Below are 112,127 nucleotides of genomic sequence, written 5' to 3'. Positions count from 1 at the left end.
CTCCTGAAGCCAAGGGGAGCCCCTTGAACACTGTGCCCATGAGGTCTTCGGCTTGGGGAACAGTCAACGGCTCACTGAAAACCCTCACCTGTGTCTATGGGAAGGCAGATTCACTGGAAAAGTCTGATCATGGCAGGAAGGGGTTGGCACACTGGGCTCAAGTGTGCAGGGGCTGCAATTCCCCAGCCAACAGAAGTCTGTGCCAGAGCCAAGGAAGGAGCGTTAGGTTCACTAGCAGACATCTGAAACAGCCACTGAGCACACACGCAAAAGAGTACCCTACGTGCTTCCTCCCTATCTTTCTTAGCCTTTCAAAGGAAGCAGGATAAGGCACATCCATGTGGAAAGAGACTAATTCTTTCATAAAGCAAATACTAACAGAGCATCATTTACATGCCAGGTTCTGCAAAATGCCAGGGAAGGCACCACCGCTTTCTTGGAGTTCATATTTTTGGAGTGGGGAATGGGTGGGGCGGGCGGGAAAAATGGATAAACAACTGAATAAATGAAGATTTTGAACAATGAGAAAAGATTATTAGTCAAGAATGAGGATATGCCCTATTTTGCCATGTATAATGTGCTCCTATGTATAATGCACACCTACATTTTTGGCCCACATTTTCAGGAAAAAACTTTCATTTTCAAATATTTATTTGTTTACATTTAGGTACTTGATTTGTATTACAAAGGAATTTTAGCATTTATTTTTAACATCATGGTACAAGAAATTTTACGTAACAAATAATTACAAAACACAAGAACAGATACAAGGTACAAGAAATTTATGTACCGGTAACAAATTTACGGTATTTACACATCATAGAGGGCCAAGGACTCTGTCTTTGCAAGTTCATCGAAAGTTCAACAAAACCGATTATCGTATTCCAGGACATTATTTTACATACAAATATCGTTATTGATTTCTAGAGTTACACTTTTAACTCATAAGCATAAATAAAAGAATTAAAAACATTTATATAGTGACGGCCAGTTGGTTCAGTGGTTAAAGTCCAGTGCACATAACACCAAGGTGGCCAGTTCAATTCCCACATGGGCCAGTGAGCTGCGCCCACCACAACTAGATTGTGTTTTTCCCTCACAAATTTGGGCATAAAGTGCACATTATACACAACGAAATATGATAGTAGCTGTGACATAACAGGCTGCAGCCTTTAATTCCTCACTTTAGCTGGGGGCAGAGGGTCACTTTACATTAATGATCCCTAATCCTTACATCAAGCCAAATACATTAGATTATTCTACAGCTAAGGAAATAGAGAAACCAGGTAATTTGCTCACACACTGCTTTTCTCGTCTTCTCTGGAGGAGGGTGGGATCTTCAGACTTCTGTCTACATACAGCACGTGCACTCAGCAGCCACATAGCCCACTGGGCTTCTCTTGAGTCCTGTTGAGTCCAGGGCCAGACTTGTCAGCTGCCTTCTCTCAAAAACTTTCTCCTTCCAGCTCAGTTGTGCCCAAAGTTGCTTGAATGTGGAATAAGGGCTTCCTCCCTTTTTAGTTCTAGATGGCAGGCTTCCAAATAGAAATGCCCCTGAAGGAGGTAGACTCACTGTTAAGTTCACGTGTAGCCGGTTTTCCTCGTATTGTGGTTTGGTGGAGGAAGGAGGCCACGAAGTCTGAAAGGGACTGAGGAGCTGTCACTTATTTCACAATGGTGATTGGGTTGGATCTAAGTCAGTCTTGGAGCCTTCATTTCCTGGTCTGTTAAGTGGGCTTCATGATGCCTGCCACGTGAGCAATTACAAAGAGTGAATGGGCTGATTGAAAGCAGTTCAGGGGATACTTCTCATTTCCACAGCCCGCCAGAGCTCTCAAGTCACTGCGATGGTTCACCCCAAACGGCCAGAGAGGATGGCAGGAGAGGAGGTGGTGTGGGTGCACCACCAAGTCAGTCCTCAGGGTGGTGAGAGAGCCCAAGCCAATATTCCTGAGCTGATTCTGGGGCTGCCTCGCCTCTGTATCTTAATTGAAATGTTTCCCACTACCACTACCTCTATTTGGAAGGGGCTGCAGGAAGCCCAGGAATTCACCTCCTACCACCTCCATGAAGTACTTGGTAAATATTGATTGACTCAATGAAACAGTCCCGGAACAAAACACGTGAATTCCCCGCAAGCCTCCCCAGGCTTGGGTGACCCTGCCAGCCTCTGTGTGCTCTGTCGCCGGTGTCCAGCACCTGGTTCACTCAGTCAACACTGAGGACCCCACCCAGCTGGCATTGCCAGCATTAGGAGGTGTGTAAGCATGGAGAGCTGGGAAGAAGCAGCCTGCAGACAAACGAGAGTGGAAGGAGGAGGCTGCACCATGGACCCTGAAGGGGAAAAGGGATTCAGCTCCAGCATCTCCCACTTGCCATCTGCATTTGCTGATGTGAAGTCACTTCTGGTCGACCAATCCCTAGTTCTAAGGTCATCCCAGCCCCACTGTGTAACACAGTCCTGCATCTTCTTCCTTCCTGACTTCTCTTTTGCTCCTTTCAGGAGAGCAAAGGGGATCTGTAGGGAAGTTGGTTGGGCCAGAGGTTAGGAGCCGGAGAGGCAGATAGACTGTTGGATATTTACTTTTTCCCAGAACTGTCCTCTGCACACGATCTCAACCTAGACTTGGAGTACAGAAGCCAAACCACAGGGCCCACACCCCCTGTTGGTGGGCAGGTCTCTACTGTCCTCCATACACCGAGGTCAGGGAAGAGCAAGATGGAGAAGGCAGCAGTGAAGTGGCTTGGCTAGGGGTTCATCGTGGGAGGGAAGTGCCTTCAAGACAGCAACGGTGTTCTCTGTTGCAGCTGCTGCCATATTGAAGCTGTACAGCAGAGCTCCCATAGCCTCCGCCCCTCAGCCCTGGCTTTCCTCTTCTCTTAGAGCCCTGGCTGAGGTTCTTCCTCACACATTGAGGTCCTTCTTTCCCTGGGCACTTGAAAGTGGCACAAGATGTGTGGGTGGTGGTCCTGCCAAGATATCACTCAGTGGATCTTACCATCAGTCGGAGCTTCTTGGGAACCTGGGGTGGGAAGAAGCCTCTGTCCTCTGGTCTTGGACCCACAAGGCCTATGAGAGGCAGATGTTGTAAAGGGTTCAATACCAGGATTCCAGGGTTCTATCTAATCTCAGGCCCACCACTAACTCACTGTGTGATTTGCCAGAGTCACTTCCTCAGTTGGAGCTTTGGTTTCCTCCCTTAATGGCAGGATTGGGCTAGATGATCTTAAGGTCTCTTTCAGCACTGATATTTTACAGGTTTCCCATCATCCTGAGGCCCTAAGAGTGAGGACCCCTTTAGGGGAGACCCTCAGGATTGAGGTGTTAGGGGCCTTCTTGGGTTTCAGTTCTGTCCACTGTGTCTCTGAAGGGGTGGCCTGAGTGGGGGAGGGAAGCTGCCTGTGGAGGCACTGTGTCCTAGGCATCACCTCGTTCCTTAACTCCCAGGTGTGGTCCTACAGGGGTCTTCACAGCCCAGAGCTGGGCCTGGGGAGGTCTGGACCTATCACTAACTTCCCTGCTGGTGGCCTTTCTGTGCTCCACATAGGACTGGAGGCACCACCCAGCTGGGCTTGGGGTAGGGAAGCAGTCCATCAATAACGAGGAGGGAGTTGTGGGAAGAAGGTGGGCCTGGGCCAGAGGTGGGCCTGTTCTGGATTCAGCATCACTGAGGCACGGGGTGGGTGCAGTTCCCTTGGGACCAGCTCCAGGCTTCAGGTGGGCGGTGCTGAAACCCTGTGGGTCCTGCCCTGAACTCACAGGCTCTATCTGCACTGGGCTCCCAGCTATGGGATGCTTGGGCCTCCTGGGTTCCGGAGGCCTCTCCCATAAGCCTGCCTCAGCTCCTCCTCCCTGACAGGAATCCAAGTGGCTCCTCAGGTCAACTGTGACTATACTTTCCCTTATCACACAAGTTTGTACTTTGTTAAGAAAATAGAGGTTGATAAGTAAAAAGAAAATCAGCCTAATCTGTTCTCCAAGGATACTAAGTTGGAGTACTTCCTTCTAGCTTCCCCCCTGCATTTCTATGCATATAAAATGCACATGCTATAATCAGAAATGGAAATTACCTACTCATTTTCCATTTTCACTCAAAACAGATAAGAACTTTCTTTAAACAACTATATTCCCATTAATAAAATTAACAGTAATCTTTCATGTCATCTAACACCCCATCAATCCAAGTCCAATTTTTTCCTAATTATCCAAAAAATAAAAATGTGAGGAATCATTTTTCTTAGTCTGTTGAGATCTTGCTTCTAGTTGTATCCCTTGGATCAAATAAATTTTCATAATAATTTTAAAAATGTGACTTTTTTAACATTTGGTTTGCTTTATCCAAACACATTGCCCATAGTTATGTCTCTTCAGTAATTTCCCATCTATTACCGTGTTTCCCCAGAAAATAAGCCCTAGCATGATTTTTCAGGATGACATCCCCTGAACATAAGCCCTAATGTGTCTTTTAGAGCAAAAATTAACATAAGACCAGGTCTTATTTTTGGGGAAACACAGTATAGTTCCTTCTTCATTTTTGTTTAAATACCATTATTATGTTGAAGAAATCGGGCCGTTTGTTCTCCACACACTATTTTGCATTTATTTTCATTTAATAATTGTTTTAATTTAATAAAGTCTTAAATTCCTATGTCAATAATTATACACATTACTATTTTTAACCACCATATCCCATTCTGTGGATGTACTATCATTTATAAAGCAAATCACTATATTTTGGGTATTTGGATAGTGCTTTAAGGCTTGGTCTTCTGACAAAGTTGTGATGACTTCCTTTACATACATTTTTGTCCTCCTGACTTATTTCCTGAAGTTATGTTTTAGAATGAAAATATTTGGATTGAAGGGTGTACACATTTTAAAAGTGATTTAGTTAGACAAGAAAAAAAAAAAAAGAATCTGAGATTGGGGGTGTCCCAAACCTCACCATGTACAATGTAGGAGGACTCTGGGGCTCCTTTCAGGGGCTGCTGAGGATGGAGCCATGAAGCCACTGCCTTCTGGCCTCAGGCAAACCTTGGGAAAGCTGGAAGCTTGGACCTCACTATCTATAAATTTGGACAGGTTACTACTTCTTCAGGCCTCAGTTTCCTTATTAGTAAACTCAGTGGTCCCTTCTAACTCTGGGACTACCATGTTTCCCTAAAAATAAGACCTAGCTGAACCATCAGCTCTCATGCATCTTTTGGAGCTAAAATTAATATAAGACCCAGTCTTATTTTATTATAAGACCAGGTATATAATATAATATAATTTATATAGTCTTTATAATATAAAGTAATATAATACTGAGTTTTATATTAATTTTTGCTCTGAAAGACACATTAGAGCTGATTATCTGGCTAGGTCTTATTTTCGGGGAAACACGATACTGCCAGGACTTGACAACAAACAGCCCCTGTTAAGGGGTAGCATAGGATTCATAGGGAACTGGCTGGGTTTCTGTGGAGCAGTGAAACTGATCATTGAACTTGTACTGGAAGACTCTCCCCACCCTGTCAAACCTCAATGCCAGGGGACTCTGGGTACCATTCACCAGACTTGAATAAGTTACCAAGAGGAAATGACAGTGGTGTGTAAAATGTTCCACTTTGGCCCTGGCCTCTCTTAAGTAGATACAAATCCATGTGGCATAGAATGAATTGGAGTAGTTATTAAGATGCAAATTTTGGATTCTCAGATCCCAAGAGTATGGCAATTTGTAGGTCTCTTAAGGAATTTTGTCTTCTGAGTCATTCAAATACAATTGTCACGCTGTTATTTTAATCTCTTGTCACATATATATTTAATGCTGTGGTTAGATAGCCTAACAATATAGATTTTCAGTGTGCATATTAGTGCTGTGTGTTTCGGGAACACTGAAGTAAATTATCTCCTTTATCACCCATTATATGGGATGGGATGAAACTGCCAGCATTGATAGTGTCAAGGATTTATGATCCTAAGGAACTTCTGGAAAAACTGTTATCAGTAAGCAGAATGGAGGACAACATATCACCCGAAAAAGAGATTGGATGAGGAAAAAGCTGAGAGGAGAAGGAAATAGTAATCCAGGGCAAAGTCAAGAAAGTAACTCAGCGGGAACTTTAGAGTCTGGGACTCCTGGTTCTGGGGAGCAGCTGGGCTTTCAGCATAGGGAAAGACAGGCCTTGCCTGAGCTCTCCGTGGTACCACATATGAAAGTCCCACATCTTACTGCACATCCAACAAAACTAGAACCTGAGGAACACCCATTGCCTTGTTCACTGGTCCTCTAAATCCATGCTGACTTCTCCCAGAATAGGGCTCCAGAGGGAGTTAAGTTTCCAAGGAAAAGCAGACATTGCTGGGGTGGTTGGCTGGGGAAGAGTTTCTGTCATCCAATATGTCTTGTCATGGGCCAGACTAGAAGAAAAGCTCTCTGGCATTTGGAAGAAGTGGTAAAGGAAGAGGTTAGTGGGGTGATTGGATGTCTTGGGCTCCCTACAGCAAGAAAGAGGTAGGTACACAGTAGGCTACTCTATTTCCTCATAACCACGAGCAACTCATTGAAGTTCTTCAAGCCTCAGGTTCCTCATCCTTAAATAGGAAAAACAATACCTACCTCAGGGTTGTCACAGGGACAGAAGGAAGCTATTTTGAAGTCCTTGGCATGGTGAATGGCACCATGATTGTGCTTAATGAGTGTTTTGCCCCTGCCCCTGCCTCACCAAACCTTATCTCTTCACCTGGTAAATGAGCAGGGTGGGTGATCCCCAAGACTTTCCCAGCTCTGAGCCTGGAGTCTGCTGAGGTGCCTGGAAGTATGTGAGAAGTTCCCAGGGTGGCAGAAAAGGCCTCAGCTCTGAGCCATTGCCCTCCTGACAATCAGCCTGAGCTAACCCCAGAGTGGATGGGCATCCTCAGTGTGACTTACAGTGTAGAAGGGGAGGTCAAGTCCCAAACACCAGGAGGGACATGTCCAGACCACAGCAAGAGGAGGCTCACATAGGCCTAAAGCCCCCTGCCCTAGAGACATATGTTAGAGACAGCTGGGGGTCCAAATAAGATGGGGCAACCTGGCTAGGTCTCACTGAGGGACAATGAGTGGGACCAGCTTCCCCTTCCAGACCTCTTTGGCTTTAAAGTGGCATTGGGGGAACCCTGTGGCAGGGTAAGAACAACACTGGATCAGAAGCAGAGTCCTGGGTTCTGGGCCCAGCCCCCTACTAATTTTAGGAGAGCCATTTAATTTGTATGTGTTCTTGGATATCTGTGGTGGGGTCAGTAAAACCTCTCTTAGTATCGCTGTCATCTATACAATAGAATACTAAGCTGCTGTGAAAAAGAATGAGAGAATAATCATAACAGCTAACCCCAAGTCCTTACTATGGGCCAGACACTTTTCTGAGAATACTAGATATCTTAACCCATTTCACCCTCAAAATAACCCTACGATATTAATATCATTCCCCCCATTTTAAAGCTGAGAAAATTGAGGTACAGAGATTAAATAATTTTCCCCAGATCCCCCCCACATACATACATATGTTTGTATACATGTGAGGAAAAATGTCTAGAAAGGTAGACACCAAGCTGTCAACTCTGGAGAAGAAGACTTGGGGTTTTGTGTTGTTTGAGGAGGACTTTCATTTTTTTTATGGTATAAACTTCTCTATTGATTGAAATCTTTTTTTTTACCATGATCATATATCAGTTTTGTTATTTAAGAAAATGACTAAGGATTTCACAACTCACTGTGACTTTCAGACTAAATACAGAGGAGCATAAGTGGTGGCACAGGCTCCCAAGGCAGAGGACAGTCTCCATTTCCAGAAAGCCTTTGGCTGCATCCAGTTTCCAGGAACAGGAACAGTTCCCAGTTTCCAGGAGGGAGCCATGCACTCTCAAATAATTACAACCCTACCCCTGATCCCTGGCAGACCCCTGGGAAACCTAGGCAGAACGGTCCGTTACATCATGGGCCCAAGGGTCACTCACTGGGCCTGAAGAACTGTGGAGTGGAACTGCTGATTCTGAGAAGTCAGCTGTTTGCATGCTTCAACCATAACACTGCATTCTTGTGTTCTCTTTTGGTCTTTTCAATTTATCATCTCTTTTATGTGATGACAAGCTGAGTAACTGCCCACAGTCCTTGGCACCTCCCTTTAGTGCTTGCATGCCTGCATTTTTGGTCTTAGCCACGTTTGTGGACTCCATGGCACTGAGGTTTGTTCTTGAATCAAGTGAATGACCCTTTCGTTTTCAAAGGAATTCAGTTGGTATTTGTTTATGGCAGTGATTATAATGTCTGTGCTTTCTTCATCAGGCTTGTCTTATTACTTCCTTCTTTTACTCCCAGCCCCACCCTTGTCTTGTGATTTCTATGGAAGACTTGGTGTTTTCTGGGTCCTTTTAAACAAGGTCAGAAGAGAACATTACCACATCTTTCTAGTTTTTTAAACTGGTGTTTACCATAAGAAGCTTTAACAGAATAATGTTATCATTCCTGCTAATTTCTGTAAACAATTAAGTCATATTTTAATCTTGTTTTAGAGACATGTGGATTTAAGTGTTTCCTCCCCAGCCTCATCAGCTTTTGGTAGTATACTGCTGTCTAAAACACTGTCAAACATTTACTCTCTCAGTAGTTCGCAAAGTATTGTAGGTGATATAACAGTTAATTAGACCTCTGCTATTAGATCACTTCTCTGTGTTCCTGTCCCCACTGTTTCTAATGATTACTTCTACAGCTGACAACTTCTGTTAATGAATTCTTTCAAGGCTTCCGTTTCTTGAAATATGCTCCCAAAGGGGAAACTCAACTGGGATCTTTACCTTATGTTGCTAATTCCTTTTCCTTCAGGTTTTTGGGCCTTTCCTTCAGGCTCTTCTCTTTTCCCAGGCTTGAGAAGTGAGGTTCAAAAATTTTTTATTCTAGCTTCTTAAAAAAATATTTTGCCCATCCCCCTTAACCACTGTGGGGACAGAGCCCCAAAAAGCAGTTTCCAGGCTCTCGGCCTCACATAGAAAGGTGCTGGCTCAGGTAGTAAATGGCCGTCGACTGTGATCAAATGGCCATCAGCTGTGGCTAGTTGGCCATCAGCTGTAACCAGTGAGCCATTGGGCACTAATATAACTGCCATGGCTAGGCTAGCAAAAAAGGGGGAGCTAGCGAGAGTATGGTGGCTGAGCCTGCAAGCGGCGCAGTGAGGGCTGAGAATTGTGTGGCTCCTGTTTCCTGTGTCTCCAACCCAGCCACCAGCGAGAATATAGTGGTATGACGCCCCTATCTATGGCTCCGTGGGTGTTCCTTTTTGGCCTCACCATGTCCTGCGTTCTTATGTGGGGAGCGGGACCAGAGACCTCGCCTGACACCCCGCACGACAACCACTCACCTCATATTGCATCCACATTTATATGGTCCTATTTGATCTCCTCTCTGAATTTACAGAGTTGACAAGCAGACGCGTAGGGAAATGTCATGAAGGGTTGTGCTGCTCTGAGCTTCACAACATTATCTCATTTCACCCTCACATTTGGCAGGAAATTGAGGCTCAGGGCAGCAACAGAACCTAAATGCAGATAACTGACCCATGGGGATTTGAGCTCCAAAGACTAGTGTTCCCTAATCACAGTGATACTGTCTTTTCTTATAATATTCTTGGTCACCGTGTTGCCCTTGTACCTTGTTATTTTCTTAGTTGCTAAGCTCATTGCAGGGAGGATGGGAGGATTGCATTATGATCAACTATGTTTAATTGAGCTAATTTGGCTGGGCTTAGGCTTTCTATGCTTGTATTCTTGACATTGCTCGTTACTTGCTCTCCTCTACAACGGACATTTTACTCAGCTGATAAACAAATGATCTTACCTCAAACCCATTTTCCTAGAAGCCTCCACTGTTAATTTGGAGTATATCTTTGCAAATACATGCACACTATATATATTTACACACATAGATTTAATTTTACAGAAATGGGATCACATCCTAGTTATACATATATTTCCATGGCAGTATATGTAGATCATATTTATCTTTTCAATGCTAATATTATTCCATTGTACAGATGTACCATATGTCATTATGTATCCTTTATCATTCTCCTATTAGTGGGCGTTTAGGTTTCTTACAATATGTTGCTATTCTAAACAGAATTTATTTCCTTGTATACATGTCTTTCCATATAGATACATAAAATATTTCTGTAGGATTCTTGGAAGTAGGATTTCCATGCTGAAGGATAATAACACAATTTTCAAGCATCACCCATACACTTCCTCAAAAATGTATTCCTCTTTTCTTTCAGAATAAATGTTATCTAATCAATTGGATATTTGTAACTCTTCAGCATTTCTCCCATTGTTTCTTCTTTCTTTGGGCCTTTTTAACTACCTTTTCCCTTTTGGTGGTGAAACATTGATTTTTTTTTTTTTAACTAAGCATTTTTTCTATTCCAGGAAACATTCATAGAAGTAGAAAGACAGACACCGAGTTCACATTTAACTGAGGGTTGTGACTGAGAAAAAAGATAATAAACATGACCCTTCTGGGTTGAGACGTTATATAAAGTAAAATAAACAAGATAATGTGTTAGAGGATGTTCCAGTTTTTGATTTTTGCACAAAAAACCACTCCACATGCAATGGGTTAAAACAGAAACTGAATTTTAAAAAATTTTCTTTTGACAAAATCAGCCATAATAAAAATTTTGATTTGACAATAGCCATCACTGTAATACATCAACTTTGAATTTTTATGTGTTGGCTGTCAGTCCTTGCATATGTGTAATTGTAATTTTTTTCATAATACTTAGTGTGTTTGTCTCATATATAGCACATATTTATTATATGGAATTTTTAAATATAGAAAGGTATAAAGAAAAAAAATAACAATGCTCCTCCCCCATCTCCACCTCAAGATAACCACTGTTTATATTTTGGAATTTAATGAATAACAGTATAAATAAACTAGAATCATACTGTAATATTATAATATTTGTATTCGACTTTTCTCTTTTGGTATAAGTTTTGTCCCATGCCTTTACATGAACTTTGAAAACATAATTTTATAATGGTTTCATCATATCACAAAAAAAATAAAATAAAAAACCTGTAGTTACTGATAGTTGGAATTCTCTCTAAAACTAGCCACATCTGGACCATACCCTGTATAAGGAAAAATACCAATCAACAAGCCCTGCTCATGCACACAGTTTTAATCAACATTTTAGTCCCTTACTTATTTAAAAAAAATTTTTTTATATTGTAGTAAGGACACTTAACATGAGATCTACCCTCCTAACAGATTTTTAAGTGTACAATACAGTATTGTTATCTATAGGCACAACGTTGCACAGCAGATCTCTAGAGTGAATTCATCTTGCATAACTGAAATCTTATGCCCATTGATTAGCAACTCCCCCATTCTCCCTTACCCCGGCCCCTGGCAACCACTATTCTGTTCTTTGCTTCTATAAGTTTGACTATTTTATTGAAAGGTACTTCATTGTCGTGAGGCCTGGCAGGGCAGTTGCTACACTTTAGTCTCTTCCTGAAAGCCAAGGGGACATTAACCCCTCCGTAGGGCCCTACGTCCCTGTGTGGTACTAGTGACGCGAGTGGGGAACAAAGTCCTGACACACAGGTTCAGATAGAGTGAGTAACACAGCTTTATTTGAGAACCAATGTCCCTCCAGAGGCCAATGCTCTGATAATCACAGAAGGTTATACAGAATAGAATAGAATTTAATAACGAAACAAGTCCCAGAGTCAATCAAGGTGGAGAAGGTCCCTGGGCTGGAAGAGGTGACTGGACCCACGACAGGTCTGAGGAGAGCTGGTCTTGCAAGGAAGAACTTCAGAGACTGCCGGAGTATTGCAGCTTGTGCCTCGCAGATGAATGACTCTGTCGGATTACCCAGATGAGCGTCCCGGAGGATCATTCCAGGGTGTCTCGCTCAGAGCCTCGCAGAGGGTCTTAGCCAGAGCGCCCAGTGGGACCACTCATGGCACTGCTCTGGAGTTCTGCCTTTATCCTCTTTTCCTTGGACTTGTTTACTTCTTAGGTGATAACCAGAAGCTGTTTTGGTGAATGTCTTTATCACTCAATTTTGTTATGCTCAGTTTCACACAAAAACATGTTTTTTACTTCACTCTTATCAGTCTCACACATGTGCAGCCATAGTCCTGTCCCTGCTTATAAACAACTTGTTTTGCCAACCTCAATCCAACATATATAATACATTTTATATGCTCTATACATTCATGGAAGTGAAATTATACAATATTTGTCCTTTTGTGACTGGCTTATTTCAGTTAGCATAATGTCCTCAAGGTTCATCCATGCTAACCTCTGACTTCCTGTGCATGTGTGTACATGTGCGTGTGTGTGTGTGTGTGTGTGTGTGTGTGTGTAGAAAGGAGTGTGAATCTGGCTGAAATATTCTGGGAACTAAGGGGACTAGTGTTCTCAAAATAGACAACGTTGACTCCCAACTTGATTACCTTATTTTCATCCAAAGTCCTTCTGATTTATTTCTTCTAGAGTATAAACGTGCACATTTTTATCAGGTTTAGGGAGAATCACCTGGGCTATAAGGAAAATCGAAGGAATTTCTGATTTATTGTGTGGATAGGAGGAGGTAGAAATATTTTTTTTTAATTTTTTTTAAAATTGGGGAACAGTGTGTTTTTCCAGGACCCATCAGCTCCAAGTCGTTGTCCTTCAATCTAGTCGTGGAGGGCACAGCTCACTGGCCCATGTGGGAATCGAACTGGCAACCCTGTTGTTCAGAGCTCGTGCTCTAACCAAGCCATCCAACCACCCCCTTTTTTTTTCCCCCCTTCTTCCGCCTCCCCCCCCACCACTCCGATTCAAGCCATTGTTTCTCAGTCTAGTTGTGTAGGCCACAGCTCCCTGGTCCATGCTGGTATTATGAGCCTTGCACCTCCCACCCGGGCAGTCAGTCGCCAGCAGGCCGCTCACAGGCTGCCGGCCACTCACACTGGCCACTGGCCACTCATGGTAGCCTACAGCAGCACACAGCAGCCCAGGGCAGCCCAGGGCCACTCACACTGGCTTCTGGCCATTCCTGGCAGCACACGATAGCACCCCGAGCTCCGGCTACTCACAGCAGCCCAGCTCCAGGGAGAACTGTTGTTCATAATCTTAGCTGTAGAGGGCGCAGCTCACTGGCCCACGTGGGAATCGAACCGGTGACTTCGGCATTAGGAGCACAGTGCTCCAACTTCCTGAGCCACCAGGCTGGCACCTCCTTTAGCTTTTTTTTTTTTTTAAACTTTTTTTTTTTAATTTATTGGGGTGACAATTGTTAGTAAAATTACATAGATTTCAGGTGTACAATTCTGTATTACATCATCTATAAATCCCATTGTGTGTTCACCACCCAGAGTCAGTTCTCCTTCCATCACCATATATTTGATCCCCCTTACCCTCATCTCCCACCTTTTCTTATCTTGGAAGCTCTTTTTATTTTATTTATTTATTTTATTTTATTTTATTTTATTTTATTTTATTTTATTTTATTTTATTTTATTTTATTTTATTTTTTTAAAGATTTTATTGGGGAAGGGGAACAGGACTTTTACTGGGGAACATTGTGTACTTCCAGGACTTTTTTCCAAGTCAAGTTGTTGTCTTTTCAATCTTAGTTGTGGAGGGTGCTATTCAGCTTCAAGTTGTTGCCCTTTCAGTCTTAGTTGTGGCGGGCACAGCTCAGCTCCAGGTCCAGTTGCCACTGCTAGTTGCAGGGGGCGCAGCCCACCATCCCTTGCGGGAGTCCAACTGGCAACCTTGTGTTTGAGAGCCCACGCTCCCACCAACTGAGCCATCCCGGAGCTCAGCGGCAGTGCAGCTCAAGGTGCCGTGTTCAATCTTAGTTGCAGGGGATTCCTTGCAGGAATCGAGGAATTGAACTGGCAACCTTGTGGTTGAGAGCCCACTGGCCCATGTGGGAATTGAACCGGCAGCCTTCGGAGTTAGGAGCATGGAGCTCTAACCACCTGAGCCACTGGGCCAGCTTCTTTTTATTTTTTTATTAAACTTTATTGGGGTGACAATTGTTAGTGAAGTTACATAGATTTTAGGTGTTCAATTATGTAATATGTTATCTATATCTCACATTGTGTGTTCACCACCCAGAGCCAGTTCTCTTTCCATCACCATATATTAGACCCCGTTTACCCTTTTCTAGAGCCCCCCTGCCCCTTACACTCTGGCAACCCCTAAACTATTGTCTATGAGTTTTTGTTCCTTCATTTGTTTCTTTTATTCTTTTGTTTTCAGTTTTATATACCCCATATCAGTAAAATCATATGGTTCTCTACTTTTTCTGTCTGACTTATTTTGCTTAGCATTATAATCTCAAGATCTATCCATGTTGTCACAAATAGTACTATTTCATCTTTTCTTACCACCGAATAGTATTCTGTTGTGTATATATACCACAACTTCTTTATCCATTCGTCTATCGAAGAACATTTTGGTTGTTTCCATGTCTTGGCCACCAGAAATAAAGCTGCAATGAACATTGGAGCACACATGTCTTTATGGATAAATGTTTTCAGATTTTTTGGGTGGATACCCAGGAGAGGGATTGCTGGGTCACATGGTAATTCTATTTGTAATTTTTTGAGGAATCTCCACACTGCCTTCCATAGCAGCTGCACCAATCTGCATTCCCACCAACAGTGTATGAGGGTTCCTTTTTCTCCACAGCCTCTCCAACACTTATTACTGTTTGTCTTGTTGATGATAGCCATTCTGACTGGGATGAGGTGATATCTCATTGTGGTTTTTATTTGCATTTCTCTGATCATTAGTGATGTTGAGGACTTTTTCAAATGTCTATTGGCCATTTGTATGTTCTCTTTGGAGAAACGTCTTTTCAGGTCCTCTGCCCATTTTTCAATTGGGTTGTTTGGGTTTTTTTGTTGTTGTTGAGTTGTATGAGTTCCTTGTATATTTGGGATATTAGCCCTTTATTGCAGGAGCTGTTTGCAAAAATCTTCTCCCGTTCAGTTTGTTGCCTCTTTATTTTGTAGATGGTTTCTTTTGCTGTGCAGAAGCTTTTTAGTTTGATATAGTCCCATTCATTTATTTTAGCTTTTACTTCCCTTGCCTTTGGAATCAAATTCATAAAATGCTCTTTGAACCCAAGGTCCACAAGTTTAGTACCTATGTTTTCTTCTATCAGTTTATTGTTTCAGGTCTTATGCTTAGGTCTTTGATCCATTTTGAATTAATTTTTGCACATGGTGACAGATAGCAGTCCAGTTTCATTTTTTTACACTTGGCTTTTCAATTCTCCCAGCACCATTTATTGAAGAGGCTGTCTTTCCTCCATTGTATGTTTTTAGCTTCTTTGTCAAAAATTATCTGTCCATATTTATGTGGTTTATTTCTGGGTTCTCAATTCTATTCCATTGGTCTGTGTGTCTGTTTTTCTGCCAATACCATGCTGTTTTGATTATTGTTGCCCTGTAGTACAAGCTAAGTCAGGGAGTGTGATATCTCCAGCGTTGTTCTTTTTTCTTAGGACCTAAATACATCATTGACAGCTATGGATAGATCATCCAAATAGAAAATAAATAAAGAAATAGGAGCCCTAAATGACACATTAGATGAAATGCACATAATTAACATTTATAGAGCACGTCATCCTAGAACATCAGACTATACAGTTTTTTCTAGTGTACATGGAACATTCTCAAGGATAGACCATATATTGGGACATAAAACTAGCCTCAGCAAATTTAAGAAGATTGAAATCATACCAAGCATATTCTCTGATCACAAGGCTTTGAAATTGGATACCAACTGCAAAAAGATAGCAGGAAAAACCACATATGTGTGGAGATTAAACAACATACTTTTAAAGAATGACCGGGTCAAAGAAGAAATAAGAGGAGAGATCAAAAGATACATAGAAACAAATGAGAATGAAAATACACCTTACCAAAATTTTTGGGATGCAGCGAAAGCAGTTTTAAGAGGGAAATTTATATCATTACAGGCCTATCTCAAGAAACAAGAAAAATCCCAGATAAATAACCTCACGTTACACCTTAAAGAACTAGAAAAAGAAGAACAAAAGGAAGCTCTTTATCTTTCCTTCCATTCTAAATGATAGCTTTGCTGGGTAGGGTAATCTTTGTTGTAGGTTCTTGCTTTTCATCACTTTAAATTTTCATGCCAATCCCTTCTGACCTGCAAAGTTTCTGTTGAGAAATCAGCTGACAGTCTTATGAGAGCTCCCTTGTAGGTAACTAACTGCTTTTGTCTTGCTGCTTTTAAGATTCTTTCTTTGTCTTTAAACTTGGGCATTTTAATTATGATGTGTCTTGATGTTGGCCTCTTTGGGTTCATCTTGTTTTGGACTCTCTGTGCTTCCTGGGCTTGTGTACCTATTTCTTTCACTGGATTAGGAAAATTTTCTGTCATTATTTCTTCAAATAGTTTTTCAATTTTTTGCTCTCTCTCTTCTCCTTATGGTACCCCTGTGATGCAAATGTTGGTATGTTTAATGTTGTCCCATAGGCCCTTTAAACTATCCTCATCTTTTGGGATTCTTTTTTCTTTTTGCTGTTCTGCTACCTTATCTTCTGGGTGTTTTCTGCTACCTTACCTTCTAAGTTGCTGATTTGATCCTCTGCTTCATCTAATCTACTGTAGATTCCCTCTAATGTATTCTTCGTTTCAGTTATTGTATTCTTTATTTCTCTACTGGTTCTTTTTCATGTTTTCTATCTCTATTTTTATGTTTCCTATCTCTTTGTTGAAATTCTCCCTGAGATCATTGAGCATCTTTATAACCAGTGTTTTGAATTCTACATCTGGTAGATTGCTTGTCTCCACTTTGTTTAGTTCTTTTTCTGGCACTTTGTTCTGTCCTTTTATTTGGAACATGTTTCTTTGTCTCCCCATTTTGGCTGCCTCTCTGTGTTTGTTTCTGTGTGTTAGCTGGGGTTGCTATGGCTCAGGGTCTTAGTATAGTTGCCTTATGTAGAAGGTGCCCTGTGGGGCTCAGTGGCACAATCTCTCTGGTCACCAGAGCCAGGTGCCCCTCGTGTGGGTTATGTGTGCCCTTCTGTTGTAGTTGAACCTTGGTTCCTGTTTGCACATCAATAGGAGGGATTTATCCTTGGGCTGATTGGTTGTGAGGAGTGGCTGTGACTACAGTGGAGGAGCTGTTGTGAAGGGGATGATCCTATGGAACAGGATTCACTTTATTAGGGCTCTGGTGCCTGCCCAGTCTTCTTGGGTGTGTCATTCTTGAAGGCAGCCAGGTGATGCTCTGGCTAGGCTCTGTCCAAAGCTATCCACTGGGTGTGCCAACCTCAGGGCCAACTGGGAGGGGCCTCACTGTAGGCCAAGTTCAGCAGCAGCCTGTGCCCTACCTAAGATCACCTGACCTGAGCCACAAAGCAATCCACAGATGGCTGCCACCATGCTGGGTTTGGAGGTGCTTGGAGTGGCCAAGCTGCAAACCGAGGCCTGCTATTGCTAGTGATGGGCTTAGGGTTACTCACCCATAGGTACAGGACGTGCTGAAGCCAGATGCTGCTTGTTTGGATTTTGTGAACCTTTGAGAGATTTTAGGACAGTCTGCAGCATGAGCCAAGATAAGCCATTTGTATGGAAAAGCCTCTGGAAGCAGCTTGGGCGGGCCTGGAAGGTGGGTGGAGCAGAGTCTCAGGGAATTGCAGCAAACAACAGTGTCAAACAGGTCGATGGAGACTCACATATGGTGGCCACCTGTGTCTGCACACTGGGAGGGGGTAGAGCTCAACAAAAAAACAGTGGCTTCCACAGCTCCTCCGTCTGGAAGAAAGCCACCCCTCCAACCCTTACCTGGAAGCCAGACAACTCAGTTCCTCCCTGTATGTCCCTGGTGCCTTTTGAGCTGCTGCCCCAGTGCTGAATCTCAGAGTGAGTGAGTCCGTCAGTGAATAAGTCCATGCACAAGCCCTTTAAGAGGAGCACCTGGGATTGCGCCACCCTAGTCTCACTCAACCACAATCTCTGTTGGTTTTCAGAACCAGCAGTTATGGGGACTTCTCTCCCTGATGCTGGAATCCTGAGCTGGGGAGGTTGGTGTGGGGCTGGAATCCCTCACTCCTCTGGGGAGGACTTCTCCCTCCCAATTTTTAATGGTCACTCTTGGGTGTGAGACCATCCCATTTTGCTTCTCTGTCCCTCCTACCATGTTGAAGTGACTTCTTCATGTCCTTAGTTGTAGGGCTTTGGTTCAGCTAGACTTCAGGTGCTTCTCAGTGATGGTTGTTCTGTAGTTTAGTTGTAGTTGTGATGTTGTTGTGAGAGCAGCTAAACACAGTGTTTACTTACTCTGCCACCTTGACTAGAAATCTACCAATGTAATTATAATTTTAAAATATCTCTAATTTTTATGATTAAAAAAGTAACACATACTTGTTATTAAAAACTGTGTAAGAGAGAAAATGGAAGTCACTGTTAGTTTTATTCCATCCCCAGGGATAATCACTGTTAATAATTTATGAATAAATATTTTCATAGTTACCATCAAAACACAGCTGCAAATTATTTTCACTTAATAATAAATCTTAACCATTTTTTTTTTAAAATATGGAACGCTTCAAGAATTTGCATGTCATCCTTGCGCAGGGGCCATGCTAATCTTTTCGGTATCGTTCCAATTTTAGTATATGTGCTGCCGAAGCGAGCACTTAATCATTTTATATGCTTACAAAATCTTTGCAATTATTGTTTTTCCAAAAAGACTTTTGTTTGGACTGTTTTTTGTCCAGATATCTGATTATTTTCCTGGGATAGGTTCCTATAAGAGAAATTAGTGAAAAAGGGGGGGGGTTAAATATTTTAAAACTTTTGAGATATTTTACCCAATTTCCTAAGACGAGATTGCTCATCTAATAATTTTCACTATAAATGATTACATAATATTCTACTTGGTTGTGTAGTTTACTTAACTAATCTCTTACTGTTGGACAGCCAGATGACCATGGATGACTCATAGAGTTGCTGAAAGAATTAAATGGCAGAACATATTAGGGTCTGCCTAATATGGGTCTGACTCGCAGAGGAATTCCATTACTTTGTGTGCCTACTCTCCCCTGCAAACATTCCAGATAATGGCATCCCTGTGCCTCTGGAAACTCAGCTCTAAACGCTTCCCCTCCCCATCTGGGGGCCACTCCAGTTCATCCCCCAAAGCCTGTGACTTTCAAAGGTGTCAACTTCTCCTGAACCCAGACCAGGTGTGACTCTTATATCCTCTAATGTGCTAAGGTGACAACCCTTCATCGAAGTCATTGACATACTGGGTGTTGGCAGATTCAAAGGTAACAGGAATTCAGAGATGTTCTTTTCTTCTGAGAGAGTTTAGGGCTGAGTTTCTGGGAGACAGGGATGCCATTTTTAGGAAGGTCTGGCTGTGGAAGAGGAACATAGCTAAAGTCTAGACTAGTAGAATATAGACTCCAGATAGCTTCCACTCTGGTGAACCAGAGCACTTCCCTGTGCTACCTTGCTGGGCCCCAATGTCCATGAAGACAGGAACTCTTTTGTTTGGGACCTCACGCTATGTATCTTCATCTGGCTGTTGATTTATATCCTTTAACATCCTTTGTAATAAATCAGTAATCTAGTAGTAAACACATTTTTCTGAGCTCTGTGAGCCACTCTGGCAAATTAATCAAACCCCAGGAGTGGGGTCATGAGAACCTCTAATTTGTAGCCAGGTGGATCAGAAGTACAGGTAACAACCTGGGCTTGTGACTGGTGCCTGAAGTGGAGGGCCATCTTGTGGGACTGAGCCCTTAACCTGTGGAATCTGATTCTATCACTGGGTAGATAGGGTCAGAATTAAGTTGAAGTTTTGGACATCCTACTTGTGTCCAAGAATTGCTTGTTGGTGTGGGGAAGCCTCCACACACATTGGATTGGGTCGAGGAACCCTTTTCAGCTTCTTTTTCTGTAAAATGGGAAGAAAGGGTAGCACCTACCGCACTGGTTGTTCTAAACACTGAGTTAATACATCTAAAGACTTACAATAGCACTGAACACACAGCAAGTTCTGTGTGCATTAGTCATTATAATCTTATAGTCAGTCACCTTCTCAGGGGCCTTCCCTTAACCATTTTGTCTAAAGTGCCCCACTTAGTCACTCACTATCATGTTATATATTCTGTTTTATTTTCTTCAAATTCTTTATCATGATCTGGAATTACTATCTTTGTCTTTTTTACTAGTTTCTTGTCTGCTTGCTCCCACTAACATGCCAGTTTCATAGGAGCTGGACTTGTACCTGGGACACAATCGATGCTCAGTACATATTTGTTGCATTGAATTAAATTATAGCGTTGGATTTTCCCAAATTCTATGAAGAAGATACTCATGTTATCCCCATTTTGTGGAGGAGCAAAGAGGGACCAAGAGTTTCCTTTGTCTGTTCAAGGTCACAGTTGGGACTCAAACCCAATCTGACTCAAGAGCCCTTACTCTTAACTAATATGTTAGATTCATTCCTCATACTCAAAAGTCCTTAGCAAAGTGGATGGGAAGATTGCTGCAGTTTGGCAACTTTCTCCCTTCTCAATCAGGGCAGAAGCTGGGTCTGGAAAGTTGGAAAAAGAGCCAAAGAGTTAACCTTTGTTTCTCTCCTACAGAGCTCAGCCTCAGTACCTCCTTGTTCACTCCTTTCCCACCCACCCCAAAGCCCTTCCATCCAATCTCATCTTCATCCTCATCTTCTCCCAATCCCATCACCATCAAATTCCATCTGATTCCTTCTCCATCCCTGTTCTATTCTCATCCCCATCCCTATCACTATGAGGCAGGGTTGGGTTGGATTTGTTGAGACCAACATCTATGAACTGAGGTCATAAAAATTTCCATGAATTTTCTCTGAATCATCCTTCCCCAGTCTTCTTTCTCCGAGATAGATTTTTGTGACCTCCCTTATTTACATATTTTCCGAGTCTAACTAACTTCTCTCCTACACCCACTTGTGCACTCAGTGACACCATTTTCTCAACCCAAGGACACATCGGCTGATGGCTGCCTGATCTTGCCTTCCAGTCCACTTCCCATGGAGAGTTAGTCATAAAGTCCCAGGAAGGGTGAGCCAGTTGAGGTTCCTGGTGAATACCCAGGCTGAAGATACGTCTACCCCCTCTGCAAGTCCTTGACTTTTATCCCAGCAACTAGTGGCTTTCTGGGAATCTGGGCAAGGTTAAACAGAGCAGCCAGATTGCATGAATACTCATACATGAGTTCATCTAGAGCTTGGCTGGAGTGTAGAGTCAGGCCTGAGGCCAGGAAGGCCGAGTGCCACCTGAGGCTACTCAGGATCATGATGGCACGTCCCTCTGTCCAGCTGGACATGCATTTGGCATTGTCTGGCATCTGGGCAAGAGTGATTGTGGAGTCTTCAGGAGACCCTCACTCAGGCCCTAGCATGGAAGAGAGGGCAGGGCTGAATAGTGTTTTGTATAATCAGATCAGCCATGTTAACAACATACTCTAGCCTAGCAAGAAGAGATGAATTGGGATGGAACAGATAAATATCTTGAGTGGTCTTTAGAAAGGAATGAGGAAGGCACTAATGGGCCAGATTGGGGAATAAAGTTAAGGTCGAGACTTAAGGAGCTAGTGTTTAGGATTAATGACTGGTTGTGCACTTGGCAAGGGACAAGAGAGCTGGAAGCCTGTTGGCATGATATTAATAAATAGGTATATTAATAATCATCACACATTTCCAATTGTGTAATAGATTCTTATACTGTAGTATAAGCCCTGACAACTGTTTTTCTTTCTTTCTTTCTTTTTAAATGCAAGTGCTTGACTTAAGTTTTGACTGGCATCCACTTCAAAGACAGCTATCTCAAATAAACACATGCCAGCCCCACAATTAGATAAAGAGCCAGCTCATGAGCACCACCCCACCCCACCCCCACCCCCATTTGTTTTAGAGATCTTGGTTGATTCAATAACTGACATTTTAGGCTACCTGTTTTTTCTCTTCCTGTGCTTTAAATTCCCACTTTTATGTCTTAATTTCATCAATTGTGAGCCTGTGAAACCTTGGGCTTCCACCCTCAACCTTAATAAAAACAACCTAGGCCTTCTCTCTTTCTCTACCTGTGATCTCAATATGTGGCTACAGGTGTGCCATGTAATTTCCAAGACCTCTAAGTAATAAACCTGTCTCTTTCAACATTTCCTAATGGTTATTGCTAAGGGTGTCTTGCAATCAAAGTAAGAACCAGAAGGGCCAGTTCAACCACAACGTTGGTTATCAATAGGCTGAGATCAACACACAACACATACATTTTCTCATCTGTATAATTTCTTGGGCCAGTATTACTATCTGACTTCCTTATACCCATGCTGACATTTTAATACATAAAGAAATTGGCTAAGGGAAAGTAAGGGATTTTCGTCTGTATCTACTTAGGGGTAAAGTTGACACAAGGATTCAGGTTTCTTGGCTCCGGATCCAGCGCCCTTCTAGTTCTGTCAAAGAGACTCCTTCAATATAGAGAGTTGGGAGCCAAAGGCATTTGGCCTATCGGAAGAGGTAGAGTAGGGCCAATGAGAAGAGGATCCTGGAGCAGTGATGTGGAGATGGCCTGAAACCCCCTGTCATGGAACCCATTGGCTGGAGAACTCCATGACCCAGCAATTCCACTCCTAGATATAGATCCAAGAGGAATGAGCGCATTATTTCCACCAAAATACAGGTATAAGAATGTGCATAGCAGCTTTATTACTAAGTGTAAAAAATTAAAAACAACCCAAATACCTATCAACAGAAGAATGGATGAACTGTGGTACATCTGTACAATGGAACACAACTCAGCAATAAAAATGAACAAACTACTGGTAAACCCAACAACATGGATGAACCACATAGACATTGTGCTGTGCGAAAGAAGCCAGTCTCAAAAGAGTCCATTCAGTATGAGTAAAACTAATCTGGAGTGAGAGAAATCACAGCCGAGATTGTTTCTAGGGGCTGAGGGAGACTGACTAAAAGGGGTGCGTACAAGGGAAGTTTCTGGGGTGATGGAAATGTAGTGATAACTCATATACATGGTAACTTTAAGATTTATACACTGCTGTGTACAAATTATACCTAAATCTAAAAAACGTTAAAGCTCAGCTTTTTAGGAAAAAGCCCATTGAAGAAGGAAAAAGAAGGGTCTTAAAAAGCCAAGTATGGAGGTGACATCCCAGGTTGGCTCCTGGGTAAGGCGACCAACTGTTCTGATTTGTCTGGGACTGAGGAGTTTCCTAGGACAAAAGACTTTCAGTGCTAAAAGTGGAAGAGTCCTGGGAAAATCAGGGTTGCTGGTCACCCAAATGCTGTGCAAATGGGGAACTGAGAGGGAGTTTGGGATGTGTGGAAGACAGACTGGACTCCTTTGGTCCCAAAGTCCCAGGACTGTTCCAGCGGGCTCAGAGAGGGCCCACAAAGAGGTCAGGACAGCTGGCATTACTGGCTGACACCAGGAACATCAGGGCTGAGGAGGCATCTTTGTTCCCAGGTTCTTCCTCAGGATTCCTGACCCTCTAGGACCAGAAAGAGGTAGCGTGGAGCTGGAGGGAAAAGGCCTCATAGACTGAACTGAGGCAGTTGGGCTGTCCAGGTTCTTAGCATCACAGCTGAGCCGGGCTTTGAGGAGATTTTCACTCAGCTCTCTCTTCACATCAGGTATCCCTACCCCATCCTCCCTCAAGTGCCAAGGCCAAGAAAATAGCAAAGCAATACATCAATTTTGCGATACTAAAAGAGAAACGGGGACCAGTCAGAGGCAAGTGCTATTGTATGTCTTCACTTCTACAATTGTCACAAGGCAGGAGCTGTCCCTTTCCCACTTCGTCTGTCACAACCTGCAGTGACTTGAGCTGGAGGGGTCTCCTCTACCTTCTTAGAGCATGAAACATATGGGGCAATGAGGAAGAGGCTCGTCCAGCTCTCCAGCTGAGGTGGATTCTGACAGAGAAACTGATGTCAGGGCTGGTTCAAAGAGGGGAAGCAGGAGCCAGGGAGAACTCAGAAGTTCTCGTAGTGATGCACAAAGTGGGCCTGGTCCTGTCTGTTGATGAGTTGACAGGCCTTCTCTACATTCTTGGTCATTCCTGGAGGGCCGCAGCTGAATACCCCAAACTTCCGTACCTGTCAAGTGTGTCAGAGGAGAGTGATTGCAGAGAGAAGGAGAGGCCTACAGGCTTGAAAGTCTCACTTCCCAGGAAGAAGCTGCTTCTCAAGCCTGGCTGGAATGACCAGGGCATCAACCCCAGGCCCCGAGAAGGAGGCTTGAGCTGGGGATGGCGGGTGGAATTGAAGCCTCCCTCTAATGCTTGACACTATCATGGGGCCATGGGGGTGGGGGTGGGGTCCAGACAGAGAGACAGGGTGCCTGAGGGCCAGAATATCCTGGAAGGAAAAGGCCAGAGTCTCAGGTTGGGTAGGGGTGGGACTAACCTGTGGGTGAACCTCCCGTAGGGAGTTGAAGAAGAGCTCAAAGGGGGGTCGGCCAAAGTGGGTGATGGAGCGCAGGCCCGTGAACAAACTCTGGTTCAACACCTTCTGGAAGTGCCTCTCACAGATGTACTGTAGGAAGGAGTGGAGGAGGAAGGGCAGAACCAAGCAGAGCTAGGGTCAGCTCCTAGCCCAGACTGTGGCCACCCACCCTGCCTGTCTGGCCCTGACATACCAGCATGGTGGTCCTGAGGTCGAACTTCTCAGCCAGCTGGGTAATGTAGATGTGCACAGACACCAGGTCCTGTTGGTCATTCTCCTCCACCTCCCGGATGATGTCAGCCAGCCACTCAAACTGCCTCTGGGTCCGTGTCACCCAGATGAAGTAGATCTGGGGACACGTGGCTGGAGCTTAGGACCCAGCTCAGCTCAGACACCTTCACCTGAGAGGCTGGGAAACCCTAGACTCCCCACAGACACCAAACCTCTAGCAGGAGCCACAAACCTGATTCAAGGCTTCTAACCAAGAGATTCTAGCAGAGGCCCTTCTGACTACCCCTCCTACCCTCCCTCAAATGTTTCGCATCCGGAAAACTTGGTAAGAATGGCCCCAGCAGACCCAGTGCCTAGGAACCAGGGCTTTTTCTCATGCTACTCTGCCATGATGCGAGGACACAATTAGGTTCTCTGTCCCCAGTCCTTCAAAGAATGGGAGACACTCACCTTTTTACACAGCATTTGGCTGCCTAAAGATGACTTGAAGACCAGGTCTTTGAGGATGGAGGCAAAGGGGGTGACCCCAATGCCCCCTCCCACCAGCACTGACACCTCAAACTTATGCCACTCCTGGTGGCCCTCTCCAAACGGTCCATCGAGGTACAGCTGTAGGGAGGCAAGTGGGTTTGAGTCAAGCTCCGCTACCACCATAGTTCTGAAGCCAGAAATGGGAGGCAAGGAAAGGCAGGGAGATTTATGGAGTGAGGGCAAGAGGGGCACTCTGGCATTCTCTGAAACAACCAGTCTCCGGATTGTGGGGGGACACAGTGGGGAGTCTGGTGCTGCAGGGCCAAAGCCTGCTAAGGGGATGTGGGACAATGTGACACGTCGGGCCTGGGTCTGGGTACCTTCGGGTATCTGGCACAGCCGTCCGTTGGAGGTGAGTAGATCTCCCTGAGGCGAGTGGTCCAGGGCCCAGCCGCCCGGATGTGCAGGCTGAGCACGTCCTCATGGGGCGCAGAAGTCAGTGTGAAGGGGTGGTACTCGTTGGTCCCCAGAGCCAGGCAGGCAATCCGCACCCACTGCCCAGACTTGTACTCAAAGCCCTGGGGCCGCTGGAACTGCAGGTGGGTCACGCCTGGGGGTCATGGGCAGAGAATGGCAGGAATCAGAAGGCTTGTTCCTAGTACCTGAGGACTGGCTGGTACCCTGTCCTCTCCACATGCCTGAGGCACCGGGAGCAGTCACATGGTCTGAGCAAGTGGGACTCCTGGGTTGGGAGTTGGAGGGCCCCCTCCTCTGTTTCCTGGGTAACCTGAGTGGTGGGCTTCTCTGCTCCCCTCTTCCAGCCCCTCTCCTCCTCTCAGCTCCCTCTTCCCACAAATGCTCAAACCCAATACACTGTCTTGGATACCAACCTACTGGGTCAGGGACCCTTGGGTTCCCCAGGGACCATCTATCTCAGTGTTTACCAAACCTCCACCATTTGAGGGTTACCGCTATAAGGGGCCATATCAGCACACCTCTTGCTCTATCATTTATCTAATGTTTTTCTTTAAGGTGATTTACTTTTTCAATTGGATTGACCTACACAACAAGCTTAGATCACTAAGGGAGGTGGAAAACCAGTGGAATGTGCTCTTATCCCATTTTAGCCAGATACTGTTTATAGCCTGAGCTCAGCTGAGCCTCAGGCCTGTTCTCTTTTTGTTGAAAAAGGAGATTTGAAAGTAAAGTTGAAATGAGGTTAATTTTCTTAATATGTGAGTCCTGAAGGTTAGACAGTCCCTCGACACCTAAGGTCATCTTTAGCAACCCTCTACAGGGATGCAAAGGCCCACTTTGGCCAACACTGACTCTCAACAACAGACTCTCGCAATAGGGGTCATTTGCCTATCTCTGAAGGGGTATTCTGTGAGAAGGGTTGGGAAAGGGATATATGGTTCCCTGCTCTCCACCCAGGCCACACACATGGAGTCTTTCTTGTCCTTAAACCCCTCTATCTGCACTTTCAGCCACCTCTTCTCGGAGTCACTTCTTCCTGTCTTCAAGTCCTCCTGGGGACTAAGCACAGCGCTTTCTGGGGCTGCATTTGCATCAGGAAAGCTACAGGGGTGCGAAGCTATCAGAAGCCAAGATGAAGATCAAGTGGCCTGAGCAGCTGTCTCCCCATGTCCCTGATCAACTTCCAGTGCTTCCACCCAGAGTCAGGCTAGGCCTGATACCTGAAGGGAGCAGCTCCGCCTTCAACACACTGATCTCTACCTTCTTCCGGCTCAGGCTCACCAGCTTGTCCCCCACATAGATTAGTGCTGGGACCAGGAAGAAGATGTGGAAACGGGGCAGCTGGATCAGGGCATAGCTGCCATGGATGATGAGCTGGAGAGACGACCAGTTAGTATAGTTTAGGGCCAGCCAGGCCCCCTTCCTGCTTGTCCCTTGCCCAGACACTTCCTGCCTTGGCCTTGGGTCTGGGCTGGGTAGATGGGGCTGGTATCGGCTTGAGGCACTGGGGTCTCAGATCTCAGGGTCTCAGTCTGAGACCTTGGGTCCAATTCAGCCTGCTCCCCCCACCCATCCTGAGCGCTCATCCCTGTCCCATGGCCTGGCCCTGCCCAGAGAAGTCCCTCACCAGGACGTAGAGCAGGACGTAGAGGTGGTGGGTCAGCCAGAAGCCCCGGAAGCTGCGGCGCCGGAAGTAGTGGGAGGCGAAGACGTACATGATGGCCAGGACCAGGAGCAGAAGCACCCCTGTCATACCTGGGGGTAAGGAAGACGAGGTCAGGGAATAGGCGCAGGACCTCCACCTGGGCTGAGAATACAACAGCATTCCCCACATTCGAACATCCCTCATCCCTCCCTGTCCTCCAGAACAACTTGCTGAACAGGCTGCAGCTGGGGCTTGTCCTGGAGGCTAGACAGAGAACCTAGATCCACCATAGACAAGTGCGTATTTATGGAAAGACGAAGATAAAAGCAGACAGAACCCCCAGACCCCACACACAGCCCTACTCCCTACCTGGGACTGTCTGGAAGAACCACCAGTAGAACTTCTGAGGAAGCTGGGACCTGTAGGGCAAAGGTACATAGAGCCTCTGACTGGAGCAGGAGGGGCTCCACCACTGTCACAATGTGATTCTGTTCCTGCCAGCCCTGACTCCTGACTGCTGAGGTTACTGGAACTCCACCCAGATAGCCAGGGATCCTTCCAAGAAACATGGCACCCAGTCTCCTGCACGTCCACCCTCTGCTCTTTCAGCTCTTCTTCCTCCTGTTTACCCTGAACTCTCCTACTGCAGCTGATCTTTGCTTCCTTTACTATTACACTTTTAAGCCTTCCCAAGTGTCCCTTGAGTGCTTGGTTCATGTTCTATAAGCTCCGTGAAGGCAGGGGTGTGTGTTTTGCTCATGGCCCTATCCCTATGCTAAAACAATGCCAGGCAAATAGTAAATACTCAGTCTCTGCTGAGTGATTACCTGTATCTTGGCATCCCTACTCTCTGGCTTCTGGATGGACACTAAATGTTTGTGCAGTGAATGGCTGAGATGGCAACTGTGTATCAGCTACATATGGGAAAAAGTCTCCAACTTCATCTCCCAAACTCCTTTTCTGGCCAGTAATGGCCACTTCCTTCCAGAGAGCAAGAAAGTCATTTCTCAGCTTCCCCAAGAGGGCTGGCTTCTCACCCTCACTCAGTGAGAGTGGAGTGTCTAGGGCCATCTGTTTGCTTTCTATTATACTCTTAGGCCTGCCCAGGTATGCCTAGGGGACCCTCCCCAGAACTGACCCATCATTCACAAAGACGTTGGGGAAGATGCAGGCCAGCAGGCTGAGGGGGCTGACGGAGAAGATGTAGACGTTGACCGCATGGCCAGCACTGTGCAGAACTGAAAGAGACAGACCATGAGAGAGGCTACCTGTGGCCAACTCTATGTCCAACCCTGAGGCGGAGGAAGCACAGAGGGGAGAGATGGAGGTATAACTAGCTCCAGTCGCTTCACTATTTCCCTCACAGCTAGACCCAGGGGGCTGCAGCAGTGGGGAGGAGGCCTGGGAGCCACGTACTGGCCAGGACAACAGCAGCCATGGCGATCCAGCGATGAAAGTCCACGGCAGCGTCGAAGGGCACATAGCGGTTCAGGAAGGTCTCTCGTAGGAAAGTGATGAGGTTACGGCACATGGTGAGCAGGATGTAGGAGAACATGAAGGAGATGCTGGCTGCTGTGCCCCGCGATAGGATGATGCCCACAAAGGTGGTCTCTGCGATGCCCGAGGGTGGGGAGGCAAAGGCATAGTCTGGGGACAGAGTGGGACGCTGAAGAGCAGGGTAAGCAACCAGAGGGCTCTCCACATCTCCCTTCCCTCTACCCGCAACCTGGAACTCATACAGTAGGCACGCTCTGCAAACAGGCCGGCACAGATGGCTGAGAAGACTGCAACGCACATGATGTGCCGCAGGTAGTTCTCCACGAAGCGCTTGTACTCCTGCAGCTTCTGGGCCAGGAGACCCCGCTGCATCTTTTTCCGCAGCGCCTCTGTATACAACCGGGGAGAGGGCACCACCACCCTGCAGCAGGGGGAGGCAGGGTGACCCTAAGGTCAAGGCAGCCTGGCCTCCCCTAAACGCCACCCCATGAAGGAGACCTGGTAACCTGGCAGGGGTCACGATGGGCCACAACCGAGGAAGAAAAAAACATTTGGGGGTAGACTCCCACTGCACCAAACCTTTCCCTCTCATCTGTATTTGTCCCATCCACCCCCTTTTCTGACTCCTCACTACTACGTTTCCTCTTCCTCCTGTCTGTCCTGTCCTTCCCTCCTCCTGCTGCTCACACTAGCCTCACTGCTGTCTGCAAAGTAGACAGGAGCCAGGAGACCCCTCACTGCCATCTTGGTGTTGCATCTAAGTGCCAGGCCCCTTGCCTGAAGGGTGTTCATCATTAGACTCTACAGCCCGCCAGTCAGGTCAGGGACAAATGAATGAGACTTGGGATGGTCCCTTGTGTGTCACAGGGTGTGGGCAAGGCTCAGAGACCCTGAGACCTCTCCCTATGTCTCTTCAGACTCAGGGGTCTAGGAAATACTCACTTTTTGCCAAACCTCTTCTTCAGTCCAGGGCCTCCCAGCTCTGGGGTGTCTGAGGCAGGGAGCCCCACTCCCTGGAAGCGGGAGCTGAGAAAAGAAAAATGGGCCTAGTTCTCCCCTTGTTTTTGCAGCCAGGAGAAGAAGCACCAGGTCAGAATTTGGGGGTGAGGTAGGGGTGGATCCTGGGGCCCGTCCCTACCCACAGAACCTGACCATAAAACTGGTCAGAGAGGAAAAAGCAGGAGGCAAGGCATAATGAATGAATATGATCTGGTCATCTGTTTTGTAGGATGGTTCTGTCCTGGAATGGCAGGGAGAGAGCCAGGCTCCTAAGCAGCGTGGGGTATGGGAGGAAGCTGGACTCCCAGACCCCATGCTGCTAGGACTGACCAAGCACCAAGAGCTACTTCCAGAGGGAAGTGTCTGACCCCAGGAGTGGATTCAGCCAGCCCTACTTCCTTCACTTCTCTGCAGGGGACCGGGCCAAAGGGTCCTCCCAATGCCCCATTCCTGCTCACCGTTCCCCAGGAGTCTGAGTGATGAATGAAACTCGACAGCTGATGTTTGGTTTAAAGATGTCTTTAACACCTGGAGAAAAGAATGAGGCTTCGCCATGAGGGCGGTAGGGTGGGGCAGGATGGGTGGGGTGTGGTGGGGTGGGACACTGTCCCTCCACCACCCTCCCCACCGCTGTCCCTCCAGGAAGGCTGCCACGGCACTTGCCAATGACTTGGTCATGTCCTCATCTCTTGCTCCAGCTTTGTTCCCTCAGTTCCCACACTGAGGACCCACTGTACACAGAGCAGCCACTGCTGGACAATGGGGCAATTCTGTGCAGTTAGAAAAAGGGACGCCCCTCCAGGTTGATGCCAGGGCCTGAAGATCCTTCGTGTAAAGAAAATAGTGCCTTTTCCTCTGACCAGACACAGCCCAGACTAATGCACAGGGCTTGGTGAGCAGCATGTAGACTGGATTTCAGTCCACTCTTAAACCCCTCAGTGGGCATCTTTGTGCTTTGCACAAATTGCACAGCTGTATGTGATGCCCTGATTTCACGTGCCTGGCTCTGTGCCACGCACCAAGGACTAAGAGAGGACTAAGATCTGAGCCCTGTGCACCAGGAACTCTCATTTTGAGGACACACCCTTCCTTGACTCTGACCATTCTTTACATACTCACACACCTCCACCTGTACCTCGGACGCAGAGCTGCGTGCGGCGGAGCTCGCTGTCATGGTCCCGCAGCATGAAGTGGAAGTCCTCCCACGTCAGCTCTTGCTTGTCCTGGAAGCCTGACTCCCGGAACATGGACTCCACCACCTCGGCCAGCTGGGCCTTGGACAGGCAGTTGTTGGAGATCTCGATGAAGGACCTGGGGGAGCACCAGAGACAGAGCAGCCTGTCACTCAGTAAGGTCAGGCTCGGGCAGGCGCAGGGTGGGGCAAGCCCTGGATGATCTAATGTGGTTACCAGTGACCCAGGAAATAGCACTGAGAAGGTGTTCATCCAGCTTGCACCTGATACTCAGCTGGGTGGGGGCAGAACAAAACTGAAAGTGACCTTGACCAATTAGAGATAGTCGCCTTCAAACAGGGGGGCATCTGCAGCTGGGATAAATGTCTACTGAGCGTAGGGACACGCCCAGACGTGCCATGGCCTTCTCACATGGTTAGCTCTCTGCCCCCTCGCTGGTGTTGATGCCTTCCACACCATTGCTGGGCTCCCCCTGTCACAGTCCAGTGAGAGCACAGACAGTTGGGGGAGAGGATACAGCTGCAAAGGCTGCTACTTCCTTGTGCCAACACCCCAGGGCATGGGCAGGAGTGTCTCCACACCTAATCTAACAGCACCCAGAGTGGCAGTTGCAGTGGCCATACTCTTTTCTTAGGCTATGCTTTGGGGCAAAACAAACAAAGCATTTTGGTTTGCATGAGTCCAGAAGAAAGACTTTGTCTCACACGGTACAGCAAGCACTGCCATCACATTAAAAAGACACATCATCTCACTGAGACTGAACAAGAACCATGTGAATACAGGATGAGAAGGCGGGAGCTCACCCCTCGGGGGCAGGGACCCTCTCCTAGATTCCCTAGGCCCTGCCCAGGCCAGGGCCTGAAATGGCCTGCACAGCAACGTACAGCCTGCAATCAGGTTCACCCTAGCCATTCTAGAAGCCATGTCCAGTTGTGGCATCTGGACAGTAAGAAGGAAGTGGTAGTTAAGGGTAATGCAGAAATCAACAGATAGGCTTAAAGGAGTAGGAAGGTTAAAAGGACCTGAGCTGTCGTATGCATTCTATGTATTCATTTGCTCATTTATTTCACCTTATTCACTTAACTATGTATTGAATGCCTGCTATGTGCCCATCACAGCTCGAAGGAGGTGGATTCAGCAGGGAACAAAGAGAGAGATGAGCTCTGTCCTTATGCAGCTGAAGGGGGCTGTGTTACTGGAGAACTGTCTTCAAGAATAAGAAGCTTATGAGCTCAAAACTGATTGTTATCGGCACATCACAAAAAACAGAGGAACTTTCCATGTTTCTCCACCTGCCTGTCATGGTGATTAATGGCCTGCATTCCTTGGAAGAGTGATCAAAGTCATCCATCCTCCATCCATCTATTATTTCACTGTGTAAAGAATTTAGAAAGAGCCAAATGCATCCAAAAGGGCACTTGTTAGCGGTCATATTGGTGTTGGTGGTTTTTGTGTTGTTTTGTCTTGTTTTGTTTTAACCAGGGAGGGAGAATTTTCTGGCTGGTGTTGAAAATGCAGATATAGATCCTCCTGGAGTCGGGACTGGCCAGGTGAACGTTTGAAGCTGACTGCTCTGAGAATCTAGGATGGCCACATCACCTCCTCCCCTCCCCTCCTCTGACCTGACTTGTTTTCCTGTTTAAAACGTCAGGAAGTCTCAGGACTGGAAGGGACCAGACCATACCGCATCATGGTGAAGAACTCATCTTTGGAGAGGAAGCCATTTTCATCAAGGTCATACATGGTGAACATCAGACGGGACTTGTCCTCTGGGGAGCCTGGGGAGAGAAAGAGGAATGCAGGTCGCCTCTCTGCTGAAAGACCCCTGGCTCCTGGGATGGCCCACCATCCCCCTACCTTTCATGAAGACCACCAGGATGTCCAGGAACTCCCGGAAGGACAAGTAGCCATTGCCGTCTTTGTCAGCCAGAGAGAACATGGACTCCACAAACATGTCCTGGGGCTTGAGGCCCAGGGACTCGGCAAATTCAGCCCTGCTCAGCTCACATGTCAGGGCCTCTCGCACTTTCTGTGAGGACTCCAGGGGCAGGGTCCCTGCATCCACCTGGTTAATGTCCAGCACCTGTACTTGGGCAGCAACAGAGGGTGGGAGAGAAGGAGGTGAGGCCTGTGCTGGAATCAGTTTAGTGATCCCTCACATCTTCCCAATGTCCAGCTCAGAAAGCGTGAGTGATGGCTTTCTCCTGGTCCTCAGATATACTCCTGACTTGGGCCTATAGAGGGGGTGATTCGAATCTCTGGCATTGAGCCCATTTACTCCCTACACCCAAGATCCAGGAACTTTATACAGTAGGAAAGGTGCTGGTTCTGTATCAGGCAGGGAATGGGCAGGGGCAAAGTTTGGAGATGCAAAGGTAGAGAGCCTATACTGGGAACAGAAGATGTACAAGACACGGGTGGACAGGCAGGAAGAGGCTAGGAATATGTTCTCTTGCCAATTCAGGCAGGACTGTCACATGCCTGATTTGGTCTCTGCCCATTGTGCAAAGATTTTAAAAGATGTAACTATCATTTGTTAAATGCCTATCATGTACACTTAAGTCCTCACTTAACATCACTATAGGTTGTGCAACTTTAAGCAAAACAAAGTATAATGAAACCAATTTTACCATAGGTTCATTGACAGAAACGTGAGCTAAGTTCCTAGGCATCGCATCAACATTATAACGAAACGACATTATTTGAGGATTGTTGTAACAAGCATTTGGGCTAAATATTGTACATAGAACAGTGTCTTTCAAACTTGAGAGTGTATCAGAATCCCCTGGCGGGCTTGTATGCCCCAACCCCAGAGTTCCTGATGTGTTAGGTCAGCTGTTGTGGAAATAGGAGTGCTAAGGATTTGCATTTCCAACAAATTCCCAAGTAAGGCTACTGCTGCTGGTCCAGGGGCCGTGCTTTGAGAACCAGTGATGTAGACTGTCTAACTGAATCCTCACAACAACGCAAGGAGATGGATCCTGTTTTCATCACTGCTTAATAGATGAGGAAACTGAAATACAGAGCGGAGATGATGTGACTTGCCTCAGGTCATGCAGCTAGTGAGTGGCAAAGCCAGGATTCAACCACGGCTGTCTGTTTCCAGCCCACAGAGCAGAAACTTCATTCACCCCATGTTGAATCCTGTCAGGCCCAGCTTCCCTCCAACCCCTGGGCCGGTCCCATCTGCAAAAGGCACAGCCATAGCACCTGGGCAAAGAGGTGCCTGAAGAAGACCTCCAGGATGCGGCCCCGTTGTTGCTTGGTCACAGCCTTCTTGAACAGCTCCTTCTCGCCCATCTCAGCCACATTGAGGCCCAGAGCCCACTGCACACAGAAGCCCTGCAGATACTTCACGAAGCTGCCTCGCTCCTCCTCGGAGTTAAACAGCAGCACCTGGTGGGGAGACGAAGGCTGAGCCAATGCTCGGAGCTCAAGATTCTGGTTCAGCCTCCCCTCAAAGGATCTTGGGTTGAGAGAAGGAGAGAAAAGCTGCCCCCATCTGTCCAGGCTGAGGCCAGGTGAGTAGCCCAAGGGGGTTAGAGGGTGATTGGGGACCTCCGAAAGGAGTGCCTCTCCCAGCATCAGCCTTCACAGGTGAGCACTGTGGCTGAGAAGAGGATGACCTGAAGGGATTTGCTGTGAAATGGGAGGCAGGATGGGCCGTACCAGGTCATACTCTTTAGGGATCTTGAGCAGCAGGGTGCGGCGTCCACGGTTGCTGGACAGAATGAGGTTGACCTGCTGTGGGGGCCGCAGCTGGACGGTGCGCAGCACAGAGAGACTCCTGTCCAGGACCTGCAGACGGCTGTCTGGGAGCAGCTGGACGGTGATGGGGTAGCTCCTCTCCCTAGGGCCTGCCCACTCCATCGCTGGGGAGGGCACGATTGGGCAGAGCAGTTCAGCAGAGGTCCCCAGGTCCCTGATTTTAGGTCAATTACACTCTACCAGTCTGAGCAGGCACCCTAAAGCCTGACTGTTTCCCCACATCTGTAACCTGGTTCTTTCTCCCCACCCTCACCCGCTCCTCCCACTCCCCGGCCCCATCTCACCTGGCACTCCATCTTTGGCTGCTTCCTTCTTCATGTTCTCTTTGTCTTTCTTTTGTAGCTTCTTGCGTTCTCGGCTCCGGAAATGGGCCACCACCCCAGAGATAAGCAGACTCACTGAAGGGGGTCAGAAGGAGCCAGTGGGGAGGGGAGCCCCTCACTTGCAGCTTCACTAAGACTTTGGCTGCTGTACCTCCCTTCTCAAGGCCCCCTGAACCTGGCCTCAACTGTACTAAAGAGCTAGCCCTGCAGCTAATGAGGGGCCGGGGCAGTCTGTGGGGAGGGAGGAGCCAGGAGAAGAGAGATGGGTTGGGGGCGAAGGGCTCACCTAGCGGAAGACAGCAGAGAGCCACAATGGTGATACCAAAACCAGGACCACTGCCCTCGAAATAGTCAAACACAGTCACGGGTACACAGGGTGGCAAGCCTTCGGTTGTGAGCTGCTGGGGCTGAGGGCAGGGGGCACCTGAGGGAGAGGGCACAGAAAGCCTGTGGATCCCACTCCTTGGCCAGGCATCCTTCCTTTCTCCTGTACGGAACCAGGTGCCCTCCTCCCTCCCAGGCTCACCTCTCTGGAACATGCTCCCCTCAGAAAGTCCCCTTCCATATCCCATCTCTCAGCACCCACTATAATTTGACCACAGGGTGCAGCCTGCAAACCAGTCCAGTCCCTACTGGGGGAGATGACCTAATGCAGGCCTCCCAACCAGACACAGAAGGGGCTCCCTGGCGCCTGGTTCCCTGGACAGCACCAAGTGATTCCCCCAACCTTGGTCCTTTCTCTGGCCACTTTTGCTTGTGTTTTCCCAGGCCACCCACCTTCATGCCAGATAAAGACATTGGGCTGCAGGGCACTGGGGTCCACATTGGTGACAGCCACCAGCACATCCCACATAGTGGTGTTTCTGATTTCTGCAATTTCTTCCTTGGAGAAAAGCCTAAGTTGGAGAAAGCCAGGAATCGTTAGGATGGGAAGGGGATGCAGGCCTCAAACTTGAGGACAAGGAAAGCGACCCAAAGGGGTTGAGAGGGGTGGGACCAGCTGGAAATCAAGGGCCCATGGGGGCTGTTACAGGCAGAGGGTCTGGGCCCAGGCCGAGGTGGAGTCTGGGGGGGGCCCAGGCCTCACCCATTCCTGGTGTTCTCAAACCAGTAACGGTCGCCATCCCGCAGCCGCACAAACTGGTCAAGGACTATGGTGCTGAAGAGGGGTCCGGGGTCTCCATGGCTCTCCAGGAGCCCCCCAGGGAGCAGCTCCAGCCGGGACAGGTCCTGGTTGTACAGGGCAGCTGTGGCCTCCAGCACCTGGGGGTGCGAAGTGTGTGTACACATGTATGTATATCTGTGTATCTGTGTGCTGGGGATGGCAGATACTGTTGCCCCACCCCTCAAACACAAGTCCCTATCAACTGTTTGACTTTCTGCTCAGGCCTGAGGAAGTCTCCTCTTCCTACCAGCCCCCTCAGTTGGTGGCAAATCTGGTGCGAGGATCAGTGTGTCCCTACCCACAGTGAAACCACTGTCAGATGCCTAAGGACCATATCTTATGACCATCGCTACCCAGACTGCTTGGACCCAATGATTACCAGCTTCAGGGTCACCCTTCCTCTTGGGGAGGAACGCTGCAGGAATAGAACAATGGCACCCAACCCAAGGACCCTCCTGCACAAATGGTACAATATAGTGGTGAGGACCATATTCTGGAATCAGGTAGCTGAATTTAAATTCTGCCTCTATGACTAACTTACCAACTATGTCATTGGTAAAATGGGGATAATGATAGTATCTATCCTATAACATTTTTGACGTAGGTTAAATGAGTTACATATGTGAAGAACTTGGAACAGTATGGACACAGGAAAGCTTTAGCTGCTATTATTATCATTACTATTCCTGACCTGGGGGTCCACGTTGGAGTTGAGATAACTCCAGTTCCTCGGGGCCTCTAACCCCAAGGCAAGCAGGGCTTGGATGTAGCTGGGCAGTCCCATATCTCGTCCACGCTGGATGCTGCTGGCCATATAGTCTGTGCGGGAGAACTTGCCAGGGCCAGGCCAGTAATCTAAGGAAGAGAGAGGACCAGGCTATAGGTTCAGTCACCCCAACCTTTCTTTGCCCAACAGCCTTGAATCGAGCTGTTGGCACTAACCCCCTGCCCCCCCAACACACACATACCCAGCAGTCATCTTCATGTGACCTATGTCCATATCGACCTTGCCTTGATGTGGTGTCAATGTCACCATATGTTATGAGGGGAGATTTTTCTGACAAGACTCTTCCCCTAAGACTGAAGACTATTCTAGTCACCAAGCAGAAAATTCCCTGGCCTTTACCTCCTTAACTTCAAGACAGAGCTGGATGAAAACCTTTAGAGATCTAAGTACCAAAGAGATTGTGGGGCCACCCATCCCCCACATACTCAGACATCGGTAATTTAGAATAAAAATAACACTAAGCTGTAAGTTGAGGGAAAACAAGTTCAAGTCTTATTTTCTTCTAATGGCTATTTGCAGTGTGTATCTGTGTTCCCAAATTGTAGGTATCCTGGGTCTGCCTGTGATCAACTCGGAAGAATTCCCAAGCTTCCCAGCCTCCTGGTCCCCATCCCCTCTGGCTCCAGAGCTTACCCCTCAGATCTTCAACCACTATCCTGTCCTCCAGCTCTGCAATCTGGGAGGCCATTCCCAGCAGCAGCTGATTCACTGCCTGGGCACTGCTCAGATTGGGGTTCTGGAAGTGAACAATACACTCAATCAAGGTGGGCTTTCAGGTCCCTCCCCAAAGCCCAGTCCCTCTCACCCTGGACAACAGCTCCTCAGGACAAAAGGCCCTTGGCCAGTCCTAGACTCTCTAGAGCTGTTGTCCCAGATACTTTTCTAATCACCTCACACCACCCTGGAGCGGCAACACCCAAGAACAGGAATTGCTGCTTTTCCCTGCCTGTGTGATGAGACTCACCTTGACCGACCTTCCCCTAACCCTGAACCCAAGCTGACCTCCCGAATCCAGTAGCTGTTGCAGATTCTGAGAGCTGAGGAGCTGTCAAAACCCTCATTTGAGATCTTCTGGAAATGACAGCTGGCATTTCTGAAATGGGGAATCAAGGATGTGGTAAGCAAATTCAGGGAAGAAGCTGAGATGAGGTTGAGTGAGGTGAGGGACTCAGAGCGGGTGGGACAGGACTGAGGGATGGCCCTGCGCTTCCTTGAACAGAGCAGGGATCTGACAATGTGTGTGGACTGAAGGTAGAGGTTGCTCTTTGTCCACAAAGGGTGGGAGTGAAGGAGGAAAGAGGGTGACCCAGCTGCTGCACAAATCGTGCTCTCAGCAACTGAAGTTCAGCCTTTAAGAGGAGTTGAGGAGACTTCCCTGTTAAGATTGAACCTCCTATCCCAGGGTCCTGTTTCAAGACTCCAAACTCCACTTCCCTTCCCTCATGACATGTGGAGGTGTATAAAAGGCTCCAGGACCCCAGGGCTGCTGATTTGCCACCTCTGCTTCTCCCACCGCCAGCCCCTCCCTCACCTCATGTAGACGCCAGGGGGCACCATGGTGGAGAAGAACTGTTCCGAGGCAACCAGGAACTCCGGGGAGATGCTGGGGTCCAGGAAAGGACGGTACTCTGCCCCATGGAAGTAATAAGAGAAATAAGCTCCTTACACCCACACCGTCCCATAACATGCAGCCATCTGTCTTCTTTCCCCCAATGGATCCTGATTACATCCCCCTTCAGCCCAGGTGTTCCCCCCAACACATCACCTGTATATTCCGGGGGTGTTTTCCACAGGAAGCTGGGTAGCCACTCATACAAAGCGATGTTCTGAGAATCAAGAGAGGGGAAAGGGAGGCGAGTGTTGGAGCGGCCAGGCCAGGAGAGATCTGAGCCCAAGGAAGGCTTAGGTGGGAGATGAGGACCAGGCAGGAGCAGTCATGGGAGAGGCAGCTCCAACAGGAAAGACGCGGAGGCCTGTCCCCCAAGGAACTGGGGATATGGGGGGGGGGCAGCTTGTCTAAGTGGGGCTTTGCCTCCTTATCATTTCAGGGTCTATTCCTAGGCATTAGCTGTCTGGGGAGGGGTGTCGTCCCGGAAAAGGGCGTTTCTGGGGGATGCTCAAGGGTGGAGGGCCTGGACCAGGACTTGGGAGGAGGGCCGTGCGAATGACCTGGTAGGTGGCGATGACCCTCTTGCGCGCGTGCTGGAACAGCTCCTCGTCCCCCCAGCGCGGGTGCTCGCGGGCCAGCCTCTGCGCCCACAGATTGTGGTAGCGGAACCAGAGCAGGCCCAGCGCCTGCAGGAAGGGCTCGCGGTTCCCTCGCTCCGCCCCGAAGGCTGCATCCGACGTGGGAATACAGGGGACGAAGTGAGCGGCGGTGGCACCCAGGGGAGCGGGAGCGGCACCTCGCGGACCCCCAGGCCTCCTTCCAACCAGCCCTGGCGGCTCCGGTCCCCTCCCCCCAGTTCCCGCTCGCCCCCAGCGTCCCTGCCCGAGCCGGCTGCCTCACCGTACAGCCCCCGGGGCCCGCGCTGTCCCGTGGCGGGATCTGGCGCGGTCCACATGAGCAGGGGGTCCTGGGCGTCCCGGGGGAAGGCGGGGTCGGGCCCCGACGCCAGCTGCCCCCCGGAGAAGCTCCGCAGCGCGTCGCTCCAGGAGTGTGAAGAGCCATAGATGGCGCTGCCGTCCAGCCAGCCGGTCACCTCGTTGGTCTGCGGTGGCACGGGACAGGTGAGCCGGCGTCGCGGGTAAGGGAGGACCAGGGCCAGGCGGGTGTTCACTGCCATGCTCGGAGCCCAGGGCCCCACCCGCCTCGGTCTAGCCTCTGCCCCGCCGTCTGCTTTGTCTCACCACGTCCCGGGGGTTGCTGGGGCTCCGTCCGGTCTTGGGGTCCCAGCGGCTCCTCTGGAATGGCAGCACCACGTCCCCGCTCTTGTCACGATCGAACACAGGGTCTCCCGAAGGGATTCGGATGTTGAGAAACTCAGCGGGGCAGCCGGGTCTCTCTACACTCACCAGGTCAGAGAGCACGTGGTAGCCTGTGGGAGAGGGGTACAAACTGGTGAGAATCGCCACTCCCCAAGGCCAGGGCCAACTTCAAAGTTTCTCAAGAGCCAAATGGCAGATATGTTCGAGAGCAATCTCTGCCTTCAGCTCTGAGGCTTTTTTTAAATCTGCAAAGTGGGGGAATAGTAGCCTCCTCATCGACTCATAAATTTGTTGGGAGAATCAGTATAATTAATATAAGGGCTACCCCAAGCCAGTCCCGGTCTCCTAACAGATCCTGCCATTCCATCCTTCTTGGGGATGGGGAGAAAGAGTATGATCACATCGGGAGGGGAGCAGAGACAGGGAACTCAGCTCTTCAGGGCATTAACGGAGGTCCAGTGGCACTCCTGGGCTTGGAGTTAGGGGTAAAAGAAATCATGGGAGCAAATGTTCCTGCATTACACCCCTAAATCCCTCCGAGATGAAGAAAAGCTCCAAGTGCTGCTTGTTGGGTGGAGGAGGTGGCTGAGAGTCTCAGGTAAGTCTCCTGTGGACCTGCAGCCGGGCCTCAGTGCATCACGCCAGTGTTTTCCCCCTTTGCCCTCACCAAAGAAGACCCCCAGCACCGTGCGGTTGCGGAGGGATGCCTGCCCGGCTCGGCCCCGCATAACGGCGTCGCTGAGTCGGCGCGCGTTGGGTAGTAGCGGCTCCCCCAGAGCCTGATACACGCCGTCCGCGTAATTGGCTGGTACAAGGCGTTGCAGTCGACAGCCTGCAGGAAGCAGGAGCAAGCGAGGCTGTGTCAGAGCACTCCGTCCCCAACAAGCCCACGAACCTTGCTCTACTCCTCCCTCAACCACCATCCCCACTGACGAGAACCCCCGCTCTCTCCAAGGTCTCTGGCCCCAGGAGTGCCTAGGAGTTCCCTGCGCAGGCAGCCGGGCATCTGGCGGCGGGTTCTCTCCGCTTCTCCGCGCCCGGTCCCTCGCTCCCCAGTCTCCACCCGGACCACCAGACGCACCCGCAGCGCCACGATCGTGGTGCTTCAGGTTGTTGAACCAGCCATCATAGCGCTGCACTTCCCAGGGCAGTGAGACTGCGTCCTGGCCGCCTGTGGGTCAGAGAGTGGTCTCCTCAGTGCTAGCCTCCCCGCGACACCTCTAGGACCCGAAGGCCTCGGCCCGTGCTTCTCTGGCTCGCACAGCGCCCCTAAACCCACCCAAGTGGCGATACGCGCGTCGTCGAGTCTGCGCGGGGAACTTTCCCAACCCGCTGAGCGGCGCAGCGATCTGACCGGTACTCCAAGATTCAGGGAGATGTTTGACTGCAATTTTCCCTTCCCTCATCCCCAGGGGTACTGAGTGACATCCTGAAACTAGTGACATCCCAGCCCGATACTCACCGGCTGGATCCAGGAGTCCGCTCAGTAGAGCTCCCAGGAGCACCAGTGCCTCTGCACGGAGCATGCTGACCCTGCAGCTTGGAGGATAGAGGGTGGAATGTGAGGGGCATGGAGCAGGCGTCCCCCATGCCTACAGCCGGCACACAGGAAGGAGGCGCCAGCTGTTTTCACTTCTGAGCGAAGCTTTTAGAAGCATTACCAAGGACCCGCACCAGCACGTCACTCTTTTGGGGACACCTGGTAGCCCACTAGGCACTAACGCTGGTCCTCACTCTCCACCTTTCGAAGAACTACCCCGGATTACAGGAGCCCACAGGGCACAAGTCTTCTGGGGCATGTCAGTCCAGGGCAGGAGATTACCTCTAGCCTCCCAGGGCTCGCCAAAAGCCTCGAATCCCCACCCCCACCCCCTCAGGGACTGTTTCTCCTAGAGGAAGCAGGAAAAGGAAAGCGGGTAGTGAGCTGGGGGCCAGGACCTGCAGCCCCTCATACCTCGCAATGAATGCCTGTGCATGGACACGAGGAATGGGAAGATCGGGCCCCGAGCCCCGGTCCAAACTCTGGTTTAGGGCCCCTGTCGGGGTCAGGTCTTCTTTCCTCTTGGAATCTTTGCATCTCTGCTCCACTTCCTACCTCCACCACCCCACCCGCCCCGAACTCCACAGATCTTCAGCTTCCCCGACTGCACTCTTACCCTCCTTTCTGGGTCCTCTGAGGCCAGCTACGCTAGTGTCCACTCTGGCCAGACCTGCGCCAAGTGTGAGCATCTGGACTCCGGGCTCGCCCTCCACCTGAGGAGGCTGGGCTCTTCTCATTTGCATAGAGACCGCCGCCCCTCATTTGCAAGATCTCTTCCCGCTCGGACCTGGCTGCCAAGTTCCGACTTTCTGGGCACTCTGCCGGTGCTGCTATAAAAGGGGTCCCGGGTCCCGCGCGTCTTCCAAACGCAGAGCGAATCTGCAGAACCGCGAAGATAACTGGCCACAGCAAGTGAGAAATAATTCTGACACCGCCCTGGCGAGTCAAGGGACTCAGACTTGACCGACATTGGGTTGCACCCTTGCACGCAACGGGCAGGATAAGAAGAAGTGGAACCCGGGCTCCGACATCAAGGACGCGCTCTCCCTGCACAAGCAGACTTAGCTCGCCGGGCTGCAGCATGACTCTCTGGGATGGCGTGCTGCCTTTTTACCCCCAGTCCCGGCATTCAGCTGGCTTCAGCTTCCCGCTGCTCGTCGTCATTCTGGTGTTTTTGAGCTTGGCCATCAGCTTCTTGCTCATCTTGCCCGGGATTCGTGGCCACTCGGTAAGGGGGTGCTAGAAGCTCGGGTCTGGATGGAGGGCGTCATGGACAGCTTGTTTCTGGAGGACCCAGGAGAGGTAAGACTGTGGAAAGGACCTCAGTCTGAAGGATGAAGCACTGAACCAGAATAGGTGGAGCAGACCCAGAAGTCTGGTGCAGCAAGCACCCCTTCCGAAAGACAGAGAGAGGTCCCATTCAAGATATCCTAGAGACTGACCCCAGCAGGATCATGTAGGAGGATGTTGAGAGTGGGTGCCCCATCCAGTGATCCTGGGGCCGATTCTAATCTTCACATCATGCCAGGGCCTCCTGCATCTCCCCAGAAAGCAGCTCCAGTCTCGTCCCCACTCCCATCCAGTCCTCTAGGTAATGTCTGTGTGTTGAGACTCATGTGTGTGGGTGCCACCATCCTAAGGACTCAAGACACTCCAGCAAGGGATTCAAAGTTGTAGTAGACTGGGTACTTTCCCTTAGACTCCCCTCCCTCCCAGAATCTAAGTTGTCTGTTTTCAAGTCTAGGAGGTCCTAGACTGGACTTGCGTTGGTTCCCTGGGAAACTGGCACACCTAGAAATATCTGGGAGGCTGTGTTCCCATCTCCTCTACTTGGTGACCAAGTCCTGGGTCCTCCCTCTCTTGGGAGAGGTAATGCTTGCCTGCCTAGCACTTCAGGACTCACTGAACCTCACCATAGCAGTAACCAGAAAAGGAGGTGGAACCAGGACCAGGAACCAGATAGCTGGGGGACCGGGGCAGGGTCGGGGGTGGGGGTGGGGGGATTGAAGGTAGTGGAAGAGCACCAGGCAGGCAGACAACCTGGTTGCAGGGTGAACTGGGAGTGGGGCCGGGGAGGTAGAAGCTCAAGGCCAATAAACAGAAATGCCAGAGGCTCAGAGGGACATGTACAAAATGCAAGCCTGACTTGAACCTCAAAACATCAGGAACATAACTGGGAAAAGGGTGTGGGGCAAAATAGGACAGTTGCAGGGGTACTAAAGATCCCGGTGACATGGGGTCAAAAGAGGTCTTGGGGGCTCTGGTTGAGCAGTATGGAGGCCTGACCTAGTACTTGTTCCCACAGCGCTGGTTCTGGTTGGTGAGAGTTCTTCTAAGTCTGTTCATAGGCGCAGAAATTGTGGGTGAGTGTGTGGTGCAGGGGATAGGGAGAGACCCAGGGGGAGGAAGAAGGTGGGCAGAGGGCACTGGGAAAATGAAGAAGGGGGTTGGTTTCCTGCTCCTCCCCATTCTCCGGCTCTTTCTAGTGCCCACTCTTCTGCCCTTACCACTTATACCACGTTCGAACCCTAGACCCCACCCTTCTCTCGGCAGTGTCCCACCTCCCATCACCACTCTCTCAATTCCATCTCCCCAATCCTCTCCCTAACCCTCCCCGGCCCCCATCGTGTATCTCTCCCCACAGCCGTGCACTTCAGCGCAGAATGGTCAGTAGGTAGGGTGAGCACCAACACATCCTACAAGGCCTTCAGCGCAGCGCGCATCCGAGCCGACATCGGTCTGCATGTGGGCCTGGAGGGAATCAATATCACACTCAAAGGTGAGGGGGCTGGGGCAAAGCAAACTGCTGGGGTGGGCAGACACCATGGTTGGGGGAGTGTGGCAGGGGCAGCTGCAGGACCTTTCAGATCCCACAGACTCAAACAACTTTTGGTCCTCACGGATTTATTGTTTTCCCCCAACCACTGCCAAACCCATTTCTCTTGCATCCCAACTTTCCTATCGGAATCAGCTTAGTTGCTGGGTTTCCGACTGTGCGCAGCCCCTTGACCCCGCCGGCCTCTGCAGGGACCCCAGTGCAGCAGCTGAACGAGACCATCAACTACAACGAGCAGTTTCGCTGGCGCCTGGGCGAGAACTATGCGGAGGAGTACGCGGAAGCGCTGGAGAAGGGGCTGCCTGATCCAGTTCTCTACTTGGCGGAGAAGTTTAGCAGGAGCAGCCCCTGCGGGCTCTACCGCCAATACCGGCTGGCGGGACACTATGCTTCGGCCACGCTGTGGTGAGAGATAGAAGGAAGGCACCGTGTGTGTGTGTGTGTGTGTGTGTGTGTGTGTGTGTGTGTGTGTGTGTGTGTGTGTAGCTCAGGAGGTCAAGACATCTGCACAGACCTTGGGAATCCGGAGAGACCCAGCAACGGTTGGAAGTCGGCTACACCCCTTGGGGTTTTCCCCCGGCTTCCGCTACCTCACCCAGCTTACCACCCAGCTTGTCGTTCTGGAGTAGGGCCATAGAGGAAGCGAGGCTGTGGGAGCCGGGGTGGGCTGGGAAAAGCTGGATCACAGCGTAGCTGACCTCCCGCAGGGTGGCGTTCTGCCTCTGGCTCCTCTCCAACGTACTGCTCTCCATGCCCGTCCCGCTCTATGGAGGCGTGTCGCTCCTGGCCACCGGCACGTTCGCGCTCCTGTCTGTCGTGGTCTTCGCCTCCATCGCCAGTGTGCCGCTCTGTCCTCTCCGCCTCGGCTCCTCTGCGCTCACCACTCACTACGGTGCCGCCTTTTGGATCACGCTGGCCACCGGTGAGGACCGAGCGGATGGGCCTGGGGCGGCTGGGGATGGGGATATGATTTATACCAGCGCACTTTCCAGTTTACAAAATGAGTTCACCTACAGTGTTTCCCGGAAAATAAGCCCTACCCCGAAAATAAGCCCCAGTTAAGATCTCAGCCAGACAGACGCATTTAGTACCTTATGATGAGGGTCTAAAAGATGACATGATTGTAATTGAATAAATGTAGATTGTTGTACATGAAAAAATAAGATCCCCTGAAAATAAGCCCTAATGGAGCAAAAATTAATATAAGACCGGGTCTTATTTTCAGGGAAACAGTATATTACTAATTTGCCCCTCTTCAATATTTCATAGAGACAGGCACTGTTACGCCCATTTTACAGATGAAGGGAAGGGGGTTCAGAAGGGTTCGGTGTCTTGCTCAGTTAGCACACGAACCCCTATATCATGTAATCCATGTTAGAGGTGTGTGTGTGTGTGTGTGTGTCGGGACAGGAAATGTGAGGGGTGGCCTTGAATAGATGGAAGGGATAGACCGGGTTCTGTCCCAGAGCCCTGACCGTCCCCTTTCCTGGTGTCTGCGCTGCTGCAGGGGTCCTGTGCCTCCTCTTGGGAGGGGCCGTGGTGAGTTTCCACTATGCTTGGCCCAGCGCTCTTCGTACCTTCTTGGACCTAAACGTCAAGGACTGCGGTAACCACTCAAGAGGGCGCTCGCCTCTCAATTTCCAAAACTCAATAATAATACACAAGCAATTCGGGGCCTCGGACTCAACGATCAGTACTAACCTATAAAAGAGACTCCTACTCCGCCTCGGTCACCAGTAGGCTGGGAGCAGTGCTCCGGGAGCCGCGCTGCGCTGCTGGAGTCCAGAGAAAGGTGGGCAGCCTCAGATATGCGCCATAAATAAATTTTTTCCTCTGTTTTTAAAAATTGTTCCCCCATTAATTTCCATGGCTTCACTAGGCTCTTGGGGCACACGCGCTGTCAGGAGATTTCGTTGGGCTGGAGGTAAAACAGAACATTCTCCTCTGCCTTGAACATTCTCTTTCTCTGCCTTGCCACGAACCGGAGTCTCTGTCTGAAGAATCCGGAGAAGCCCGGGAAACGCTCTGGGAGAGGGTAGCCCTCTAGTGAACCCAGAGGAGAACCGACAGGAGCCAGCATCTTCCTGTGTTGCCCCAGGTGGATGGTAAGAGGCAGTGACCAGGCAGATCACCCTTCCACTGACCCTGTGGGATTCCCCCTTCACTGGCCCAGCTAAGCTAGCTAACAAGGAATGGTGTTTTGGAGTTTACAGAATGGTGTCTCAGGCCCAAGGTAGATGTCAGCAAGGCTTAAAAAACGTAAATCCTGGGATTTTTTTTAGGTCCTTGGCAAGTCCTACAATTTTATTTGGCAAATTTGAGAACTGAAGCTCAAAGAGAATGTGGCACAATTGGTTAATATTATACCTGGGATGAGAAGTTTGGTTTCTTCTCCCTCCCAGTGCTGTTTTTCATTGTACCAAGGGGTCACACAGGCTGGGGAAGTAAATAAAGAATAAAGGTGACCCAGAAAAAAGGAAAACAAGAGGTGCAGAAGGCTGAGAGGGACCACAAGTGAATCACATGGTAACCACCTCCATTCTACACACACACACACACACACACACACACACACACACACAACATTATGTGGGTGAAGTTGGGTTTCAATAAATGACCCTCAAAAAGGCAAATCATCAAAGAAAGGCAGGTTGTTATGTGGAAACTGCTCAGCAGGGACCCAAGGAGCAGCCCGTGCTTGGTCTTACCATGTGACAGGGTTTATGGGCAGCCCCAAAATGTGTTCAGCACCTTAGAGCTTTTGTCTTGTTTTTTAACATCAATAGGTAGAGCCTGCTTTTTGTACTCCACCTACAGACTAGGGCTGGGAGGCTGATACAATCTATCCTGTGGGCAGGTCTGGTGGTTTTGTGGGGCTCCAATGAGGTCTGGAGCCAGATCAGAAGTCTGGGTGGCCACCAAGGAGAGGAACCTTATAGGGCATGGTCAGGCACACTGGGGTGCTCCTCTTCACAGCATGCCTTGGAGGAAGCCTCTGACAGAGGAATGTCCTGGGGTTCAGGACTCTCAGCTGTGGACTGGTAGCTGGGGCTCAGGAGTCCCCCTTCCTCAGGATTCCACTCCAGCCCAGGGTTCTCCCCCACACTGTGGTTGAAGAAAACCTTCAGCCTGTGGGGATGCATCCTGTGGGCCACCCCCATGGCCAGGCCCAGCAGCACACAAAGCAGTCCTGGGGATGAGGCAATAGGTATCTTGCTTAGTGATGGTGATACCCCCTCCCATAGACATTTTCTCCCACGGACATCAGAAATCTAAGGGAGGCTTGGCATCCCTACTTCAAGGCAAGTTGGACTCAGAGAGGTGACTGGCTTTGAGCCACACGGCTGGTGTGGCTCTGTTGTGAGTTTTGGACTCTTAGCCCAGTGGTCTTTCAATTGGAGAGAGAGAGAGAGAGCTGGGGGAAGGGCAGGACAAAGAGGAGGAGGCATGGGAAAGGACATGAGGGATAGACAGTGCGACAGGAGAGGACAATAAAACTACAGGACAATTTCGAACAATGGAGGCAGGGACAGAAAGGTTCTAGAAATGGGGGACTCGGAGAAGAGTGTTTGGGGAAAGTGGGCGGGGGGACATGAGATTAGAAGATTTGGGAAAGAGCTGAGTGAAGAGAGTTAGGGGACAAGGGACATGACAGAGAAAGGGAGAAGACACAGGGCAGTAGGCATACATGAGGAGGGAGGGGTTGGAACTGGAGAGAGAAAACCTGGAAACGAGGTTATACAAGGATGGGGCTTTAAAGAGGGGGAAGGCATCCTGGTCCCCAGACTCTCATCCCCACCAACATGATGGTCCCTGACCCTCCCTCCCTGGCCCCTGAGCTCTCCAGCCTGTCTCCAGGGTTGGGCCTCACCTGTGGTCAACGTGATCCAGAAGGCAGGTCCACGGTGAGTGGGCAGTGTAGCAGTGCCCAGGCGCAGGGGACAGGGTGGGGTGAGTGATGTGGCCATGGAGAAGAAGAGCAGTCCCAGCAGCTGGAAGATCCCCGTGGCCAGCAGCATGTGGCCACCATAGACCAACACGGGCATGGACAGCATCACATTGGCCAGCAGCCAGCAGAGGAATGCCACCCTGGAGAGCCAGGACCTGGTGAAGGCCAGCCCAGGCACCTCTACCTGGAGGGGCCCAGGTGGAGGCTCAGGGACCCAAGGACAACCCAAAGATGTGAGGAAGGGATTTCTGCCTGTGGGCTTCCCAAGCAAGTACTGTGGTGACTGGTGCCAGCCTGTCCCACCAGGGACCTCCACATGAGTGGAGGAGAAATGGCTAGAAACCCTGTTCTTGGACCTAGGCAAGCAGGGTCTCCATCCCACACTCACCACAGAATGGCCGAGGTGTAGTGTCCCGCCAGGCGGTACTGTCCATGCAGGCCACATGGGCTGTTCGGGGTGAACTTCTCAGCCAGGTAGAGCACAGGGTCCGGCAGTCCCTTCTCCAGCGCCCTTGCATACTCCTCAGCATAGTTCTCGCCTAGCTGCCAGGTGAATTCCTCATTGTAATTGATGGTTTCATGCAGCTGCTGCACTGGGGTCCCTAGGAAATGGGGCAGCTATGCTCAGCAGGGACCCAAGGGTCAGAGTGGCATATTGGCCTGGGTAGAGGCCCACCACACTGGGCAAAGGGACAGGAGCTGATCTCAATGGAGAGAAGGCAGCATCCAAGGCCTAGGAACTTCCCTCCTATCATTCCCCAATCTTGTAGCTCTTTAGACCACACCAAAGACACAGAACAGAGCCTTCCTGCTCCCTCACAGGTAAGAGCCCTCCCTCACCTGTGAGTGTGATGTTGACTCCTCTCAGTCCAATCTGCAGCCCAACGTCAGCACTGATCCACTGGGAACTGGAAGCTTTATAGGATGTGTTGGTGCTGACCAGGCCCACGGACCACTCAGAACTGAAATTCACAGCTGGGGTTGGGGAATTAGACATACAGGAACCCAGGAAGGTCTGGGCATTGCTGGGTTAGAGTCAGAGGGAGAGCTACAAGAGAACCATGTCTGTAGTACTCACAATTGTGTGTTCATTAACTAGCCTAGGGTCTGGCTCATGGGTGGTTTGCCAACAATGTGTGTGGGATGGATAAACGGGTAAGAATCCAAGATTTCCCAAGATTTGGTCTAGTCCTCTTACATCTTCCCTCCCTTCCTCCCCCCATTTAGGGAGAGCTACTCAAACAGCTGGGGGAGGAAACATTAACATAATAAACCATGCTGGGCAAACACAGCTTCAACATAGAAACTTTCCAACTCTCCTATTTGCCTAATTCTCAAAGCAAAGAAAGCAGCCCTCCCTTACTTCCTCCTTTCAGTCTCCAAAGACCCTCTTCCCACAGACATTCATTTTGACCTACTTTCCTCTGAATAAAAATGTTAGGAAGATTGGAGAGATGCATCCAGGATGGTATCCCAGAGCCCACACCCTTCAGGGCAAGGGTAAGACTGAGGGGATAAGGCCATGTCTGGAAGCCCACCCCGAAGCAGAGACCAAAGCAGAGACCCACGTGGGGAAAGAAGGAGAGGCCAGGCCAGCTGCTGAGGGAACCAGAAGGGATGGAGGCACTGCCCAAGTCAGCTGTGTTTTGCACTCACCCAGGATCACAGCCCCGATGAATAAGCTGGTCACCACCCGTAGCAGCCAGAACAGCCTCTGAGCCATAACAGGGTGGGGGTTTTAGGAAGGAGCACCCTCCTTCCAAATCCACCCTTCCTCTTTCCAGACTTGGGGAGGGTGCTCTTAAACAGGTCACTTGGTCAGTTGAGATCAGAGTGCCTGGCGCATAAATTGGTCCTCAATAATCATCTGTTGGATCAGTGAGCGGGGGAGCTCTCTGTTGGGGGAGGGGGCTTTCTCAGGACTGGAGCTTCTTTCTGAGACTGGTTATAGTCAGAGTCTGGCCCCCTCACCTTGAGGCCAAGTTCTGTCTTGGGGTGGGGTCTCCAGGTCTGAGTTTGTTTCTCACCATTTTGCCCCGAATGCCAGGCAAGATGATGATGAAGGTGACCAGTGCAGTCAGAAAGATGGTGATGATGACAGCCAAGGTGGTGTCCATTGGGAAGGTTGGCTTGGGGCCAGCATAGAAGGGGAATGTGTGTCCAAAAGCAGCCATTTTGGTGGGGTTGTGCGGTAGAGGCAGATGCTGTATAACAACAATAGATGTTTATTGAGTGCCCTCTGTGTGCCTGCGACTGTTCTTGGAGATACGGCCGAGAATGAAACAAACAAGGCCCCTCTTCTCTGGAGCTCAGCAGACTCCACTGTTACTGCCACTTCATGGCCCCTCAGCCGTCCATCTCCCCATGTTTTTGCTGTATGAGAATGAGGGTCTTGTCAATCAGTCTCTGTCATCCCATGCTCCCTTCCTAACTCCCAGGTTCTCTGAATCAGTGCCGCCACTACCCTGCAGGCTTCTCTGCTTCCTCTGGGACTGTCCTAAGAAATATAATACTCTTATCTTCCTCAGGCCTCCAGCACAAGCAGACAGATCACGGAACATAAAAAGAGCTATATTTACTATCAAGTGAAAGCATAAGGGTGACAGATGGTACAGATTGCAAAAAGACTGGCTTTCCTCCTCAGTCCCCTAAGGAACAAAGGCCAGACAGCTCTGCTAAGTATATAATCCAACTACAACATCAGAGGGCTGATTCCCAGACCTGGCACTGCCCACACTGGTCTGTCCAGCTTTCTCAAGCACTGGCTTCTGCTCTGGCAACTCAAGAACAATCGAGCTGAATTGAGTTCACCTCAGTAAGCACTGAAGGAGCACCTGCCTGCACCAGGAACAGTGCTGGGGCCAGATGTCCTTGTACCCCACACATCAACAGCAGCCTTCCTCCTTGACTCAAATTCCCAGGCCTTGTTTCAGCTCAAATCCTGGCTCTGCCTCTCCCTGAATTTCAGAGCCAGTTTGACTTTAGTTTGTCCTTTTGCAGATAGGATATTGGGGAAACGGTACCTGAACTTACTGTGTTTTGTTAAATCCAGACAGAATGGATTACAAGACATGCTATTATTTTATGTACCACGAAGAAAGAAAGAAAGAAAGGAAGAAAGAAAGAAAAAGAAAGAAAGAAAGAAAGAAAGAAAGAAAGAAAGAAAGAAAGAAAGAAAGAAAGAAAGAAAGAAAGAGAGAGGGAAAGAAAGAAAGAGAGAGAGGAAGGAAGGAAGGAAGGAAGGAAGGAAGGAAGGAAGGAAGGAAGGAAGGCAGGCAGACACTACCGATTAAACCATGACAGCCATTGTTGGTAAGATAGACCTCAATTTCAGAAATGCCAAAAGGTGAAAAAAAAAATGCATCTTACAATCAGTGAGCCCAGCTCTGCTCATTTCTCTGCATGTGACGTATTTTGCGGCCTTGGTTTGCCCAGGAGCCTCCATGATTCATAGTTTGACCAGGTAATACCTTGTTAACTGATATAGTGAAAGAATAAGCTTCGGAATTGAGCAACCGTGTTTGAATTCCGCCTCTGCCTCTTGCAATTTACTTGACCTTATAGAGACTTGGTTTTACTGAAAAATAGGGATGATAGTAATGTTTACGTCACAGTGTCATTGTGAATATGAAATGAGATTGTGTATGTAAAGTTCTAAGAATAGGACCTGAAACAGTAAAATCAATAAATGGAAACTACCAGATTGGAAAGAAGGGGGCATTTTATTACTCCATTTATTTATTTCTCCAATCCTTCTTGTAGGCTGAAATCAGTTCTGGCTCTGGTTCCAGTTCTTCATTAACTAATTTTTCAAAGATATGTGTACACTTATTTTATTTATTGTTTATTTAAGTATACTTGGTACACAATATTATATTAGTTATATTAGTTTCAGGTGTACAATACAGTGATTCAACATTTTTATACCTCACAATGTGATCACCCATTAATTCTGGTAATCATCTGTTCAGTAACTAACTAATTTTATAACATTGGGCAGGTAAATAACAGCTTCCTTTGTCCTTGGTTTCCTTATCTGCAATTGGATATGATGACCTTTGGGTCCTTTCTAGCTCTAAATTCAGTGATTCTCCTACAACACACCGTAGCTTCCAGCCTTCCCTTCTCTTTCTAGGCTGGCCATGTCCTTGTGTGCACTCTGGAGGTAGCATGATATCAGGCAAAGAGGCAGAGAGATAGACAGTTTTAACTTTTCATCCTGTCACATAACCTCTGAGTCTCAGTTTTAACATGAAGTTTTGCTTTTTTATTAACTTATTAATTCTCTCATCCCAGAGCAATGAGTATCTCTTTTCTCCTGGGCTCTGACTCCAATCTTACCTGCCTTCACCACCACCTTTCTCATCAGTTATGCCCCTTTTTCTTTCTAACTTTGAAGCTTCCCTTTCTCTGCTGGCTACTTCCCTCAAGGATAGATTTAAATTTCTCCAATCTTAAGAACACAAAGAAAAGAGACTCTCTCCCTTGACCTTTTGGGTCCCCTCCAGCTACTATCTTTTCCATTCTCTTCCTTTCACAGCCAGGCTTTTTGGAAGAATAGTTTATGTTGGTATTTCCATTGCCTTATCTCCTCAACTCATTGCAATCTGACTTCTCCCCTTCTCCACATCCTCCGTTAGGTCACTACGTCCTAAATCCACAGAACTTTTCACTTTTCATCCTTCTTGACCTCTCTGTAGTATTTGACACTGTGGACCACTCTTTCTTTCTTCAAATTTTTCCTCCTTAAACCTCCATGACACCACGTTCTCCTGAGTCTCCTGCCTTTGGCCATCTCTTTGGTGGCTCCTTTGCTAGTTCTTCCTCCCTCTTAAATGTTTCTGTTCTCCAGGATTCTGTCTTGGCTCTCTTCTTTTAGCACTCTTCATGATTCCTTGGGCAAACTCATCCATTACTATGGCTGATGCTTCTCAAATCTACGCCTCCAGGTAAATCTCCTACCTAGGTGCCAAACACAAAAGGATCATTATCCCGTGGACATTTTCACCTGCATGTTCCTTGGATGCCTCAAATTTAACAGGTCCCAAACTGAATTCACTGTCTCTATTCTGCTTTTGATTCTGTTTTGTCTCTTTAGTGGCATCACCACCTCATTAATCAAATAAGCCAGAGACCTGGAACAGCTTACCTCCTAAATATTTCTTGAATCCATCCATGCATTTCCTCCCCTACTGCCTCTGAGCTAATTCAGCCTCATCCTGTCTTGCTGGGTGACAAACAATTTTTCTAACAAGAAAATGTAATTATTTCAGTTTTTTCCTCTGGGTAAAATCTACTCTTTTCACCATCACATAGAAAGTCTTTTGTGATCTGGTCCCACCTACCCTTTCATCTCCACCTTTTGCCCAGTCTAATCTCTAGCCACCCTGAACTACTGGCCTCTCCCTGAATCTGACATGCTCTTTCAAGCCTTCATGCCTTTGTATATGCTGTTTCCTCTGTCTGGAATGCTCTTACCTTCTTGGCAAACTCCTTTTCACCCTTCAAGTCTCAGCTTGTGTTAACTCCTCTATGAAATTTCCTCTGGTGCCACCAGGTCAGTGCAGATATTTCTACCTCTAAAGTTCTGACTGCATTTTGAACATACCTCCATGATCCCAATAATTACAATATACTCCCATTGTTTGAACATCTCTCTCTCCTTTAGCTTCCAATCTCCTTAAGGACAGGGACTCTGTTTTTCCATCTTTGCATCACCTGCATTTAGAATATATTAATCAGTCTATGGATCAAATAAATGAATATATGAATAGGTTCCTCTCTGCAGGTGGCATCTTCTATTTCCACACACAAGAGGGAGCTATGCTCCCTCATTGCCCAACGCCATACTCTCATTCAATAATAACTGAGAATCACCAACACAGAGCTAAGGACTGGGCAGGAAAGGATTTGGCCAATGAGGTTAATTTTTAATGCTTTCACAAAATTTTCAGAAAGCCTCTTCAATAGTTGGAGTCTTCAAAGCATGAATGTTCATGTTTAATTGAATCTAAACATACATTTCAACTCTAGCTAAACATGAGTAACTAAGAATTTGTGGATTATTGTTGTATGACATGGGATAGTGATATTTATTTTAAAGCAGATGTTTATTGGTCTAAGAATTTTTTATTTATGACACCTACACTGAAACTATTAGAATTCTGATAAAAGGCTACATTTTTTTTTTTTTTTTTTTTTTTAGAAATGGCTATAAAATGTAGAATATCTTGGTTAGGAAGATAGGAAGATAAAGCAAATTTGCTAATAGTAAGAATACATGTGATATGCTGGAAGTTCAAAAACAAATATTTGCAATATAAGCAAATAAAAATTGTAATGTATTTTAGTCAGGGCCACATTATTCCTGCATTTATTTGAAAGAGAGGTTATAAAATATTTTACAAGAATGGCTCATCTTTATTAACATGGCACTTCAAAGAAACACTAACAAAAGGTTTTCTGTATCGTAAGTTCAGAAGAATAATGTTAACTTATTTCCAATTCTCCAAAATATTTATTAAAGATGGAAAAAGCAAAAAGACAGTTGGTGAATAAAATTGACCTTGATTCATTTCTTCTTGTTTACTTTAATAAATTAGGTGTTCCTTAATTTACATCGACTCATTTAAAGTTAACTTTTCATGAGCCTGATCTTAATTTGGTTTTAATTATTAAGCTAACAGCCCTCCTGCATGAAGAGGTGGGACTAAAATGTGAAAAGTCCCCACATCCAGCAACCCTGCTTTTCCTATGAAGCTTATAGTTTCTCTCAGGAACTTCTTCCTCCCTGGCTTGCCAAGGAGGGTCTGACAGTAGAATTTCTTCTATTCTGATAAAAATCTCATGGCAGTCTTCACTTGACCCACTTCTCTCCTAGCTCACAACACTATGATTGGTATATATAGTGTATATATGCAATGTATATTGATATAAATAAGCACAAGATACAGACATACACCTACAAGTTCATGTCAACAAAAATATAAGCACAAGAAGGAAATGGTTCTCAGTAACACAGACATCTAGACATAAAAACCTCCATCAGAGGCCCCTGCGACAAAATTGGGGTGCTTTCTCACTGGGGCGAGACCAATCCTCACACTTTGGAGTCCTCCCTTCTCACCTGGCCTGGAGAGGTGAGGGACATCTTTCTTTTCCCTTTCTGAAGTCCCTTAAAATACTAAAGCATTTCGCATACTCAGTTGTATTTCAGACAATCCTTACTTACCGTAGGATGAAGTGGGGTTCCTGCATATGTATGAGGGGTGGGCGAGAAATAGTTACAATCTTTAAGAAAACTCATCCTAGTACAAGCTCCAGTCTTTAGCATCCAAAGTTCTTATGTGCTTTCTTGGTGCTCTGTGACCTCTCATAGCTTGACCAGAACTTCTTCCTGAAGTTTCCTCCTGTCCACCTCCCCTGTCTTCTGGAACCCATAGAATAAGGACCACTAATTCTCTACATGCCTGGAGTTGCCGAGAGCTCTGATTGGTTATATACAGCTACTAGAATGTGATGGTTTGTTTCTGGTTGGGATTGATTCCATGAAAAGTTTACAGCTCTGGCTGGCTGAGGGGAACCTGTCAGGAACTCTTGTTCCAGCCTCTTCTCTTCGAAAAACGTTTGTGTGTGTGAAGGGGGTGGGGGTGAAGTGGGGGAACGTGTGCATGTGTGTTGTTGCAATAAAGGAGAAATTAAGTGTAGAAACAGAACAAGATCTGAAAAGCAGGTTGAGGCAGGAACCCACAGTACAGGCTGAGATATTAGGATCCCAGGGATGCTGAATCATGCAAGCCAAACTAATCAGATTCCAGTTAAGACAGGATAAACATTCGGTGTCTGTAAGCCTTGTGTCGTTTATAGGCGTATGAAGTTTTTCTTACCTCCTCTCAATTTCCTACTAAACTTTCTCTTTGAAGATCTGAATTTTATCTGGGTAGGCACAAGAAAGGGTCCGGGCGAGGGCGGCACTTCAATGCCCCCTCCCAAACCCAAGCGGACCGCACAGACCGCAGCAGCCGCATCCCCGCCACTCACATGGGGCCAGGGTTCCCTACCTTCTGCTCTTCCATACAATGTGTGCGTGGCAGCTTGCACCGCTGGCCTGCTCCTGTGGAACCTCACACGCAGCGTTCCTGGGGGTGGGACCCGGTCCGGATGTTGTCACCAAAACGCATGCCCTTTTCCTCGGTGGGGCTCCCTTCTATCCTCCACTCTTCTAATTCACTTAAGAACCAGGTTATGACCGGATAAACCGGGTCCGGCGTGCTTCCCCGCCTCCCATTCCAAATCACTCTCGACCTTCTCAGACCGCACCCCAGCCTCTGCGGCGCTGCCCCCAACCTCGGCCTGGCACAGAGGAGGGACCGGTGCCTATCCTTTCCGCAGCCATCCCTCCAACCCCTCCTTCTCCTACCCCCATGTCCAGCACCCCGGGCAGCTTCAGCACAAACCTAGCGATGCCGTCCGGGGTCCCGCGGGGCGCGGGCGCGGTGAGACCCTCGAGATCTCCCGAGGAATCCAGGGATGGGAGGTCGTTACCACAGACTTTCAAAAGCGTCTGAAGACAGATGCTTTGCTTGGACGCCTGGCCAGGTCTGCAGGTGTTGGCGATCCTCTTGGTCTTAGAGCCCAGATCCGACAGTGTGGAGAGGATTTGCGGAGTGCCTCCCGGTCGTTCTGCACCCTCTCGGTCTTCCGCCCTCTCCCAGCCCTAGCAAAACTGTAGAAGCAGACTTGACCTTTTCGCCGGCCACGTGGCTGTACTAGCCAAGCACTCGCCACGGACCGACATCTCCCCCACCTGAGCCCTGCGAGCACGTGCAATCTCACCTTGCGTGCGCCCAGGTCTCCTCCGGGCACCTCGGCGGGTCCCAGGCGAACGGGTTTCTATCCCGCCCCACTCCGCCCTGCCCCGCCTTAGAACTGGGGCGCGCCATCACCTTTTCATCCCCCAGTCCTGCCCGCCCCCGCGCAGAGCAGGAGCGGGAGCTGGAGGAGACCCGGTATCGCGGGCCCAGTTTCCAGCCAGGCGGAAGCCAAGCGGCAGTCCCGGCTCCGAGAACACCGCAGCGGCAGGTCAGATCCAGGAGGGCTTCTCCCAGCCTGCCCATGGGCCTGGGAGCCCGGGGGTGGGGGGGAGCGGGGGGACTCCAGCCGCATCGCTGCAGCAGTGTGCCCCAGCTTCGCCACATGTTTGAGGGAAGGGGAATTCCAGCCTGAACCCCCCACGCCCTGTGACTCTTCTTTGCCTGAGTCCTGTTACGGTCTATTTTCCACCCCAAGGTTTTGGGATACTGGATTCTTTGAAACTTGGGAATGTTGGGTGGCCTAGTTTGCTTGGGCCTAGGGGAATCTCTCTGGAGCGCCTCCTGGCACCAGGTTGCCAGGGAGGGAATTTGGTGCTTTTAGAGACCAGGCTTTCCACTTCAGTCCTCTCTTGCGACCAAGTTGTTATCCCTTGGTCCTTGACTCATCTTTCCACCCCAGGGTCACCACGCTAGGACTTCAGGCTGGGAGAGTAGTCATATGGGGCAAGCAAGGCCTGTGTTCTCTCCCTGGTTCCACCAGTGCCTGGGGCTTCACTGCCGTCATGAGGCTGTACCTTCCTTTCAAGGTTGTTGGGAAGTTACTGAACCAATGTTGCTATGTAAATCATTGTGGCTACCCACTCGCAAGGAGTGGTTATTAAGCATGTCGACCTTCCCTTTCAGGTTGTCCCTACAGCCTGGCCTGAAAGCTCACTGCATGCTTTCATGGGTTGAGTGGGACACTGGTGTCTGGGGACAAGGAACCAGAAGTCAGAGTGGTAGGAAGGAAGGTGCAGGACATCCTAGATCAGGGAAGGAGCACTCTGGCCACTTCAGCATGTCCAGCCTTATAGCTTCAACTATCCAGAGCCCTGCTCTTCACAAACTACCAAAGGCCAGCACCTGGACAGTCTGTGGGATGGCACGGGTAGAACGCTAACCTTTTGAGTTATGACAGGGCCTAGATGTTTTCATTTTTTTTAAAGGGAGATGGGGAGTGGGGATGAAGTCACCCTCTGGGTTCCATCCTCTGTGACTAGACAACCTGTCCAGGAGGCCTGAGGGTTTGTAAAGAGATGAGGCTTTCCCTGAGTTCCCACCTTCCTCCACCAGATAGTTCCCCAGCCCCAGCCCACCCCCAATCTCCACAGTGCCTTTAGGAGGTCTTCACTGGCCATAGGCGCTCCCCGTGCCACTGAGGAGTTCCAGCCTGATTCCCCTGCTGCCTCTGTTTCCCTGTTGTTCCTGGGTGAATTATTGGCCTGGGGAGAGAGAGCAAGAAGTCGGCATCAAACACAGGAACCCCTGTGAGTCCTCACAGAGGAGACACCTCAGCCCACCCTTTCTATATCACAACTACATAACATCTGTCACTTTTCATTCTCATATTCGATTCTGGCACCACACTAGGAGGTAAATAGTTCAGGCATGCTCACTCCCATAACTGGAAGAGGACACCAAGGTCCAGACCAGATAAGTGACCTGCCTAAGATCCACAGTGGGTGCGCAGCAGCACCGTATCCTGCCCTCAGCCCAGTGTCCTGGCCCCGAAGTAAGGCTCAGTGCAAGGAACACACACTGCAGGAAGCTGGGCCAAAATAATGTTTCCCAATGAATCTTAGGAGGGAAAGTCCAGGAAGGCAGGGATTTCTGTTTGCTATGTTCATTACTTAGTCTCAGTGCCTGTGTCCATACCCACAACATAGTGGGTGCCCATCAAGTATTTGTTGAGTGAATGAAAGGTTCTTGGGAGGTAGTGAGTCTTTTGCTCTTTGCTACCTACCCACTGTGGCGGTGGCCCAGCCCCATGCCTTGATTCATAGGGACCTGTAGAGGCCCTGGCCTGACTTTCCTGAATTGCTCGGGTTCATACTCTCTGTCCTCTGTCTTTTTCTAGATTTTAAGATTCTAACACCTGAGCCCTATTATCATTTTCATCATGGGCTTCCGCCTGGCTCTGGCATGGACACTCCTGATTGGGCCATGGGTGCTCACGGGTGAGTACAGACTGCAGGAGAAGCACGACTGGGAGCTGAGGAACCCAGCATCTTCTGGGCTCCCCCAAGGACAGAAGCTGTATCATATTCATCTCTATCCCTACCCCTTAGCTAACACAGTAGCCTGCACATGGTAGGTGCTCATTTCCAGCTTGTTGACTACATGGATGGCTAATGGAATGAAATATTTGCCCAAATACACAGAATTAGGGAGCCTTCAACTGTTGTGTCAGCACTTCTTATTTCATTCCTTAGAGTCTGAGGCCCTTTCTCTCTCCCCTATCTTGTCATCTTGTCTCTCTCTCCCTCTCCCTCCCTCTCTCTCTCTCTCTCTCTCTCTCTCTCTCTCTCTTTATAAATTAAGGACCACCGACCCCAAATAGAAAGATTGATGAGACACACAAAAAGTAAGGATCTTGGCATCAGACTGGACTAAAAGCTGACCTCTCCAAAGAGAAATCACCACTATTTTAAAACTATATGATTTAAAAACAAAACGATACAATCCACCAGAGTTTTATGTTTGTTACCTTCAGCTTTGGACAGTATCTTACCAGAATCTGAGGCCATTCTCTGGGTCTCTATAGCCTGGGTCTCTGATGAGGGAAATTGGCTTAAGGTGCCACAAGTTAGGTTAAAAAGAGCAAGTCCCTGATGGTCCGGGGTCGGGGATGCACGAACAGAGAACAAAGAAAGTCTGTGGAATGATCTGTCCTGGCTGGAGGCATAGGATAGTGAGATGGTCCCTGCAGCTTCTCCCTTGCTAGAGTTGCTCACATTCTCTTTCCTTCCTCTCCATTCCTTGGCCTTATGTTTTCCTTTCCTCCCTAGCTCCTGCTTCTTATTCCCAAGAGGCATTTCCCCCACGTCCTCCCCAAGGAGTCCCCCCTTTCTCTGCCACCAGTTCGTCTTATTTTAGAAGCCACATGTATGTGGCTGCCCTATGTTCCTGCCCCAAGTCCTGGATCCTTAGTTGGATTCTGTAGGGGTGGAAAATTTTTTCCTTCTTCTCATCTAGGTTTTTGGCTGGTCTAATAGTTAAGTGGCATAAGCTGGAATAACAGGAGAAAAACAAATTGAATTTCATACATATGAGAGCCGCATAAAAATAGGATGCCCAAGGGCAAGTTGGGCAGTTGAGGCTTCTATGCCATCCTGAGCTGAGGAATGGCATAGGGGCCTGGGGCTCCAGGGAGCAGAAGGGGTATTCACAGGGCAGCATGGAGAGCAGATGTTTGGTTAGATGTTTGCCCTGCCATGCAGATAGAACGTTATCTTCTGTACTAATTAGTCCTCTTTCTGGGTCAGGCCCCCTAACTAAATTCTTTTTGGTAGTTAAGGGAGAGGTAAGTTTTTCTTGAGTCTGCTGGGTCGTAAGTCCTTTCAGCCCAGAATAATCCACATGCCAAAGTGGCATATTTTTGGGGTCACTTCTCTGCTCTCCCTCAGTTCTTTGCTCAAACATCAGGGCCTGAGTCATTTTTCTTTTCTGACTTCCTGATGTGTGTGTGTGTGTGTGTGTGTGCGTGTGTGCGCGAGCGTGCGCTTGTGTCAGGCATCGGGCAGAAGCGTAGCTTTGAGATGCTGTCCTTGGTCTGAGAAGGGAGAGAGTCAGACTCTGGCTGATGAGAGTCCTTTCCTTTGCTCGGTTCTCTGACGTGAGCAGAGAGGGAGGCTCAGCCCTAGTTTGGGGAAAGGAATCTGGCTGGTAATCTGATCTACTGACTAGAAGGACCCCTGCTCTATCTCTGATTCTGGACCTTTCCCTGTGTTCCCCACTGCCTGAGCTCTTCCCTTAACAGCTGAGTGTTCCCTCCCAGGCCCTAGTTTTTTGAGAGTACAGTAGGGTCAAGAGGAGGAATGATAAGGTGGACATGATGCCCCCGAAGAGGAAGGGGTGAGGTTATCCATATGACTATCAGTCCTTGATCCCACCCAAGAACCAGGAAAAAGACCAGAGTAGCAAGGCCTCAAAGCCATAACCCTGTGGCCCACATCCTTGCTCTAGGCTCTGCTCAGCAGGAGAAGGCCAAGTCCCTCTCCACATTGCCCCTGCCCAGGGATGGCTCACAGAATGACATGTCCTTCCCTGGGTGGAAGAGTGGCTGGCTCTTTCTCTGTGTGATACCTTACAGCTTGGAATGGCTTCCGTCCTGCCATGTCCTCCAGGGAGCTGAGGTGAAAGGACAGTAGAAGTCTCCTGCATCCCCTTCCCCATTGCCACTGTTCTCCTTCTGCTTCCTCTTCCTCTCTGAGGTTATTTGTCAGCTCACTGCACCTGGCTACATTCCTTTAGTGCTCTCTGCCATGTCCACCCCCATCCCCACCCTGAGCTGCTTAAAGATTGGGTTTGAATTTGGACACCACTTTGTCCTGGTTATCTTCCTCTGCACCCTACTTCCCACATCTGTGCACTTTCTGCTGCCCAAAGAGCCAGGCTCATAGGACCCATATTCTACAGTTCTACCCATCCTCTCAGGCACTGACTTGCCCAGCTTGCCCTTCCCTCTGTCCTCACACAGGAGCTCAGAATTCCATTTCGTGGGAGGTGCAACGATTTGATGGCTGGTACAACAACCTCATGGAGCATAGATGGGGCAGCAAAGGTAGGTGAGAGCAAAGTGGGGACAGAGCCCTAGGGTCAGGGTGGTATCCACTGCTAGTAAGGAGCAAGGGCTGGCAGGCACTGCAAAGGCTCATCCATTTCTGAGGTTTTAGGATCTGTGGTATGGAAGGAAGCCTGAAAGAGAGGAAATCAGGGAGACCCCCTAAGGATTCATTCTTGTCCCTACCTCTCCCACCCCAGGCTCTCGGCTGCAGCGCCTGGTTCCAGCTACCTATGCAGACGGTGTGTACCAGCCCTTGGGAGAACCCCACCTGCCTAACCCCCGAGATCTTAGTAACACGGCCATGAGGGGCCCTGCAGGGCAGGCCTCCATGCAAAACCGCACAGTGCTGGGGGTCTTCTTTGGTAAGGACCTCAACCTGTAGGGGAGGGAGGCCAGTGGGCTCAGCTACACACCTCTGTCTGAAGGGGGACTCGGGGAGTGAGGGAGAGAAGTGATGGAGGGTGAGAAAGATGGAGGGGCAGGCAATGGGTGGGCTGGGGTGGGAGCAGAGGGAGAAAGTGTGGTTGGGGGAGGTATAAATCTGCCCCACTCTGCGCTGTTGTTGGGGGTGGGGAACAGACGCAGGAGCATGGAAATAATTTGGTAGTGACTCCTGGACCCTGTTCTCACTCTTTGCCCCTGAGGCTCCTAGGACAGGCTCAGGGCAGGGTTCTGACACTGGCGGGAGGGCTGGGGGTCGGGGGTGTCAGATGGGAGTGCTAGGGCAACCTTACCCTATTGACTGGCTTGCTAGCTCCTAGCCGGAATGCCAGGCTCCTGCTGGCCATCCAGGTGCCCATACTTGCTTCCCAGTGTCCACCCTCCCACTAAGGTTGGCGGCCTGCTGGGCAGGCTGCTCCTAGCAGCGTGTTGGAGCCCATGCTGCCAATCTGATTGCTGATTGCCTAGGCACACTCACTAGGCACCTCCCAGTTACCAAGGAGAAGGCCAAACTGGAAATGAAAACAGTTGGGACCATGGTATATAACAAAGGACTGGGAAGGGGTGGCGGAGGTGAAGGCCTGGACTTGCCAATAATGGCTGCTGAGTCTTTTGAAGCTTCAAGGGAAGGAGGAGGAGCACTAGATAGCTGGTGCTGAAAGAACAGTGGCCGTAGCTGGCCCTAGCATGCCTTCCTCCACTGTGGACAGGCTACCACGTGCTCTCTGACCTGGTGAGTGTAGAGAGACCCGGCTGCCCCGCTGAGTTTCTCAACATCCGAATCCCGTCGGGAGACCCCGTGTTCGATCGTGACAAGAGCGGGGACGTGGTGCTGCCATTCCAGAGGAGTCGCTGGGACCCCAAGACCGGACGGAGCCCCAGCAACCCCCGGGACGTGGTGAGACAAAGCAGGCGGCGGGGCAGAGGCTAGACCGAGGCGGGTGGGGCCCTGGGCTCCGAGCATGGCGGTGAACACCCGCCTGGCCCTGGTCCTCCCTTACCCGCGACGCCGGCTCACCTGTCCCGTGCCACCGCAGACCAACGAGGTGACCGGCTGGCTGGACGGCAGCGCCATCTATGGCTCTTCACACTCCTGGAGCGACGCGCTGCGGAGCTTCTCCGGGGGGCAGCTGGCGTCGGGGCCCGACCCCGCCTTCCCCCGGGACGCCCAGGACCCCCTGCTCATGTGGACCGCGCCAGATCCCGCCACGGGACAGCGCGGGCCCCGGGGGCTGTACGGTGAGGCAGCCGGCTCGGGCAGGGACGCTGGGGGCGAGCGGGAACTGGGGGGAGGGGACCGGAGCCGCCAGGGCTGGTTGGAAGGAGGCCTGGGGGTCCGCGAGGTGCCGCTCCCGCTCCCCTGGGTGCCACCGCCGCTCACTTCGTCCCCTGTATTCCCACGTCGGATGCAGCCTTCGGGGCGGAGCGAGGGAACCGCGAGCCCTTCCTGCAGGCGCTGGGCCTGCTCTGGTTCCGCTACCACAATCTGTGGGCGCAGAGGCTGGCCCGCGAGCACCCGCGCTGGGGGGACGAGGAGCTGTTCCAGCACGCGCGCAAGAGGGTCATCGCCACCTACCAGGTCATTCGCACGGCCCTCCTCCCAAGTCCTGTTCCACGCCCTCCACCCTTGAACATCCCCCAGAAACGCCCTTTTCCGGGAGGACACCCCTCCCCAGACAGCTAACGCCTAGGAATAGACCCTGAAATGATAAGGAGGCAAAGCCCCACTTAGACAAGCTGCCCCCCCCCATATCCCCAGTTCCTTGGGGGACAGGCCTCCACGTCTTTCCTGTTGGAGCTGCCTCTCCCATGACTGCTCCTGCCTGGTCCTCATCTCCCACCTAAGCCTTCCTTGGGCTCAGATCTCTCCTGGCCTGGCCGCTCCAACACTCGCCTCCCTTTCCCCTCTCTTGATTCTCAGAACATCGCTTTGTATGAGTGGCTGCCCAGCTTCCTGCGGAAAATGCCCCCAGAATATGCAGGTGAGGGGATAGTGAGTGAGGGTGGGAAAGCTTGCAGGAGTCTTTTTGGAAGGGGGGAGGTGGGAGTGGAGGTAAGGTGGTTTAAGGGTCAAATTTTACTGTCCTGTTTCTTCTCCCCTTACCCTAGGATACCGCCCTTTCCTGGACCCTAGCATCTCCCCCGAGTTCCTGGTTGCCTCTGAGCAGTTCTTCTCCACGATGGTGCCCCCTGGCGTCTACATGAGGTGAGGGACGGCTCAAACAAATATTGTGAAGCATGGTGGTGCTGGTGGGGAGCTTGTCAATTGAGAAATATTGCCCTCAGGAGTCTTCAGGACCGGAGTCTCACCCTTTATCAGTCTGAAGTCTTGCCCATTCCCCCCAGGAAAAGAATTAATGTGGAGGAGAAGAAGAAAAACAATTGTTTAAAAAGATACATCATTGTGGTTTTTAAGCACTTTTATGTTTATTTTCCTGCAGCTGGTGTAGATACTAATGACCCAGTTTAAGATGGGCTAATTGAGGCTCAGACGGTGAGTCACAAAGCCTGCTGATCTGAACTAAGATCTTGACAATACACTGGGGACCTTTTCAGCTGTAAGCACAGGACCTGGGCTTTATAAAACTTTTGGAGAAATTATAATAAAAACGCGTGAGAGCTGAAGAAAATGGTGGCTCCAAAATAATGAAAGGGAACTTCAAACTAAAAATATATGTTTAATTAAATGTATGTGAAACAAAGCATGTCAGTTCACCTTTTACAATTGCATTATAATTTAAAATAATTCATAGGTTAGATTTTCTTACTCTGGAACAATTTCTGGATATGCCTGATGATGGCCAAGAGATCATAGCAATTTAGTTATCCAAAGACAAGTATCAAAAGAACAATTAAAAATCCTTTAAAAATGTGTGTGTGTGATATATATATATATATATATACATATATATATGTGTGTGTATGTATGATATATGATATATATATATATATGTGTGTGTGTGTGTGTGTGTGTATATATATATATATATATGGAGAGAGAGAGAGAGAGAGAACTATGAGTGCATTTTTAGATGTTTGGTCTGATGTAGGGAGAGGGACCTCCCAAAAATCAGATTGTTCAGGACCTACCCTGACCACATACCAACTCAGGGAAGCAATGGCCTGGGCCCCTGGCTACAACCTTGGTGACCAGAGCTGATGCCTCACAATAGGACCGGGTGGCCTCAGTCTACTCCCCTGCTCTTTGCATTTCAGAAATGCCAGCTGCCACTTCCAGGGGATCATCAATCAGAACTCAAGTGTCTCCAGAGCTCTCCGGGTCTGCAACAGCTACTGGAGCCGAGAGGTCAGGACTGGGGGCATATATGTGGGTGGGTATATGTGTGTTGTCTGTACATGTGCACACACACATGTGTATAAGGGTGTGTGGTGAAGGCGGGCAGTAGGGCTGAGGCAGCAGTTGGGATTGGCTGGGATGGAGGAGACAGCCCGAGGGTCTGCAGCCATCTCCCCTACCAGTGTCTGAGATGACCAGGTAGCTGTACGAGGTCAAAAGTCAACCCTCAGGCGTTAGAGCTCCATGCTCCTAACTCCGAAGGCTGCTGGTTCGATTCCCACATGGGCCAGTGGGCTCTCCACCACAAGGTTGCCAGTTCAAGTCCTCGAATCCTGCAAGGGATGGTGGGCAGCGCCCCCTGCAACTAAGATTGAACAGGGCACCTTGAGCTGAGCTGCCGGCTCAGATGGTTGGAGGGCATCCTCTCAATCACAAGGTTGTCGGTTCAACTCCCGCAAGGGATGGTGGGCTGTAACCCCTGCAACTAGCAATGGCAACTGGGCCTGGAGCTGAGCTGCGCCCTCCACAACTAAGATTGAAAGGACAACAACAACTAGACTTGGGGGAAAAAAAAAAGGCCTGGAAGTACATACTGTTCCCCAATAAAGTCCTGTTCCCCTTCCCCAGTAAAATATTTAAAAAAAAAAAAAAAAAAAAGTCAACCCTCTACTCCAGCCTCAGGGCTATGTGAGAGACAGCGGGTCCTGCACAAGTGTGGCTCTACATTCATTGCTTTCTCCTAGGTTTTTCTTCTCCCTTGACAACTCTGGGTCCCCTATAGGCCTTGGAGTACCCCAGCCATCCCAGCCCCCAAAGAAACTTCCCAATTAGACACACCCAGGGCAGAGTGTGAATGTATTTGTGTGGGATAGGGGCTAGGAGGAAGGAAGGACTCTGAAAGATTACTGGGGACAGTCTGTCCATCCAAACCAAGTCAGTGTGGGTCAAGAATATTAATCACTAATTTAAAGCAAAATCATATACTTTGTGTTAAGTGTTCATAGAGGGGAAGGGAGATGGGAGAAAAAAGAGAGAAGAGGGAGGTATAGGATCAGAGTCATAGAGCTGAGCTGAAAAGAGACTTCAGAGTCCTCCTAATCCCTTTTCATTATCTTATTAATTTTATTTTATTGTTTTATTAATCTCTAAGGCCCTTTTTATTAAGGGGAGGATGCTGAGTTCAAAGAGATCCTGGGACTTGCCCGTAATCACACAGATGGTTAGCAGGGTGCATGACCTACATCTTCTAGCGCCTTTTGTCAACCATACTGTCAAGTCTCCTAAAATAGAATAAATAAAGCTTTCCATCCCTTGTGCTTTTGGGGACCTGTCTCCCAGCAGCATGGGTTTTGGGTGGGGACATCACTCACCCTGAGTGAGAAGGCAGCCTGCAGAGGAGGAATAGACACCAGTTTGGCAGTGAACAGCCGGACTGGGTGGACCCAGGACATGGACTGCGGGGTGGAGGGAGTCTGGCTGCCCAACCTCTGGCCCCATTAGCCACATCGTCTCCTCCCCACCCCCATAGCACCCAAACCTACGAAGAGCTGAAGATGTGGATGCATTGCTGCTGGGCATGACCTCTCAGATCGCTGAGCGAGAGGACCATGTGGTGGTTGAGGACTTGAGAGGTGAGGCTGAGGCCATCCCCGCAGGCTGTGTACCCCTGGTCCCTGGGAGCAGGTTCAACTAGAGCTCCAGAGTCAGGCAGGGAGGGGTGCCAAGGGCTGGGAGCCTGTACTCTATCTGAGTGCTAGCCCAGGCTCCCGGCTCCCTCGGCTCCCTCGTTATGGCTCAGGTATCCCTGGGGCTGGTTGGAGCCTGAGGCATGTGCTGAGCTCCCTCAGACTCTCTGATATCTCATTTTCAGATTTCTGGCCTGGCACACTGAAGTTTTCCCGCATAGACCACCTGGCCAGCTGCCTGCAGCGGGGCCGAGATCTAGGCCTGCCCTCTTACACCAAGGCCAGGGCAGCCCTGGGCCTGTCTCCTGTTACCAGATGGCAGGACATCAACCCTGCACTCTCCCAGAGTGATGGCACTGTGAGGAGGGGTCGGGACCCAGAGGGCCGGGTGGGAGAGCTAGGGCACACTGGCCTGAGACCCAGAAAATGGGCAGCAAGACACAGGCACCAGAGACAAGCACCTGGTGAGAGGGGCAGGGCCACCCAGGTCGAGTTTCCCAGTATCACACACCAGGATGGAGGTTACCAGAGCAGCAGGATTCGGCTTTAGACTCCGTGACTGTGCAGATCCAGCAAATGTTTATTGGGCACCTATTGTGTGCTCGGCACTTAAAAGGCATTTTCTCATTTACTCTTCCCAATGACTCCTTGAGTGGGTATAGCAGGTCCTTGACTCAGGAACAAGCTGTACTTTCATGCACTGATATTCAAGCTGCTTTGGGGGCATCAGCTGTCACACCTGAGCTATCACCTGGACAAATGGCATTGCCTGCCAACCAACAGACCAGTTTTAGCTACCGTACTATCTTGGCACAGCAGTGTTTCTGCAATTTTTGGACTACTTTTGCCCTGACTATTTTACAAGATTGTTAGAAAGTGGAAAATTGAAAGGCTGACAAAGAAATGATATGTGCATGGGGCTCGTAAACTTTATAAAATCAATGTAAAGATAGGAATCACCATACATACCCAAAGTAGCAAATCTTTAGCTTCAACTGGGCCTTGTTGGAATTAGGCTGGTCAAGTGCTTATTTACATTGTGGGGAAAAGAACTAAAGGAAAGGTCAGGGAGAATATGCTGCTCGTATATTGTTGAAGACTGTCTTTAAAAGGCAATGTATGTACAGGGATTTGACATTTTAAACATTTTTGTTTGTAGCCCTGAGAATAGAAACTTTTTCTAACACAGCAGTCCATCATTCAACATTTGCACTGATTTTGATCCTTCAACTTTCATACCTTTTCAAGAACAAGTTATGTAGGGGACTGGCTGCCTATTTCATTCCAACGGTATAAAATAGGCAGCTGAATCTGTGAGAGAGTTCCCACAATGTTTTAACTTATGTAAATCACTCAGAGCAGTGCCTGGGGCATAAGAGAATAATTGTCACTGTCATTTATTATTATTATCCCTGAGGCTGATCCCTGGGAACCACATCTTTGCCTGAGGGTGGGTGTCAGGTCCTTGCACTCACTCCTATCCCCAGGTGCTGGAGGCCACAGCTGCCCTGTACAACCAGGACCTGTCCCGGCTGGAGCTGCTCCCTGGGGGGCTCCTGGAGAGCCATGGAGACCCCGGACCCCTCTTCAGCACCATAGTCCTTGACCAGTTTGTGCGGCTGCGCGATGGCGACCGTTACTGGTTTGAGAACACCAGGAACGGGTAAGGCCTGCCTGGGCCTCCCCCAGACTCCACCTCAGCCTGGGCCCAGACCCTCTGCCTGTAACAGCCCCCATGGGCCCTTGACTTCCAGCTGGTCCCACCCTCTCCCAACCCCTCTGGGTCTCTTTCCTCGTCTGTGTCCCTATTCCTGGGGGCCTGCATCTCTCTTTCACTGTGAGAACTCTCCATCTCTCCCACCCCCAGGCTATTCTCTGAGGAAGAGATCTCAGAGATCAGAAACACTTCCCTATGGGATGTTCTAGTGACGGTCACCAATGTGGACCCCAGTGCCCTGCAGCCCAATGTCTTTTTCTGGCATGCAGGTGAGTGGGCAGGGGGGTGCTTGGAGGGGTTTGGGGTCTGGCGCTTCCTTCCTCCTCAGCTGTGGGTTTGGTTCCATGGGGCTGGACAGTAGATTCCTAGGGGGAAGTGAGCTATGGTTCTACCCTTGGAAACATTGGATCTGGGTGCCAAAGTTGCCACACACAGCTGTGCAGGTTCCCCTCAAGTGAGGGCAGGACTGAGACTCAGAGAGACCTGATTAGGAGGCTCCTGTTCGGCTGGAATGGGGCTGGGGGTGGGTGGAACATTAGGAGAGAGCCATGTGCAGTGACGCTATCCCAACCCCACAGCAGTGACAAGGAAAGGGTGTAAGGGTGTGTGTGTGTGTGTGTGTGTGTGTGTGTGTGTGTGTGTACATATGTATATGTGAGGGAGAGACACAGACTGAGGTTCACTTTGGACCCCACTTGTTACCCAAGTAGACAAACACCACATTCTTGGTACAATGGCAGAGACAATGACAGGGGTAAGCAGTCCCCTCCCCTCTGTTACCCAGAGGCACCCCCAACTCTCTCAGAGGGCCACCCTAACTTCCTCAATGATCCTGTGACTGAGCCCGTGGCCCGGCACCCCCCAGGACTCTAGATTTCTCTGCCTCCCCAGGAGACCCCTGTCCACAGCCAAGACAACTCAGCACCGAGGGCCTGCCAGCCTGTGCTCCCCCAGTCACAAGGGACTATTTCAAGGGCAGTGGATTTGGCTTCGGCCTCACCATCGGGACTCTCTGCTGCTTCCCCCTGGGTAAAAGTGATGGGCGGGGCAGGGTTGGGTGAGAGATGCAAGCTGGAGAGTGGGGTTGGGGTGGATCTATCTGTGAGAGCCAACCATGCAGAGTACGTTCCCCTGGGCAGATGTTGAAAGCAACAGAACAGGAGAGCACATGAGAAGTGCCTGACCTGCAGACAAGCACATGAGAAGTGTCTGACGTGCAGATAAGTCAGCTCCAGGGAGAATCATTCCCCTGTTCTCCTGAGTTCCCCACCCCACCCCAGGGCCCAGATTGGTCAGGCGCCATGGAGACTCCACAATCCACAGCTATTTGCAGGAACCTGGGCCTGGGAAACTGTCAGAGGCAAATCCTTACTAGAGAACCAGGGCTGAGACGTAGTTGCTGGGCCAAAGGCGTGGGAATTAGTCTTTGACATGGCTGTGCGTGGATCAACACCAGCAGCCTGGCAGTGTGTCCAGTCTCTAGCTAGGAAGGGAGCCGAGTGGTGGAAGAAGGGAAGGAGGTTGTGCAGGCATCTTAGATGCTATCCAAAGCAATCCATGGGATGCAAACCAGCTCTCCCCACCACCCACCCCAGACTCAGGGAGCGTTACAATTTGAGACAGTTAAACAAATAGAGCTAGGATATGGGAAAAGCAGGGGGTCTTGCCAAGGAAAGGAGGCTGGGAGAGGAGCCACTGATCTTCCCAGGCCCCCACCTTCCTCTGAGCGTCCTACTGCGTCTGCCCTCCCAGTGAGCCTGCTTGTTGCATGGATTGTTGCTCGGCTCCGGAGGAGAAATTTTAAGAGGCTCCAGGGCCAGAACCGTCAGAGCATCAAGTCTGAGAAGCTCGTGGAGGGCGTGGAAGGTAGGTCTGGGGCTGGCTGGGGTGGCGATGAGGAGGACATGACAGGGTGACAACCCCACCCCTACTTCGTCAGCCTAAGGAAAAGGCCTGCCTTTCCTAGGCCTCCAGGCAGCTAGGGCAGGTGGGAAGTGCCGCTGGGCCATTTAGGTAGAAGTTGGACCTGGAGTCCTCCCACCTCAGTAACTCCTCCCAATGGTCCCAAATAAAGAGAAAGTGATAGACTTATGGGGAGGAGTCACAGGACCCTGACTACATTTCAAAGGGTTACCGTGACTCGCAAATTCCAAAGAACTACTGCTTTGTACACCTCCCACTAGAATTTCAGGCAACAGAGAAGTAATTAATGAAGGTCTAGTGTCATACTGACTGAGCATTGGAATGTTGGTTCCACCAGTTGGGCCTTCGGCAGATTTTTAAATTTCTCTAAATTTATTTTTCCTTATCTGTAAAATAGGAATAATAATAGCACTTATTGCATAGATTTGTGAAGATTAAATGAACTCATTCATGCAAAGTACTTGGTACCATGTTAGGCACATGGGAAACACTCAGGAAATGATAGTTACTCTTCTCAAGGGCTAGATCACAGCGGGACTGTCAGAGAGGAGACGGCGCTCAGTACCCAAGAAGTGGCAAGGAACTATGGAGGCCTTAATCCAATCCAGCCCTGAGCTGGCCTTCTTCTGGATGTGTCTCGGGCAGGGCCGGCCCAGCCCCGCGGGCCCAGCAAGCCCCAGATGACCCAGCCCTGTCTCTCCCCAGCATTGGAATGGCAGGGCCGCAAGGAGCCCTGCAGGCCTGTGCTCCTGCACCTGCAGCCTGGGCAGATCCGGGTCATGGACGGCACGCTCTCTGTACTTCGCATCATCCAGCTGCGGCCCCTGCAGCAGGTCAACCTCATCCTGTCCAACAACCGTGGACGCCGCACCCTGCTGCTCAAGATCCCCAAGGAGTATGACCTGGTACGGCCCAGCTGGTCCCTTGGCTCCTTGTCCACAGTCACAGCCAGGGAGACAGCCAAGTGGAGGTCTCGTCCCTGACTGGAGTACCTGATAGAGAGATAAACTTGAGCACACTTGTCCTGCTCTGAGCCTGCTGGATGGCATAGTCTCCACAGTCCCCTCTTACTCATGCAAACACAGTCTTCCCTTTCTAAGGACACCATGGCAGGTCCTAGCTGGGAGTCCTTGGAAGAAGCTGGGCCCTCTTCCCTGCCCCCCTGATTTCAGGCTCTAATGAATTGTTAGAGATTTTGGAAGGGAACTCAATCAGAGGCTAATCTTCAGCTCTGTCTGGCTCACCATCTCCTCTACCCCTGGAGTTCCCTGCCTTCTCCTTTCTCCAGTGTGGGATAGAGAGGGAGGAATGGCTTTGTACACGTGCCTTGGAATGCTACCTCTGCAACTATAAGCAAACCACTTAACCCCACTGAACCCAGAATAACAATATCCCTTTTGCAAGTGTTCTCTTTCCAGCAGATCCCACCCCCCCACACACACACACACACCACCACCACTACACACACAAAATTCACGTAAAGCTCCTGGCCTCAAGGGGCCTTAACAAATGGTTGCTCTCCCTCCTGCCTCCCTCGTAGGTGCTGTTATTTAACTTCGAGGAAGAGCGGCGGGCACTGGTAGAAAACCTTCGTGGTGCTCTAAAGGAGAATGGGCTGAGCTTCCAGGAGTGGGAGCTGCGGGAGCAGGAGCTGATGAGGGCAGCTGTGACTCGGGAGCAGCGGAGCCGCCTCCTGGAGACCTTTTTCAGGCATCTTTTCTCCCAGGTGTGTATATGGGATAAGATCAGATAGCATGTCCACCTGCAATGGTGCCCTAGCTGCGTGAGGCCGTGGTGTGACTCCAGGTAAAGCCAGAAGCCCTGAGTTCTCAGCCACGAATCAACTCTACTGCGATTTTGGCCAAGTCACCTGACCTTTCTATAAGGAGATGCTCCTGCCCCCTCCCTATCCTGCCCCCACCTGTGAGACTCCAGAGAGGCAGTGCGTATGAAGGGGCTTGTGTCCCTTATCTCTCTCCTAAGGTTGTTCAGGCTCTCTGCCTTCACTTATCTCCCAAAAGTCTGCAGAAACCTAGAGCAAGACAGGCAGTGTGGGGTAATGAGAGCCCTGGTCACCCCTCCTTCGGTGAATGCAGCTGCTAGAGACCTCCATGGGGCATTATGGCCCACCTTGCAGACTTCTGAAAGTTATTGAGAGAATATCGGGAAATAAGTTAGGAAGAGAAATGCAAGGACTTGAGTCCATATCTGGCATGAAAATAAAGGCAGCCTCGGAGCAGAAGAGTGGAGAGGAGAAGCTTGGGAGATACAGGAGAACTACAAACTACAGCATGGGCTCCCACTGAAGTTTATCATCCCTCTGGGAAGATGGGATGTGTGCAGAAAGGAAGATAAGTGGCAAAGACTGACAGCTACAAAAATGACCCAGGAAATAAGTGGTCTAGGAGTTCAGAAAAGGTAGTGAGGTTTCAGGCTGGTGTAAAGTCATGGTTGGAAATGAGATTTGGCAAGGATTCAAATTTGGCAAAGTTTTGGCTTAGAAGAAAGAAGCAGGAAAGACTGAGCAGAGGTGCTGGATTAAAGGGCAAAAACATTAGTGTTTGAGGAGTGTCGTGCGGGGTGGCCTGCGGGGTCTCTGCTCCCGCTCTCCACATAAGAACGCGGGACATGGTGAGGCCAAAAAGGAACACCCAGAGAGCCATAGGTAGGGGAGTCATATCACTATAGTCTCACTGGAGGCTGGATTCACACGTCCTGCGACCTGCTGTCCGCTTTTCTGCCTGCCCACCGACCAACTCCACTTGATAACTGCAATCCGCGCTTGCTAGCTCAGCCACCATCTTTTTGCTAGCTCCCCCTTTTCTGCTAGCGTAGCCATGGCAGTTATACTAGTGGCCAATGGCTCACTGGTTATAGCTGACGGCCAACTAGCCACAGCTGATGGCCATCCAATCACGGTTGATAGCCATTTACTACCTGAGCCAGCACCTTTCTACGTGAGGCCGAGAGCCTGGAAACTGCACTCCTGGCTCTGTCCCCACAAGGAGGAACAGGCTTGGCTAGCTGGGGAGAGGATTCATGAGGGAAGCTACCATTTACTCCTCAAACAAGTTAAACTTGAGTATGCTTTAGAATGGAGGGTCCCCTAGCTGGGTTGACTCCTTGCCAGGGCCCAGACAGGATCCGCACCTCGCTCAGTTCAGGATCTGTCAGGGCTGAGCACTCCCTGTGCTGGGAGGTGAGGGTGTGCTACTATATCCTGGGGGTTATTGCCAACCCTTTCTATCTGCATGCTACTTTCAAAATATTTTCCATGCAACTTCTCTTGTTGATTCTCACAATAACCCTGTGAGATATGAAGGCAGGTGAGGAAATGAATGCCAGACAACTGAAGAGACTTGCCTGAGGCCATTCAGTGAGCGGGTAGCACAGTCGGGACATGAACCATCAGGGTCTCTTGCCTCCAGCCCCAGCTCTTTCCACTAAAGCACCTTGTTTCAAGCAACAAGGTTTACCTCATGAAACCATAGCCTACCTGAAGTAGGGGCTCCTAGTTGATAGGCAGGAAAGACAGGTGTTATGGTTTGCAGCCTACCTTCCTCCCTAGCGGTCTGTTCTCCTTATAGTGGGGCAGCCCGTTGGATGGGCTGGAGATGGCCCACGATGAGAATTTTCCCTTTCCAAGCCCAACTTTTTCTCAACCCAGGTGAGGCTTTTTCTTTGTCAAAACTCCTTTGGATGTAAGAGTAACCCACTCAAGCTAGCACTGACAAAGGGTCAGATGACTCTGAGGATATAGTGGTGTCTCAGGAGTTCCAAAGGGAGGACTGTGACCTGGCCTGGAAAATACCAGGAAAGAGAAGGCTATCAGCAAACAAGGCCACTTTTCTCTTAGGCTGCCTCTGTTTTCTGTGCCTCTGCTTCCCTCTGTCTCTGTGTCCCTGAGCACTTGGAGGAATGGGGTAGTCCACAACTTCTGAGTTTTCTTGTGCTCATGTCAAGACAGATTGGGACCTCTGAGTCCCAGTTCCAGATCCCCTGCTTGACTCAAGTAAGCATCCCTGGTCCAATCAGCTAATGCACAGGACCAGGGTTCTGTAGAACAAATGGCCAGAGGGACCACCCTCAGGGCTTATAGGGTAATATTTAGGTGAGGGGGTGTTGGGCAGACTCCTTCAAAGGTGGCTCCTGCAAGCCTCAACCAGTCTTCAAGTCAAGGAATCCCTGTCTGCTTCTCTCCCTCCCTCTGCTACTGCCCAAGTACAGGTGCTTGACATCGACCAGGCAGATGCAGGGACCCTGCCCCTGGACTCATCCCAGAAGGTACAGGAAGCCCTGACGTGTGAGCTGAGCAGGGCTGAGTTTGCTGACTCCCTGGGCCTCAAGCCCCAGGACATGTTTGTGGAGTCCATGTTCTCTCTGGCTGACAAAGACGGCAATGGCTACCTGTCCTTCCGGGAGTTTCTGGACATCCTGGTGGTCTTCATGAAAGGTAGGGGAGGAGGAAGAGGTTGTCCAAATAGGAGAAGATTGAAGGGGCTGGAGACTGAGGCTGGAGTGTAGCTCCCCTGTTGGAGATGGAGAAACACTGGTGCCAGGTCTCTAGCCGGGGCAGACATCTGGGAATGGCCAGGTAGGGGTCAGGAAGCAGAGTGACCCCTCATTGTGTTCAGCAGTGGGTCACACTAGAGTGAGGCCCCTTCTGGCCAGTCTGGGGCTTAGGCAGGTGGGCTAGGACTCTCATGGGGTCCTCCTTCTCCCAGGTTCCCCTGAGGAGAAGTCTCGCCTTATGTTCCGCATGTATGACTTTGATGGGAATGGTCTCATTTCCAAGGACGAGTTCATCAGGATGCTGAGGTTGGTTGTGTGGGACCGCAGCAGGGGCCAGGGGTGAGAGCTGGGACATGAAAGAGGAAGCAAGAGGCTAAAGAGCAGGGTCCTTCTTCTCCTCACCCATATAGTCAGAGACTGTTACACCTGGAGGGGGAGGGGGCTTGGGATTTGGCCAGTTGAGGCTCTTCTTCCATGCTGGCTCTGAAGGGCGGGGGGATGGCCAGTGGGCCCTTGTGTCCAGGCCTCTTGTCAGGGCCTGATGGCTCCCTTCCCCTGGCCCCAGGTCCTTCATCGAGATCTCCAACAACTGCCTGTCCAAGTCCCAGCTGGCCGAGGTGGTGGAGTCCATGTTCCGGGAGTCAGGCTTCCAGGACAAGGAGGAGCTGACGTGGGAGGACTTCCACTTCATGCTGCGGGACCACGACAGCGAGCTCCGCTTCACGCAGCTCTGCGTCAAAGGTGAGGTTGCCCGGAGGCAGGGCTGACTTATCCGTTAGGCACAGCAGGCACAGTGCATAGGGCCCACATATTTTTAGGAGCCCATGGAAATGTTTTCATTTCTTTTAAAAATCAGAAGAAAAGAATAAATACGATATATAATATCGTATAATAATAATACATATGTAATAATGGATCCAGACTGGATTATATTCTTTATACCAACACAATTATAAAATATAATTTTCTTTCTTTCTTTCTTTCTTTCTTTCTTTCTTTCTTTCTTTCTTTCTTTCTTTCTTTCTTTCTTTCTTTCCTTCTTTTTTTTTTTTTTTTTCTTTTTTGGAAGGAGGGACCCAGGAAAGCAACAGTGCCTAGGACCCAAAAAAAGTCATAATGCGGCCCCGCCAGTGGGGTGGGCAGGGCCAGGATGGGGTGGGGGATGGCAGCTGGAATTCTGCTTCCTTGTCAAAGGTCCCCATGTCTGGTGCCCAGTGCAGGGGGAAAACAGTGTCTCCTTGTTATAGCCTGACCTGGACCATGCCCACCTTAGCTGGAGTGCTTGGTGGTGGTGGGTGCTCTGGTTTTGTTTGCTACTTTATCCCTTGGAAGGGTGCTCAGTAAATGTTTGCTGAGTGCATGGAGACCACTTCTGTTGTCCCTCCTCCTACTTCCTGCTCTACTTGTGTCTGACTCAGGTGGGTGGTAGCTAGAATCAGGGTGAGGAAGGGGCAGAGAGCTGGCAGAGGGACTGCCTGTGACCTGCTCTAAGTTCTTAATGTCTCACAGCCTGGGATTCTCACAGCCTGGGCATGTTAAGACCAAACCCAGCCCCTCCCAGGATTATGAAAACCTGGGGGAGCTGAGCAGTCCAGATGGGGGAGAAGGGTGAATTGGATGAGGCATAGCTAGGCCTCTGGCCAGGACTTCCCCTTCCCAGGGTGGGAGGAGAGTTGGTAGAGCATAGACCCAGCACTACTGATTCTGCAGCTTTTCACTTTTCCCAGGCAGCCAGGGCAGTAGGCACCAGGGCTTGAGGTCAGAGCAGGGACAGGTGCCTGAAGTAAGCCCAGGCCAGAGTCCCAGGGACATCCCTCCCCTGGGGGACAGGGAGGCCCAGGCTTGGGGAAGGAAATTAAGTAGAAGATTAGCATTGAGTACTATTTTATTTGGTTTTTAATCTTTGTGCTTTGTTGTTTCCCCCCAATTTTATTTTGAGACATTTTAAACCTACAGAAAAGGTGTAAGAAGAGTATAAGGAGCATCCCTTTACTCTTCACCTAGATTTGCCATTTGTTACCATTTTGACACATATGCTGTTTGCTGAAGTATTTGAGAAAACAGACAACTATACTTTGTTTTAAACACTCTGATTTCATTAGATTCAGGTTAATCACTTTTGGTTTCTGGCCTATAGACCAGGGTAAGCTTCGGGATTGGTTTAACAATTGGAAGTTACCTGCAGATTGCCAGGCCTTTTATGAGAACCTGGGTTTGCAGCTCAGTCCTGCCCTGCCCCTCAGCACTCAGCCCAGACATGGAACAATAGATGACTCCTGGAAGGGTGTTTTTCCCCCAACATTTTCTTATGAACATTTTCAAACACAGAAAAGTAGAAAGAATTTTATAGTGATCTCCCATATATGCATCATTTAGATTCTACATTTAACTCCTGGGCGGTTTTAAGCTGGAGAGTCGTTAGCAGGGTTTTGTGGAAGAATGATCTTAACAGGCAGATTGCATACAATTCCTGAACTCCATCCTATAAGCCTGATTCCAGTCCCAGGAGTGAGACTGAAGGTGGACACGCACTCAGGGGAGCCTGTCTGGCCAACTTGGTTTCAGGCCTTCTACCTGTCTGCCCATGGCTGGGTCTAGCTCTCACTGGCAGCCTGGGCTGAGGCTGGGGCACCCTCTACAGTGTCTGGACATGGGGTGGATGCTGTGCATTTGAGCCAGGACCTCCTGGGCTCTGGGCCCTGAGCTGCTCCCTAGCCCAGCTCTGTATCGCAGGGGTGAAGGTGCCTGAAGTCATCAAGGACGTCTGCCGGAGAGCTTCCTACATCAGCCAGGAGAAACTCTGGTGAGCTCTCATCTGGGATTGTTGGAGGGAGGGCTGGGGTAGAGGAGTTGCCTTTTCACTCCCCAGAATGTCTGGGATCAGGGCCTCCACTAGCCCACTCCATGTCTTCATACAAATTAGAAAAAGGCACTTCTTACTCTGGGCAGACACAGCCCTGCACCCAGGAGAGCAGAGAGCCTACTGAATTTCAGCACTCACCTGCAGCCTGGGTCAGATGGCTTTGCTCATACAGGATGTGACTGACTCTCTTGCTAGGTCTCTGTGGGACTCCTGCTGTCCCCTGGCTGAGAACTCTGACCCTTCCTGAATAGAGTGGGTCTGGAGGCAGAGCTGGGGCAGCAGAGGACCAAGTGGCTTAGGTAACAAAGGTCCTATCTCCTGCATTCCTATCCTAGTCCCTCTCCCAGAGTGAGTGCTCGATGCTCCCGCAGTGGTGTTGAGGTGGAGCCGACACCACAGAGACTGCAGTGCCCCATGGACACAGACCCTTCCCAGGAGATTCGACGGAGGTTTGGCAAGAAGTATGCCTGCTCTTCCCCTTAAGCCCAGGCAGTTCATCCATCCTTTCACCTTGCACACTTTGATAACTGGATGCCAGGCACTGTGCTAAGAACTGGGGGGTGCGGGCAAGATGAATAGTGTCTGTCCAAGAACATGAGATAGTCTGGTACGCTGATAATTACAATGTCCCACTGATGAATGTTATAATAGTGGTAAGAGCAAGAGGCTTCAGAGCTCAGGGAATGCTCATCTCTGCTTGGGAGGTCAGGGAAGGCTTCCTGGAGGAGGTGTCCTTTCAGCCTCCACTAGTGGGTGAGAACAGAGCCAGTGGGAGTTGGGAGTTACAGGGTGAGAGGGGAGAGGGCTGTCTGAGTGACTGGGAACTGGGGTAGATGGAGTACATTCCCTGGTATGAACTGAGCAAGTGAGCACTGGGAGGCCGTCCCTACGTTGATAGCCCACTTGAGGAGTATGGTATAACTTCTGGGGTCTGAATCCTGCTTGGCTTAAGTAACTGGGTGAGGGGCTGCACTAGCGTTGAGTTTTTTTACCTGAGAGCCAAGACTTCCTGTCTCCAAGGGTAACGTCCTTCCAGACCCTGCTGTTCACTGAGGCTCACAGAGAGAAGTTTCAACGAAGCCGTCGCCACCAAACTGTGCAACAGTTCAAGCGCTTCATAGAGAACTACCGTCGCCACATCGGCTGCGTGGCTGTGTTCTACGCGATCGCCGCAGGCCTTTTCCTGGAGAGGGCCTACTGTGAGTGTCAGCCTCAGGGATGGGGACAGGACTTGGCAAAAACGGAGAGCTCTGGGGGCCGGGCCTGCGATGAATGACAGATGGACCTGGGGCGGAGCTTGCAGTGAGTGACAGTCCTGAGAGCAGGGCCTCGTGGGCCCGCTTAAATGAAAACTTTGGGGAGGCAGTGGTGAGAGGTAGTCTGCTGGGGCCCGTGGTTAACCTCCCTCAGCAGGGCTCTCTCCTCTGCACTTCTCCTCCCTTACCTACCTGGGCCCCTCCACAGACTACACCTTTGCCGCGCCACCCTCGGGCATCACAGAGACCACCTTTGTGGGCATCATCCTATCGCGGGGCACAGCAGCCAGCATCTCCTTCATGTTCTCCTACATCCTGCTCACCATGTGCCGTAACCTCATCACTTTCCTACGAGAGACCTTCCTGAACCGCTACGTGCCCTTCGACGCTGCCGTGGACTTTCATCGCCTCATTGCCTCCACTGCCATCGTTCTCACAGGCAGGGCCTGGGAGCCCTGGGGATCCTCTCCATGTCCTCCTATCCCCCTGATGCTTTCCCCCCCTCAGAGAGCCCCCTTTTCTCTACTTGCATTTAACTTGAGTGTAAGTCTTGGATATCCTTCTCATAAGAATGGTGGTGGCCCCAGCAATGGTGTGAAGTAAGCCCAGGAGCCCCTTACTACTCCACCCAAATGCCTCTTCCCATGCTTTCAAGGTCACCTCACTAGCCTCCCTCTGACAAGGTATTAACACCCCAGAATGAGTGCACATAATGTGTGATCTCCCATCTTTTGTGTTTTAAAACATAATTCTATGAAAGAAACCACAGGAGTGAACTTCTAATATATAATTTAGACTTATGTGGTTGTGCATGAGGCATGGGGAGGAACAGGATGTTGATTGGAGATCAGAATTCCAGACCCCTAGGGCCCTTCTTCAGCCCCCCAATTCTGGCTGGCTGGAGTCCTTTACCTCGGGCTGAATGGGTTGAGCACTCCCACCCAGGTGCCCCCAGGCTCACCCCCATCCTGTCTGGTCTTCCTTAGTCTTACACAGTGTGGGCCATGTGGTAAATGTGTACCTGTTCTCCATCAGCCCACTCAGCGTCCTCTCCTGCATCTTCCCTGGCCTCTTCCATGATGACGGGTGAGTGGAGCGGGGGAGGGAGGGTATTATTTGTGGGTGGAAAGAAGTAAATTTTCTTGGGTCAGAGGAAAGTGTCACCTTCTAGGTTATAGAACAGGCAATGATCAGCCTGACACCCCAACCCCAAGTCAGCAGAAAAAGAGACTGGTAACTGGGTTGGGGTACCTCGTCTGGAGGTTCCTTTCTGGAAATCCCAGACATCTCCTCTCAAGATCCTTCCCTGCTTTCCCTTCCCCACAGGTCGGAGTTCCCCCAGAAGTATTACTGGTGGTTTTTCCAGACTGTGCCAGGTGAGAGATCTCCCTGCTCTGTAAATTTCTGGGCCTGGCTCCATTCTCCAGGTTCTGGGTGCTATCTACCCCAGGGCAGCCTCGTTGCACTCACTGGGCTGTCATGGTGAATCAGGCTCTGCCCTCTGGCCCTGAGGACTCTAGTGGGCAGTAGGAGGCTGCTTCCCAGTCCTTCTCTCAGCAGCTTCGCTGGGTTTCTATCCCAACTCTGAACTAGTCCCTCCTTCTGTGGAATGGGAGCGGTCCCCCTCCACTCTCCATACACACGACCTATTATGACAGTGGTTCTGAGGGAATACTGTGCCCAAGCTGCATGGGGGAAGGACCAGGCTCTTTGTCAAGCCAGGCACACCCCACCCCACCCCTTTTAGTCTCTCTTGACAAGGCATATTATAGAGGCATATTCCTAACTCTCCATAATCACCCATTTTAGAGCTATTAGCTGTGAATCTATTCAAACACTTCTTGAACCTATTTATATTTTCAGTCTGTTCCCTCCTTGGGGTTACTAACATGTTTTCTACACTCGCTCCTCTGTGAACCACAGCATTTTTTTTTTAAAACCTAAAATGATCTGCTTTGAACTTCAGAGAATGCTTGCTAATTCCTGCACACTGGGATTTAGAAGATAAGGCTGTGCTTTGGTTAGATCCCTTTTTAACCTCTGCTTTTCTATACTGCAAAGTTCTAATCTTCCTAATTTCTTCCTTTCTTTTCCTTGATCACTTGAGGGGCCATTCTGTGCTCCCTGTGCTCCTGCCCTGGCTCCTGCATTGCCCTTCAGGCCTGGGATTGTTTCCCTGTGAGGAGAGGCCTCCCACCAACTCCGGGATGAACCCAGTGGGGCTCTGGTGGTGGCACTTACTCACCAGTGCTCATGCTGTGCGCTGTGTAGCTGTGGCAGCTAAGTGGAGTGTTGCAGGGACACAGAGGCTTGTGTCCATGAGGGCAGGGCCTGCAATGTCCAGAGTGCCACCTGAGGGCCCAGAATAGACGTCCCATTCATTCACTCATTCAGCACACATTTATGTAAGGCTGATGCTGTGCCAGGCCCTACACTATGCACTAGGATTCAGTGGTGAACTAGCCTAGCCTGGTCCCTGTTTCTTGTGGACCTGAGAGTCAGGAAAGTGACAGACATAAAACAAATAATGCCATGAGTATTAGAAAAATAACAATCATGACAAGGTCTATGAAGGATGAGTAAGGTCTGTTGAAGTGAAAGGTACCTGTGATCAGTGTATGGGAGGGGAGGTGCAGAGGAGGATGCTGGGACTTTCCCTACCCCCTCCTCGGGCAGTGGAGTGGAAAGGGGTCCAGACCCTTGGCGGCATCAGAAAAGCCCTACTCCTTTTTCCTTCCCCCTTGTTCATTTTGCAGGCCTCACAGGGGTCATAATGCTCCTGGTCCTGGCCATCATGTACGTCTTCGCCTCCCACTACTTCCGCCGCCACAGCTTCCGGGGCTTCTGGCTGACCCACCACCTCTACATCCTGCTCTACATGTTGGTGAGGGCTTTTCACTCTGAGCCAGGCTAGCAGAGTCTGGTCAAGACGATCCCAGGGAGGCAGTGAGAGCGGAGACGTTAGTTCTCCATCCCCTTAGTTATTTCAAGTATCCTCTTCATTTCTCACTTAAACGATGGAGACTCTCAAGTAGACTGACCCCAATATGCAGCGCTTGGAAGATGAACTGGCTGGCGTGGGTCTTGCAGTAGGACCTCTACCAGGCCGATCTACATTCCTTGCAGACACCCTCACATCATTTCTGCCCAGCCAATCTTTCCCCACTTTGGGTAGCAGTCTGGGGCTCCTAGATGGACTACCTACACTTAAGGGCACATCACCCTTTTTTAGAGAAACTTATCAACTGGGTTCTGTCACTTCTGTTCTGATCTTGTTTTCTGGGTTGTTAGCTACCCCACCCAGCTAAATGCCACCTATAAAGTTAATAAGCTTGCTCAAAATATCTTCTCTTGGACTGTTGATAAAATGGATTTTTAAGACTCCACCTGTCCCCTTTCCTTCTCCTTAATCTGATATTTGTTCCCAAAGAAATCTTCCTCTTCTTTGGAAGCTGTGGCTAATTTATCACTCCTTCTCTACCTTCTCAGTAATGGGTGGAGCCCTAGCATCCTGAGTTACTGTTTCTATTAGGGGTAGAGATGATGTTCTTGTTCCTGGCAAAAAAGCAGCTCCTTTGCACTAGATGGGAGATCCAGAAGAGTAGCTAGACTGGCTCCCCGAGACTAAGACCCCTTTCTGATTTATCCCTGGTTTTGGGGCTCACTGGAGTTCAGAGCCACCCTTCCTGCCATCAGTGAAGTCAGCAGCTCAGAAAGGTGCAGGCCCCTCTCCTGGGCAGTGTTAGCCATGGCAGCTCGGGAATGTCTCCCATGGGGAGAGACCAGGGCCCAAACCACCTGCTTCCTTACCATTTATCCGAGGTGTGGCCACTTGACCTCAGACAGAAAGAGAATTACAAGTAAAGGAGCCAGGATGGAGTAGGTCCTGGGGAAGGAAGGATGTCCAGGCTCCTGATCCAGGCTAGAGCAGGCCAGACTAGCACAGCGGAAGCTGAGGTGGCGGGCTGTTCCCTCAGCTCCTCAGCCAACCATAAGTCTGCAGTGGTTTTGTGGTTTAAAAGTAGAGCCAACACCAAACAGAGGAGCATGAGGTCACCCTGACATTGTTGTCAGTCTGGTTGGATGCTCAGAAAGCCTTGGTGATGGATGTGGGCTCCACAATGAGAGAAGAACTTGAGGAACTGGAGCCAGTTCAGAGGAGAGCCCGGAGAGGTTTTAGTTAGTCCTGTGGGGAAAGGCTCAAGGATTCGACAACACTCGGAGAGAGGAAGAGCTAAATGAGGAACCCGAGTTCAGTTTAACAGTTATGTGTTGAGGGTCTGTTATATCCTAGCTCTGTGCTAAGCCGTGTGGAGGAAAGGGGAGGCTCTAAGCCCTGCCCTCAGGAATTTAGGATTTGCCACAGAGATAAGTGCCATGCATGTGAAATGATCAAAATGAGCAGGACAATACAGGATTCACTGCTGAGCTGAGTGTTCCAAACAGTAAGTTATAAGAGCTCACTGAAGGGAGTTCCATTTGGGCCAAACAGGTTAGGGAAGATTTTGAGGGAGAATATGGGACTTGGGCCAAGCCTTAAGGAGAAATAAGCTAAGGTTTGCCAGGACAGAGTGGAAGCTGAAGAACATTCCAGATAGAAAGAAAAGGCATTCAGACAGGTGCGGAGGTGGGAATGATGATAGAATGTTCAGGGCACGTAGGAGACGGGCCTGGCTATGGATGGCCACAGGGCGTTAGGTGGTAACAGGACATAGTGAACCTGCATGGGCTGCACTGAAGCTAAGGGTCTCTGGCTCAGCTGAGAGGTCATGCCATGTGGGAGAGCACAGAAAGAGCAGAGAGTGAGGAAATCAGGCTTGTGCAACATGCAGGACTGGGATGGGAGAAGGAACAGTCAGTGCAGGAGATGAGTCAGTGAGTGGCCTGAGAGGGAAAGAGGGAGAACTAGTAGAACATTGTTGCAGAAGTGGCAAGGTGGGAGTGAAAGTGGTCCGAAAGACCTTGGGATTTGGCCATTCATGAGCCCTCAGTGAGCAGGTCCCGAGAAGAGGTGGAGGCCGGAGCCAGAATCAGGAGCAAGCAAGTGGAAAGAATGGAACATGTAGTGTCTGACCAGCTTGTTGGGGACAGGACCAGAGCCGGACAATACCTGTCAGTTATTTCATGGAAAAGGGGGACTGGCTAGGTATTCTTAGACTCCAAAGGGAGAGGATAAATTGGGGAAAATCCTTTTATCGACTCAACAGTTACTGAGTGCCGACCATGTGCCAGGCATTTACTGCTAGTTGCTGAGAGTATAGTGGCAAGCAAAATGAATGCAGTTCCTACTCCTACCGTCCACTGGGGGAAACAACAGTAAACATGTCAATGAATGACGAAACAAACTTATTGTGGGTCACAAGTGCTCCGAGGGGAGTTAACAGGGTGATGTGACAGAGAGGACTGAGGGAAGGCCTAAGGAGGTGGTGTTTCTGCAGAGACCTGCACAATGAGATGGAGATAATCCTGGGAAGAGCCGGGGGAGGGCATCCGTGGCAGAGGCAACAGCAGGTGCAAAGGTCCTGAAGCAGAAAAGACTTGCCGTGTTTGAACATCAGGGAGAGGGAAACACTGGCAGGCCTTGTGGCACAATAGGAAGTCCAGTAGGTTTTTAATGCTGGGGATGACATAAAATGCATTTTAAAAAGTCACACTGGCTGAAGGGAATGGATCACAGTGGGGCAACCCAGTGGAAGACCAGGTAGGAGGCTATTGCATGAGGGCAGGTGAGAGGCTAGGTTTGGTCTAGGATGGTGTCAGATGCAAATAGTCTCATTGATCATGGATGCATTGGAGGATGGGGTTGGGAGAGGTTAGGTTTTGGAACCTGGAAGAAGCATGGCACACAGCGAGGTGGAGGTTGGATATATCAGCGGGGGAAGGATGCAGAGGTCTAAGCTCCAAGCTGGCCTCAGACCCTGTAGTGGGTGTTGTTGGGTCTGAGCTGTATTTTTCACTCTATCTAGCTCATTATCCATGGCAGCTTCGCTCTGATCCAGCTGCCCCGTTTCCACATCTTCTTCCTGGTCCCGGCACTAATCTATGTGGGGGACAAGCTGGTGAGCCTGAGCCGGAAGAAAGTGGAGATCAGCGTGGTGAAGGCGGAGCTGCTGCCTTCAGGTACAAGCCTAGAGGCTGTCAAGGGGCCAGCTTGGTGGTACTGAGGAAGCTGACAGAGCAGGGGCAGAGCCTGGACCTCATAATCTCCTAGCCTGGCCCAGACCCCTTGGGGTGGCAGAGATGAGGAAGCTGGTAAGAGAAGCTCTTTGCCAGGAGACCTGAGCCTCTCACACAACAGAGAAGAGGAGCCCAGGTCAGACTGCCCCTTCCTCTGCTGACTACCAGCCCCAGTGCTATGCAGCCCCTCCTCAGGGTAGACATGACTGGAGGGGAGTAATGACTTCTGATGGGGAGAGATCTCCCTTGTCATATTCCAGAAGTAGAACTGAGGATGCAGGTGGGGTCACTCTCTAGAGGCCACACTGTTGTAGGGTTCAGGACAGCAGCCTCCCGCCCACCTCCCCTCCTCAGGCGTGACCCACCTGCAGTTCCAGCGGCCCCAAGGCTTTGAGTACAAGTCTGGGCAGTGGGTGCGGATTGCCTGCCTGGCTCTGGGGACCACCGAGTACCACCCCTTCACACTGACTTCTGCGCCCCATGAGGACACGCTCAGCCTGCACATCCGGGCGGCTGGGCCCTGGACCACTCGCCTCAGGGAGATCTACTCACCTCCAACGGACGGCTGTGCCAGATACCCGAAGGTACCCAGACCCAGGCCCGACGTGTCACATTGTCCCACATCCCCTTAGCAGGCTTTGGCCCTGCAGCACCAGACTCCCCACTGTGTCCCGCCACGATCCGGAGACTGGTTGTTTCAGAGAATGCCAGAGTGCCCCTCTTGCCCTCACTCCATAAATCTACCTGCCTTTCCTTGCCTCCCATTTCTGGCTTCAGAACTATGGTGGTAGTGGAGCTTGACTCAAACCCACTTGCCTCCCTACAGCTGTACCTCGATGGACCGTTTGGAGAGGGCCACCAGGAGTGGCATAAGTTTGAGGTGTCAGTGCTGGTGGGAGGGGGCATTGGGGTCACCCCCTTTGCCTCCATCCTCAAAGACCTGGTTTTTAAGTCATCAGTCAGCTGCCAAGTATTCTGTAAGAAGGTGAGTGCCCCGCCACTAGCCAGCCCGTGACCCTGCTCCCTATCCCTGCCCATCTGTGCCCGGCTCCCTGCCTCTGTTCTTGTCTCCTGATCTGGGCAAGGCCAAGCTGCCCTGACCCCAGGGGGTGAGGATATCCTCAGACCCTAAAGAATACAGTTGTTTTGCTATGCCCCCAGGCTCCTTCCCTCAGTTATACAGACACCCCACATAGGATTTGATTCTGGAAGCCTCTCCAGGCAGGATCGGAGAGGGGTGAAGAAATCCATTCCCTCTTACAGAGGAGGCTAGCACTTAAGGCATTGTTGGGCTGGGAGAGGGAAGGGCACACTTGGGGTGGGGCACAAGTGAAACTGGCTTTGCTCTCAAGAGGAAAAAAAAGGGAGGTGTCAAGGCAGGGCTGACGGGCACAGCTGGCTCCAGGAACACAGCCTAGGCCTTCAGGCCTCCTATACACCAGGCCCCTTCATCCCAGCCTGGACCTGGTGGCAGGCCCCTGCTTGTCTCTCTAGGTCTGGCAGTTTGAGTCAGGGATACAGGAATGCAGCAGGCAGAAACCCAGCCCACCTGCTGTCAGCATTGGGAGGGGGGCAGACAGTTCCCTGCTCCTTTGTTCATAGCAGTTCTGCCTCTGCTTTTTAACTCACACAGCCCCACTTTTCCACATTAGAAGCTGGAGATGGGTTCCCTGAGGGCAGCTTACATCCTGTTGGCCTCTCTTTGAATCCATTCCCGTCCCTTTCAGGCAGCCAGCTGGGTCTTCCCTGAGGCTGTTCTGTGACATGCCCCTTAGTGGGACTCTCTCCCTCTGGGCTAAGGTTGGTTGGGAGCCTAGCAGCCTGAGGAAGGCCCACTGGAGGGAATGGCAGCGCAGGCTCAGCATGACAAAGCTGCTTGCCACCCCAGCACACCTTCAGCACTGAGAAAGAGTCCATTCTCAGTGCCCCAGGCTGTCACTCACTTGCACCTCTCCATGCCCTGGGGCAACTCCACCTCCTGCCCCAGAGCCTGGCCCTGTGGCTCCATACACACTCCATCTCCCCAGGCGGTCTGGGGTGAGGCACAAGTTGGCCAAGACCAGAAGAGTTCTACCAACGTGGAGATCCCTGGGATGTAGGTAGCCTGACCTGACCTGAGCTGGGTCCTAAGCTCCAGCCATGTGTCCCCAGATCTACTTCATCTGGGTGACACGGACCCAGAGGCAGTTTGAGTGGCTGGCTGACATCATCCGGGAGGTGGAGGAGAATGACCAACAGGACCTGGTGTCTGTGCACATCTACATTACCCAGCTGGCTGAGAAGTTCGATCTCAGGACCACCATGCTGGTATGTCAGGGCCAGACAGGCAGGGCAGCCGAGTGGGTTGGCAGGATAAGGTAGGATGGCTTGGGCAGGTAGGTAGACAGCCAGGCTGTTGGCAGGAGGCACAGAGCTGGTGGCTCCAATACTCAGCCTCCAGCTCCTGCCCTCCCCCGGCTTTGGGCTGGCCTGGGCTGAGTACTGCCCCTGATTGTGCGTGGCCTGCCCTGCCTTTGTGCCCCCAGTACATCTGTGAGAGGCACTTCCAGAAGGTGCTGAACCGGAGTCTGTTCACGGGTCTGCGCTCCATCACCCACTTTGGCCGACCCCCCTTTGAGCCCTTCTTCAACTCCCTGCAGGAGGTTCACCCACAGGTCAGTCCTCACCGCATATCCAGGTTCTCTTCACTTTATCATTTGGGATCTGAGCAAAGCTCCCAAACCTGCTCCGTCAGGGAAGAAACTGACTGCTGATGAGAACGCATCCCCTGGGAGGTTGGTGGGGTAATGGGATGAGAAAGGAGAAGTGGGGGTCACTCTGAAGGGCTAAGGGAGGAGGCAGGCGACAGGAACTTGCCACTTCTGAAGTCATGATGCCATGTCCAGAAGCAAGAACTCAATGACTGAGCTGGCCCTCCATACACTCAGAGCTACCATTATTACTAATACTGGGCCCGGCCTCACCCTGGACACAGAGCTAATCTTCACCATGAACACTGGGCAAACTACTGCTATCATAAATACTGAGTTAGCCCTTAATGAGACACTAAGCTATCCCTCAACTTGAATATTGATTAACCCAGCTCCTATTAGAAACACTGATCTTGCACTTGAAGCTGGCAAATGCCTCAGAGGGGCTAGAGACTGGACCCACAGAGAGCAAATCTACCAAAATTGACTTAGACTTAACACTGAGCCAGCCCTCACCACGCATGGTAGAAGCAAACTGTCAGGAACATGGAATGAACCCTCATCAAGGATTCCTGATGGTCTTTAACGTGGACACTGAGCTAGCCCTCCTTCTGAATGCTGAGCTAGCCTTCACTTCCTCCCTCAACAGGTCCGGAAGATTGGGGTGTTTAGCTGTGGCCCCCCAGGCATGACCAAGAATGTGGAAAAGGCCTGTCAGCTCATCAACAGGCAGGACCGGACTCATTTCTCCCACCATTACGAGAACTTCTAGGCCTTCTGCCCAGGGGCTCCACCCACTGCCCAGCTGAGCAGAGGTTTGGGCCCCACCTCACATCTGTACTTCCTGTTTCAGGCTCCCTCAGCCTTTTCCCTATTCCCACCTCCCAACCTTGCAGCAGGAAGGTAGCCATGGTCAGTCACCCCATGTGGGTTCAGGGACCCCCAGGCTCATAAAGTCTAACACTGGAGAAGTGGAAGGCACTGTCTAGGGACTACAGATTAAGAGCTATTATTGTTTTGAGGCAAAGAGATACCTCTTCTTCCAAACTAAGGAAAAAACTCAAAAGACTGGAGCTGCCAAGTAGTGTGTGTGTGTGGGGGGGGGGAATGGAAGGGGGGCTGTGATCCTAAGGATGAAGTGGGAGCACAAATGGGAGCATCTTAGAACCCCTTTCCCTAGTCTTCCTCCTCCTCTGGGCTCCCCACTGTCAAATGGGCTGGCAAATGCCTTGGAGGCGGTAGAGGTTGGACTCACAGAGAGCAATTTATAGGAATTCCCTCAGCACCCCAATCTAACAGCACAATTGTTCTTCTCTCCCAAGTTTTTGAAAAGGTACTGTAGTCAGAACCTGGCCCAATATCTATGTAGTACTCTTCAGTCCTCTCTTCTCCTCTTCCTGCTCCATAGTCTCCTTTATAAATAAACCACTTTTCTGCCCTTTGGGTTTCTTTCTTTTGCCCCTGGTTGGGGTACTGCAGAGGAAGCCACTCTACCAGCCAGCTAACCTAGGCTGGTGTAAACACTATCTCTGAGCATGCCAGTATCCATTGGATAAATGAACCCACCCAAGGCCCAGTGCCCCAGCTGGAGACCCCTTTCCTGATTAGGAGGAGAGAGAGGTGTGGGGGCGTTCTGGAGAGGGTGGGTTGGGCACTAAATGGGGTGGTGGGGAGACACAGCAGGAGCCTGTAGGGAGGGAGAGTTGGTCTGGCCTGCTCCAGGACTTCAGTTATTCCCAGCCCTTCTCTGAGTAATGGGAGAGTTGAAATCAGGTAGTGAGATGAGAACGAGGAGACAGATGAGCACATCACCTGTTTTCTTATCTGTAAAATGACTGAAGGCCCTCCAAGTCTACTTAAAGATAGGGCAACGCTCTATGAGGGGATTTCTGAAGCAGTGCCCAATTTCAACAGATCCTTTTGATTGTCTCTGCAGAATTCTTACATTTATCAGATCATGTATCCTCGATTTCGAAAATGCAAAATCCCATGATTCACACCACACTTGGGAGTTGCAGATTTAGGTTCTGGAGGGAGCCCTCAAACTGCCCCTCCAGGGTACTCGTCTGGAAGGGTGTGTGTTCGGCCCATCTGGGAGTTTCTGTTCAGGTTGCCCGTGGGAGCAGGAGGGCGGGCCTGCAGTGGCTGGACAGCGGCTCCGCGTGGCTTCCCAGTAGGTATTCCCGGGGGCTGGGCCCACCCACTTCCGCGAGCTCCAACTGTGGGCACCGCCGAAGCCGCAGGCGGGTGTGACCCGGCGCCCCGGGCCCGCGATTAGGGGCACAGCCAGCAGAGGGAGCGCGCGGATGGCCTCCGCCAGCCTCGGCCACGAGCCCGAGCCACAGCCGGGAGCGCGATTCAGACCCGGCCCGCAGGCTGCAGGTCTCCGGGGCTGAACCCTTCCTTCAGGGAATGGGGGAGGCGCGGCAGACCCCCCACTTCTTCTGGAAAGGAAACGCAGTCGGCCGCGCCACTTTCCCCGGCTCCGCGGGCGCTCGGCTTCGGCTGGCAGGACCGCCCCCGCTCCTCCCGCCTGGCGCGCTGCCTCTTTGTTTCTCCTCGGCTCCCCTCCTCCCAGACAAATGGCTGTAGGCAGGAAATTGGACGCGCTCCTGGGGAGCCGCGCTCCTCCGCGCAGCGGGGAGGGGGCGCCACGCCGCCGCCGGCCGGCTCCGCCCCCACCTCCAGCGGGGGCTGGGACAGTGGGAGATGTTTCGACGTCTCGTCAGAGGAAGGAACTTGATGCTTCGAAAGCGCTTTTCACAGCCGGCCTGTGTCTGCTCTAGAGCTGATTTATAAACATATCTGTTCTCGCTCCGCCGCTCCCCACCCCGTCAGCCCGGGGGCGGCGCTGGAGGCGCGGACGCGGCTGTGCCTGGCAGAACTGGGTTTATTTATTGCCTCTGGCCGGGAGCCGGGGCGGTCCGGGGACCGCACAAGTTCCCTCCGGCCCGTTCTCGAGCCGTTCCCCTTCTCTTCCCGCCCCAAAGCCGTTGCCATCCCAGGGGTCTGCCTTCCCCAAGTTCCGCGCCAGACTCTGGGCAGAGCCCGACGGTGGTTTGGGGGTGGAGGCGGAGAAATGATCAGGGCGCCCCGCGGGCTCGCATCCTGCTCCTCCCCGCACTGACCCTGAGACAACAGGCTGGTGGGGAACGGGGTAGCCACCTCTGCCCTGCGGGCAGAGAGGGGCTGAAGCTGCAGATCTTCAACTCCTCACGAGACCCGCACTTCTGAAGCCTCCTTCCTCCAGGGATTATGCTTTCTCCTCTGGGATTCCTCTCCTCAGCTCCAGACCACCTCTTACTTCAAGGCCCCAGTAGCCTTTCCCCTTAAGAATAAATTAAGGAATCTCCAGCTTCCACTCGATCCCAGGGAGAGGGGTTAGAAAGGCTTGGGAGATCATGTCCCAGGGAAGGACCACAGCCCTCAGCCAGGGGACGCACACAGGCCTGAGTCTACATCTGTCACAGTGCCCGGGCCTCACATCTACAGAGTCCGGATGGCCACGGGGTAGAGCAGGGACATATGCTCAGCCCCCTTAATGGGCAGCTTGCGGCTTGCGTAGTGGTGCACGATTTCAGGGACGCTGCTGAAGGGCGGGCTGTTCTGGCCCAGCACGTACTTGTGTTCCTTGGTCCGGGACAGCTTCATGTGCATGAAGCCCTGACTGCTCCTGGGAAGAGGAGAGGAAACCCTGGTGAATAGGGGCCCTTTCCAACACCCACCCCCTCCCTGCCCCAGCAGCAAGTATTCTTGTTCCAAACCAGCTGAGTGTGGAGATGACCCGGGAAGGTGGAGGTCAGTCAGAAAGCAGGGAAGGGATAGAGGGGATTTTGTGAGTAGGTAGCAGTAGGCATTGGCTTTGTGGTGAGGGCACTAGGTGTGCCAAGAATGTGTGCATCGTGAGTATACAGGGTGTGTGCAGGTGGAAATTGGAGGAACCAGCACCCCCCACCCCACCCCAAATCCTTGTATCCAGGCACTCCTGCCTTCCATCCTATGTGGCCAGGGTCAGTTTACCCTCTCCCTCTCTGAGCTGTGGGAGGACACCTGTGAGGGGCTCTTGGTCCCTCTTGTGGAGGTACACCCTTGGCAGGACAGTGGGTAAACAGACTTGACAACCAAGCAAATCATGGTTGGGTCTCTCTCTTGCAGAGACTAGAGGAGGGGGCGAGCTGCTCTAGAAGATCCCCGCCCCCGCCCCCGCCAATCTGGGAATGCTCAGTTACCTTGTCTTGGGGACATCCCTTCATCCTCCTGCCAACTGGGCCTTGGGCCAAGCCCCCAGCTCATCTATCCAGCCCTTCAACCAATGATGGCAGGGATGACATCATTGGTGAGGATGCAGCTCCATTTCCCTCTCTCAGAGAGGACACTCTCCACTGCTTCTCCCATCTCCCACCACAATCCAGGAAATCAACATTAGTGCCTGGCCCTACCCATAAGACAAGGTCCCCCTTGCTCACAGCTCTGGCCAACCCCCAGACTTCTGGGCACCCTCAGCCTTAGAGAGAGTGTGCAGGGGTGGGGCCCCAGCAAGAACATTTGTCCAAACGACCACAGGCCTGATTGGCCAGGTCCCAGGTCTGAAACTCACCAAGGGGTAAGGAGTAAGCACTGCTTGGGAGAGCCCTGAAGCCTGAGTACTTGTCTCTGCTGGTCAGAGCCTACCTGGGACAAGGACAGGGCTCAGAAGCCGGTAGCCCTGGTAAGGGAGCCTGCTTATGGTGAGGCCCCCCGCCCTTGAGAGATGAAGCTGGCAAACTTCACTTACCTCCCCTGCCTAGGTACAAAGAATGCTCTGACTGGACCCATTTTACTAGGCCTACCAGTGAGAAAGCAGGGATCGTCGGGTGACAAAGAGGAAAGGGATGGGAGGAAAAAACAGGCCCTTACTTAACTGTATCCTTCCCTCCTCTCCCCTTCCCAGGTACAGTGCCTTAAAGCCTGATGGGGGCCCCCATGCCTGGGTGTGTGTGTCAGGGTGTGGGGCCATCCTTCATCTGTAGGTTGGAGATAACGGGCTGAGGCTGACAGTGACCACACAGACCCTGGGGATAGGAGCCAAGGGCCTGCGAAAAATTTACAGCCCCTGGGGGCTGTAGAGAGGGGAGGCAGTGAGTGGTCACCCTGTCCTGTCTGCCTTGTGCCAAGGACCAGACCCAAGGATGTGGGCAGCAGCATGGACCCTACCTTCCCTCACCCTCTTGCAGTTTGGGGACAGCTCCCTTCCCACAGTCCACTTGGGAGAATCACCTCTCCTGAAAACTGTGCATTATATTTTCTCCTTTAGGGACAGATCTGGCCAAAAAGGGAAACAAGTGGCCAGAGACTGGAGTTGGAAACTGAGAGCTCAGCCTCCAACTGGATAACTGACTTCCTGGGACAAAGTCCCAAGGGTCTATCAGGACACAGCAGAACTCTTGCCAGACCCTCAGGGAGCTGGGCTGGGACTAGCTGGGCCGCAGGGCCAGGGCTGGCATGGCTTTTGAAGGAAGCTGTTTAATTACCAGTGAAAGCCCTTCCATTACAGAGAGAAGAGAAACCATAATTGCATTTCGGAGAAGCCATTTATATGCAAACAAGGCTCTGGCAGACAGATGCTGGCTGGGCCAGATCCTCTTGGGTTGTAGTGGGGCATCCAGGCCTGCCTTCCCCTTTTCTCCCCAGGCTAAGGCAGGGCCTGGCTCTGTTCTGCTCTGCTCTTAAGAGAGCCAGGCCCCTGCCGTCTTCCTTTGCCTTGGGCTGTTCTAGACTTGATAAGGGGTAGAGCTGTGCAATGGAACAGTGTGGTTATTAGAATCAGAGTGAGCTGGGTTCAAATTCTGCTTTTGGAACTTTATTAGTTGGTAGCCTTGAGCAGGTCACATACATCTCTGAATTTATTTTCTGTTTATAGAAAATAGATTGATCTTGCAGGATGGTAGTTCCTTTGGAGGTGGTATATATGCTACTTCGTACATAGTAGATGCTCTATAAATCTTAACTATAATTTTTAAAGCAATACACATTCCTGAAGTTATGAAAGAAACCTAGTAGGTAACCATCAACACATTTTGCAAACAGAGAAACCAAGGCCCAGAGAAGTTAAGTGATTTGCCTAGGGTCACAGTTAGTTTTATTAAATCTAAGAATAAAACATCGATCATGATTATAGTTTGGTGTTTTTCCACTATCTTTTAGTGAAGCGGAATAATTACCTTCAAATGTATTTGCTTAGTAGCCTCAAATTTCCATATTGGATTTGTTTGAAGTGTGGATATACCTGTACTCTAATGCCCCCAGAAAATGTGGTAGGAAGTGGTGCAGATACCCCAGTAGTAGTGGGGGGATGTGAATGGAAAAACTACTTTGACAGGCTGCCATGTGGGGTACAGGCTCTACTAAGTGGAACTCCTAGGTGTCAAGGAGAGGACTTGCCATTCTTCCAGGAGCCTAGGAGGCCGATGCTGGTCTGTGTTAATCTGTTCCTGGGGAGGAAGGCTGATGGGAAGGGAGGACCTTGCCTGTCCCACTTCATCCAGGATCCACAGTTGTCAGCCACTAGCATCCAGACTTCCTGCCCACTTCTTCAGAGTGAACAAGAATAGCTTTGTGACCACTGCTCTGCCCTCCTTCCAGAACCCAGCCTCCACCTCACCCTGTACGTGTAGATTCTTACAGGCAAAGTTCCTATCTTCTTACCAGTGCTTCTAGAACACCTTGGACTTCTATTAATAATGATGATGGTTAAATGTATGGGAATTACTTTCATTTAATCCTTCCCTATAAGGTAGATATTATTATTCCCCCATTTTGTAAGTAAGAAAACTGAGGCCTGGAGAGGTTAAGGGCACCCCAAGCCACAGAGCTAGTAAGTGACAGAACCCTTCTGAGCTGGACACTATTGCTCAACTGTTTCCTCCAAGGGACTCTGAGCTCTTTGAGAGCAGGGGCTGAGCTCAGACCTCTCCGGATCCCCAGGGCCTTGCCCAGCTTTGGCAAATGTTCGCAGGGGATGGGATTCTTTCCAGCTTGGCTGGGCATGGGGAGGATATTGGAGTCTTCTCCTGTCCTGGTGGTTGTCCTCCCACTGATTCCCCTTGGTGCCATCCCGACAGGCTAATCCTGATTAAAGCTGCCAGCCGGCCCGCCCCACTCACTTGAGGGACAGGGAGAAGTCATTCTTGCTGGTCTCACTGTTGCGCACCAGGTAGCTGGCCTCTTTGCACAGTCGGAGCAGGTTCTCGGCATCTGTTCGACTGATGGCCCCATGGTACCAGCTGAGGATGAGAGAGAGGAAGGAGGGCATCTCTGCTGGGTCCCTCGCTGTCCAGGCCCACCCATTCTGGGTGTCCCCTGCAGGCAAGCCAGTGCCAGTAGGGGAAGAGAGGGGAACGAATCCCCAGCTGGACACAGACACTCACACCTGGTTTTCCAGAGGCAGTGCTGGGTCTGTCCACTCCCCCAGGGGACTGCTGGGCTCCACGGTTAGGGGCTTGGCTGACTTGGGGTTCCCTGCAGAGAGTCGGGGAGGTAGCCGCCCCTTTTCCTCCCGGCCAGGTGACAGGCAGCTCTTCTCAGATCCTTCAAACTGGGCTGTGGGGAACATTCCAGTCACAGACTCTGACGACCCTAGAGAGTGAGCCTTATAGCCAATGACCCACCCCCATTTCCTGCCAAAAGGGGTTAAAGGCAGGTTCTGGAAGGGCGGGACATGCTCAAGGGCCTGACTGGCTCTAGGGACAGAATCCTGGGTCCATCTCCCTGAGGGGAAGGAGGGGAAGGTAGAAGTGGGGCTCAGCCCTCCTGTGCCACACAGGGTCTCCCAGTCCCCCCTCTGTGGGAGGAAAGGGGAGAGGAGCAATAAAAGAAACCAGTTAAGCTTCTCCCTCCGGAGCAGCAGACTGCCTTCCCCTATTTCATCCCCCTCAGGGTGGCTTCAGCGCTGATAATATTGTTTCTTTCTCCTCCTCAGAGTTCATTACTGTTCTCCAAATCACCCTGCCAAGCCATTCTGTAGAAATGACTTATCGATCTGAGAACAATTATCCGATTCCCCTTGGTGCCATCCTGACAGACTAATCCTGCCCAAAGCCGCAAGCTGGCCCGCCCCTCCCCCACCCCCAAGGTCGCTGCCCACAGGCTCCCCTCCTGCATCCACAGAAGCCCAGCCAAGGTGGCTCTGCCTTCCCAGACCAGGGCAAGCCTGATTGCTGAGCCTGCCACACAGGCATAGGTTCACATGCACAGGTGACAGGGACCCTCCTTCAACCTGTATTTATAAAATACACTCAGGCACAAATGTATATGTAAACGTGCTCATGCCTGTGCACACATGCACAGATGCACACACACACACCTTTGACTGCCCATTCTGGGTAAAACTGAACGTGGGTGAAGTGTTCAGCGCCTTCTTTCTCCCCATTTGGACTCTTTTTCTCTCCTTGTAGCACTTTCAAGCCCTTGTTATCTTTCAGAAACCAGATGCAAGGACCCAATCCTTTCCTTTCCTCTCAGGAGTTAGATAATTCCTGTGTCAGCTAACAGCACCCTCACCTCAGGTGTTGTTTGCATTGCTGAAGGCAAAGCTCTTAGAATAGTGGATTTTGTGGCACCGTGGGGAAGATATTTGGAAGGGGCTTCCCTTAGGAGACACCTTCTCCACACCTTTGGGAGAGGGAGGAATGTACACTTTGTCCCTTCCTTCTTCCTCCATTCTTCCTGGGTTCTCCAAACCCTGCCTCACCTCTTAGTTCCTCCAACCCAAGCCCACAGGGCCTGAGGGGTAAGAGGACACATCACCCTGGCCAGAAGCCTCCACAGGACCCACCGCTGCAGTCCTCCAGGCTGGGCTCGGGGAGGGGTGAGGCTGGACCGGAGATGTCCCTATCCCCGTCGGGCAGGGAGGGGCTGCTGTCCAGCTGTCCCACAGGTGGAGGCCAAGGTAGGTCTTTGATGACCTTAATGTCAACTGGAGCCAGCAGCAGCAGGGAGAAGAGAGACAGACAGGGACAGGGACAGAGACAGAGACAGAGAGAGGCAGAGGTTGAGACACCAAAACCCAGAGCCAGGACACAGGACAGCCTAGAAAGGAGGAGGGTCAGAGCAGAGGCAGGGGCGGCTTCTGAGTGGGGGACAGGACTCTCAGTGGGCTAGGCAGAGCAACACTGACCACACCGGGATGGCCTGATTAAAGAGAGGGAGGCTCAGGTGGCAAAAGGCAGGATGCAGGGTCTTGCTTCGCCAACCCTGCGGGTCCCCTTCCTTTGACCTCTCACAAGCCTTCAGGGCCCAGAGAGACCAGGAAAGGAGGAAAAGAGGGATAAGGAGCTGCCCACACCTCCCAGCACCACACCCAGGTTCCCTCAGCCTCCTGGCACCTTGCCTCCCTTCCTCCTTTTCGTGCAGCCTAACTGAGCAGCCAGCTTCAGGCTGCCAGGAATACTCAGATGTGGGGGCAGATGTTTCACTGAAATGTACCCCTCCACCCCCAAACCCGGAGCCTTGACAATTAGAAGAGTGATGCCACTGGCGGCTACAGGACTGCTAACAAGGTTTCCTAATGACGAGCATAGATTTTCCCATTAAGCAATCCAAACAGTATTGATTCTCCAAGGAGACTTCTGGAGATAAACGGGCCATCCTCAATGGTGTGTGCTTTACAAGAAACAAATCAGAAATCTGTGGTTTCTCAGTCTGGCTGCCAAGGTGGGGAGAACAGAGTGAAGACCTGGGTCCAGCCCCACGATAAGCCTCTTGCCCAAGGAGGAGGGAGGAGGACATGGGAGTGGACATGATGAGGTCTAACGGCATTGAAGTCTTTTATGTTCTCACTGAATCACCAGGAGCTAAAGCCCTCTCCGTACTCTAGGCTCTTGCACTCCCCGCACTCAAACCAACACACACCCCTCCATGTTGGACTCTGGGCCCAGGATGGCCACTGGGTGGTTGGTACAGGAGAAACCTGATCCTCCTTCATCACAGCCTCCCTCTCCCCACTGGTTCCATGTCTCGCTGCTCCTCGGAAATCCCTCTGGAAGTAGGCACCCTGGTCTGGCATGGCCCACCACTGGGGACAGCCTCTAACTCAGGGCTGGTGTCTCCAAAGCTTACACACACAGCTGTTTTCATTGTCTGGAGTGTTAAATGCCTTCTTTTATTTGTAAGTATTTAACATATGCCACAAGTTTTATCATTTTGTTTTGAACTTCTTTATTTTTGAATATACCCAGCCCCCCAAAAGACAGAAATGGCCCAACCTTCTCGGCCTCTGTGAGCTGGTGATGCAGGGAGACGCCTTCGTCCTTTTGTGCCCATTCCCTGACCCTGCACACAGCACTGCGTCCACACTGCCCAACTCACAGCTCTGTCCGTGGTGCAGACTCAACTACATTTCCCTTGAGCCCAGCTCCTGAGCCTCCGCTGGCCCTATGGCTCCATTCTTTCCATTCCTGAGCAGGGAAAGCTGCTCAGAGGCCCCAGCAGGCCTGCCCTCTCCACCCAGGACTCACCGGCAAAGGCTTTGGAAATCCGCTCCTTCTTCCACTCCCAGGGTTGGTCATACTCCTCAGGGGGCCTCTCGTCATCCTCTGGCAGGCGGGACTCCCGGGGCCAGGGGGCCCCCTCACCCTCTGGGGTAGCCCCCTCCTCCTCTGGCTCATAGGGTGTGTCATACAGAGGCAGGGGCTGAGCTGCTGTCTCCTTGGAGCCCCGGATCTCTGCCAGGGTAAGGCAGGAGGGGAGGTGTGAGAGCAGCTCTGGACGGCTGGCTCAACTCCTCCAGCAGTGATCCCCTCCTTTAGAGGAAATGCTGCTGGCTCTGGGGGAGCCCAGTGGCCCCACTCGTCTAGGGTCCCTCTCTCTCAAAACACCTCTGGGGTTCCAACAGAGGCAGGGGCAGAGAGGTACCAGAGTGAAAGACAGAGAAAAAGATCCTGTGATGGCCAGCAAGGGCTGGGGAGCTGAGGCTTACACATTTAGGAAACTGAGGCAGGGTCCTCTCCTAGTCCATCTCCTCTTTGCTACCCAGCTCCATTTATTTCCCTGTGTCCCAACTGATATCATTTCACAATCAGAAAATCCTTCTCTGTTGTTCAGATACTGCTGACCACTCCTTCCTTGAAACTGTCCCCTTTGACAAGTTATTTTCATTGACCGTTCTCCTCTCTGATCACCTCCGTTTGGTCTCTTTCCCTGGATCCTCTCTTGGCCTCTGTTTCTAAGGGCCAAGTCTTATTCATTTCTCCTGGTTCCCACTCCTAGAACTACTTGTCCAGTCTTATAGAACACTTTGCATCTATATGTTTCTAAGTATCATAAAGATGTGTCACTTTGATGTTTCAAACTCACCACTTTCCCCAAAGTTCTTTTAGTCTGTTCTGTGATGATCTCTTTGGGATCACTGACCCCAGTAAATATCTGAAAAGCATGGAGCTCCCCAGAAAAATGTGCACATTTTCTCATCAATTCCAGGGCACTTATGGACCTCCTAGGAGGGCACACCCCTCTGATCTAAATATGGTAGCCACCCTCTTACTTTCTCCATTTCTGTCCACTACACTGCTCTCCTTGGTCCTGGCCATCCTTTATTCTCTGAGTCCCATCTGAGCATTGCCAATGCCTGATGACTCTCCCCACTCATCTCTCTATATCTTGATTACTGCTACGGTGAATCTCCATTTTCCAGGCTCCTGTTTCATGGGCTCCATGCTATAACATTCGTGACCACTTTCTGCCCTTTCACCCACCTCTCACAGGAAGGAGAGCAGCTTATCTGATCGGCCAATGGCTGTGTGCTCTCTTTCTCAGATCTACCTTCTTGCAAAGAGAGAACATTCTGGTGCTTTCTTCTCCTGCCCCCATGCAGAGGCCTACAGCTGTCCTACATTGCCCAAGCCTGGGTGGAGAAGTTTAATTCCGTGCGGAAGTATTAAGAAGCCCATTGTGGTGACATAGCTAAGTAGTGTTCCCCAATCAACTTTATCAGTAATAAAGCTGACATCATTATCTTCCTCTATCTCTTTCCTTGATCTTATTTCTCAATTATTTCCAAGCTCCAAAGGGGAAGAAAACGGTGTTAATTATTGGTTCCTTAAAGCCTCAGCAATTTCCACAATAGGCTGTTAACTCATCTTTCTGATGCCCAGTTCTTCTAGTCTGTTCTGTACACCAAAGCCTCAGTAATCCTCTTAAAACACCATATTTGTCCTGTTCTTTTCTTTCTCAAGAATCCATAATGGCTCCCCTCCCCCTTTTGGAGCAAGTCCAAATGCTTCATTCAAACCTTCACGGCCTTTCACGGCCCCTCTTGGCCTCTCTCCTCTTGCCTCCTATATGCCCAACACTAAGATTATTTGCCCCTGAACAAACCTTTCTCTCATCCTGCCTTGGGCCTTGGCTTAGACTGACTCACCCCTGAACTGTATGCTTGTCCCCATTTGGTTGCTCCCTGGATCCTTTCTTGACCTCTGTTCCCCAGGGCCAGGTCTTATTTATTTCTCCCTTCCCTCCCTCCCTGAACTACTTGCCCAGTCTCATGGGCATCACATCTGCATTTATAGTCAGGTATTGCCATAAAGAGGTTTCACTTTGACATCACATCATTTAAAACTCGCCACCTCCCTCGTGATTCTTTTTTTGGAACAAATGATGCCCAGCCCACACCACTACCTTGCCCTCCCTGACTATTCCAAATACTTCTATCTGTCTGACCTTTGGTTATATGGCCTTCTCCACCACCTCAAGTCTCAGGCACCACAAATCACAGCTCCTTCTCCAAAGTGACTATCTTGAAGACAGTGGTCACCTTCCCCGAGGACCCAGCAAAGGCATTCTACATATTTTCTAGAGACCAAGGAATCAGTTCTTAGACTTGTGGGTCCCAGAGCGTGCCCTACAGATACCCAGGCCTCAGGGAGCTACCCCCCATCCCCACCCCAATCCCTCTACCCAACTCTATCACTCACCGGCCATCATCTTTTGAGCCTCATAGGGCTCCATGTAGCCATCATTTTCTGGAACCTTCTCTTGGGCTCCTGAAGCTCCTGCTGGGCCTTCACCAGTCTCCTGAACATCAAATGGGTCCGCATAGTCTTCTAGGATTGCCAACTATGGGAAGAGAGCAGGCTTCAGACATCTGAGACAGCTCTGCTTCCCCTCAGATGCTCTATCCATGGGAGCAAGAGTCCTGGACAGGTTGCCTTAAGATCCAGAGCCCCAGGTATCTAAGGGCAGGCTCTGAGCTTAGATTAGGACAAGCTCTGGTTATTCCTTTGCAGGGGTCCCCCACTAGGCTGCCAAAGAGTGACACATCTTTCTTCTCTGTTAATTTTGTGCCTCTGGGCCATCCTCTAGGCTAGATGGCCAGGATGAAGCTCTGGGCCTTAAGGCCTGCCTCAGGCAGGGTCCAGGCACGACAAGAGCCTACACCAGGTGGTTCAACAAAGGGGATTAATTCAGGGAACTGGTTACAAAGGTGTTGAAAACCAGGATGTAGGCTCTGCTGAAATCCCCTGGGCTCCTGGAGGACAGAAACAGGAAAGGCCTCGCCTTGGCCTTCTACAACCCACACTTTCTCCCACACAAGTGGCTCATGGCCACCCCTCTGTCCCTGCTCCCAATCAAGGCAGAGGGAACCGCAAGCCGCACACCCTGCAGAGTTGTTCAAGGTGCTCAGGGCGGGGCGCAGCTGAGGACAATAGAGCCTTTCTCCAAGCTAGGCAGAGGCTCCTGGGGGGTGGGCAGGGGAGGACTGGCTGAGGCAGAGACAGAACCCACCCCACCCAGTGTTGCCAGCCCCTCAGAGGTGCACCGCACAGTGGGTTGAAGGCGTTGACAAGAGGAGGCTCTGAGGACAGCAGCATGGGGATGGGCCACTCCTGCCTCTCCCCCATTGTTGGTCGAGGCTTTGGTTCCGGGCCAAGATCCCACAGATCAGGACTGTCGGGGTGACCGCCCTGCCCTGGGTTACAGGATCTGGGACCCCTAGCAAGAGATGGATAAAGGAATCTTTCCATCTCAGAGACCCCCTTTTGCATGCTTCTTGGACCCCTGCAAGGCCATCTAAGGGTCTTTGAAGCACGTTCCAAAGGCTCCTACCATCTCATCCTTCAGTTCTTCAGCTCCCACCTTGTTCCGGTCAACCCACCCAGTTCCTTTCCTCCCTCGAATCTCTGCCTGCTTCTGAGAAGACCACCATCTCAGATCATCCCATCCCCGCCACTAGACTATCCGCTAGCCTGGAGGTCTTTGTCATGTTTGTCTCTCTAGCTCCAAAAGCACCTGGCTCACAGCAGGCACCAGACAGATGTTTCCAGTAGATCACTACCTATCTCCTGGGAGCCCACCACACATTGTCCTCCTTCCTCCAGGAAGTAGGGAAGAGAAAGCCACTCCTCCCCTCCCACCCGAAGCTGCTTCTTCCCAGGCCAACTGGCACCCACAGCCCCACCCACTTGACCAACGGGGCTCTGGAGCCAGCCTGTTCAGTACCCAGCGCAGTCCGCACCCAGCTTCACACTCATACATGGCACAGTAATTGATTCAACAGACATGCTATTCTTAAACCTTGCAATGGCTCTTCAGTGCCAACAATAAAAAAAGAGATTTAATGATTCCACTTTCCTCTTTGGTTTCTCTCTACCCATCTCAGATCACTTTGCCACCTGAAAGCTCTTTGCTCTCTTTCTCCCCTCAAAGCCTTTCCCTCTGCCTGGGTCAGATTCTGTTCTTTCTTCAGAAAGCCTGTCCATCCTCCCCTCAGGTCGGGTTAGGTGCCTCTGTGCTGGGCTATCATCACATGTGTAGTAAATACTTGTTTTATTATCTGTCTTCCTGCAGACTATGAGCTTCCTGAGGGCAGGAACCATGTTTACTGCTAAATTCCTAGTGCCTGAAAGTGCTCAGTAAATATTTGTTAAATCAGTTCACATCAAGCAGGAAGAATGGACAAAGGAAGCATGTTTCCTCATTCATTCAGAAGAGGGAGGAAGCATGAATCTATCTGGGTGTGTGTGGGGAGTCAGGCAGGGGGGCTGAGTGCCCTGGAAGCGATTCAGTGAGCAGAAGCACCTGGCCCAAGCACCGACCCCCGCAACTCCGCAGAGCACCCCCAGCCTGGTCAGAGCTGCATGCAGTGCCCTTCTCACTAGAGTCCTGGGCCAGTGCCCAGAGCTCCGACCCCTCCCAGGCTGGCGTGGGCATCCCTAGCACCAGCCCTTGGTGCCTGTGGGCACCCAGGTGTCAGCTCTGCGGGCAGCTCAATGGCTCCTCTGTTCCATTCCGGGCTCCACACCCTGCTCCAGGAAGCCCTGGCCCCCCACTGTGGGTTGGGGTGCCCAGAGAAGACGCCCACAGGGTTGGGAGTCAAGAGCAGGAGCAGCAGGAGAGACGCCTATTGGGAAGCCTGGCAGAATGGGCACCTGTCCTGGGCACAGAGGACCCCTGTCAGAGGCCAGATCTGTTTCCCCAGTGGCTTTTAGATCACACGAGGTGGCAAAACTGCTCAGTGGGGGAAGCTGCCCCTGTAGGCTTCTGACACCTTTGCCCTACCATGATTTATTTTGTATATGGGCTCTTTATCCAACTCTGATGTACTCACTGTGGTACACTGCATCCATCACAGGGCCTGACACCCAGTGCGTGCTCAGTGCCCATTTCCTAGAGGCTCAAAAAACCTCCTTCTCTCCGGAGTCCATCTTCTGGAGTCACACAGATTCTCAGATCCCCAATTCATCTGAACTCTGACTGACCAAACCAGTATCAGCTGTAGGAGCAGGATCTCAGGAGAATCAACACTGAAATGGGGATCAAAGCCTTTGACTCAAGGAAAGAAGGGAGGAACTGGCAGGGAAGGCACTAAAACTAGGGCTGACATTTAGGCAAGCCCTCTGGTAGAGCCAGAATGCTGTTGAAATGCTGAACTATTTCCAAACTAGTTTGTAAGTAGCTGTTGCCCCAGAGGGCCCCCTTGTCCCCATACCTCCTGCCAACCAGATCCCCCTCCTTCCTACCACCCAGCAGGGTGCCTCCAGGAGCCGGCTTTTGTGCCTGTTCCAATTGGGCAGTACCTCTCCCAGAGCAGCTGTCAGGCTTTGACTCTCTCCTGAGGTAGCTGACAGGCCCACCATCTGGTTGGACCTTCCATTCTGCAGCTGGGCCTTGCTATTGAGTCCCTGACAAATGTCCCCCCCACCCCCCCGCATCCAATGCCACCCCATGGGGCTTATGAGTCCAGGGGGAGCAAGGGGGCAGCCATAATAGGATTTGGCTCTACAGTGTCTCCAAAATCTACCACTACCCCTTTCCTTATTTTACATTTAATGTCTAGAAACCTCTGTTTTTTGTTTTGTTTTGTTTTGATCTGTAAAATGGAGATGGTATTAGTACCTACCTTATCAGCTTGGGAAGAGGATAATGTAAAAGTCCTCAGCCCAGAGACTAGCACAGAGTTGGTGCTCAATAAATGTTAGCCTTGATGATAATCTCTTATATTCAGGCATTAAGGCCCCAGAGTTTAGGTGCTTGTCCAGGGTGCACAGCTTGTAGCAGTAGAAACAAGACTGGGACCCAGGTCTCCTGACTCTCAGTGCCTTAACCACAGATTTTCCAGAAAAATTGGGAAATGTAGCATCTTCTCTCCTCTACTTGCACATTTAAAATACATTTCAGCATGTTAAAGGCTCTAAGAAGCCCTGCAACAAAGAAAGGAGTCTAATTTTGTTTAATTTATCATTTGTCCAAAGTATTTAATCATGAAATGACTTTTTTACTGAAAGTCTTTCGATTTGGGTAACGGTATATTATCTACCTTCCCAGAGATCGATCTGTTTGCACTGTCTGTTCCCACTTATTGGAATGCCCTTCCCAATTTATCTGCCAGGGAAACTCCTGCACATGAAACAAATTTGCTATTGTTCTTTTCTAATTACAAAGCAATGCCATGCTTATAAAATATTCAAACATCACAGACATGCACTCGATGCTGACAACCCTTTTCAGACCTTTATGTGTCTGTGGCTACCGTGGGATTGGGTGACAAGTGCCGGCCTTCAACATTCAGCAATTGGTGAACTGAGCACAGAATGCACTCTTCATTCCTTCTATAAGAGCCCCCTTTCCCTTGCTCACTAGCAAATGCTTAGTGAACACTTCTTCTCTGCAAGGCTCCTCTCCATAAGTGCAAGGGTCCCCTGGCATGGTGCTGGCAGCCAGTCTGGAGTCAGGCTGCCTGGCTGTGAACCTCGGCTCTTCTACTTACTAGCTGTGAAACCAGGCAAGCGTGACTCAACATTCCTGCGCTTCAGTCTCCCTATGTACAACCTGGGGATAGTAACCGAATTTTCCTCATAGGGTCGTTGATCTAAGGATCCACTGGTCTAATAGATGTCGGCCACTTCAAGATGGTACCAAGCACAAGATAGGTGTTAGTAAATGTCCGCTACTATATTATTAAACATGAAAAGACCAAATTCCTGGATCCTCCAGGAGCTCCCAATGACAGACACAGAACAAGCTCCAAAAGACTGAAGCACCTTGAGGTGCTGTGAAGCCCCATGTCTGGGCTTCAGGCTCTGTATGTAGGGATTGGGCCCCACCTCTGTTTTCACGTGATATGACACTGGTTCTGTGGTGAGGGCAACTGGAGTAGGCAGCCAGTACCCGATCCAAGCACAGGCCCCAGCCAGCTGCTCCCATCCATGGTCCACAGGATCCCAGCTGTTCCTGGCTCCCCATGGGTGGAGCACCAGGGCTGAGGTGTCACTGAGTAACTGGCCAAGCCAACAAGCTGTAGATGTCTTCTAGAGGGAGTGAGTGCTGCCGAGTGAGGAGGCGGCGCTGGGTAGAGCACACAGGCCTGCCGTGCAATCCCACAGGTCTCAGTCTCAGCCCTCTCGGAAGCACCAAGAGCAGCACAGAGGGCCAGCCCAGGCTACAAAGGTTTAAGAGGTCTGGCCACCATCGTCCCTTGATCTGGTCTCTTCTCTTCTCCTCCCTCTACTTCCATTGGAGGACATGCACGAGATAAACAAATCAGACCCCTAGACTCTGTGGAAGTCTTAACAAGGAAAATTAAAGCAAACAAGCAAACTCAAAAAAGTCAAGGACCAGATCTTCTGGGTGGTGAGTCCCTTTCAGCGCCTAGGTGTCACTTAATCTGTCACTTAATGATACACAAACACTCAATGAACACTGGCTAAGGGAGAGCCCTGGCCCACCAGCCTAACCCCAGGGCAGGCCTGATTTATTTGACTTTGGACACCTGCATGTCTCCCTCATTTTACTATACTCTTCCTACTTGTCTACTCACTCGTTCCAACAGATGGGCTTAGAGGATCCAAGTCCACGTGGATACTGTCTAGGAGGTGTAGCTCTTTTTTAAAGTTCTTAATATTTTGGGCCCTGTGTACCCGCATGAGAAGAATCTGAGAGCTGTGAGCCTTTTCCCAGAAAACTGCTCATGTACACAAATATCTGCCCAATTTCTGGAGGTTCATGAACCCCCAAAGCCCCTCTATGAGCTAAGAACAAGAGACCTAGTTTCAATTCAGACAGGGTGCCTGTCTTACTGTCTTATTGTTCACATCACCTCTCCCTCTCTCTCTCTCTCTCTCTCTCTCTGTCTCTCTCTGTCTCTCTGTCTGTCTGTCTCTCTCTCTCTCTCTCTCTCTCATACACACACACACACACACACACACACACACACACACACACACCTTGGAGTGATGGAGGCAAAAGACACACTGTGCAGATGGTCACAGGCAGCGCAAAGCTTCATCCAATCAGGCCTCTTTCCCATCCCATCCCCCTTTCCTAGACCAGGTTTTTCCCGTTGAAGATCTGAGAAAAGGGAGCCAAGCAAGGGAAGGCCCAGTTCTCTAACTCCTCTGCCAGACCATGGCCTGGCGGCCACATAGGGCCCAGTACCACGAGGGAGCTCTTCCTGCGGCCAGATGGTGAGGCCCTGTCTGTCCGCCGGGTGCAGGGCGCGGCTCCTGCTGCTCCCACACCTGCCCTGCCAGGCCTGCCCAGATGGTCACCCTTGTACCCCTGCCAATAGCAGCAGTGGGTCTCAGTGTGGGCCAGCAGCCAGAGCCCTGCATGGGGAGAAGGCTAATGGTCTTGAGCCCCTTGGGCCTCTCAGGATTCTGTCTAAATCCCAATTCTCTCCTGCCCCACACTCACTGAGCTCATTTCTCCTCGATCTCTCTGGCTCATCACAGAAGCATTTCCACCCATTTCATCAAACCTCATGACCCAGCCCCTCTCAGAGGGTTCTGACCCACCCAGCACCAGTCAATGAGCTCCAGGAGGAGAAAAATTGGCCAACCAAAGGCACTTTCTGGTCTCCAGTCCCCATCTCACCTCAGGAAGTGACCTAAATGCAAGCCAAGAAGACCTGATGGTCTGAGAGGAGGGGAAACAGAGCATAGGGAGAAAGCAGACACACAGAACAGAAACACCAGTTCAGTCTGGCCTCACGGGCCAGGGTCAGACCATCTCACTACCCAGGGGCAGCAACTTTGTGTGAGCTCTGCAGGTATGTGCTGACACCTGGGTTTAAGGTAAGGGGCTCGGGTATCTTGTCTGGGCTTTTCCTAAGGGAAGACTCTGGGGTTCCCAAACTCTGCCCCTAAAGCCGCTCTCTCTGAATGGTGGGAGGCCCCAGGTCAGGGTCCACGGAGATAGCATCCTTGCCCCTGGGCCAGCCTGGATGGCATCCTGGATCCTTCTCATTACACTCTGTAAAGAAACCACAGATGTGTGGCTCCTGGGAGATCCTGCTGGATTTCATTCCTATCCCTGCAGCTAACAAAGAACTCAGACACCTGTGGGCCCCCAATGTCTGAACAGTCCACAGATCAGAGAGCCGACTCAGGGTGAGGCATGGATGGATGCTTTCATTGAAAAGAGTCTGTGGGTCTCTGCATGTTTGTGTGGGTACAGCCCCTTCCTTGGGAGGTCTCTGTGGGGAAATGTACAAAGGGCGCTGTAGTTAGGGGAATCTCTGACGTTGGTCACCCTGGCAATGGCCAGGCACCATTCAGGATGTATTTATGCCCCCCTCTTTATGCCAAGCATTGTGTCAATCACTTGGGAGACACAGACATGAGGAGGACATGGTCCTTGTCTTGAAGGAGCCCACAGCTTGGTGGGCAGCCTGTTAAGCCATTCCAAGATACTGAAGAGAGGAAGAGGGCCAGGGACCACTCAGGCCCACATGCCGGTGAGCAGTGGTCAGGGAGGAGGAGACTAACTGGTCAATAGTAAGAACAAGGCCTAATGCTCCCTCTGCCTCCCTGCCACCACCACCATCACATCCCACAACAGTAGGAGACAGGTAGGAAGGAGAGGAGACTAAGGATGTGTGAAGAAAGCACAACCTCCTGCAGGCTTAAGATCCTGGCCCAACATGGGCAGCCCTGCCCCATGGCAGGAATTAGGGAAAAAATAATTCACATTCCTGAGGCTTCTGCTCTGACCCTGACACATCTCTCTTATGCAGGAAATCAGGCAGAATGGCGCTCTCTGGGCTGAAAGTCTCAATTCTGGAGTCAGTGGTTTTAGATGGCAACTTTGCTCTCCACAATCCAATAAAACTGTGTTCTTTATTGAGGAGAGGGGAGTAATCCCCAGAGCTGAGCTTCCAGGGGTGAGTAAGGATAACAGAGCCAGAGTGGCCCAGAGTCATTGTCTAATTTAGGACTAGAGAGGATGGCTTTCAGCTGTTAAGGAGGGATAAGACCAAACGGGTTGGGCAGGGGTAGCTTCTCCAACAGGGTCCTCTGAGGCACAGTGGTTGTTCTCGGGAACAGTGAATGCCTGGCTCTCCTCTTTACCTCAAGCCTGCAGATCCACAAAAGGCTCTAGCCTCCCTCAGAATGGACCCTGCGGGAGAGGTCAAGAGGAGAGGAGAAGTGGGCTCAGCTGCTTAGCTCCTTCTGGGCAACAGGTTCTGAGCACTGACTGTTCCCACACCTGGGGGGACAAGGGAAGAAGTGCAGGAGTGGGCCTGCCTGGACCTCAGTGGTCAGCATCCTTGGTGCAGAGCTGCCTGTTTTGGCTTCCTAAGAACAACAAACAGTCCACCCAGCTCCAGTACCACTGGGTGAGACAAGACCAGCTCTTGCTGTGTCCACAGGGAGAAACCCCAGCCTTCACCTCTTTCCTGGGGCTTCAGCACCTGCAAAGATGCTTGGGCTCCTAGAGGAGGAGGAGGATGAGTGGAGCTTTGTACAGGCTCTGCCCTGGAGCGGGGGAGGGTCAGAGATCAAAGGGTGAGCTGTTGCTCCCAGAGGATAGAAAGGCCCTAAAGAGGAGGGGAAGGGAGCTCCAATCCCGTTAGAAAAAGGCTGGCTGATTAGACTCCGAGGGGCTACGATGAGGGGAGCAGAATCCGGGAGGGGTAGGGTCACAAGTCCTGGGGCGATAATAGGAGATAGAGGCAGAGTTTGGGGCGCACGTCCCAGATTAGTAGGTCGAGAATCTGAACAAAGGTGGATGAAGGCTCCGAGCCCCGGGGTCAGGACCTAAGAACGTGTCCGCCAGTTATCATGACTCCGAGGGGCCTGGCCCTGGCCAGGCCACCTTTGTCCCTCTCGAAAGCTCTAGACCTTCAACCATCTCTCCTCCTGGACAACCCCACCGGGCGCGGCACTCACCCTGTCGCTGCTGGCGGGGGGTCCAGAGATCCGCTCCTCGGGCGGGGGCGCTGGGGGGCCAGGGGTCTCTACCCGAATAAGGCGGTGGGGGGGCGAGCCGTGGCGCGGGGGCGGCGTGGGGCCGGGAACCGCCGGGGTGGCTAGGGCAGCGGAGCCGGACGGCCCCCCGGAGTAGGGGTCTTCGAAGTCGCGCTCCCTCTGCAGCCGGTAGGCGGCCAGGATATCCGGAGGTGGCGCGGGGGGTGCGGCCGGGGAGGGTACGGGGGGACGGTAGTCCGGCTCGGGGGGCGCCGGCTTGCTCCCACCTCCGCCGCCCCCCCCACCACGGAAGCCCAGGTGCTCCCGGAGCCACTTGGCCACTCCGCCACTGCCACCCCCTCCTGGGCCGGCTCCTGCACCCCCGGCGCTCCGGCGCGATCCCACCGGGCCGCTCCCCGCGCTCCCCTGCGCCCGGGGCCCCGGGCCGGAGCCCGCCGGAGGAGCTCCGCTCAGTAACATGGGGCCGGCCAGACTGAGCGAGGGGAGCGCTGTGGTCCGGCGGGGGGCGGGGAGCAGGGGACGGGGAGGGGGTGGAGCTCCGCCGGTTGGCGGGAGGGGGCGGGGATCGTCAGTAACAAGGGAGGGGCGGGGTTCCGCTCCCTAACAGGGTCGACATACCCCAGCCCCGGCGGAGAAGAGGGGGGCGTCGGCTTCCAGCCGTGTGGACTCACCCGAAGTGAAGTGGGCGACCCCAGGGCAGGGGATGCCACTCCTGGACTGAGGATGAATCCGCCACGTGTCGCCACGCGTGCCCCTGTGGGGGGCGCACCTGTCCCCATCTGTTCTAGCTCCCCAGCTTCCAGCTCGCGCGACACCAAGAGGGGAGTCCTCAGACTCCAGGGTTACCGGCCCTCGGGCCCCTCCCACAAGGTCCCCTAACTGGGAAATGATATCCTAGGAGGAAAATCTAGGGGGGGCGAGAAAAGGGGCTGTTCCTAAGATGTGTCTGATCCCGCGTGTTACCGTGGGAGTCCCACCTACCTACTCCCATCCAACTGCTCTCAACCCACAGTCTGGAACCCACATTGCTTCCCAAGCCAGGCAGACACATCTCCCATTATAATCAACTCCCTAGAGGCACCCACTTCTCCCGTGTCGTTTCCACACATGGCCCCCTCACAAGCAAGCAGCCCTTGCTCAAACGCCTTTCATGCACCAGAGCACAAGCTTTGAGCAGGCCCACCAGGCCCTGACTGCAGCCCGCACACACAGAAATCACTTCAAGACACAGCCCGGGTTTCATTGTCAATCAGATTAGTGACAGAATAGAAACAGACAAGTCAATAAATCAAGTCTAGAAACAGTTCCAATGTTGTCTATCATAAACCTCTTATCCTCCCGAGTCTCGGATGCTTAAGCGATAGGCATTTTTGTCTTAGAAGTAAAGTCAATTTCTCCCCAGAAATGTTGTAGCCCTGAAGCAGATTCCAACATTTTCTTTTCGCTATGCTGAGAAGGTAGCAGCTTCACTTTACCATCATCTCCCTGGGTACTACTTCAGTGTCTCCCTCACTCTTAGACTCATAGCCGCCTTTTGAGGGAGTGAAGAGTCCCTCAAAGGGAAGGGGGCTCAAAACTGGGAGAGTGGAGAATGATATGATGGCAAAACTGAGAACCCCCTAGGATTCCCAGGACCCCAAATCTCAAAATATTTGTTGAGTTTCTGCTTTATGCATATTCTAGTTGGTATTACAGGACAGTGCTTCTCAAATTTTAATGTGAACATGGCTAACTTGTTCAATTGCAGTTTCTGATTCTGTAAGTCTAGCTGGGTGGGGTCTCAGACTGTAGTTCTAATAGGCTCTCAGGTGATATAGATGCTGCTGGTCCCCGCATACACTTTGAGTAGCAGGGCTGTAGGAAATACTGAAATATCTGATATTCTGCCTGACTTCATGAAGTATATAGAG

At 50.7% G+C, this 112,127-nt stretch overlaps 5 protein-coding genes and 1 non-coding gene across 14 annotated transcripts; 2 read left to right on the top strand and 4 right to left on the bottom strand.

The window, feature by feature from the left end:
• Window positions 1-18,599: 18,599 nt before the first annotated feature.
• LOC117024360 (U6 spliceosomal RNA) lies at window positions 18,600-18,706 on the bottom strand. The gene has a single exon (XR_004423429.1). It is a non-coding gene; the product is annotated as a U6 spliceosomal RNA (small nuclear RNA).
• Window positions 18,707-22,757: 4,051 nt separating this feature from the next.
• Window positions 22,758-41,538, bottom strand: DUOX2 (dual oxidase 2). The gene is made up of 33 exons (XM_033107059.1): window positions 41,475-41,538; window positions 41,094-41,183; window positions 40,680-40,844; window positions 39,935-40,122; window positions 39,594-39,795; window positions 39,254-39,420; window positions 38,850-38,910; window positions 38,616-38,712; window positions 38,087-38,177; window positions 37,718-37,820; window positions 36,989-37,152; window positions 36,220-36,395; window positions 35,910-36,028; window positions 35,419-35,556; window positions 35,094-35,207; window positions 34,711-34,913; window positions 34,252-34,437; window positions 32,899-33,124; window positions 32,726-32,819; window positions 30,972-31,159; window positions 30,307-30,376; window positions 29,792-29,875; window positions 29,092-29,270; window positions 28,769-28,999; window positions 28,491-28,590; window positions 27,722-27,771; window positions 27,335-27,462; window positions 26,928-27,081; window positions 25,611-25,840; window positions 25,210-25,368; window positions 24,722-24,877; window positions 24,490-24,618; window positions 22,758-24,180 (listed from the first exon to the last, which is right to left on the bottom strand). Exons 1-33 carry the CDS (start codon window positions 41,536-41,538, stop codon window positions 24,058-24,060), a joined length of 4,629 nt encoding a protein of 1,542 aa, XP_032962950.1. The 3' UTR covers window positions 22,758-24,057.
• Window positions 41,539-42,523: 985 nt separating this feature from the next.
• DUOXA2 (dual oxidase maturation factor 2) lies at window positions 42,524-46,197 on the top strand. Its single transcript, XM_033109063.1, has 6 exons — window positions 42,524-42,780; window positions 43,858-43,915; window positions 44,197-44,331; window positions 44,580-44,793; window positions 45,096-45,310; window positions 45,896-46,197. The coding sequence occupies exons 1-6, from the start codon at window positions 42,634-42,636 to the stop codon at window positions 46,093-46,095; spliced, it is 969 nt and encodes a 322-aa protein (XP_032964954.1). The 5' UTR covers window positions 42,524-42,633; the 3' UTR covers window positions 46,096-46,197.
• A 1,093-nt stretch (window positions 46,198-47,290) lies between these two features.
• DUOXA1 (dual oxidase maturation factor 1) lies at window positions 47,291-57,302 on the bottom strand. 3 transcript variants are annotated; one of them, XM_033107177.1, is made up of 9 exons: window positions 57,173-57,302; window positions 56,794-57,062; window positions 56,398-56,566; window positions 50,365-50,541; window positions 49,994-50,051; window positions 49,178-49,312; window positions 48,726-48,939; window positions 48,260-48,477; window positions 47,291-47,578 (listed from the first exon to the last, which is right to left on the bottom strand). In XM_033107177.1, exons 3-9 carry the CDS (start codon window positions 56,410-56,412, stop codon window positions 47,322-47,324), a joined length of 1,074 nt encoding a protein of 357 aa, XP_032963068.1. In that variant the 5' UTR covers window positions 56,413-56,566; window positions 56,794-57,062; window positions 57,173-57,302; the 3' UTR covers window positions 47,291-47,321. The 3 variants fall into 3 exon arrangements, with proteins under 3 accessions (XP_032963068.1, XP_032963067.1, XP_032963069.1); XM_033107176.1 differs by having other exon boundaries at window positions 56,398-56,475; XM_033107178.1 differs by lacking the exon at window positions 56,398-56,566.
• A 1-nt stretch (window position 57,303) lies between these two features.
• Window positions 57,304-89,673, top strand: DUOX1 (dual oxidase 1). Its single transcript, XM_033107175.1, has 34 exons — window positions 57,304-57,418; window positions 59,267-59,366; window positions 61,889-61,972; window positions 62,173-62,337; window positions 63,127-63,314; window positions 63,454-63,655; window positions 63,829-63,995; window positions 64,338-64,398; window positions 64,526-64,622; window positions 65,633-65,723; window positions 67,243-67,345; window positions 67,585-67,757; window positions 68,887-69,062; window positions 69,267-69,385; window positions 70,008-70,145; window positions 70,869-70,982; window positions 71,745-71,944; window positions 72,580-72,765; window positions 75,267-75,492; window positions 75,764-75,857; window positions 76,117-76,292; window positions 78,285-78,354; window positions 78,750-78,875; window positions 79,435-79,613; window positions 79,879-80,109; window positions 80,657-80,756; window positions 80,997-81,046; window positions 82,427-82,554; window positions 85,637-85,790; window positions 86,202-86,431; window positions 86,674-86,832; window positions 87,999-88,154; window positions 88,373-88,501; window positions 89,187-89,673. The coding sequence occupies exons 2-34, from the start codon at window positions 59,309-59,311 to the stop codon at window positions 89,307-89,309; spliced, it is 4,653 nt and encodes a 1,550-aa protein (XP_032963066.1). The 5' UTR covers window positions 57,304-57,418; window positions 59,267-59,308; the 3' UTR covers window positions 89,310-89,673.
• Window positions 89,674-91,409: 1,736 nt separating this feature from the next.
• On the bottom strand, window positions 91,410-110,763 carry SHF (Src homology 2 domain containing F). 7 transcript variants are annotated; one of them, XM_033107168.1, is made up of 8 exons: window positions 110,179-110,750; window positions 101,485-101,626; window positions 99,031-99,237; window positions 97,350-97,490; window positions 95,944-96,115; window positions 95,680-95,799; window positions 94,958-95,106; window positions 92,048-92,210 (listed from the first exon to the last, which is right to left on the bottom strand). In XM_033107168.1, exons 1-8 carry the CDS (start codon window positions 110,674-110,676, stop codon window positions 92,185-92,187), a joined length of 1,455 nt encoding a protein of 484 aa, XP_032963059.1. In that variant the 5' UTR covers window positions 110,677-110,750; the 3' UTR covers window positions 92,048-92,184. The 7 variants fall into 7 exon arrangements, with proteins under 7 accessions (XP_032963058.1, XP_032963060.1, XP_032963059.1 ...); XM_033107167.1 differs by lacking the exon at window positions 94,958-95,106 and having other exon boundaries at window positions 91,410-92,210; window positions 110,179-110,741; XM_033107170.1 differs by lacking the exon at window positions 92,048-92,210 and having other exon boundaries at window positions 94,972-95,106; window positions 95,946-96,115; window positions 110,179-110,748.
• Between the last annotated feature and the right edge of the window lie 1,364 nt (window positions 110,764-112,127).

Source organism: Rhinolophus ferrumequinum, chromosome 6 (genome assembly GCF_004115265.2).
Source record: "Rhinolophus ferrumequinum isolate MPI-CBG mRhiFer1 chromosome 6, mRhiFer1_v1.p, whole genome shotgun sequence".
Classification (NCBI taxonomy): Eukaryota; Metazoa; Chordata; class Mammalia; order Chiroptera; family Rhinolophidae; genus Rhinolophus; species Rhinolophus ferrumequinum.
This window is presented reverse-complemented; position numbering and strand designations above follow the sequence as displayed.

Coding starts and splice junctions, on each gene's coding strand:
- DUOX2 (XM_033107059.1), bottom strand. CDS start 41,538: ATGCTCCGTGCAGAGGCACTGGTGCTCCTGGGAGCTCTACTGAGCGGA. Junction 38,911..39,253: donor GGGTCATCGCCACCTACCAG/GTCATTCGCACG, acceptor CTTGATTCTCAG/AACATCGCTTTGTATGAGTG. Junction 32,820..32,898: donor CCTGGTGGTCTTCATGAAAG/GTAGGGGGATGG, acceptor TTCTCTCCCCAG/GCTCCCCAGAGGACAAGTCC.
- DUOXA2 (XM_033109063.1), top strand. CDS start 42,634: ATGACTCTCTGGGATGGCGTGCTGCCTTTTTACCCCCAGTCCCGGCAT. Junction 44,332..44,579: donor AATCAATATCACACTCAAAG/GTGAGGGGGCTG, acceptor CGGCCTCTGCAG/GGACCCCAGTGCAGCAGCTG. Junction 44,794..45,095: donor TATGCTTCGGCCACGCTGTG/GTGAGAGATAGA, acceptor GACCTCCCGCAG/GGTGGCGTTCTGCCTCTGGC.
- DUOXA1 (XM_033107177.1), bottom strand. Junction 49,313..49,993: donor CATCGGGGCTGTGATCCTGG/GTGAGTGCAAAA, acceptor CCCCAACCCCAG/CTGTGAATTTCAGTTCTGAG. Junction 48,478..48,725: donor TACACCTCGGCCATTCTGTG/GTGAGTGTGGGA, acceptor CTGGCTCTCCAG/GGTGGCATTCCTCTGCTGGC.
- DUOX1 (XM_033107175.1), top strand. CDS start 59,309: ATGGGCTTCCGCCTGGCTCTGGCATGGACACTCCTGATTGGGCCATGG. Junction 79,614..79,878: donor TTTCCTGGAGAGGGCCTACT/GTGAGTGTCAGC, acceptor GCCCCTCCACAG/ACTACACCTTTGCCGCGCCA. Junction 85,791..86,201: donor GGCGGAGCTGCTGCCTTCAG/GTACAAGCCTAG, acceptor TCCCCTCCTCAG/GCGTGACCCACCTGCAGTTC.
- SHF (XM_033107167.1), bottom strand. CDS start 110,676: ATGTTACTGAGCGGAGCTCCTCCGGCGGGCTCCGGCCCGGGGCCCCGG. Junction 101,627..110,178: donor CCCCCGCCAGCAGCGACAGG/GTGAGTGCCGCG, acceptor CTCTTCCCATAG/TTGGCAATCCTAGAAGACTA. Junction 99,238..101,484: donor GGCTCAAAAGATGATGGCCG/GTGAGTGATAGA, acceptor TTACCCTGGCAG/AGATCCGGGGCTCCAAGGAG.